Source organism: Mustela lutreola, chromosome 10, assembly GCF_030435805.1.
Source record: "Mustela lutreola isolate mMusLut2 chromosome 10, mMusLut2.pri, whole genome shotgun sequence".
Classification (NCBI taxonomy): domain Eukaryota; kingdom Metazoa; phylum Chordata; class Mammalia; order Carnivora; family Mustelidae; genus Mustela; species Mustela lutreola.
Window position 1 is genome coordinate 75045759 of NC_081299.1, and position 124705 is coordinate 75170463.

The 124705-nt window shown below is 39.0% G+C and overlaps 2 protein-coding genes and 1 pseudogene across 4 annotated transcripts; all 3 read right to left on the reverse strand.

The window, feature by feature from the left end:
• Positions 1-14661: 14661 nt before the first annotated feature.
• On the reverse strand, positions 14662-81572 carry KYAT3 (kynurenine aminotransferase 3). 2 transcript variants are annotated; one of them, XM_059136232.1, is made up of 15 exons: positions 81192-81572; positions 75640-75736; positions 47781-47839; positions 47106-47250; positions 43345-43494; positions 39735-39821; positions 38606-38731; positions 38386-38506; positions 32109-32185; positions 30586-30675; positions 26677-26863; positions 24371-24447; positions 24018-24104; positions 17089-17163; positions 14662-16929 (listed from the first exon to the last, which is right to left on the reverse strand). In XM_059136232.1, the coding sequence occupies exons 2-14, from the start codon at positions 75733-75735 to the stop codon at positions 17101-17103; spliced, it is 1365 nt and encodes a 454-aa protein (XP_058992215.1). In that variant the 5' UTR covers position 75736; positions 81192-81572; the 3' UTR covers positions 14662-16929; positions 17089-17100. The 2 variants fall into 2 exon arrangements, with proteins under 2 accessions (XP_058992215.1, XP_058992216.1); XM_059136233.1 differs by lacking the exons at positions 75640-75736; positions 81192-81572 and adding exons at positions 72190-72242; positions 73069-73226.
• Positions 81573-94396: 12824 nt separating this feature from the next.
• On the reverse strand, positions 94397-98563 carry LOC131810529 (homeobox protein MSX-2-like; annotated as a pseudogene).
• On the reverse strand, positions 97070-114999 carry LOC131809478 (guanylate-binding protein 1-like). Of its 2 annotated transcripts, XM_059136605.1 has the most exons (12): positions 114891-114999; positions 113853-113965; positions 107423-107631; positions 105737-105864; positions 104474-104583; positions 104010-104206; positions 103179-103421; positions 102011-102291; positions 101157-101369; positions 100261-100363; positions 99829-100022; positions 97070-99258 (listed from the first exon to the last, which is right to left on the reverse strand). In XM_059136605.1, the coding sequence occupies exons 3-12, from the start codon at positions 107610-107612 to the stop codon at positions 99142-99144; spliced, it is 1776 nt and encodes a 591-aa protein (XP_058992588.1). In that variant the 5' UTR covers positions 107613-107631; positions 113853-113965; positions 114891-114999; the 3' UTR covers positions 97070-99141. The 2 variants fall into 2 exon arrangements, with proteins under 2 accessions (XP_058992588.1, XP_058992586.1); XM_059136603.1 differs by lacking the exon at positions 114891-114999 and having other exon boundaries at positions 113853-114013.
• Positions 115000-124705: the final 9706 nt, after the last annotated feature.

The window sequence follows — 124705 nt, forward strand, 5'->3', positions numbered from 1 at the left end:
ATTTAAATCAGTGCAACATTTCTGGAAGGCAATTTCACAGCACCTATCAAAATGTTTTGAGCATGCCTTCTGATGTCCTGATTCTATCACTAGTATTTATGCTCTTTTTTTTCTGTTAATATTCCTTAAATTGAAATTCAAGTCAGTTAACAACAGTATAGTATTGGTTTCAGGAATAGGATTTAGTGATTCATCACCTACATGAAACACCCAGTGCTCATCCCAACAAGTGCCCTCCTTAATGCCCATCACCCATTTAGCCATCCACCCCACCTCCCCGACTCCCAGCAACCCTCAGTTTGTTCTCTTAGCTATAGTCTCTTATGGTTTGCCTCTTTCTCTGTTTTTATCTTATTTTATTTTATTTGAGAGAGAGAGTGCGCGCACAAGCAGGGGAGGGGGAAAGGCAGAACGAGAGGGAGAAGCAGGCTCCCCACCCAATGTGGGGCTCAATCTTCGGACACTGAGATCATGACCTGAAATGAAGGCAGACTCTTAACTGACAGAGCCACACAGGCACCCCAGTTTCTAATCTTATTTAATTTTCCCTTCCCTTCTCCTATGTTCATCTGTCTTGTTTTTTAAATTCCACATGAGTGAAATAATGTATTTGTCTCTCTCTGACTGACTTTTTCACTTAACATCATACCTTCTAGTTCCATCCATGTTGTTGCAAATGGCAAGTTTCATTCTTTTATGACTGAGTAATATTCCATTGTGTGTGTGTGGGTATGTATATAATATATATATATGTATTTATATATATAAAGATGTGGTGTGTATATATATATAGTAGGCATATATATGTGTATATATATATATATATATATATATATATATATATATACACACACACACCACATCTTCTTTACACATTCATCAGTCGATGGACATTTCAGCTCTTTCCATAATTTGGCTATTGTTGATAGTTTTGCTATAAACACTGGGCTGCAAGGGCCCTTTCGAATCAACACTTCTGTATCTTTAGGATAAATACCTAGTAGTGCAATTGCTGGGTCATAGGGTAGCTCTATTTTTAGTATCTTGAGGAACCTCCATACTGTTTTCCAGAGTGGCTGCACCAGCTTGCATTCCCACCAGCGGGGTAGAAGGGTTTCCTTTTCTCCGCATCCTCACCAACATCTGTCATTTCCTGACTTGTTAATTTTAGCCATTCTGACAGGCAGGAGGTGGTATCTCATTGTGGTTTTGATTTGTATTTCCCTGATGATGAGTGGTATCTAGCATGTTTTCATGTGTCTGTTGATCATCTGTATGTCTTCTTTGGAGAGATGTCTGTTCATGTCTTCTGCTCATCTCCCGACTGGGTTATTTGTTTTTTGGGTGTTGAGTTTGATAAGTTTTTATAGATTTTGGATACTAGCCCTCTATCTGATTAAAAAAAAAAAACCCAAAAAACAAACAAACATTTTCAAGTATCTAGAAAACTGAACAGTTTTCATGAGTTTTGTACTCTTTCACACATATGTAGGTCAACAGAACACTCCAAGAATAATTATAAAAGTGATGTTAAAATAAGTCAACTCAGAAATTCACACACAAAATGGAGTTGTGATAGAAGATACAGCTCTATGGTTTCAGCTAAAGTATGATATTTATGCTTTTAATGGCTAACTAATGAGAAGGATAAAAGAGTTTGTGAAAATAATGCTTCAGACAGGATAACCATGCTCACTGAGAAAAGGATTAAATTATTCATCTTTTAAACCATGAGACTTTGCTACAATGGAAAGTTTCACATAAGAAAAAAATGCTGTATCTAAATGTAAAGGAAAGTAGTAGCTGTGTAATATGATGAAGTTAATATTGATTAGAAAATCCAATTATTTCTACAATTTATTCTGTTACATCCCAAGATGGCTGTTTGTCAGCAGGTGAACTTCCTATTTAATTGGCATGATTGAGTAATTAGATGTATTCTCAGAGCAGCAATAAAATGAAATTCTCATGTCTCAAGAACATGGTTGAGGTTTTTGTTTTGTTTTGTTTCACCCTTGGGTTTATCCAGCTGAGACCGAGGAGACTCCTTGCTTTATTTGGGAATAATTTTTGATTTAAATATTTGGTAATTATGTAGTTATATAATTGTTTTCATGATGGGAAAAATTCACAAATTTGACAAAGATTGGTGATTATTTGCCTTTCTCTCATACTAAATCCTTCAGGCCCTCACTGTTTTTTCCTGTAGGAGCAGGAACCTTCTGATCAGCATCTCTTTCTGCCTAAAGGAATTTTCATCATGTCAGTTTACCTTCCAGAAGAAAAATTTGATCTTTGTAGATAAGAGAAAACCCTGCTATAGTAACTTAAAACAAATAGAGGCTTATTTGCTTCATGCATTACGAAGTCTGGGGCTCCAAATTGCTTCCAGGGTCCCAGTCTCTTCCCACCTTTCTGCTCTGCCATCCTTATGATGTAGGCATTCTCTCTCATGCCAGCTGCTGCATGAATGCAGTCTGGCTGCAGTATCTCCAGACCTTACTTCTACATTCCAGGCAGGAAGAAGGTAGCAAGGTGAAAAGGATAGAAAAGACAGAAAGTCTCAGAATGTCTTTGCCTTTTATCTTTTTCCACGAATGGAACCTCTTCTTGGGCACTTTCGATTAGTTGTAAGGGAAGCTGAGAAATTGGAAAGTTTAGCTTTTTAAAAGCCTCTATGTAGACGTGCTCAGAAGAGAAGGAGGATATAAATGGCTTTTGGTTAGCCCAGTTATAGTTTCTCCATACTCCCTTCCTCTCTTCCATAAAGATCTGCTGAAATTCATCGTTTCCTATGTAAATCTGTATCTCTTACTATCATATGGCATGATGTCACTGTATGACTTCTCACCTAATTTGGGGAATTTATAGACAACTTATTTTATTTTTGCTAATCTACCTGCAGTAGTCAGAATTCTCCAGAAAAAGAGAACCAATGGTTTTGTGTGTACATATGTGTGTATATATATATATATATATATATAGAGAGAGAGAGAGAGAGAGAGATAATTGACTCATGTGATTATGGATGTTAGCAAGTCCAAAATCTGCAGGATGGGTCTGCAGTCCCAAGACCCAAAGACACAATGTTGCAGTTTAGGCTTGAAGTCTGTCTGCTGGCAGAACTCTCTCTTGCTCAGGGGAGGTTAGGTTTTTGTTCTCAGGCCTTTGACTGATTAGATGAGGGCCACCCACATCTTGGAGGGGAATTTGATTTACTCAAAGTTCATTGATTTAAATATTAATCTCACCTAAAAGCACCCTTACAGAAACATCCAGAATAATGTTTGATCACATATCTGGGAATCATGGCCCAGCCAAGTTGACACATAATACTGAGCATTATACCACCCAATTTTAAACACAAATGTCAAAAAATGACTTGTTTTAAAAGGCAAAGAGAGGAAAAAAAAAAAAAAAAGAAAGAAACCTCATTCAGAAACTGAAATGAACTCAGTATGACCAGACCCATGAGTTGGAAAATATGACCAGGAAAGATGAGACTGGGAAGAAGGCAAGACCATATCATGCAGGACACTGCAGGTCCTGATGAGGAGAGCAGCCCTTACATTTAGAGTGATAAAGAATCATTAAAGTGTTTTAAGTTACTTAAGATGTTTGCTCATTCATCTTCTCTCTTTATCATTCTGTCCCTTCTGTCAACCAGTATAGTTTGTGTTGAGTTGACCTCACATTGGCCGAAGATATTGAGCATAACCAATCCCCTTGGCACACCAGGCAGCTCAGGGATGGACTAGTATAACACAGTCTGACCAATGCTGGAGCTTCAGAGAGAGAAAGTGTCCCTTTCTTGTTGGATTTGGCTAGTGCGACCATATGATACTTAGAAATTCCGGCAACTAACTTGCTATCATAAGACATGGCAACTTGAAGCTAAAGCTGACTCAGAGAGGACAGAACTATAAGACAAAGCTTGTTAACAGATTATAATCTACACCCTGGACCAAGCTGTAACTGAAACTAGACTACTCCTCAAGTGTTCAGCTAAAAAAGAAAATTCCTTTTTATTTGATTTAAACTTGCAACATGCATATGCTTCACTAATATATGTAACATGATCATATTTGCATTTTAGGAAGCTCATATTTGGTCTACAAGGATAGTGGATTGCAAGGGGCAAGCAGGGAGAACTGTTAAGAAATTGACTGGTAGTCTACTTCAGAGATGATATTGACCTGTACCAGAGGGGGTTGCAGTTGGGGGCAGAGAGATGATGGATTTAAGAGATAGTTAGGACACTATATACAGGAGTTGGGTGTGAAGAGAAAAGAGTGATTTCTCGGTCTTCTGACTTGAGCAACTGGATTGGTGGCATCATTAGTTGAGGAGACCAAACTGGGTATAGGGTTTGCCTGTGAAACATCCACAGAAGACGACAAATGGACTGTTGGGTATATGGGTCTGAAATTCAACAGAAAGGACTAGGCTGGATACACAAATTTGGGGGTCCCTAGCACATAGAGGGTAAATTAAGTTATTTAGTGTGAAAGACAAAATACCAATTGCTTCTCAGCCTTTTGGCCAAGATCAAGTGTAGAAAAGACAAAATACCAATATTTGAGGAACAGGCAAAGGAGACTGAAAGGAGGCTATTCACGGATGTGCAGTGTCAACAGGAACAAGAAAGGATAGGGTTTAAGAGGGCCAGAGTGGTCTGCAGCAGTGAATACTAAGAGCTAAAGCCTGATAGGACTGGGACGCCTGGGTGGCTCAGTTGGTTAAGCAGCTGCCTTCAGCTCAGGTCATGATCCCAGCGTCCTGGGATCGAGTCCCACATCGGGCTCCTTGCTCCGCAGGGAGCCTGCTTCTCCCCCTGACTCTGCCTTCCACTCTGTCTGCCTGCGCTCGCTCTCGCTCGCTCTCTCTCTGACAAATAAATAAATAAAATCTTTAAAAAAAAAAAAAAATAAAGCCTGATAGGACTAAGAATCCAGAACATGGATGGAGATCTTTAGAAAACTTAGTACAAATGGTGAGTGCTGTGAAGTGTGTAAACCTGGTGATTCACAGACCTGTACCCCTGGGGCTAATAATACATTATATGTTCATAAAAAATTTTTAAAAATTAAAAAAAAAAACTTAGCACAATATTGGGCAAGGAATCCAGACTATAGAGGTGTGTGTGTGTGTGTGTGTGTGTGTGAGAGAGAGAGAGAGAGAGAGAGAGAAAGTAGAGTTATCAAGTGAAAAAACTTTCAGGAGTTATTCCACTTTGCAGTAAAGATTTGCAAAACTTCTGGGCTAAGTCATCAGTTCTTCTTGTTGCTAATACTGACATATTTGATGCCTCTATCCACTCTCATTTCTAAATATCATGAATAAGCACAGATTCTCAGATGTATAAATCTCTAGCCTCTTCCCTAAACTCCAAGCTGACCCTCTAGCTGCTTATCCACCATCTCCGTCTGAAAGGTAATGAGCTCTTTTCTCAAACTCAAACGTGTTCAAAACTGACCTCCTGACCTTCCTCCAAGACAGCTCCTCCTGGAGTCTTCTTGCCTTAAGTGAGAACACTCAATCCTGGCCTTTGCTCAGGCCAAAAATTTGACTCTTCTTCTTCTTCTTAAAAAATATTCCAAGTAGAATCTATTGACATTCTGAATAAGAATCCCTACATATTTAATATTGCTCCTAATTTAGCATATAGGAGTTATTTCCCTAAAATGTTAATCACAGCTGGATTGAAATATTTGAAAAATGTGGCAATGCTGCTTAAATAAGTCTACCACATTATAAATCTACTGGAGATTCAAAGGGATCTACCTTTACGGAATTTGAAACAAAAGAACAAGCAGCAAAATTTATTGAGGTAGTGCAGAACCTATAAAGAAAAGCTATGGAAATTAGTAAGTTCTTTAAATAGTAACTAAATTTTTAAAAATTTATTTAATTTCAGTTTCATAACAACCCACCAGAATAAGCACCAAGAAAGCCTGGTTTATTTCCTAAGACAGTAAAAAATATAAGATCCTTTGGGCCCTTAGAGTAGTTGACAAATTATTTAATATTAATATTTAAGTAGATGTAGTTGAAGCTAAGTAAAAACTAATGATAACATTGTTACAGAAAAACAGAAAATAAGTTACAGAAAAAAGACAAGCTGAGTGAAGAAGGAAGACAATATCCAGATGCAAGAGTCATATGTAGGCACAAGCATGGGGAATATCTGTTAAAATGAGAAGATCTAGGACCACATCTGAGGGTGCTGAAGTAGAGATTACTAAACCTCAAAAGTCACCCTTAAAGGAAAAGAAAAGAAAAAAAAGGGGAGGGCGGCAGAAGAGCTAAAGTATCCAGTTTACCTTCATTCAGCACAAGGAAGAGGAAGAGAACTACTCTGAAGATGCAGAATACCTAATTCCCAGATGGAAAGTGAAGTAAATGGCTCAGAAAGACCATGTTAAAGAGAAAGCTTCATTAGTTTCCAAAGACAACAGAGGTGTACACAAATTTAAGGTTAGGATTAAATAGATAAGGCTTTCTTATTTAACTTAAATCTTTATTTCTTGATATGTCATTTTAAGAAGTCTCTGATAGAGGAAAAGAATATAGGAGATGTAAAACATGGATCTCTCTTAATGGTAAAAAGGAAGCATATGAAAAAACATAAAGAGAGACAAAAATGTGAGAAGGGCTTCTACCATTAAGAGTATTGTCAAAGGGGGCGCCTGGGTGGCTCAGTGGGTTAAGCCGCTGCCTTCGGCTCAGGTCATGATCTCAGAGTCCTGGGATCAAGTCCCACATCGGGCTCTCTGCTCAGCAGGGAGCCTGCTTCCTCCTCTCTCTCTGCCTGCCTCTCTGCCTAACTTGTGATCTCTCTGTCAAATAAATAAATAAATCTTTAAAAAAAAAAAAAGAGTATTGTCAAAGTAAGTCGATGATACAAATTCTATTGTTGGCAATTTACACACTTCATGGACACACTTTTGATTCCTTTTATAAACTCTGTTAAGCAAATCCTTTTGGTCCTGCCTTAAAATATCTATCCAGAATCTGACCATTTATCACCTTCCATTGCCACCACAATGATCTTTTATGTGAATTACTGTACTAGGTCTCCTTATCTCAACCTTTGCTGACCCTGTGGTCTATTCTCAGCATAGCAGCCAGAGTGACACTCTGAAGAGATGTAAAGACTTCAAGAACCTGGAGTCCCCTCAAGAACAGATTATGAGGAATGTATTCCCAACAGCAGGAAAGAGGAATAAAAGACCGAAGCCTCTGTTTGAGAAGATCAAGCACCCATTATTCAATGAAGGGGGAAGAGCCTTGAAACTCTTAAAGGAGCACAAGGCAGCTGTGATTTAATGTGAGGAGCAACTACTTTGAGCAAAAGCTGCAATAGAGATCACCAGGAACCAGTCTAAGACATAGAGCAAGGTGCTAGGTGTGAGCGGGGCAAACCAACCAAAGCCGATCCTAATGCTCTTGTTCTGTTAGTCTTAGGTTCTTGCAGACCCTTCTGTCCAACCCCTTTTGGGTTTCACGCTGTAGCAGTGTGTCTCTAACCACAGTTAGACCTGGATATCTAATCAGGCACCTGGAAGCCTCAGATCTAGCCTTGGCTTCTAAATCCCTAGAGATGTTAGGCTAGACTTTAAAATTTTCTTTGGTCCGATATTGCACTATTCACCCACAGATTCCATGTTTAAAATCCATGCCTTCCTCCTCCCAAAGTCAACTCTTTTCATCCCAGCCAAGTGGAAAGGATGGTAACCTCTGTCCCTTGATTCACTGAAATAAAGTGTTTGCTATGAACCAGTACTAGGCCTGACTATTGGACCAAAATATGGAAGCCCTCCAGTGGTCATAGAAATTGTAGAAGCCCAAATGCTGGGGTGGGCATTTGAGGTTTCAATAATCAGAGTATTAGATTCTAGCATAGAACACTCTGTCTACTGAGAACTCCAGCTTATTCTTTAAAGATCCTGTGAAGAAACCCTATGAGAACAGTGCTGATGAAATTCATTCATGTGATTAGCTGTAAGGTTGTGACTTTTCATTGTTGTATGCTATTCCATTTTATTAGTATACCCCAGATATTGACTGTTGAACACTTTGGTTGTTCCCAGTTTGGCATAATTACAAACAATGCTGCAATAAACATTATTTTAAATGTTAAAAATAAGTATAAAGTGGTACCTTGGTTGTCTGGATTGAACCATTATCCTAACACTACCCTTACACTACATTACTTCTCTGACCTCATACTTGCTACTTTGTGCCTTGGTTATTATATCCAGCCATACCAGACTCTTGGTACTCATCAAATATGCTGAATACACCCTCCAATTATAGTCTTTGCACTGGTTATTCCTTCTGGCTAGAATGTTGCTCCTGAAGATCTCCACAAGGGTCCCTCCCTCCTCTAAGTCGGCCTCCATGGTCCCTCCATGAGACCTACCTGATGAAGTGTTTAGCATTCCAAATTGCTTCCCTAACACTTCCATTCTCCTCTATCCTGGTCTACTTCTTTTCTTCATACAATTTCCATGTATAAGTTTGACATTCGGTAAGATCATAGGATACAAAGTCAACCCACAGAAATCTTTTGTATTTCTATACACTATTAATGAAGCAGCAGAGAGAAGTTAAGAAAGCAACCCCATTGACAATTGCACCAAAAAGGATAAAAATATCTAGGAATAAAATTAAACAAGGAAGAGAAAGACCTGTACTCTGAAAACTATAAAACATTGATGAGGGGCACCTGAATGGTTCAGTGGGTTAAACATCTGCCTTCAGCTCAGATCATGATCCCAGGGTCCTGGGATCGAGCCCCATGTCAGGCTTCCTGCTCAGTGGAGTCTGCTTCTCCCTCTCTCTCTGCCTGCTGCTCTGCCTACATGTGCTCTTTCTCTGTTTCTGTCAAATAAGTAAAATTAAAAAAAAAAAAAATGATCCAAAGAAATTGAAGATGACATGAATGGAAATGTATTCCATGTTCATGGATTGGAAGAACAAATATCATTAAGTTGTCCATACTGCACAAAGCAATCCATAGATTTAATGTAATCCCTATAAAAATACCAACATTTTTCACGGTACTAGAACAAATAATCCTAAAATTTGTATGGAACCACACAAGTCCCCAAACAGCCAAAACAATCTTGAACAAGGAAAACAAAATTGGAGGTATCATAATATCATATTTCAAGTTATACTATTAATCTATAGTATTCAAAACAGTATGATACTGGCACAAAAACAGACACATAGATCTATGGAACAGGATAGAAAGCACAGAAACAAATCCATAATTATATGGTCAATTAATCTTCAACAAGAGAGGCAAGAATATGCAATGGGAAAAGGAAAATCTCTTCAACAAATGGTGTTCAGAAAACTGGACATCTATATGGAAAAGAATGAAACTGGACCAGTTTCTTATACCATACTTAAAAACAAACTTAAAATGGATTAAAGACCAAGGTGAGACTTGACACCATTAAAAACCCTAGAAGAGAGCACAGGCAGTAATATCTCTGATATGGGCCATAGCAACATTTTTCTAGATAGGTCTCCAGAGACAGAGGAAATAAAAGCAAAAATAAACTACCTGGATACATCCAGACTGAAAGTGAAGGGATGGAGAAGCATCTTTCATGCCAATGGACCTCAAAAGAAAGCTGGGGTAGCAATTCTCATATCAGATAAATTAGATTTAAACTAATGACTGTAGTCAGAGATAAAGAAGGATCTACATCATTCTTTTTTTTTATATATATATGTATTTTTTAAAGATTTTATTTATTTATTTGACAGAGAGACAGTGAGGGAGAACATGAGCGAGGAGAAGGTCAGAGAGAGAAGCAGACTCCCAGTGGAGCTGGGAGCCCGATGCAGGACTCAATCCCGGTACTCCGGGACCATGACCTGAGCCGAAGGCAGTCGTCCAACCAACTGAGCCACCCAGGCGTCCCGGATCTACATCATTCTTAAAGGGTCTATCCACCAAGAAGATCTAACAATTGTAAATATTTATGCGCCCAATATAGGAGCAGCCAACTACATAAAACAACTGTTAATCAAGATAAAAGTCATATTGATATGAATACATTAATAGTAGGGTATCTTAACATGCCACTCTGAGTAACAGACAGATTGTCCAAGCAGAAAATCAATAAAGAAACATGAGCATTGAATGACACATTGGACCAGATGGACCTCATAGATATATATAGAACATTCCACCCTAAAACAACAGAATACTAATTCTTCTCGAGTGCACATGGAACTTTCTCCAGAATAGACCACATGCTGTGTCACAAATCAGGGCTCAACTGATACCAAAAGACTGAGATGATTCCCTGCATATTCTCAGACCACAATGCTTTGAAACTGGAACTCAACCACAAGAAAAAGTTTGGAAGGAACTCAAACATTTGGAAGCTAAAGACCACCCTGCTTAAGAATGTTTGGATTAACCAGGAAATGAAAGAAGAATTTAAACAATTCATGGAAACCAATAAGAATGAAGATACTTTGGTCCAAAACCTGCGAGATACAGCAAAGGCAGTCCTAAGGGGGAAATACATAGCCCTCCAAGCCTCCCTCAAAAAGTTGAAAAATTCAGAATACACCAGCTCTCTTTATGCCTTTAGAGAACTGGAGAATCAACAACAAAGTAAGCCAACCCCATGCACAAGAAGGGAAATAATCAAGATTAGAGCAGAGATCAATGAGATAGAAACTAGGGATACAGTACAACACATCAATGAAACTAGAAGATGGGTTTTGAAAAGAATCAATAAGATTGATAAACCATTGGCCAAACCAATCCAAAAGAAAAGAGAGAAGATCCAAATTAATAAAATTATGAATGAAAAGGGAGAGAACACGACTAACACCAAGGAAATAGAAACAACCATCAGAAATTATTATCAACAGTTATATGCCAATAAGTTAAGCAACCTAGATGAAATGGATGCATTCCTGGAAACCTATAAACTTCCAATACTGAATTAGGAAGAAACTGACAACCTGAATAGACCAGTATCTAGTAACAAGATTGAAGCAGTGATCAAAAATCTCCCAAAACACAAGAGCCCAGGACCTGATGGATTCCCTGGAGAATTCTACCAAACATTCAAAGAAGAAATAATACCCATTCTCCTGAAGTTGTTTCAAAAAATAGAAACAGAAGGAAAACTTCCAGACTCTTTTTATAAAGTCAGCATTACCCTGATCCCCAAACCAAGTAAAGACCCCTAAAGTCTGAGAATTTCAGACCAATATCCCTGATGAATATGTATGCTAAGATTCTCAACAAGATCCTAGCTAATAGGATCCAACAGTACACTAATGAGATTATCTACCATGACCAGGTGGGATTTATACATGGGATGCAAGGGTGGTTCAACATTTGCAAATCAACCAACGTGATAGAACAAATCAATAAGAAAAGAACCACATGGTCCTCTCAATTAATGGAGAGAAAGCATTAGACAAGATACAGCATCCATTCCTGATTAAAATGATTTAAAGTATAGGGACAGAGGGAACATTCCTCAACCTCATAAAATCTATCTTTGAAAAACCCACAGTGAATATCATCCTCAATGGGGAAAAGCTGACAGCCTTCCCTTTGAGATCAGGAACACCACAAGGATACCCACTCTCGCCACTATTGTTCAACATGGTACTAAAAGTCCTAGCAACAGCAACCAGACAACAAAAAGAAATAAAAGGTATTCAAATTGGCAAAGAAGAAGTCAAACTCTCTCTCTTTGCAGATGACATGATACTTTATATGGAAAAGCCAAAAGACTCCACCCCAAAACTACTAGAACTCATACAGCAATTCAGCAATGTGGCAGGACACAAAATCAATGTACAGAAAGTTGCTTTCTTATACACTGACAATGAAAAAAATAAAAAGGGAAATTAGAGATCAATTCCATTTACTTTAGCACCAAGAACCTTAAGATACCTGAGACTACCTTAAGATACCTGAGAATAAACCTAACCAAAGAGGTAAAGGATCTGTACTCAAGGAACTACAGAACACTCATGAAAGAAATTGAAGAAGACACAAAAAGATGGAAGACCATTCCATGCTCATGGATCAGAAGAATAAACATTGTTAAAATGTCTATACTGCCTAGAGCCATCTATACTTTCAATGCCATTCCCATCAAAATTCCACCAGCATTTTTCAAAGAGTTGGAACAAACAATCCTAAAATTTGTATGGAACCAAAAGTGACCCTGAATTGCTAAGGAAATGTTGAAAAAAAAAAAAAACAACCCAAAAAAACCAAAAACTGGGGACATCATGTTGTCTGATTTCGAGCTTTAAAACAAAGCTGTAACCACCAAGACAGCATGGTACTGGAACAAAAACAGACACATAGACCAGTGGAACAGAATAGAGAGCCCAGATATGGACCTGTAACTCTATGGTCAAATAATCTTCGACAAAGCAGGAAAAAATATACAGTGGAAAAAAGACAGTCTCTTCAATAAGTGGTGCTGGGAAAATTGGACAGCTATGTGTAGAAGAATGAAACTCAACCATCCTCTTACACCATACAAAGATAAACTTGAAATGGATAAAAGACCTCAATGTGAGGCAGGAATCTGTCAAATTCCTAGAGGAGAAATATACAATAACCTCTTTGACATCAGCCGCAGCAACTTCTTTCAAGATATGTCTCCAAAGGCAAAGGAAACAAAAGCGAAAATGAACTTTGGGGGCTTCATCAAGATCAGAAGCTTCTGCACAGCAAAGGAAACAGTCAACAAAACAAAGAGGCAACCCATGGAATGGGAGAAAATACTCACAAATGACACTACAAAGGGCTGATATCCAAGATCTATAAAGAACTCCTCAAACTCCACACACACAAAACAGATAATCACGTCAAAAAATGGGCAGAAGACATGAACAGACAATTCTAGAAAGAAGACATACAAATGGCTAACAGACACATGAAAAAATGTTCATCATCATTAGCCATCAGGAGATTCAAATCAAAACCACATTGAGATACCACCTTACACCAGTTAGAATGGAAAAAAATTAACAAGGCAGGAAACAACAAATGTTGGAGACAATATGGAGAAAGGGGAGCCCTCTTACATCTGTTGGTTAGAATGCAAGTTGGTGCAGCCACTTTGAAAAACAATGCGGAAATTCCTTAAGAAATTAAAAACAGAGCTACCCTATGACCCTGCAAGTGCCCCTACTGGGTATTTACCCCAAAGATACGGATGGAGTGAAAAGAAGGGTCACCTGTACCCCAGTGTTCATAGCAGATGGCCATTGTCGCCAAACTGTAGAAAGAACCAAGATGCCCTTCAACAAATGAATGGAAAAGAAGATATGGTCCATATATACAATTGAGTATTATGCTTCCATCAGAAATGATGAATACCCAACTTTTGTATCAACATAGACGGGACTAGAAGAGATTATGCTGAGTGAAATAAGCAGAGAGAGTCAATTATCATATGGTTTCGCTTATTTGTGGAGCATAAGGAACAACATGGAAGACACTGGGAGATGGAGAGAAGTGAATTGGCGGAAATCGGAAGGGGAGACAAACCATGAGAGACTGTGGACTCTGAGAAAAAAACTGAGAGGGTGGTGGTTGGGGGGGTGGTGAACCTGGTGGTAGATGTTATGGAGGACACGTATTGCATGGAGCACTGTGTGTTACATAAACAATGAATTTTGGAACATGGGAAAAAAATAAAAAAAAATTAAAAAACTACTGGGACTACATCAAAATAAAAAGCTCTGCACAATAAAAGAAACCAAAAGACAACTTCTGAATGGGAGAAGATATTTGCAAATAACATTATCTGATAAAGGGTTAGCATCCAAAATATATAAAGAACTGATGGGGCGCCTGGGTGGCTCAGTGGGTTAAGCCACTGCCTTCGGCTCAGGTCATGATCTCAGGGTCCTGCAATCGAGCCCCGCATCAGGCTCTCTGCTCAGCAGGGAGCATGCTTCCCCCGCTCTCTGCCTGCCTCTCTGCCTGCTTGTCATCTCTGTCAAATAAATAAATGAAATCTTAAAAGAAAAAAATGATACAACTCAACACCCCAAAAATGAATAATTCATTTTAAAAATGGGCAAAAGGGGCACCTGGGTGGCTCAGTAGGTTAAAGCCTCTGCCTTCGGCTCAGGTCATGATCCCAGGGTCCTGGGATTGAGTCCAGCATCGGGCTCTCAGGCTCTCAGCTCAGTGGGGAGCCTGCTTCCTCCTCTCTCTCCGCCTGCCTCTCTGCCTACTTGTGATCTCTGTCAGATAAGTAAATAAAATCTTTGAAAAAAAATTTAAAAAAATAAAAAATGGGCAAAAGACAAGAACAGACATTTGTCCAAAGACATACAGATGGCCAAAAGACAAATGAAAATATGCTCAATATCACTCATCATTAGGGAAATGGAAATCAAAAGTACAATGAGATACCACCTCACACCTGTCAGAATGGCTAAAATCAAAAACAAAACAAGTATCGGTGAGGATGTGGAGAAAAAGGAACCTTTGTGCACTGTTGGTTGGAATGAAGACTGGTGCAGCCACTGTGGAAAACAGTATGGAGGTTTCTCAAAAAATTAAAACTAGAACTACCCTATGATCCAGTAATCACACTACTGGGCATTTATCCAAAGAATACAAAAACATTTATCTGAAAAGACATATGTTTATTGGGTATGGTTACTGCAGCACTGTTTACAATAGCCAAACTGGAAGCAACTTATGTGTCCACTGATAGATGAATGAATAAAGAAGATGAACTATGACTCAGACATAAAAAAGAATGAAATCTTGTCATTTGCAATGATATGGATGAAGCAGAGAGTATAATGCTAAGCGAAATAAGTCAGAGAAAGACAAATACTATATGATTTCACTCACATTTGGAATTTACGAAATAAAACAAATGAGAAAGGGCAAAAAGAGAGAAAAACCAAGAAACAGACTTATATTAGTGTCTGTCACATAGTATGAGTTCAATGAATATTTGTTAAAGGAAGGAACAAAGGAAGGAAGGTGAGGGGGAGGGAAGGAGGAAAGAAGGAGAAGTTTTGCCTTGAAGAGAAAGAAATAACAGGGCAGTAGATAGCATTTAGGAGAGAATTTTCTAATAGAGAAATCTGGACATGTCTCACTGCTGAGGAAAGGAACCAGAGGCTGAAAATACAAGAGAATGGACTGAGCCAAGTTATAGTGTGAGAAGAAAGGGTGGTAGGATTAGCACTGGACAAGTCCAGGACTGTGAAAAGCAGATTTAAATCCTGGCAAAAACTGCATCATGTCCCCAGCAAGAGTGGACAGGCTAAAAATTATACATGGGATTTATACTGGGGTGCAGCAGTCAGCTCTTGCGGTCCTGGGTTTCCTTCTGCATGACTGGACCTGGTTCTGCCTTCCTACCAATCCTCCCCATTCTGCCCCAACCTGGATGAAATGAATTAAGGATGAATGCTGGTGCAGATAGGTCATAGGCCTTTTGGTAGGATCTCAGTTGACAATGCTTGTCTGGCAGCATCTGTTTTTACATTTTGTTTCTCATAGCAGTGGGTGATGAGGTCATTATCTGTGATTTAATTGTGCTGGTCCTGGTGGGCTTTGAGATGTAGAGAGAAAGGAAGTTGGATATTTCTATGGTAGAGAACAGGAGAGTATTAAGAATTGCTGTTGTGGTAATAGGTAGAAGAAATCTCATTAGGGTGTCAAAGAAGGATTAAATCTAGTTAAGCTTAACGATATTCATTCATGGTTGTTGGTATCTGCACAATGTGTATTTTGTGACAGCAGTAGTCAGCAGCCCAGTATAAGCATTTTAATCCCAGGGTGAAGTTTTAGGGTTTTTTGACCAGTTAGGTGAGATATAACAATGGGCAAGTTACTCAAGGCAGCAAAAGTATCTTGGTTGAAGTGAAAGATGACGCAGTCTAAGCTGGGCAGGGAAAATATAAGGGGACTGACGGGAATGACATAGAGGGTTCCATGTGATTATCAAAATTCAGCTGGCATAAAAATCACCTTGGAAGGGCCAGATCCTAAAATTATTTTCAGCAGGTCTAAGGTGAAGACCAGAATCTATTCTCATGGATTGATTCTGATTCTGCTGTAAGAAGGCCATAGACTTTTTTTTTTTTTTTTTTTTGAGAAATAGTGGATTTGAAATGAAATTACAGTGAGTTTAAAGAAGTGATATTTTGAGAGCAGATGAGAAACATCAGGAGAACACTATAGGCATAAGTGGGTACAGTGTGAGATGACTAATTTACTATCTCAAAGGTGACACAGCCTTAAATGATGAAAGGTCCAGGATGTACCCAACGGGGTGGGTGGCTAAAGTGGAGAGTGGGGTAGAGGTGAACATCGCCAAAGGTAAGGTCAAAGTTCTGAAAGCCTCCATAATCCGTGTGGACCTTGAAGCCACTCTGGAAGCTGGCAGTATTTGGTACAGAGAAGCAAAACTCTGAGCAAAGTTCAAAGGCACTGGTTAATGAAAGGGAGGGAACTACATGTGAGTAGAGAAAGAAAGGACTGGGAGTTGAGGGCATATAAGTGGCAAGAGTTTTCACACGATGGTGGAGAACTGGAACTGCTACTAACATTAGTTGAGGGTTTATTGAGGCTTTATGTATATCAATCCATTTTATCCTCACAAACTTCATCTAAAGTAGGTACTATTTTTTAAAGTAGGTTCCATGCCTGACATGGGGCTGAAATTCATGACTCTAAGATCAAGACTTGCAGGCTCTACCCACAGAGCCAGCCAGGGGTCATAAAGTAGGTGCTATATTTTATTCCCTTTTTATGATGAGGGAACTGAAGCACTGAGAGGTGACGCATCAACCAGCATCTCACAGTTCTTATCCACGATGCTACTCTGCCTGAGGTAAAGTGGTACTGGGAGGTGTTCACATACATTTCAACTGAAAAACAAAAAAAGAAAAGCCATAGTGGGGTTAACATTTTGGAAAAGCAATGGAAATATTTCTTCATATTTCATGGGTACTGAAATATTTGTTTTTCAGTGTCCAGTAGATGGCAGCACTAAATAACAATTTCATATCAGGTCATCTAATACAAACCTTCTGCTTGGATCAAGACTTCTGTCCAGTCCATGCCTTAATTATTTCTTCAGCAGCATCCAGTGTACTGTCTTTCTGTAAATAAATGAAATAACCTCATTATATATAAAACAAATTCAAGATGAAGTACATATATAAATATAGAAAAAATATACCAAAGTCAATGGATCAGGAAAAGTCATGTAGTGATTTGGGAACCAAGTGCTCTTCAACCCCTGATAACTTGAGCAGGGCCCCGTTGGGCTCTAGCCTGTCCTTGGCCTCCACAGCACCAAATCCCAGAGTGTTCAATCCGGGATCATGCCTTCTCAGATGAGTCATTGGAAGCCTTGCCCATATAGAGCCACACCCATATAAAGCCACAACTCTGGCAAGTGCATGGACAGAAACTGGAAAATGGCATCTATAGTATCTTCCCCCACCTTGGTGGTCTAGTACACAGGTCCCGAGCTCTTTAAGGAGCCCAGAAGCAAATTAAACAAATCAATTATTTATAATGTTATATCCCATTACTTCCTAGCTGGAAAAGTGAATGAATTTCATAAGAATTCAATATTAGAGGAGCTAGAGAAGTGTGACACTGATCACTACATCATACTGTTTTGTGATACTGGCTGCCAGTCTATTGCTCCAATCCTGACACTAAAGAAATGTACAAATCAACTGGCATGTGGCCAAAAAGCATCACCAAGAAAATGATCGACAAACTGTTAAACGCAGTTCAGACTGAAAACAGTTTAAACTGATCCCTGACAAAACCACATTCACTAGTGCGAACACTCTCACTATTTTATAACCATCAGAGCAGTCCAAGCAGCTTGCCATGCCAAAGAAGACCCAGACTCATAAATGACACTGATGCCGGCAGCGAGTCTGAAGGCTATGCTCATGGGATCAACATTTATTATTTTGGCTTTCTTGCCTCTCACCTTACCCCCTTTTGTGCATGACCTGACACCCCTGATGATATCCAGCCATAAGCTTGGGATATTAAAGGACAGACTCAGTCTCCAGTTGGGGTATTTGAATGTCTTTAGGAAAGGAATTTATAAGGAAATCCTTTCCATTTGGGAAACTGCATGATATTCATTGATTGTGTTGACTGTCAACATTTATATCCAATGCTAAGATTTCTGAAAAAATCATTTTTCCTTGCTGCTCAGAAAAGTTTACTGAAAATACTGGCTCACTAAAAGCATTAAAATCAGCAGTCTCTCTCCTCTTAAAATGACATTTACAAATAAGATGATTCCTTCTGACACAAAATCATGGTGAATGGTACCATTGGCTGGTATTTGCCTAATTGAAAATAGGCACATTGAGCAAATTACAGCTACCATTCATTAAGTTTTGGATAGTACTCCAATGATTTGTTTACTTTAAAATAAAGACAGATTTTGGTAAAGTAGAAAAAATATCAAACATAATAGCACTAAATGAAGATTTAAGTGAATATTTGATTTCAAATGAAGAGAATTTTCAAAATTTTCAAAAATGAAAAGGCAGACCTATACAAGGAATACAATTAAATTAACACAGAGTTACAGAAATAAATCAGAGGGTGTAGAAGAGCTTACACAGAGTCAGAATCCTCTGCTCCTCCTCCCTACTCTGTCCTACTATGCCCACCATCCCACAAGACAACTTTTTATGGTAATTTCTGGTTTTAGTTCTAGTGGTTACTTCCAAGAACTAAATAATGCATTTGGTTTTATTTCTATTTGGTTTATTTTATTTATTTATTTATTTTTTAAGATTTCATTTATTTATTTGACAGGCAGAGATCACAAGTAGGCAGAGAGACAGGCAGAGAGAGAGGAGGAAGCAGGCTCCCTGCTGAGCAGAGAGCCCGATGCGGGGCTCGATCCCAGGACCCTGGGATCATGACCTGAGCCGAAGGCAGAGGCTTTAACCCACTGAGCCACCCAGGCACCCCTATTTGGTTTATTTTTATTTGGTTTTATTTATTGACTTCAGACAAAATTCACAATTCTCTGCTCTGAATGAAGAAAAATTGTTCGTTCACACTACTATGCCCATTCCCTTCAATGTTTCAGTTATGATTTCTCATAAAACTCATTTGCTTTTTGAATAGGTAATGCCAGCATATGGTATAAAATTAAACTGACAGATAAACAGTGAAAATCAAGCTCTTGTTTTTCTCCTCTGCTTTTTCTACTTCTTTCCTTTCCCTCTCTACCAAATGATTTAACTGAAAAGCCATTCGGTGGGGCTGAGTGAAGCAGGTGTCCACATACGGAGGCAGGGGAAGCCTGGGCAGCCTGGCGCAGGATGTAGCAGCCTGAGTGGAGACAGGGGGGTTTCTTATGTGGGTGGCATGAGGTGTTGGTGATGGCAGTGGCAGTGTTGACTGGAATAGGATGTCAGGATCCAAGCAGGGTAAGCCAGCATCTGTATGGCAGGGTGGCTCCAGGCAGGGTGCTGGAACCTTGATGGGATGAGGCAGGCATCTGCCAAGGTAGATGGGCATGGGATGTCAGAAACTACGAGGGGTGAAGGATTCCATGCAGTGGGTGATAGTGGCAGCCTCGTGTGCAGTGGTGGAGAACTGGAGGAGGGCATCTCTGCAACAGGTGACAGCAATAGCAGCCTGGTACAAAGTGTCAAAGCCTGAGGGGTGGTGGCTGGAGGGACAGTGGCACATACCGAGGGACTGATTAAAGATGTGATTCCATGATGAAAGCCAGGGTTTTTTTCCACTGTCAAAGAGGGGAGTTACAAATACAGAAAATCCTTGAGCACCAGTCATTCAAAATGTGCAAGTCAATTCATGGGAAAAAGATCCCAGAAGTAGAATTTCTGCGTTAAGAGATATGTGCATTACATTTAGATAGAAATGGTCAAACTAACCACTGTTAAGAGATTTTACAAATGATACCCCTGCTCTCTGTAAGAGTGTCTTACAGAAATTTTTAGTTGTTCGGTTGTTTCCAAGCTAATAGACAAAATAAAATTTTGTTGCAATTTTAATTTTCATTTCTTGTAATATGACTAAAGTGGGAGTCCTTTCATATATTTGAGAGCTGCTGAGAATGTTACCCATAACCATTGTAAAGTGCTCCTTTTTGGCTTGTTTTGCCTTAAGTCTCACCTGCTTTCTTTCAATTTTCATTATTTTGGCACCTTTTGCCATCCTTTTATTTTTAGCCTTTCCAAGAGGTTGAGTCAGCCATGGTAACTTTCCTTAGACTTCTTGGTATTGCTCCTGTATCTTTGAGGATTGAGTGTTGATCTGTTTACACAGATCCTCTTACTCTGCCCCCATGAAGGCTTTGGTTTTTTGTGTAGATGCTTAAGGACTGTTTATCTTTTAAATCCAATATATCTCAGTGTTAATTGTTCTGTGACAATTCTTCCTGAGGCAAAGCACTCCCTTTCAATTGCTGGATTTAGCTGCCTTTTTTTTTTTTTAATTAAAAAAATGAAATTACTGAGCGTTCTTAAGCATTCTTAAGATAAAGCTATTAAATTCTTTTCAGGGTCCATTTTTCCCCCTTACCACAGAATTCCAGATATTTCACTTGTCTTCCACATCTATAATTTTTCTAATATTTGAAAAGTCTTTGATCCTCTCCACTCTTCTTTGCTCACTTTTCTCAATCCTTAAGATGCTTACAGAAGTAAGTATTCAGTGTTCCCTGCGCTGTTTCCAATGTCACTACAATTATCAATAGCTTAGCTTGATTTTTTTCCTGTCAATTTTGTACCTGAGCTCTGACAAGCTGTCATTTTATCTTCTTATATTATCTAACATTATCTTCCCTGAACTTTTAAAATTTCTGCTTTAAACTCATTTTAAAGGTTCTGGATTTGAACTATCTATAGCAACATTTCTCTGACTGAATATTCTCTTTCTGACACTTTGTTTTCCCTGCACCTTTCTCTTCCACCCTTAATAGTATTTTATAGATTCGCAGCTGATTCTTTTTCATTAGTCATTTTTGATTGAATTACCTCTGTAATCTTTTGCTAGTGCACCTACTGTTCCTGTTGCTCTGGTAATGAATATGCTACCTACTCACTTTGTCTATAATTGGAAGATGTATCTGCAGATCTATGTGAGGAGTTAGGGTAGCACTAGAAGACAGCAGAAATTCTCCCTGGTTCATAGTAAAGTTTAATATGATTGATGTGGACTTCAGCGGTGGGGAGGTTTTTTTCCCCCCTCCCAGATAATTTAAGAGGCTACCTCCAATTTAATCTATCTCCTCCACAGTGACCCAACACGGGTTGGAGCACACATGACAGGTATGAATAAGAAAATTGATAACCCAACTATAATCTCCTTCCCCCTTGCCCCACACAGGTTCTAGATGATACAGCTGTATCTCTCTCCTGCCTTGCATGATGCTAAATGAGTCTGGAGAAGCTCCCACTGCTAGTGTACTTATTGCCCTATTGTTTTAAATGAGTTGGTTCCCTGCTGGTGCTGTTTATAACCTGAAGATGTAGACACAAGAGACTTTCTAGGTGTCTTCCCTTTACTTTTACAGTATTTGGCAACTCTTCTTCATTTACTGGGGAATTTGTGAATCTGTTTTCCATTCTCCTAGTTGTTCCAAGAAGAGAATGGGGAAGGGCAGTGTTTATGATTTTAAAACAGGAAGTCTTAAGTTAATCTTTTTTTTTTTTTTAATTACTTCTGCTTGTAACTTTAAAAGATACACTTCTCTGTCTAGGATCCACTGAAACATGAGAATATTCTTGGCCTTACTCTCTCTTCTACAGTTTGGTCAACTAAACAAAATATTAATAAATAAAAATAAAATATTATTAGGTTGTTAACATTTTTATTCTCTTCTGAATGAGTCTTCCAGAGTATGTAGATTGTCTTTCAAAGTTGAAAACAATGTTTTCATCATTCTGACTAGGTTTATAGATGAATGTGTTGGTAGTTTTTGGATCTTATTAAGCCTGTCTTCAGTAGCAGCATCTTAAAAATAGCAATGATGCATATATTCGGATTTTTAAAAAAGATTTTATTTATTTACTTGAGAGAGAAAGAGTGAGAACACAAGCAGGGGGAGCATTAGATGGAGAAGAAGCAGGCTCCCCGCTGAGCAGGGAACCTGATGTGGGGCTCGAGCTCAGGACCCCAAGATCATGACCTGAACTGAAAGCAGCCACTTAACCAACTGAACCACTTGGGTGCCCCTCAGATTTTTTTTTTAAGTACAGATCTGATGATAAGCAATTCATTTAGCTTTCGTTTGTCAGGAATATACACTTCATTTTCAGTTTTTTTTTTTTTTTAAAGATTTTATTTATTTATTTGACAGAGAGAAATCACAAGTAGTCGGAGAGGCAGGCAGAGAGAGAGAGAGAGGGCAGCAGGCTCCCTGCTGAGCAGAGAGCCCGATGCGGGACTCGATCCCAGGACCCTGAGATCATGACCTGAGCTGAAGGCAGCGGCTTAACCCACTGAGCCACCCAGGCGCCCCCATTTTCAGTTTTAAAGGCTATTTTCCTGGATAAAGAATTCTGGGCTGATACATTTTTTATTTTAGCACTTTGAGGATGTCATTTCACTGTATTCTCGTCTCCATTTTTTTTTTTTTTTTTTTTTTTTGATAAGAAGTTGCTGAATTCATAAGCATGTGAAGTAGAGTCTTTTACTTGCTGTTTTCAAGATCTTACCATTACATTTGGTTTTCAGCAGTTTGAGTATAAAGTGTCTTAGGGTGGTTTTCTTTCCTTTCCTTTTTTTTTTTTTTTAAGATTTTACTAATTTATTTGACAGAGACACAGAGAGATAGGGAACACAAGCAGGGGAGTAGCAGAGGAAGAGGGAGAAGCAAGCTTCTCACTGAACAGGAAGCCCGATGTGGGGCTCAATCCTAGGACCCTTGGATCATGACCTGAGCCAAAGGCAGATGCTCAATGACTGAGCTACCCAGGCAACCATTAGGGTGGTTTTCTTTACAGTCTGTTGTGGTTCACTGATCTCTAAGGATATTGCTTTTCACCAAATAGGAGGAGATTGTGGCCATTACTTCTTTTTTTTGGGCTATTACTTCTTAAAATACTTTTTCTGCCACATTTTTTCTTTCTTTCTTTCTTTTTTTTTGGTACTCTAATTACATGTATTATCACTTGATACTGTCTCATAGACCTAAGGCTCTGTTTATTTCTCAAAAATAATTTTTCCCTGTTTTTCAGATTAGATAATTCTATGAATCTATAATTCAAGTGGGTCTTTATTCCTGATATCCTCAATCCTCTGTCTGTTAAGCCCCATACATTTTTCATATCAAATATTACACTTTTAAATTCCTGAATTTCCAGTTGATTTTTTATAGTTTTAATTTATTCATTCATTATGACTATATTTTCTTTTAATTTCTTGAACATACTTCCAATATCTGCTTTAAAGTCCTTGTCTGATGATTCCTATATCGGGGTCACCTTGTAATCTGTTTCTACTGACTACTTTTTTCTTTATTAAGGGTTATATATATATTTTAAAAAGATTTTATTTATTTGAGAGAGAGCACAACCAGGGAGAGCGGCTGAGGGAGAGGAAAAACCAGACTCCCCACTGAGCAGAGAGCCTGACGCAGGTCCTGGGATCATGACCTGAGCTGAAGGCAGACACTTAACTGACTGAGACACCCAGGTGTCCCAAGGGTCACATTTTCTTATGTCTTCACATGTCTAGTAATTTTTTATTTCTGCTGGACATTGTATTGCTACATGGTAAGGTGTTTGACTGATTATTCTGTAATACAGTAAACTTAGTACTTCAAAGTGTTGAGTTTTGTTCTGGTAGGCAGTTAATTTCATGGCAGCAAGCCAAAATTTTAAAACTGCCTATGAGCACATCATTCTTAGCAAGAGAAAAAAAGGTGCTTTATAAATCAGAAGGAATGACATCATAAATGTGTTTTTGAATAGAACAGGGAACTTACTTTTATGAAGCAAAATCGCACAAACTTCTCAAACTGTAGTTTGGTTTCTGTGTTACAGAATGCTGAAACTGGAATGGCTGACAGTTTCTGAAAAATAAATAGGAAAATAAAATAGGAAAACTACTTCTACTTCAACTTTAATTTTAGAATAGATAAATATCAAAAACAAATACTTCTAAATGTTCACAACAACTTCTAAAAAGAAAAAATGTTTTTAAAATCCTCCACATAGCCATAAGTGGAATATCACATAACAAAACTATTGTTAACATTGTTCAAAACATGTCAGCAAGTATTCTTCATAAGTTAACCATAAAATACAGCACAGTATCTCAAAGGCCAATAAAAATTACCTTATTTTTAGTCATCCATTTCACAAATTTATAGTCATACGGTTCATTGCTGTCCTTCATACCAGAGAGGTCTGCATCTAAAACAACAATGAAAGTTAGATGGTCTATTATATCTGAGGAGAAGATGTATTTCATTTAAATCTGCCAAGATTCAAAATATTTTCAGAAAATAGTCACAGAAACTACTGAAGTCTCACACTATATGGTGGGTTGGGAAGTGAGGAATTCACAGTGAGGAAGTGAGGAATTCACTCTTTTTTTTTTTTTAAGAACGATTATTTCCAAGATTATGTAATTAACTCCATTTTCCATTTGCTACTGCAGCCACAAAGTTCATTCCGAAGTTAATGCTAATCACAATTAGGTGTGAACCTATATGAAAAATTCGCTTCCTTCCCCTCCTATGTGAACTGATCCTCTGTTACATAAATTATTTATATATATTACTACATAGAAATCTTCTTAATATAAGTTAGCTTAAATGCTTTTTGGAAATAAATCAAGTATGTAAATTAATTATTTTAAAAATAACTCATGTTGCGCAACCCTCTCAAGTTCCCTTTCCTTCTCAGGAGCTTTTGTACTGTTACTTAGATATCTCTCAATAAATTTTTTCTGTTGCCCACCAATAATAATAATAATAAATAAAATAAAATAAGTACATAAATAAAAAAATAAAATACATAAAAAATAAAAATAGTTCATGGATGGCTCAGTCGTTTAAGCATCTGCCTTCAACTCAGGTCATGATCCCAGGGTCCTTGGGATAGGGTCCCACATCGGGCTCCTTGCTCAGCAGGAAGCCTGCTTCCCCCTCTGTCTGTCACTCCTCCTGCTTGTGCTCTCTCTCTCTGACAAATAAATAAATAAAATCTTTAAATAATAAATAAAAATATACAAAATAAATTAATGTTGAAATGGTATGGATTTTCAATTCAAAGGCAAAACTAAAGGTGATGAAAACAGCTGTGTCTTTTTATCATCTCATAAAATGAATTATACACTTAGATGTACCATAGGAAAAGTGATTTCTAAATCTCAGAATATAGGACATCTTGAGGGGCTTTATATAATAATGGAGCTTGGTAGAGCCAAACATACATAGCTTTCAGGCTATAGGACAGCAAAAATCTCTGGGCATAATGGCTTCTGCTTCTCTCACAACAAATGAAGAAATAAGTCACTGTTTGGTTATAAAAATCAAAAGTTTCCAGTCTTATAGAAGTTAGTATATATAAAATGCTTTTCAAGTTCAGTGGAATATAACTTTATTGTAATAGAACCTTAAAACAAACTATTTGGCCAACTTCTATCAGAATAAATTATGCTTTTAAATTTACTAATATTAACACTATAGGTTTTTTTTTTTTTTTTTTTTTTTTTAAGAAAACTGGTTATATATAAAATGTTATCATGCTCCTAATTTTAGATTAGTATGGCATGTCAGAAATATATAAAATAGCTTCAGGTAATATAAAGACCATGGTTGGAGCACCTGGGTGGCTCAGTGGGTTAAACCCTCTGCCTTCAGCTCAGGTCATGACCTCAGGGTCCTAGGATTAAGCCCCACATCAGGCTCTCTGCTCAGCAGGGGGCCTACTTCTTCCTCTCTCTCTGCCTGCTCCTCTGCCTACTTGTGATCTCTGTCAAATAAATAAATAAAATCTTAAAAAAAAAAAAAAAAGACCATTGTTTTTTGAAGACAAAACTATTTGGAATCCAGCTATGTGACTTCAGGCAAGTTATTTAAAACTTTCGAAGTCTTCACATCTTTAAAAGTGGAGCTAACAACACTTTCTTCAAAAGGGTGTTTGAAAGTGCTAGGCATGTAGTAGACTCTCAATAGATATTATTTTCCTTCTTTACTTCATTTCAGTGTATTCTAAAATAACAAACATTCCCTGATAGCAATGACATTCTAGAAATTTTATTTTTCTTAAGTAAAAAGGGAACTAAAATTTTACTCAGGGGAACACTGGGATCATATATTATTTCATAGACTTTTGTTTTAAATTCCACACTAGAACAAGATGATAGCAAATTCTATGGTTAATGGAATACCTAAAAGAACTGACTCCATAACCCTGTTAACAGTCACACTTAAGGTTCAGGGACCTAAAACTCAAGACAGTTATTAAAACAAAAGACAAACAACAACAACAACAAAAACCAGTGACATATTGAAAAGCCATTTTCCAAGAGACAAAATGTTGGTATGACTTTGACACCAATCTTTACTCTCTAATTCTAATATAATTTCACACATAAGTTTCCATATATTTGAAATAATAAAAACTCTTACAAACCTAGCAAAGACACATCAGCAATGATGAAGTATCCCCCATCAGGAACTATGGGCTTTAGGCCAAGATTTTCAAGCAAATGTATCATCCGATCTCTTTTGACTTCTAACTCTTTTGGCAAAGAATTGAAGTAACACTCTGGGTCATCCATGCGCTTGATGTCAATCCAAAAAGCTTGAGCCAAGGCTTCCTGCATGTTAAGATTGAAACATGTGGAAAGGAAATATGGTAATGTTGCTGAATTTATTGGTAGAATTAAAATTGCCTGAGTCACATGATTGGTAAAAAAAAAAAAAAGAAAAGAAAAAAGTCATTCAGGGAATTATAGCTAAATTCCTGTGAACTTATGTTAGACTATGTAAATTAACAGAGCAATCAGTTACATGTAAATGATTAAATCTAAACTGAAGAACTGAGAATGAGCCATGAAGATCTGAATTAAAAAAGAGGTTTTGTATAAAGATGGCTTACTTGGAAAGGAAAAGACATGAAGTTATTTTCCACTGAGATGAGCTGCAGAATGACTTGCTAGATCTAAGTCTGAAAGATGACCAAAGAAATGATGAACTAGCCAGCCTTTTCCCGTTACCTTGGAGGAGGTCATGGAAATGAAAGTGAACCCACTATGTCACTACCCATAGGTATGCAATAATACTTTTTTTTTTAAAAGATTTTATTTATTTATTTGTCAGAGAGAGAGAGAGAGCAAGAGTGAGCACAGGCAGACAGAGTGGCAGGCAGAGTCAGAGGGAGAAGCAGGCTCCCTGCGGAGCAAGGAGCCAGAGGTGGGACTCGATCCCAGGATGCTGGGATCCTGACCTGAGCTGAAGGCAGCTGCTTAACCAACTGAGCCACCCAGGTGTCCCAGTTATGCAATAATTCTAATCTAAATTCTAATCCCTGTTCTAATCATTCATATCCCAGAAGTGTCTATGGACCGCAGGGATTAGAAAAGAATTTCCAAGGTATATGGAGTCACTTCTGTACCATTCCTCAAGAAAGCCAGAAGTGACAGGAGAGAAACTGGGAGAAGGGAAAAAGCTAATGTTGTTAAAGGTCATGTGGGTGTCTGAGGAGGCCACAGGTCAGGTAAACAAGTCTGAATCAGGACATACATAAAGAACGAGGATCTATACAAGCAAGGGGGCAGAGGACTGGTGGTCAGTGTGAACTAACTTAGAAATACCAGTTCTCAGCACAAAGAAGGGAACATAAGCAAATAATCAATAAGTGGAATGGTCGAGACAGCAGGGCAAAGTGGCCAAATTTTAAGGAAATTAATCAGAACCAAGAGGTATCAAGAATTAAAGGATAAAACACTCACTCAGTAAACATACACTGAATACCAATGTTAAATATTGGCATTGTGATAAAACACTGGGGCTGTAATGGTAAATAAGAGAACATGATCCTCACCGTTATAAAGATTCCAGTTGGTGTGTACTGGAGAGGGTAAGTGGAAGGGATGAGGAAACAAATACATGCAAAAGGCAGGATACAGTTTGTTCTGTTGGAAGAACTGAGTCTGGCGTGGCTCAAGAGTAGCAAGAGTGGATGGCAAGAAATGACATGGAGAGACAGAGAAGGGTAAGATCACTGAGAAGATTGCATCCCGAAAGAAGCCAGCAGGAAAAAAGAATTAATAATAATTTCCAGTACTAACAAAATCTTGGATTTTGTTAAGGATCAAGCTGCATCAGCCTGGGAAGCTGGGGTTCTCTTGGGAAGCATGGGCCAGCTTCCAAACTTGGTTGTCTGAATGCATGGAAAAATCCAGGCACTTAGCTGAAATGGAGGACCAGAGCAGTCAGGAAAGGATGTTCCAGATTCTTAGCTGCATCCTTCTTTTTCTCAGCAATTTATTCACTCCCCATTGCAGGGGATATTGCCCTAGAAAAGTCAAAGCTCAAGAAACATAAGCATCTCTCTTAACTGTAGTCTTATATTGGACTCCTTTTCTCAAGCCCCACATGTGACCCAACAGCAAATACTGTCAGCTCTGCCTTCGAAATATATTCACAACCCAATCACATTCCACCATTTTACTATCCCCGTACTGGTTCAGTCAACTGCTGTCTCTCTCCTGGATCACATCAAGAGTCTTCTGACTCAATAAAGTAGGCAGGTCCCTTTGATAGTGCAAGTTAGATCACATTACCCTTGTGCTTGAACTCTCCAGTGGCTTATCTCACTCAGCCTTTATAGTAAGGAATATGACCTTACTTGATCTGGCTTCCAGCTACTCCTTTGATTTATTTCCTCCTACTCTTGTCCTTTGATTATCCCGTCCCACTTTTGTACTTTTCACAGATACAAACATGACAGCCAGACTGCTTACCCCAGGGCCTTTGCACTTGTTTTTCTCACAGTCTGGAAGGTTCTTCTCTAGGTAACCCATGTGACTATTTAAGCTTCAATTCACAGCCCAGATGTCATCTCAGTGAAGCTTTCAAAGATTACTCCATTTAACATTGTATCTCCCTTAGCACTTTATATCCTTCCTCTTTCTTGCTTTATTTTTCTCTATTGCATCTATGAATACCTGGCATATCAGTAAAATATTTACTTCTTTATTATCTGTGTACTGTCAACTAGGCTATAAGCTCAAAAAGAGCTTTTCAGAAAGAGATTTCTGCTATATCTCCAATACTCAGTAAATGTTTGTTAAATAAATGAATGGACTTATTTTGAGTGGATAAAATGAATTTATTATTATATAAAACCAAAAGTCAAAACTAGTCTTTATTATGATACTGCCTTAGAGAGTCACTGGAGAAAGAATTTAAAAAAATTTTTTTCTCATTCAGTAGGTATTTTTGACAGGAAGCAAACAAGTAAATTTACTGTAGCCAATATATTTCACTCTTTTGGCTTTTTAACTGTCTTCCAGAAAAAAAATTTTTTTTCACTGTTCTGATTATTCACAGAATAATGATACATAGATACCTATTATATATTCATTTTTTAAAAACAGAAAAGATATAAAAAGGATATACATTAAAAAGTCTTACACCCACCCCTGTTCCTATCTACTCAATTCACCCATTCCTCAATCCCCTACAATTAGCCACTTTTACTAGCTCTTTATGGATCCTTCCAGAGATCCTTTAGGAAAATACAAGTGAATGGTTTCCCCTTGTCTTATACAGGATATAGCAAAAATATACACTGCCCTGCATCTTGCTTTTTTTACTTTATAGTATATTCTGGAAATTTTTCCATATTGATCCTTATAGAGCTTCCTCGTTCTTTTCCTTTCTTTTCATTTTTTAAATACTCATAGTGACAGACAGAATGGCCCCCACAGGTGTCCAGGTCTTAAAACCCAGAACCTGTAAGGGCACCTGGGTGGCCCAGTCCTTCAGTTCAGGTCATGATCCCAGGGTCCTGGGACAGAGCCCTGCATCAGGGTACCCACCCTCTCAACCTCCCCACTGCTTGAATAAATAGAAAAATCTTAAAAAAAAACAAACAAACAAACCCAGAACCTGTAAATATGGTACCCTGCATGGTAAAATGAACTTTGCAAATGTTCAAATACAATCATAAAGATCCTTATAAGGGCAAGAAGGTAGCAGGAGAGAATCAGAACCATGTTAGAGTGATGTGACCATGAGCCAAGGAATGCGAGCAGTCCCTAGAAGACGGGAAAGACAAGGTGTCGTCACTGTCCTTCACAGAGTCCACAGTACTTTGCAATCCCTCCAGCAGTATATGAGTGTTCAGAACTAAAACTTGATGTATTTAAATAAACAAAAAAAGCTGTTCTTGCTAGCAATGAATATTTGTCCATTCCTAAATTCCCAAACAGTACTAGAAGCCTGGCTCAAAAAGGGTACTCGAATACACAGCCTAAAAATAACACTTTTACCAAAAGACTATGCTTCAACCCCAAGTACCATTAATACTTACCTGTAAAGGCGTCGCACAGGTATAAATGGTGTTTTGTTGGACCGTCTGTAAATGTTTTATCAAATGATGAGGACCAACGGACCAGCCAAGCTGGAGAAGGAAAAGATACAAAGCAGATTTCAAAAAACAAATCTAACTGTATGTACCAAATCTGATAGAGTAGCTCAGCTTAATGTAATTATTAGGTATATGCAAGTCTAAAATGTTCATACTATGAAAGTAGTACAGTGTTAGTATTTACCCCTCATTTCAACACTGTTGTTTTGTGAGAAAGTTTCCGCTGGAGTCACTGAACTCTGCTTTCAGAAGGTAAACAGTACCTTTAGTCACTATTATCCTTTTCTTTTCTAATTTGCTACTTCTGGTATTCTGAAGGTCTAAAAACTGTAACAAAGGTTATCTGATTTAGGTAAAAGTAACTCTGAATGAGGGCCTAGGGGGCTCTTCCAGAAGCTGGTTCTCCAGGCCCCATTTTCTTGATACTCCCTGCCTCTTGGTCATGTTCAGGAGAGGCCGGTTGGAGGATGACCAAGTTTCCAAGGTCTTACCATGGGTGTAGAGATTACTTAAATGAGTAAATAAATAAAAACTAAACAATAATTTACTGGGTAAATTGTTATTGTATTACATAATGTGGTGCGTAAGTACGTGGATTCTGAAGCTAGACTGCCTGCACTGGCTTGACTTTATTCGCAGTATAGCCTCAGGCAACTTACTTAACTTTTCTGTACTAGTTTTACTGCCTGAGAAAGGAGATGATAAATTATACTCACCTCATAATGCCCTTATGAGAACGAGCTTGTGTAAAGCACTTAGAACTCGGCACAGAGTAAGTGCCAAAATACTAGTTATTATTTTATATTATTTTCTTCCTCCTTTTATATTAATATGCAATAATCTGAACGCTTTTTGCAAAAAAAAAGAGTTCCATTAGTTCATTACTTATAAAATGAAAAACTTCCTATTTTTTGTGCCATTTACAGTGACATGGGTGGAGCCAGTGTTCTGCTAAGCGAAATAAGTTAGAGAAAGACAAATACCGTATGATTTCACTCATATGTGGAATTTAAGAAATGAAACAAATGAGCAAAGGAAAAGAAAAAGAGAGGGAGGGAGGCAAAACAACAAACAGATGCTTAACTATGGAGAACACACGGATGGTTAACAGAGGGGAAGGGGGAGGAAGGATGGGGGACACAGGTGATGAGGAGTCAGGCAGGCACTCGTGATGAGCACTGGGCTGGTATGGAAGGGCCCAATCACTGTACTGCACACCGGAAGCCAATATGACACTGTATGGTAAATGGAACTTAAATAAAAACTTGAACAAAGAAATGATCAGGTCTCAAAAAGGATAAAGGCCAACATGAAAGCCGAATGAGTAAATAATAAAGAAAATATCAGTCAATATAAAAACCTGTGTAAACTGAGAATATATGCATTTAAAATACACAAGTACAGAAACTCTACGAGAAATAAAATATATGCCTGTTTTGAAGACATTATCTTCTTCAGCATCTTACCTTCCAGCCAGTTACACTGAAAGTCTTTCCAGCACTTCCTATTGTTACTGTTCTTTCCCACATTCCTGGAAACGTAGCTGAATAGGAAAGAGAAAAGAAAAAGATTAAGGAATTGCTTTCCCATCAATCTTTATTCAGTATAATCTAAAAGTAGTGTCGTCAGTGTATTTCAGTAGGTTTTTATTTTTTTAATTTATTTTTTATTTTTATTTATTTTGTAGATTTTATTTATTTATATGAGAAGGAGAGACAGAGAGCGCACAAGCTTGGGGGAGCTGGAGAGGAAGAAGCAGGATCCCCGCTGAACAGGGAGCCTGATACAGGGCTCCAACCCAGGATGCTGGGATCAGGACCTGAGCCAAAGGCAGATGCTTAATGACTAAGCCATCCAGGCATCCCTTCAGCGGGTTTTTAAATATAATGTAACTTTAACCTAAACACAATGAAAAATGTTACAGTACTTGAAAACACTGTAATACGTGACAGATTAAGTAATTTTAAGTAGCAAAATTACTTCCAGGGGCAGGAGTGTCAGTAGCCAGTGCCGGGCAGAGGTCACACAAGCAGTGTCAGCAGTGGCAGTACATTCAATATTCTCTTCCTGTGGCTCCATTTTGGTTGTGGTCCTAGCTACTGTTGTCTCAACTCTACTTTGCCCATTTTGTGAATCTATTTCTCCAGGCTTCCTATGGCAATGGTTCTTAAAATGTGGTCCCCACACCAGCAACAGCAGTCTCAGTGGGGAAGTAGTCAGGAAGGCAAACTATTGGACTGTATCCCAGAGCTACTGAATCAGAAACTCTGGGGGTAGCGCCAGGCAATCTGGGTGTGCATGCATGTGTGTGTGTGTGTGTTTTACTAACAACTTTGAGATATAAATCCTACACCATAAAATTCACTTCTTTAAACTGTCCAATTTGATGATATTTAGTGTATCAGCAGAGCTGTGCAAGCAGTTGGAGGAAGTCCATACCTTTTGGGTATCACCCCTTAATATCTCCATGGCCAAGAGCACTAGAATTTGTGCCTGAATGGAGCTCATCTCCCATACTTATTCTCTCCATAATACATACCATACATAGCCTTCCTACTCTTAGAAATATTAGCCAGCATGTCAGCACTATGCTTGGGATCTATTTTAAAGAACAAAATCATCATGAAAAGGACACTTGTTTATAGAAGGAGCCGAAATAAGAAAGCAGAGCGTTGCCTTGTTGACCTCAACTGAGAACATGTCCATCGGGTCACTCTAATTTTTTGCCCCTTTCTGCATATTTATGAATGAAGTGCCAGGAGTATTGACTTTGGAGTTAAAAATCTATTTTAGTGGGTGATTCACAAATATGGATTGCACAAATAATGAGAAATGACTGCATAAATGTTTTCAAGTTGGTTGATATCTTTAAAAAAATCATTCAATCTTATACTTATTTACTTACCAAACACTTATTAGCAATGACCAGGTACCAGAGACTAACCTAGATCTAGAGGAAACAGAGATAAGAAAGAAGCCATTCCTATCTTCAAGGAGTTTAATGTCTAGTGGGGGTAGGAGGAAAGTAAAACAGCAACCATAGAACAGTGTGGAAAGTGCTGTAATCCCAACAGGCATGGAGTATCATGCAAGAACAGAAGAAGGTGTTAGGCGTAGCTTTCTGTAGACAGTAATGCTTGAGCTGAGACTTGGAAGACCACGTAGGCCTTTGCCAGTCAGAGAAGAGGAAAAAAGGTATTTGTGGCAAAGGGCATGCTGGTGACAAAATGATGAAGGTAGAGAATGTAAAATCTTGCGAACTTTGCTGAACATTGGCAAAATGTTGCCTTATGAATCTTCCAAGAATGCTAACTACACTGCTCTTTTCATTCCTTAAATAATTTAGTCGTGAAGTTCTTCTCATGCAATCCCATGAGTTTTAAGTTCTTCTTATGCAATCTCCTAGTTTTTCACCTGTTCTGTAGAGGTACAGTAGATATTCTTCTGTTGTTCTAAGAGTCATGGTATACACCAACCTCTCTTTTTTTCCAGCAGTAAACTGATCAGCTGAATAACTTATAAGGAATTTTATATTAGTTAGCTGAATACTGAAAGATTTATATATCAATATCAATGTATTAATATATCTTTTTTCTAGAAAGAGAGGTTTCTTTTGTTGACTGAAATGTTATTTTATAGAAATCTGGAGATATCATTTGAATCAAGAATCTGATCCAAGAACAAATTCTACTACTTCAATAAAAAGGCCCTAAGGAATTTTAAAACATCTAGATGTTCATGTCCTCTCCACCTCAGCCACAGAAGTTAATGTAAACAGAACAGAATACCGAAGTCCTGTGTGTGAATCTAACAGGAAAAAACTAAAAAACAAAAAAGAATCTTTATAGGTCTGATCATTTAAAAAAAAACCACTATCTAGGGGCACTGGTTGGCTCAGTTGATAAAGCATGAAACTCTTAGTCTTGGAGTTGTGAGTTCGAGCTCCATGTTGGGTAGAGTTATTTAAAACCAAAACCAAAACCAAAAAACTTAGGGGCACCTTGCCAGCTCAGTTGGAAAAGCACGCAACTCTTGGTCTCAGGGTTGTAAGTTCGAGCCTTACCATGGGTGCAGAGATTACTTATATGAATAAATAAATAAAAACTAAACAACAACAATAACAAACAAATTTCAATACCTAAAGTTGGTAAGTTAAGCTTGCATTTATATCTCTAAGGCAACTGGTCTTTGCAATTCCAATTTATGACCCATGATCCTTAAATCAGCCACAGCCACTATGAGTTATTTACAGGTAGCTTAGGCTTCAGTGGAAGTCAGATGGGGATGAGAGGCATGAGGAAGAGTACTACCCCGGGGAAAACTGCTTCAGTAAAAGCACGAGGGTGATGCTGCTTCATGATGTGTGGTTAGAAAGCCTTACCATCACACTCTGCAAATTGATGAAATAGCCATTTTGCATCTTTCATATAACAAAGGCCACTATATTTGAAGAAGAGCTAAGTTTTTGTGGAACCAAACTGTACTCTCTAAATAATGAAATAGTGAATTCATTTTTTTTTCTTGTTTATGGGCTGTTATAAACAACTAAAAAATCTGAGTTAAAAATATATGTCTTGATATCTCCAGCAAGTAATATCTGCTACATTTTTAATATGAAGGGCTTATCATATGAGGTTTAAGCAATATAATAAAGGCTCAAACAATGTATTTTAAGATCATTTAAAGTTATCTATTGGAAAAATATTATTAAACTGAGTTAACTAAAACTCTAAAGATTTGAGGCATTATTGCATAGACATGAACTATGTTTTATGTTAAGTATAGAATTATATTCATTAGAAAGATGACTCTTCTCTCTGCTTAATTAAAAATTATATTTATTTAATTAAATTAGAAATTACAAGAAATAATTATTTGTTCATATTGATCTGATTTTTGACTGCAAATAGTCCAAATGACCCAAAACAGAGAGATCATGAAGATGAACCCTAATGCAGTTTTCTGAGTCAAGGCATCACCGAACCTTTCAGATCTCTGGCTGTCTTCTCTGGCTATCCATTCTCCCTGAGAATATTCTCTTCCAAGGGTTCCACCATCAACAAAACTTTGATGACTGCCCAAACTGTTTCTCCTCATAATTTGATCCTGACTATCAGGCCTATAATTCCACTTGTCTCCAAGACATCTTCTCTGTATCTCACAAACACTGAAACTTAGCAAGACTAAAGCACGAGAGGCAGGAAATTCCTTAACACCCCACAGATCTGCTCCTCCTCAGCACATCCCCACTTCTGCTTTAGAGCCTCATCACTGCTGAGGGGGCCAGGCCAGAGATCTCAGAAGCATACTTGCTTGTTCCCTTCCCGTCTTCAAAGGCTATACCCCCTCCCTGCCCAAGCCCCACATTATTTTGATTCTAAACTCTACTGCTAACCTATCTGACTCACTTCAGATCCTCACCTATAGCTGGTTCTTAGCTTTATACTACAAATCCAATCATGTAACCAATTCCCTTGACATGACACATCTCTTGTTCTCAAAGTATGCTCGTTGGAACTCTGACAATCAAATTAATGTGTAGAATTAAAAAGAAAACAATTTCAAAGTCAATCAGAGAAAGACAATTAACCTATGATCTCCCTGATACGAGGAAGTTAAGAGGCAATGTGAGGGGTTTGGGGGTAGGAAAAGAATAAATGAAACAAGAGGGGATTGGGAGGGAGACAAACCAGAAGAGACTCTTAATCTCATAAAACAAACTGAGGGTTGCTGGGGAGAGGTGGGTAGGGAGAGGGTGGTGGGGTTATGGGCACGGGGAAGGTATGTGCTATGAAATGTGTAAACCTGGCAATTCACAGAACTGTACCCCTGGGGCTAATAATACATTATATGTTAATAAAAAAATAAAAAATTTAATTAAAAATCAATTTTAAGTTTTCTTCCTTGAAATTTTCTTAAGTGCTTAAAATAAGTACTACTATTTATCTGACAGTGTGGGCTACCAACGATGAAACAAATGCATATTTAGTAAGTGAATACTAATGGCAAAATAAAAAAGTTCTGATGTGTTTATTTCAACGGCTCTTTGTTACAAATATGCACAGAACTGTGATTTTTATATTGACTTCTTTTTAAAAAAAGATTTCCTTGTTTTAGAGAGAGAATATATGTGTGTATGTGTGTGTGTGTGCATGAGTGGCGGGGGGGCGGGGGATGAGAAGCAGAGGGAGAGACTGTTCAAAGCAGGCTTCCCACTGAGCACAGAGCTTGATCTCACAACCCTGAGATCACGACCTAAGCTGAAACCAAGAGCTGGATGCTCAATCCAACAAGTCACCCAGGCGCCCCTAATGACTTCTTCTACTTATTAAATTTCTGTTAGGAAAACTGTCTCTTGTTTCAGGATGGAAGACAATGTATCCCTATTTCATGATGTGAATTTTGTGGCTCTGAGGTACTCTGTATACTAAGGCTTTGAGTTTCAGAACCAGTGACTTCCTCCACAAGTTTAAACTCTGTTCTCATATTCGAGGCTATCAGAATTATCCTACTTTTCCATCATCATCTGTGCCTATTATATCCTTGTGAAACACTTGTCCTAATGTTAAGTGTATCTTGATCTGTTACACCTCCCTGTCTCAGTCCATATTAGTTTATCTGGTATGAATTTTCTTCCTACCTCTCTGCTTAGCAAATTCCATCTTTTGCTCACTCCTCTGTTGATCCTCTCAAGCATTTGCTTTGTCCCCTGTATTTCTACTATTTATAATGTACATAGGGATAATTATGATATATACAACTATTTATATATAAGTACACTAATTTTTTATTTATTGATTTTTTGCCTGAGTGATTTTAGTTTTCCTTCCCTTATCCTCTTTCATACTTTCTGTTCGTTTACTCATCAATTGTGCTCTGATCCTCTAACATATGCAGGATCCTATCCTGGAAATTGGGCATTCAGAAGACACTAAAACAAACAAAACAAACTAAAACAAACAAAAGTTCCTACGTTCTGGCAGGTTAGAAGTAAACAATATAGGTCTTGATATTTATTATAAAGGAAAAAAACAAAACAGAATGGGGCAGGAGGGGTGGAAAGCAAAGCAAATGCTGGAAGGAGAAAGCTTGTAACTATGTATATATGGCCATAAAAATTGATATCAGAATAAAGCCCTGGGGTAGGTAAGAGACTGAGCCATGTGGATATCTAGGGAGAAAAGTGTTTCTGGGCAAGTGCAAGGACAAGTGCAAAAACTCCAAGTTTGCAGCCGTGCATACATTCTTACAGCTAATATCAGTCTGAACAATTCTAGAAGACACTGAGGCACTTGTGAGAATAATGAAGTAATGAAGAAATCTCTGGCAAAGACCAAGCAGCAATAGCTTACTGGCCCTTACATCTCCTGTTGACTTGGAATTTTGGCAACTTGCTCAGCACAGAGTCCAGCTTGGGAACACGTAAGCTCCCTGTATCTTATGTACTAAGTAATAGATGGATTCTTGACAAAAAGCCAAGGATATAGGCAAAAGTATGACTTCTTTGGTTTCATAGCTTTATAGTATGATCCAAAAATCTCTTCCCTTAGTTTGTACTGTTTGTCCTTCCATCTGTTAATCATTTCACTCAAGCATCATTTATTCAAATCCCATTTAAGTGATCATCCGGACAAGATACCCAATGTAAGGACTATTTTAAAGCTGTTCTGGGATCCTTTCCAATCAGTTGTTCCACACGTGCCCAAACACATTTAGATTGTGACTCTATGTAATAATCAGTACCTATTTTTAGATGCTTATTTCCAGTATATACAAGCCATTCATAAACCTCATCACTGATGCAGAGCGTGTCATATTTGATGCAAAGGTCAGCAATTACTTGGAGTTCCTCTTTGGTATATACCTGTATGTATTAAAGAAAACAAAAGAGCAGAGCCAATTATGATTCACCGTGTGAGAAAATGATAGGTCAGAAGACTGTATAAAGCGATCAAAGACTCACCTTGCCAATGGGGTTATGTGGAGTATTCAGTATAATAGCTTTGGTTTTAGAATTAAATTTACTTGCCAGTTCTTGAGGATCCAATGTCCAGTCAGAACTAGACCATTTTTTCCCATTGACAGGTTTCTAAGTATGAAGAATAAAATGTGATTTAATTCAATTGATTCATGTTTACTGCCTTACAAATAAATAACCTTACTGGGGAAAAAAAAAATAGAGAAGGGTAAGGCCTTTAAAGGTAACTGAATAAATGACTAACAAAGAAAATAAACAGAAATCATTAAGCCTGGGCGCCTGGGTGGCTCAGCTGGTTGAGCGACTGCCTTCAGCTCAGGTCACGATCCCGGACTCCGGGGATCGAGTCCTGCATCGGGCTCCCAGCTCCACAGGGAGTCTTCTCCCTCTGACCTCACCTCTCATGCTCTCTCTCACTGTATCTCTCTCTCAAATAAATAAATAAAATCTTCAAAAAAAAGAAAGACAGAAATAATTAAACCTTAAGAGCCCAAGAGGACTAGAGTCTCACGCTCACACCTATTAAATGGCAAAATAAAATCTTGTCGATACTTAATAGCTTTTAAGTGTCTACATTCCTTCAAGGGAGCCAGCTATAATGATGGTTAACATGTTTAGTACTTTAAGGCCATATAAGATTCTGATTTATCTTAGTGTATACTTATTTTAGTAAGATTTTTAAAAAGACATTGGTAGCATGCTTCATTAAATTCCTAAAAATAAAAGCAAAATTTTAAACATTTCAGAATTTTCACTTAATTCAGAACTAAACAATCATTTATGGAGACCCAGCATAAACCGTTAGTCACTGGGGAGCAGTGCTATGAAAGTGAGTTAGAAATGGTCTCTGAGTTGGTCCTGCTTATGTTGGTGGGGAAGACACATATCTACAAGAGATAACATTAGATATAATGTGAATGCTGGTACAACAGAGACACATGGCAAACACAGGAGACAGTAATAAAAGTTGCTCTCTTCAAGATATTGGTTACCTTCAGCCGTAGTAGAGATACACAGTAAATCCCAAAAAGTAATCAAAGTTGAAGCTTTATCAGGGACAAAGCAATTACATATATTTTCAAAACATCTTTAAGAATGTGAATGGCAAACTTACAGATCTTAGGGGAATAAAAACAGGTGTTGCTCCAGCCATTCTCACCATGGGCTCATAGCAGTCATAGAAAGGCATTATTATTATGACCTAAAATGAAACCAAATAAGAATTTAATGTATCAATTATTCATTCATTTAAAAAATACTGTGTACCTGCATTATACTACATGATGAGATGCAGCAGTGAAAAAGCTAGTCTTCCTTGCCTTCATGGAGCTAACAGCCAAGTGGAAAAGACCTTAGAGATACACTTGTTCAGGAGTCCTTGATCTCTTAATGAGGTCTACAGAAGGGCTTGCAGTCGGGATTCCTGAAATTATATGTAAAACTTCACATGGACTTAGGTAGATTTTTCTGGGGGAAGAGGCCATGTCTCATCACATCCTCGAAGGAATGTTCCAGCCAAAACGTTAAGTATTTCTTTAAATTTTAAATTACAAAGTAAAATACCAGAGAGGGGCAGAAGCCAAAGACTGTAAGGGAAGATGACACAACATCGCTCTCCATTATGGGGTACCACTTTCCAAGCATTATCCTGAGGGTAAAGATGTTTCTTTCTGCTCAAAAGCACTCCAAAACAAAGACTGGATGCAGGGAGACAGGTTAAGATGCTATTGTTATGTCTGATACCCACAATTTCACTGTGGGTGACATATCTAGATTCGGTCTTTTTTCCTAGCCCCTTTAAGATATATATTCCTTGTTCCTTGGCCTCTACATGTTCTCTCTCTGTCACCTGTGGGCTGGCTTTTACATCAGTCAATGCGCCAATCCAACATGTCCAGTTGGTATCTAGCATCCTTTTTACTTTTCTATAAGGAAAGTTTGAACACATAATTTATACCCATCATATATATTCTCTTTTTCTTTATATATATATTTTTTCTTTTCTTTTTTCTTTTAGAGAGAGAGAACACACAAATATGGAAGTGAGGGGTCGGTGGGGGGAGAGACAGAGAGAGAGAGAGAGAGAGAGAGACTCTTAAGCAGGCTCCATACCTAGCCTGATGCAGGGCTCAATCTTAGATCATGACCTGAGATCATGACCTGAGCCAAAATCAAGAGCCAGACACTTAAGCCAACTGAGCCATCCAGGTGCCCCTCTTTTTATCTTTTTAAACCCAGTAATATTCCATGAAAATTTCCTATTATTATACTTTTAATATTTATTATCTTAATGGCCACTTGGGAGTCTTAGAATAGTCTTTTTTTTAAAATCATTTGCTTGTATAAAGAACAATGCTGGGGGACCTGGGTGGCTTAGGTGGTTGAGCATCCAACTCTTGATTTCAGCTCAGGTCATGATCTCAGGATCGTGGGACTGAGCCCCATGATGGGCTCTGTGCTTACAGAGGAGTCGGCTTAAGATTCTCTCTCCCTCTGCCCCTCTCCCACCAGTGCCCACGTGTGCTCTCTCTCTCTCTAAAATAAATAAATCTTTTAAAGTAAATAAATAACAATGCTATGTTTATTTGTGATTATATATAGTTTCTCTGCTTTTAAATAGCTGAATAAACTCGTAAGATTGCTACTGCTAGATTAAAGCGTACAAACATTTTTATGGCACCTTATACAGACAGCCAAATTGCTTTAGAAAAATTGAGTAACTATTTCTAATTTCACAAATCAACACTAAGTTGTCTCACTTAACTTCTGTTGGTTAAATTAGTGATACCTGATTGTTGTTCCAAATCTGCACTTTTTACTGTGTATTTCTTATGATGTAAAATGCCTGTTTAAAGGCCTTACATTCTAAAGCCCCTTTGTTTGTGCTAGTCATTCAGTTCACACTGAGCACCTACTATGCTAGGTGTTAGCTACTGTGCAGGGCAAAGAAGTCTATCTTTGTTCATTCCCTTTGGAAGGGATCTTTCCCTTGGTGGGCTGTAAGTTCCTAATTAGTCTACGAAATTCTCAGGGACCAAGATGACCGATCTTTGAACTCTGGTGAGAAACACAGGTACCTGATCTTAAGTGAGAGCTCAATAAAGGAAAATAAATTGGAGAGGCAGGGAGGTAAAATTGAAAGAATAGACTGACACTCTTTGCTGCAATTTCCTTATTTTTATGGTGGGAGTAATTCCTCTCTCTTTCTGCAGAGTATTTATTGAGTATTCAGTGTTTCAGGGACTGGTTGTAGAGCAATAAACTGGTTCTCCTGGAAGTTACATTCTACCAAGACATTAAATAAGAAAACAAAGAAGTAAATTAAAAAAAAAAAAAGAAGTAAATTAGATAATTTCAGATAGTAATAGATGTTATAAAGGAAATAAAACAGGTAGAAAGTGACATGTGTGCGGTTTCAAAGATCAGATACAGTGATCAGGGAAGAAAGAACAAAGGAAAGAAGGGTGAGGGCTGAGCCTCAGGATGCTTCTGCTGATTGCAGAAGGGGGGAGCAAGAAAGGATTAAGAACATCAAAGAATGAGATGCAACTTTCAACTAGTTTATAGGCTCAAAGGAGATTATGTATATGAAAGCATACCTGTACTTCCTTAAGATGTTTCCTTAAGGAGCTTATTGTCTGGCATAGTAGAGGGAATTAGAGATGTAACAGAGTAACATAATACAAAGTAACAGCAGTATCTTTTATAGAAGCTGTACAGGGAAAGTGCCATGAGAGTTCAAAGAAAGGAATTAACAACATAGATCCAGGTAAATATTCATTCTTCAGACTTGGCTTAAGCAACGCCTCTCTGGAGTCTTCTGAGTTTACGTTAGTAGAGCCGTCACCACCATAACTAACACATTCTCCACAACTGACTGTCACATGTATTCCAATTCACCAGTTGGAGAGTATCTCCTCCACTAGACGGGGAACTCCTGCCACACAGAAACTGTCTTCCAGGGTGCCTAGTATAGGAGATCCTCAGTGATTTCTGAATGAATGAAGAGGTCAGGAAATACTGGAGCAGGGGTACTGGAATTATGATGGGGATGGAGGGGCAGCACTGAGTCTGGGGTCATGTGGGTCACAGTACCAAAAGCAGAAGTCATTCATGCTTCTTGTTACATATGGGGCTGCTAACGATGCTGGGCATAAAAATACACCGACCAAATACTTGCTGAGTTCAGATAAGGGTAATTTTAGTCATGCAAATGAAAGATTCATTTTCCCCATCACTGCTAGCCCCTTCCACTTACCCTTATCTAAACAGGCTGTAAAAATACGAATGAGTCACATGCAATGAAACAGATGAATCTCAGACATAATGATAAATGAAAGAAGCTGTTCAAGAGTATATACTGTGTGATTCCATTTATATCAGCTTAAAGAGCAGGTAAAAGGAGACTATGGTGCTAGAAGACAGAAGAGTAGTTACCTCTGGAAGAATATAAATGAGGCAGAGGCAATAGGGAGCCTTCTAGGTGCTAGAAATGTACCATATCTTCATCTGGTTTGTGATTACCTGGATACATATTCACATAAATAAAAACATATGCATGTAAACAATTTGTCAAGCTGTGTACTTAATTAAGATTTGTGGATTTTACTCATGTGTACTATACTTCAAATATAATTAAAAATAGAAAGTAAAATAAAAGATTCAAAGGCAGTACAAATGATAATAATTAAATATAGGTAAGATGATAATGTTAATATACTTACTTCATCTCCCTCATCAATTAATCCTTGAATGGAATTAAAAAGAGATCCATATGCTCCTACTGTCACAAGGATTTCTTTATTTGGATTGATTTGATTTTGATAAAATTTTTCATATAAGCAGGCTAGAGCTTTCACAAGTGATGGATGACCCTGTTGAACAAAAAAGAAGGAAAGAAATCTTAAATTTGATTATGGGATCTACTTCTTGAAGGTATTCTGGATCTAAAATGAAAGAATTTTTAAAATTTGGGTTTCATGTTTACAACTATCCAAAAAAATTTGTATTTTTTAATGAAAATAAGAAACATTTTCCCCCTACTTTCAGAGGATTCCTACATGAAGGGTAATAAAAACTTGCTAATGACTTAAAAAAAAAATTAACAATTGGTTTGGGGATTTAAAATTCCACTGTATTTGCTTTGGTAAAAATTGACCTCAATACCAAATATGTCTTTGATAGTACATTTTTGACAGCAATCAAATCACATTCAATTATGTTATTTTTTTTCAATTACTTTATTTTTGATAGTAGAGTTGGACTTTTTTCCCAGCTAAAATAAGAAAACCTGCTTTGTCTCTATATCCTGACTCTGTTCTTCCATGTTACCAAAGAGAAGGCTATTATGCCAACCAACGGACTATGGAGAGAGGGCAAAAACAAATTCCCCAAAGAAATGTATATTAGTGCTTATATGAGAGTTATGTTAGGAGGGAAGTAGGACATTCTTTACCACATGATAGCCAAGAGGAGAGGAGTCATTCAAGCAAACATTCAAGCATTCAAGCAAACAATGTTCACTAGAGGAATGAAGGGACTGTAAATCCAAAAACTCTGAGACATATGGGGAGGTTTTTTTTCCCCCCCCTAAGATTTTATTTATTTGTCAGAGAGACAGTAAAAGAGAAGGGGAGGGGCAGAGGGAGAAGCAGGTTCCACACTGAGCAAACATCCCAATGTGGGACTCGATGCCAGGACCCCGGGATCATGACCTGAGCTGAAGGCAGATGCTTAACCACCTGAGCCACCCAAGCATCCCTGAGCCACCCAGCTCAGCATTCCTGTAGGGAGTCTTAACTCATTTATTCTATCTTCCTCGATTCATCTCTTCTATGTTCTCTGTTCTTCCCTTCTTTTCTTTCTTTCCCTTCCCTTTTCCCCTCCTTGTCTTATTTGTACTGAATTCAGTATTTCTTATTTGTTATTGTTTCCTAGCATGTAGCTCCTCTTTTTGCTTTTGGAGAACTTCCTTAATTTTCAGTCAGTTGCAAGTGAGAGTCCAAGCGCTGGGCATGTGGCTTTTTTGCAAAGCACCTAGGGCTCTAAAGGAATCTGGGTCAGGACACATGTAAGGCTGGTAGGATATACCTCAGATTTATGAAGTAAAAGAGCCTTTGGTCATTTTAAGTTATCCATCCAAGCTCATATAAAAAGGAGGCATTTGTTGCTGTTGTTGTTAAAGATACTTTTGTTTGTCACCTTTGTCAGAATGTTGGTTAGTATGTAACAGATCCTCACCCAATTAAAATGAATAAAAACAAAGCTGTAGCATTTTTTTCATATTTTGAAATTAGGAGATATTATAATATTAGAGAAACTGGGTATAATTACTAATGGGGGTGGGTGGCGGAATACAGCAGTAAACAAAAAAATAATAGCAAGAGAAAGAGACTACTTAAATTCAATCTCCAAAATATATACACAGTTTGTGAAAAGAGCAAGGGAAGATTGTCACCATTCCTGGAAATCCAAAATTTCTTTTGAATTTCATTTTAATAACAGGTCTAACAAATTCTAGCAAGGGGTGATCTGAAAGCAACCATAAACACTACACATTTCCTCAGAATAATAAGGGTCTGTTTTAAAAAATTTTTAATTATAAAAATAACACATGCTTCATATAATAATTAAAACTAGGCAAAGCTCTGTTAAAAAAGTATAATGATCTCTCCTCAACACTGCCTTCCCATCTCCCTGAGGTGACCAATGTCATTCACAGCCTGTTGACAGTGCGATACTATCTGCTGTACTTATTCAAATAAAAAACACATATATAAGTATACTTACATATATTTACAAAAACTGGAAAATATTTAAAGAATGGGCATAGGTCACAGCAAAGGAAACAATCAACTAAACTAAAAGACAATCTACAGAATGGGAGAAGATATTCACAAATGACATATCAGATAAAGAACTAGTATCCAGAATTTATAAAGAATGTATCAAACTTAATACCCAAACCCCCAAAAATCCAGTCAAGAAACGGGCAGAAGACCTGAACAGACATTTCTTCAAAGAAGACATACAGATGGCCAAGAGACACATGAAAAGAAGCTCAACATCACTCATTATCAGGGAAATAAAAATCAAAACCACAATGAGATATCTCCTCACACCTGTCACTATGACTAAAATTAACAACTCAGGAAACAAGAGATGTCGGCAAAGATGCAGAGAAAAAGGAACCCTCTTACACTGTTGGTGGAAATGCAAACTGGTAGCCACTCTGGAAAACAGTATGGAGGTCCTCAAAGAGTTAAAAATAGAACTACTAGGGGCGCCTGGGTGGCTCAGTCGGTTAAACCTCTGTCTTCAGCTCAGGTCATGATCCTGGGGATCCTAGGATCAAGCCCTGCATCAGGCTCCCTGCTCAGTGGGAAGTCTGTTTCTCCCATTCTCCCTACGTAATGCTCCCCCTGCCAAATAAATAAATAAAAATCTTAAAAAAAATAAAAATATAAAGAACTACCCTGTGATCCAGCAACTGCACTCCTGTACTTACCCCAAAGATGTAAGTGTTGATTCAAAGGGACACCTGCACCCCAATGTTTATAGCATCAATGTCCACAATAGCCAAAATGTGGAAAGAATCCAGATGTTCATCAACAGATAATTGGATAAAGAAAATGTGATATGTATGCGTGTGTGTGTGTGTATATATATATATATATATGATAACAATATATATCCTAATTCAAAAGAAATATGTACCCCATGTTTGTAGTAACATTATTTACAATGGCCAGACTATAGAAGCAGTCCAAGTGTCCATCAAGAGACGAATGGGTAAAGAAGATGTGGTACACACACATACACAAAATGGAATACTACTCAGCTATCAAAAAGAATGAAATCTTGCCATTTGCAACAACAACATGGGCTAGAGAGTCTAATGCTAAGTGAAGTCAGTCAGTCAGAGATAGACAAAGAGTATACACTTTCACTCATATGTGGAATATAAGAAACTAAACAAAGGAAAAAGGTGAGAGACAAACCAAAAATAGGCTCTGTACTATAACAAATGGATGTGTAACAGAGGGGAGGTGGGCAGGAGGAAGGGTAAAATAGGTAATGTGGATTCGAGCATGCATCGTGATGAGTATTGTGTAATGTACAGAATTGCTGGGTCACAGTATTGTGTACCTGAAGCTAATATATCACTGTACGTTAACCATACTTAGAATTTAAAAAAAAAAAAAAAGCTGAAAAAAAAGAGAGAAGATTCTCCCTCCCTTGTTGCCCTCAGACCCTATGCTGGAGCAACAGTAAAGCAAAGACCAAGATAGGACTGTGGAGGGGTTAGAAGTTGGGGATGGCTCCTTCCAGAAGATAAGGGCAAGCAAGGTTAGGGGTTCCTCTGATTACCAGGTTGGGACAGCTGGTCCCAGAAAGCCAATTATACAGAAGTGACAGAAGCACATTCACACACAACACCATATAAAATAAAAGTTCATGTCCCACATGGTCTTCATATACTTACAAAGCCTCGTGTATACTGGTTCAGGCTATCAATTGCTGCAATCTTTGATAATTTCTCCTTTACATATATGGGAGGAGATATATCTGGAAGACCTTGACCAAGATTCACAACAGAGGGGTCTGCAGCCAACTTTGTAAATTCAATCCTCAAATTAAAAAAATAATAGTAAGTACCAAAATTACAGTTAGCTTTTTATATCTCATGATCTTAACATAAAACTGAAAAACTAAGACCTAGTTTAATCTTAAAAATAAAAAAATATGAGTTCCCAACAAAAACTTTACCACCTACAAAATGACTTTGTCTAATTAAATGATGGCTGAACTAATGAACTTAGAAGTTTCTTAGAAATCTCAATTTCTTGAAACGCACAGTTTCATCATGTATTTTTTCTCCCTCAACCACACCAGCTGTTACTGGCTCATGGATTACAAGAGAAGTTCTTTGTCCTTTTCTCTGCCTATCTGTAGGCTTAGCACATGTACCATATTTATACGAATGAATAAATCAGTGTATGGACCCTTAACTTCCTTCCAATTTCACTTAATGAGTAAATTAAAATAAGTGCCTTTATTGGTAGATTTTAGATGAGGGTAAACATTCCCAACTAAGAAAATCAAAATGTGTAGGAAGAAAGCTTCACCAAATTAGTACTGCTTATTCTAAGGCACTCACCACACATTACTATCGAGGCCTTCGATTCGTTTTGCATTGGTGATTTTCAAAGACATCTTCTGAAAGATACAAACAATGAAAGGTATATTTAAATTTCTTTAATCAAAATTGAAAAAAGCCAGAAAACCACTGATAACTCTACATTTTCCCTATTGTCGCTATGGGAAGAGCGGTACCATGACAGATGCCAGAGCCCAGTGCAAAATTCTGAAGTGGAATGGTCTCCCACCTACTGCCCTAAGGAACGCTTTTCTTATGATCCTATGATGTTTATCTTCTCACAAAAGAACGAAAATAGCATCCTAGCCTAAAAAATAAACCACTTTGAAGGCCTGAAATGCACTAAAGAGAACAATAATGATACTAAAAAAAGTCAGGGTAAAAACATAGCCTGAATCCTTCTCTGAAGATCATTTTAGGTAAGATGTAGTAACAGTTCCACAAGTATGTGCCTTGTATGGCACACAGGAAGCACTCAACAAAGGGTTTTAAAACTATTCAACAGAGAGCCCCAAATCATAACAGCTCACATTATTGAGTAGTGAGTAGGTTCCAGGCACTGTTCCAAGTGTTGTACATAATTAACTCATTTCATAGTCACAACAACCCTATGTAGTGGTTCTCTTATTTTCCCTAAGTTAGTTAAGAGCAAAGTGAGGTAAGGTTATAGAACTTTACACATCTGCCCAAGTTTACAAAAGCAAGTAACATTTAAACCCAAACAGATTCAACCCAGGATCTGAACCCAGGCAGTCTGACTCCAGAATACATACTCCGATTCCTTTCTTTTTCTCTCTCTCTTTTTTTTTTTTTTAGATTTTATTTCTTTCTTTATTTTTATAATTAGAGTGTGAGCAGGGGAAGGGGCAGAGGGAGGGAGAGGGACAGACCCATTGTCCAGGACTCCATGCAGAGCATGGACTCCAGTGTAGGACTTGATCCCACAACCCCGAGATCATGACCTGAGCTGAAATCAAGAGTCAGACACTTAACCAACGGAGCAACCCAGGCGCCCCCAAATCTGTTTCTATATACCGTCTTTTACATAACAAGATCTTATAAAAAATATTACCAGAATGCTGCCTCCTAAAAAGAGTGTATTAGACATTTAGGTCAGGTCTTTTTATATCAAGCTAGGCCTATGGTAGAAAAATATTAGAAGTTAAAATTATGGTACAGCATAAAATTCTTTAGTTCTCTAGCTTTTAAAATTAAGTTTATACTATCTCACCAAAGCACTGAATTAGCGTTAAGTTCACTGTTAACAAGCTGCTAGGGAAAAAAATGATTGGCAGCATTTTTATAAAATTTTCCTAATAGAATATTAAAGCAATTTTAATTCAATCTGGGAGGAAGATAATGATAATGGTTATTAAATACACCATTGTTCTCATTCTATTCCAACAATGGAACCAAGAAAAATATCTTCTTACTCTCATATTTTTTAATCTTTGAAACTCCAGCGAAGTAAATCACATGCAAATTCTCCAGAGGTTAAGGTGCCTTCCAGAATAGCATTATGATTAAGTACTCACCTGAACAGGTTGCTATTTCAGAAATTACAATTATAAAACTAAAAAGTCCCAGAATGATAGACAGAAAAAAATATCTTAACAATTGTCCTTTGCCATTAAAATGTTTAAAACTTAATGATTCATTTAGCATGTGGCTGCAAACACAACGTACAAATTCATATATAAAATAGGTGAGAAAAGTCTGCAGCAGATCATTTAGACACAAAAGTTCAATTTTATTCAAAATATTTAGGTAACTGAAGGCAAAACATATTTCCAGATTTAATTTTAAAATTTGTGTCCAGAACAGCCTCTCACACAACCTCCCTGACTCTCTTCTCCTTCCCACCTGCCTAAACCATTTTAATATTTGAAATACTTCATCTTACTTCTGTAGCTTCACATATGATCATTCCTCTGCCTTAACGGTTTTTCTACACAAATGTTTCCTAATCTCCTTTTCATCACTGCCCCCATAAGGAGACCTTTCAGATATGTCTTCTAATCATCTCCCCTACTGCTCCATAAAGTAAGTTTTGTCAGATAGGGCTGAACTTTCCAAGGTCACAAAACATTGTAATAGCTATGGTTGATTTCACTTGCCAAGCACTTTTCTCCTCTTGAGGGCAATGATGCTCCTGTTGAGAATGCATGTTCTATACTCAATTCAATCCCTGTTCCCCATCACCCTGTCTCTGGACTTGGGTACCTCCTAAACCACTTGCCACTTTCAGTTCTCAAGTTAGACTTCATTTCCTCCACAGAGTGTTTTCTGATTCCCTAGGTCAAGGTTATATGCTCTTTCTACGTACTTCTATTACATGGAGTAAATTCCAGCATTTACTATACAACACTGTAATTTTCTTGTTTATTTATCTATAACCTTCCTTTAATTGTAAACCCTGAGGATTAGTTCAAGCTTGTTCACTGTATGTGTCTGTAATCAGGTTTCTCCACAATATAGAACCAATAAGATGTGCATATATATAGTGATTCAAGAAAGGCTTGTGTGACTTACGTGGGCCAGCAAGTATGAAATCTGCAGAGCAGTAAGGCACGCTGGAGACCCAAGGAGAATTGATATTACAGCTCAGGATCTAATGGCATTCTGGAGGCAGAATTCCCTTTTCCTGGGGGGGAACCTTGGTCTTTTTCCTCTTAAGGTCTTCAACTGATTGGATCAGGCCCACCCACATTCTATAGAAGGCAAATTACTTAAAATCTACTGATTTAAATGTTAATCTCGGGGGAGGAGTCAAGATGGTGGAGAAGTAGCAAGCTGAGACTGCTTCAGCTAGCCGGAGATCAGCTAGATAGCTTATCTAAAGATTGCAAACACCTGAAAATCCATCGGCAGATCGAAGAGAAGAAGAACAGCAATTCTGGAAACAGAAAAACAACCACTTTCTGAAAGGTAGGACCGGCGGAGAAGTGAATCCAAAGCGACGGGAAGATAGACCCCGGGGGGAGGGGCCGGCTCCCGGCAAGCGGCGGAGCAACCGCGCACAAAATCAGGACTTTTAAAAGTCTGTTCCGCGGAGGGACATCGCTCCAGAGGCTAAACCGGAGCGAAGCCCACGCGGGGTCAGCGTGGCCTCAGGTCCCGCAGGGTCACAGAAGGATCGGGGGTGTCTGAGTGTCGCAGAGCTTGCGGGTATTGGAACGGGAAAGCCGGCTACAGAGACAGAGCCGACAGTAAGCTCGCAGCTCCGTGTTACCTTGAACCGGTCGCAGGCTCGGTGAGCTCGGAGCGCGGCCGGAGGTCAGGCAGACGGGAGTAACTGGGCGCTGTTCTCTGAGGGCGCACTGAGGAGTGGGGCCCTGGGCTCTCGGCTCCTCCGGGCCGGAGACCAGGAGGCCGCCATTTGTATTCCCGTCCTCTGGAACTCTACGGAAAGCGCTCAGGGAACAAAAGCTCCTGAAAGCAAACCCGAGCGGATTACTCACCCCGGCCCCGGGTAAGGGCGGTGTAATTCCGCCTGGGGCAAAGACACTTGAAAATCACTACAACAGGCCCCTCCCCCAGAAGATCAACAAGAAATCCAGCCGAGACCAAGCTCACCTACCAAGGAGTGCGGTTTCAATACCAAGGAGAGCAGCAGAATTCCAGAGGAGGAGAAAGCCAAACACGGAACTCATGGCTTTTTTCCTGTGATTTTTTTTAGTCTTGCAGTTAATTTAATTTTTTCTTTTTCATTTTTTTTTTTTTTTTCTCGCCTTCGGGTAAAATTTTTTTTTTTTTTAACTGTTACCTTTTTCTTTTTTAACGATTTTTTACTAGTTTATCTAATATATATATATATATATTTTTACATTTTTCTTAGGTGTTTTCTTTTTTAAAAAAAAATTCTTTTCTTTTTTTTTTTTTTTTTCTTTTTTCTTTCTTCCTTTTTGAACCTCTTTTTATCCCCTTTCTCCCCACTCACGATTTTGGATCTCTTCTAATTTGGCTAAAGCATATTTTCCTGGGGTTGTTGCCACCCTTTTAGTATTTTACTTGCCCCTTCATTTACTCTTATCTGGACAAAATGACAAGACGTAAAAATTCACCACAAAAAAAAGAACAAGAGGCAGTACCGAAGGCTAGGGACCTAATCAATACAGACATCGGTAATATGTCAGATCTAGAGTTCAGAATGACAATTCTCAAGGTTCTAGCCGGGCTCGAAAAAGGCATGGAAGATATTAGAGAAACCCTCTCGAGAGATATAAAAGCCCTTTCTGGAGAAATAAAAGAACTAAAATCTAACCAAGTTGAAATCAAAAAAGCTATTAATGAGGTGCAATCAAAAATGGAGGCTCTCACTGCTAGGATAAATGAGGCAGAAGAAAGAATTAGTGATATAGAAGACCAAATGACAGAGAATAAAGAAGCTGATCAAAAGAGGGACAAACAGCTACTGGACCACGAGGGGAGAATTCGAGAAATAAGTGACACCATAAGACGAAACAACATTAGAATAATTGGGATTCCAGAAGAAGAAGAAAGTGAGAGGGGAGCAGAAGGTATACTGGAGAGAATTATTGGGGAGAATTTCCCCAATATGGCAAAGGGAACAAGCATCAAAATTCAGGAGGTTCAGAGAATGCCCCTCAAAATAAATAAGAATAGGCCCACACCCCGTCACATAATAGTAAAATTTACAAGTCTCAATGACAAAGAGAAAATCCTGAAAGCAGCCCGGGAAAAGAAGTCTGTAACATACAATGGTAAAAATATTAGATTGGCAGCTGACTTATCCACAGAGACCTGGCAGGCCAGAAAGAGCTGGCATGATATTTTCAGAGCACTAAACGAGAAAAACATGCAGCCAAGAATACTATATCCAGCTAGGCTATCATTGAAAATAGAAGGAGAGATTAAAAGCTTCCAGGACAAACAACAACTGAAAGAATTTGCAAATACCAAACCAGCTCTACAGGAAATCTTGAAAGGGGTCCTCTAAGCAAAGAGAGAGCCTACAAGTGGTAGATCAGAAAGGAACAGAGACCATATACAGTAACAGTCACCTTACAGGCAATACAATGGCACTAAATTCATATCTCTCAATAGTTACCCTGAATGTGAATGGGCTAAATGCCCCTGTCAAAAGACACAGGGTATCAGAATGGATAAAAAAACAAAACCCATCTATATGTTGCCTCCAAGAAACACATTTTAAGCCCGAAGACACCTCCAGATTTAAAGTGAGGGGGTGGAAAAGAATTTACCATGCTAATGGACATCAGAAGAAAGCAGGAGTGGCAATCCTTATATCAGATCAATTAGATTTTAAGCCAAAGACTGTAATAAGAGATGAGGAAGGACACTATATCATACTCAAAGGGTCTGTCCAACAAGAAGATTTAACAATTTTAAATATCTATGCCCCCAACGTGGGAGCAGCCAACTATATAAACCAATTAATAACAAAATCAAAGAAACACATAAACAACAATACAATAATAGTAGGGGACTTTAATATTCCCCTCACTGAAATGGACAGGTCATCCAAGCAAAAGATCAGCAAGGAAATAAAGGCCTTAAATGACACACTGGACCAGATGGACATCACAGATATATTCAGAATATTTCATCCCAAAGCAACAGAATACACATTCTTCTCTAGTGCACATGGTACATTCTCCAGAATAGATCACATCCTCGGTCCTAAATCAGGACTCAACCGGTATCAAAAGATTGGGATCATTCCCTGCATATTTTCAGACCACAATGCTCTAAAGCTAGAACTCAACCACAAAAGGAAGTTTGGAAAGAACCCAAATACATGGAGACTAAAGAGTATCCTTCTAAAGAATGAATGGGTCAACCGGGAAATTAAAGAAGAATTGAAAAAAATCATGGAAACAAATGATAATGAAAATACAACGGTTCAAAATCTGTGGGACACAACAAAGGCAGTCCTGAGAGGAAAATATATAGCGGTACAAGCCTTTCTCAAGAAACAAGAAAGGTCTCAGGTACACAACCTAACCCTACACCTAAAGGAGCTGGAGAAGGAACAAGAAAGAAACCCTAAGCCCAGCAGGAGAAGAGAAATCATAAAGATCAGAGCAGAAATCAATGAAATAGAAACCAAAAAAACAATAGAACAAATCAACGAAACTAGGAGCTGGTTCTTTGAAAGAATTAATAAAATTGATAAACCCCTGGCCCGACTTATCAAAAAGAAAAGAGAAAGGACCCAAATAAATAAAATCATGAATGAAAGAGGAGAGATCACAACTAACACCAAGGAAATACAAACTATTATAAGAACATACTATGAGCAACTCTACGGCAATAAATTTGACAATCTGGAAGAAATGGATGCATTCCTAGAAACATATAAACTACCACAACTGAACCATGAAGAAATAGAAAGCCTGAACAGACCCATAACCAGTAAGGAGATTGAAACAGTCATTAAAAATCTCCAAACAAACAAAAGCCCAGGGCCAGACGGCTTCCCGGGGGAATTCTACCAAACATTTAAAGAAGAACTAATTCCTATTCTCCTGAAACTGTTCCAAAAAATAGAAATGGAAGGAAAACTTCCAAACTCATTTTATGAGGCCAGCATCACCTTGATCCCAAAACCAGACAAGGATCCCACCAAAAAAGAGAGCTATAGACCGATATCCTTGATGAACACAGATGCGAAAATACTCAACAAAATACTAGCCAATCGGATTCAACAGTACATTAAAAAGATTATTCACCACGACCAAGTGGGATTTATTCCAGGGCTGCAAGGTTGGTTCAACATCCGCAAATCAGTCAATGTGATACAACACATCAATAAAAGTAAGAACAAGAACCATATGATACTCTCAATAGATGCTGAAAAAGCATTTGACAAAGTACAACATCCCTTCCTGATCAAAACTCTTCAAAGTGTAGGGATAGAGGGCACATACCTCAATATCATCAAAGCCATCTATGAAAAACCCACCGCAAATATCATTCTCAATGGAGAAAAACTGAAAGCTTTTCCGCTAAGGTCAGGAACACGGCAGGGATGTCCATTATCACCACTGCTATTCAACATCGTACTAGAGGTCCTAGCCTCAGCAATCAGACAACAAAAGGAAATTAAAGGCATCCAAATCGGCAAAGAAGAAGTCAAATTATCACTCTTCGCAGATGATATGATACTATATGTGGAAAACCCAAAAGACTCCACTCCAAAACTGCTAGAACTTATACAGGAATTCAGTAAAGTGTCAGGATATAAAATCAATGCACAGAAATCAGTTGCATTTCTCTACACCAACAGCAAGACAGAAGAAAGAGATATTAAGGAGTCAATCCCATTTACAATTGCATCCAAAACCATAAGATACCTAGGAATAAACCTAACCAAAGAGACACAGAATCTATACTCAGAAAACTATAAAGTACTCATGAAAGAAATTGAGGAAGACACAAAGAAATGGAAAAATGTTCCATGCTCCTGGATTGGAAGAATAAATATTGTGAAAATGTCTATGCTACCTAAAGCAATCTACACATTTAATGCAATTCCTATCAAAGTACCATCCATCTTTTTCAAAGAAATGGAACAAATAATTCTAAAATTTATATGGAACCAGAAAAGACCTCGAATAGCCAAAGGGATATTGAAAAAGAAAGCCAACGTTGGTGGCATCACAATTCCGGACTTCAAGCTCTATTACAAAGCTGTCATCATCAAGACAGCATGGTACTGGCACAAAAACAGACACATAGATCAATGGAACAGAATAGAGAGCCCAGAAATAGACCCTCAACTCTATGGTCAACTAATCTTCGACAAAGCAGGAAAGAATGTCCAATGGAAAAAAGACAGCCTTTTCAATAAATGGTGCTGGGAAAATTGGACAGCCACATGCAGAAAAATGAAATTGGACCATTTCCTTACACCACACACAAAAATAGACTCAAAATGGATGAAGGACCTCAATGTACGAAAGGAATCCATCAAAATCCTTGAGGAGAACACGGGCAGCAACCTCTTCGACCTCTGCCGCAGCAACATCTTCCTAGGAACAACGCAAAAGGCAAGGGAAGCAAGGGAAAAAATGAACTACTGGGATTTCATCAAGATCAAAAGCTTTTGCACAGCAAAGGAAACAGTTAACAAAATCAAAAGACAACTGACAGAATGGGAGAAGATATTTGCAAACGACATATCAGATAAAGGACTAGTGTCCAGAATCTATAAAGAACTTAGCAAACTCAACACCCAAAGAACAAATAATCCAATCAAGAAATGGGCAGAAGACATGAACAGACATTTCTGCAAAGAAGACATCCAGATGGCCAACAGACACATGAAAAAGTGCTCCATATCACTTGGCATCAGGGAAATACAAATCAAAACCACAATGAGATATCACCTCACACCAGTCAGAATGGCTAAAATCAACAAGTCAGGAAATGACAGATGCTGGCGAGGATGCGGAGAAAGGGGAACCCTCCTACACTGTTGGTGGGAATGCAAGCTGGTGCAGCCACTCTGGAAAACAGCATGGAGGTTCCTCAAAATGTTGAAAATAGAACTGCCCTATGACCCAGCAATTGCACTATTGGGTATTTACCCTAAAGATACAAATGTAGTGATCCAAAGGGACACATGCACCCGAATGTTTATAGCAGCAATGTCCACAATAGCCAAACTATGGAAAGAACCTAGATGTCCATCAACAGATGAATGGATCAAGAAGATGTGGTATATATACACAATGGAATACTATGCAGCCATCAAAAGAAATGAAATCTTGCCATTTGCAACAACATGGATGGAACTAGAGCGTATCATGCTTAGCGAAATAAGTCAAGCAGAGAAAGACAACTATCATATGATCTCCCTGATATGAGGAAGTGGTGATGCAACATGGAGGCTTAAGTGGGTAGAAGAATAAATGAAACAAGATGGGATTGGGAGGGAGACAAACCATAAGTGACTCTTAATCTCACAAAACAAACTGAGGGTTGCCGGGGGGAGGGGGTTGGGGAGAAGGGGGTGGGATTATGGACATTGGGGAGGGTATGTGATTTGGTGAGTGCTGTGAAGTGTGTAAACCTGGTGATTCACAGACCTGGGGATAAAAATATATGTATATAAAAAATATATGTTTATAAAAAATAAAAAAAATAAAAAAAAAAAAATGTTAATCTCATTTGAAAACCGCCTTCAGACATTTACATGGATGTTTGAACAAATACCTGGATTCCCTGGCCGCCCAAGTCAACACAAAATTAACTATCACAGTGTCCAACACACAGAACTATGCTTAGCACATAGTAATTTTTCAACAAATATCTGATGAATGAAAGAAAGAATCCGCACATCAGAAGTGAACTTAAGGTATCAGTCAGATTATGTTAGGTTTATTGTGTCAGTCAGCTTAAGTTAATTTATGCTTCAGTAATAAATGACCCCAAAGTCTTGGTGGCTTAAAATCATCAGGATTTCTTTCTTTTTCACAGTGCATACTGACTGAAGGTCAGCTGCTGCTTAGTTCCATGTCACTGTCACTCTGAGACATCAGCTGACAAAACAGCCTCTTTTTGGAATACTGTCAATTTCATAACGGAGGGGAAAAAATGTTAATTTCTACTCAGATGTGCACATACCACTTCTACTCACATTGTGTTGGTCAAAACAATTCATTACTATGCCTGATACCAACATGGCAGAAATGAAGTCTGGAGGTACAGTGATTGTTGTGGGTTGAATTGTGTAACCACTCCTCCCCTCCAAATTCATGTTGAGGTCTTACCACCCAGTACCTCAGAATGTGACCTAATGTGGAAATAGGTTCATTGCAGATGTAACTGGTTAAACTGAAGTCATGGGTTGGGGGACACTGCTATGACACTGATATGACAGTGTCTTTATAAAAAAGGGTGAATCTAGAGACAGTCTGGTATACAGGGATAATGTCACATGAAGATGAAAGTGATTATTTTTGAAAGTCAGGGAATGCCAGAGATTCACAGCAAACCACCAAAAACTAGGGGAAAAGCAGGAAGAGATTCTTTCTCAGATCAAACAGAAGAATCCAACCCTGGTACACTCTGTCCTTGGGCTTTTAGCCTACAAAACTGTGAGCTAATACAGTTTTGTTGCTTCAGCCACTGAGTTTGTCCTACTCTCTTCAGGCAAACAGAGTAAATTAATAAAGTGATGGACATTTACAAGACACCTGACAGTGTCTAAAAACATCAAGAATCAGCAGTAGATGCAAATGCTCACTATATAAGAATTACTGTCCAGAGTAGAACCAGTCTTATGAAATGTTAGTAAACCCGGAATCCTATGGGGAATTAAGTATGAGCTTCGGGTGTTATGATTGGAAATCTACAGGGCCCATATTAATTTCTGGGTCAGCTACTCCATGAGCTGGTTTTTGCTCCCAGGTAAATTAATATCGTGCATACATATATTACACTGCTATGTTATAAACACAAAAATGCTAGTGAAATAATAAACAGCGTCTTTTTTTCCTCTACTTGAGGCTGAAAAGTGCAGTTCTGCAGAATCACCACTAGGTGGAACTCTTGGGAGAGATGAGAAAAAGCTTCTTGCCAATTCTCTCTGCAAGGGTTACTGCAATGGTGTTGGAACAAGGAAAACTTGGAAAGAAGAAAAAATATTACCCATTATCCTAAGTCTCTAGCATAGTAAAGTTTCAGCTATATATATTTTGAGCACTCTTCCTACAAGACTGCTACTTTTGGGTCAGAGAGGACAGATGTAGAAAATTCTTCCCAGGTGGTGGGTTAAACCTGGGGAAACTGGGGGGTGTCAGCATCGATGCACCATGGGCTGAGTCAAGCATAAAAAGACAAAGAGTGCAAGAAAAGGTCAGAAACAGAACTAACAAGCCAATGGTTAGAGAGGTGACAACAATAATAGATAGGAGAGGCAGACAGACCCCAGTACTTCAAGAGTAGGCTGCAGCAGAAAGTAAGTAACAATCTAATGGGTACACCTTAATGTGTCTGGCCACTGGGGTAACTGAAACATCCCTTCTCTTTCAGATCTACGAATCAGGCATTTCTAATTTTCCAAACATTTGCCTTTTCTTTTAAGAGAGCATCTTAAACATTTTATGAATTTTCTGACATAAAATTTTCACTTTGATTAGCAGGTATTATTTCAGGTTTTTTACTCATTCGTTCCCTATTGTTTGGGCGTTTCCCGTGTTTTGAAACTATAGGTAGTGTGTTTCTACTGTGCATTTAATTATAGGTTCTTATTCTGTTTCCTTCAGTTTTGGAGTTTGATGTGGAGGGGAATGCTCTACTATAACACAAGTATTTATTATTACAAGAAGGATGAAATATCATCAATATATAGTCATCTAGTTTAGCTAAACTAACTGAACACACAGTTTTTGATTTAGTTTTATGGAAAAAGGTATAAAATCTGATGTTCCAACAACCACAATGATCATACTTACTTTCATTTTCCTTTATTCCTTAGCACTTACTTCCTAAATGTCTTAAAAAAAAAAAAAATCTACTTTAAAAAGAAATTTTGCAAGCCCCTGGGTGGTGCTCTTGGGTTAGGCATCCAGCTCTTGGTTTCAGCTCATGATCTCTGGGTTGTGAGATCAAGTCCTACATCAGGCTCCATGCTCAGTGAGGAGTTGACTAAGAATTCTCTCTCCTCCTGCTTGTCCCCATGCTTACTCTCTCATGCTCTCTCTTTCTCTAAAATAAATAAATCTTTAAAAAAAATAAATTTTGCATATAATTGCATAATTTATTGCATAACAAATTGCATAATTTATTGACACTTTACTAGTTTGAGAGTTTGCCAGAAAGTTGATTATTCCCTAACCTGACTAAAAAGAAACTCTTTCCTAGATTTCAGGCTGAGAAACAGATGAGTACACAGATGCCTTCGAAGCTCCCAGGCTGTATTACTCAGCTCTCTTAGCTGCAGAGACAGAAACTCAATCAAAAACAATTTAGGCAAAAGGGGAATTTATGAGAAAGCTCACATCACCATGATAAGGAAAGATGTGTGGCCAGGCTTACCAGTAACTCATATACATTTTTACCCAATCTTGGTCTGCTTTCCTCCACAGGTGACAAAAACAAAGTCACAGTTTTACCACCACTGTGTTTTTGTCACCTGTGGAGGGGACTGAGAGTTGCTTCCTCTATTTCAGTTTCGAAAATTCTAGGGAAAGGCTCCGAATGACCTAGCCTTGGCTAATAAACTGTGGCACTTCCACAACAATTTAAAAAGTACTATATTAGTATGGTTGTTAAGAACATGATGAAAAAATATTAGCAAACGCAGTGCAGAGCAAGATCATGAGGTGTAGAGACGCAGTTGAATGATGATGCTCTTTTTTGGGGATAAAAAGACTATATGTCTTTTTAATGTCATGCCCACTACCCAGGCAAGTAATAGGACAGATCTGCTCCACAATCTCCCGGTTCTCTTAGGTGGGCTCCTTGAACAAGAGCCTGTTAATACCCTTGGATAGTACCTCTATAAGACATTAGCTTCTATTGAAAAACATGGTTGGAATGGGGAAAAGAGCATTTTCTGGAGAAAGAAGAGTTGATGTTCTTAAAAAGAGGGAGGGGTCTCAGGCCGCGGTAGTCCATCTAAATGGGAAGTTCACAGGGAATCTATGGCAGAGCTAAATGTACAGAGCTGAAGCTTCTACTGCTGGAGCAGAGGGTCAGGGGAAAGAACTGGCTACAGAACCAAATTCTCAGGCAGGGGTGGAATTCAGTTTCCTCTTACCTGCCAACTGATACATTGCTAGCAACTGCAATCTCATGTTTCCTTTACATTCTAACCACACTGGCTTCCTTTCATTCATGCAATGACTATTTATTGAATATGTATTGTGCACAAGGTATTCTTCTGCATGGGATAGATCAGTGAGCAAAACAAACCAAGATTCCCTATTCACACTGAACCTTTCTTCTTTCTATACCCTAAACATGCCTGGTTTGTTTCCATCACATACTATATTACTCTATAGAGTTATTCACCTCCCCGTTCCAGGAGTGACTCTGAAATTGGCCATGTGATTTTCTCTGGTCAGTGGAGTGTGAGCAGATGTGATCTATACTATGTCTAAGAAGCTGTAATTGCTTCTGCATGGTTATGGCTCACACTCATACTTCTCTACTATGAGAAGACCATGTTTCAAAGTGGGGCTACTCAGTCGTGGAATAAAAAGACACAGAGTGGAGCTACCACCTGGAGCAAGCCACTACTGATTTACAGCCTATATATTAATACGGGTGAGTATAAAATGTTCATGACCTGAGAAGGTAGATTGTGTGGGTTTTGGTAGTGCAGCAAAGTTGCTGATATAAAAGCCTTTGCAGGGGTGCGTGGGTGGTTCAGTGGGTTAAAGCCTCTGCCTATGGCTCAGGTCATGATCTTCGGGTCCTGGGATCGAGTCCCACGTTGGGTGGGCTCTCTGCTCAGCAGGGAGCCTGCTTCCTCTTCTGCCTGCCTACTCGTGATCTCTCTGCCAAATAAATAAATAAAATCTTAAAAAAAAAAAAAAAAAAAAGCCTTTGCAATTGCTGTGTGGTCTGCCTGGAATGCCCTTCTCTTAGGCCCAGATTCCCCACTCCACCTTGCCTCGCCTTGCCTTTGTTTCCTTGGGTGAATGCTGGAACAGCGAGGGCTGCCTCCTCCACTTGGAAACTGGTGTGTAGCCAGGAATCTGTGTGTGTATGTGTGTGTTTATGTGTGTGTATATGCGGTTGGGCCTCATGGTGCCTTGGAAGAGATGCAAATGAGTTTCCCCTACTATATAAATAAATATTTACACACACAAACACACAGGTACACACTCAAATATTAATTGAATATACCCTCTCCAGAGAGGGCTTCTAAAACTATATGCCTTAATATTACTCATCGCCTCTCTCCTACTAGCCCCAGCAAGAATTTTAGCAAGTTTCTCTATTTAACTTTCTTATGACATTCACCATTATTTGAAATTATTCTTTCTTTTTTAAAGATTTTATTTTTTTTTAAGGTCTTATTTACTCATTTGAGAGAAGGAGAGAGACAGAGAAAGAGCATGCACAGCGAGGAGAGGCAAAGGGTGAAGCAAGCAGACTCCCTGCTGAACCGGGAGCCTGATAACATGGGGCTCGATCCCAGGATGTGGAGGTGATGACCTGAGCCGAAGGCATCCGCTTTAACAATCTGAGCCACCCAGTACCCCTGAAATTATTATTTCTTAATTATCAATCTTGCTCACTAAAATGAAAACCTCAGAAAACAAGGACTTACCTTGTTCAGTGCTGTATCTCTGGGATCTAAAATGGTCTTTGGCAGGTTGTATTTACAAGTATTTTCTGAACACATGAACGAAATCCCACCTCTTCCTAACTATCCTCATTTTTAAGTATTTCAAGGGCATCTTCCCTCTAACCCATCACCCAGTGCCACAGAGCTATGCACTTAAAGCACATCATGGGCTACCACTTCACTCTAAAATCTCCCCCGACTCTCCACAAACTACGGAATGTGATTCAAATTCAAACCTGGCATCCACGGCCCTTAGTCTATTTCCAGCCTTCTCTCCCACCATGCCATCCCCTCACAGACAGTGATTCAACAGCTCAGAGGCACTTGCCATTCTCTAATTGCATTTGTGGTGTTTGTTTCCCTTGCCTTTTTTTTCCCCCCAGAGAGAGGGAGGAGGGAGAGTGCACATGCAAGAGAGAGAACTGGGGGAGGGACAGGTGGAGAGGGAGAGAATCTCAAGCAGACTCCATGCTGAGCACAGAGTCCAACAAAGAGTTCCATCTCATGACAGTGAGATCACGCCCTGAGCCAAAATCAAGAGTCTGACGCTTAGCCAACTGAGCTATCCAGGCATCCCAAAGAGAGAGAATCTTAAAGGCTCCATCCTTAGTGTGCAGAGCCCAACACAGGGCTCAATTCCATGACCCTGAGATCATGACCTGAGCTGAAATCAAAAGTCAGACAGTTAACCAGCTGAGCTATCCAGGTACCCCTGTTTCCCATGCTTTTATTCGAATTCTTTCCCCCTATCTATAGGATCTTCTCCATAATCCCCACAGTGGTAGGCTCAGAAATGACTTCCCAAAAGATGTTTGCATGCTAACCCTTGGGACTTGTGACTATTGCCTTATATGGCAGTACAAATCATTCTATCCTCGCAGATGTGATTAAATTAAGGGTCTCGAGTTGGTCTTGATTATTTTGGACTTTTCAGGTGGCCCCTAAATATAATCACACACATCTTTAAAAGGAAACGGAAGGAGTTCATACATGTATAGACGAAAAGGCCGTGTGAAGATGGAACAGAGGGCAATCCGAAGATGCTGGCTAACATGACCAAAAGCCAAGGAGTACCAGCAGCCACCAGAAGCTGGATGAAGGAAGGAAAAGATTACTCCCAAGAGCCTCTGGAGGGAGTGTGGCCCAGTGATACCTTCATTTTGGCCCGGTGATACTGATCTTAAATTCTCATCTCCACAACTGAGAATAAATTTCTGTATTATTAAGCCATCAGGTTTGTGGTCATTTGTTACAGCAAGCAGACATAGGAAACTATTAAACACAGTCTATCTGACAACATAGAGCATGGTGATTAAAGACATTAGGAATGTGATTAAAGAAAATTACTAAACCCTTCCAAACCCACACTTCCTTAGCCATAAATTGCATATAAAAATAGTATTTACAAAATAGGACAGCTCGAAGGATTAAATGAGACAGCATGTGAAGCACATACTGCAGAGGCACATGGTGAACACTCCAAGACATTTATATTACTGTCACTTGACTTAAACAAACTCTCTGCCCTCCCTTCTCTACCAGGATAGGCAAGACATCACCAGACACAATTCTAGACTCAACCTGCTGAAATAGCACCAGAGGAGTCTATGTAGGAACCCTCATTAAAACTTCCCTTATTTTCTATTCCTAAACCTCTTTTCCTTTGTCTTGTCACTTCTCTATAAATTTACTGTTCTTTCTTATGATGCTATCCAAGCTCAAGTTCTAACAATCCCTTTGAGTTAGTTATTCATTACTGAGCTCTCCCATGTGTATGTACAATGCATATGAAAATTAACTCTGTCCGTTTTACTCTTATCAATCTGTCTTTTATAAATCTAATTTGCAGGGCCTCAGTCAGAAAACCTAGGAGGCTGGATGACAGAGTTATATTATTCCTCCCCTACATTCAATAGGTTCACAAATCTTAAATAGTTGCCAGGTGAGCCACAGAATGGGAGAAAGTATTACAACACATATCTTATAAAGACAATTATTTGGAATACGTTAAGGAACTTCTACAACTCAATGGGAAGGCAAACAGGATTTGACAGCCACTTTGTAGAAGATATATGAATGGCCAAAAGCACGTAAAAGATCCTCAATGTCATTGATCATTAGGGAAATGCAAAATAAAACCACAATGAGGTACTACTAGATACCCATCTGAATGGCTAAAATTATGGAACTCACACAACTCTAGTGGGAAAGTAAAATAGTACAACCACTTTGAAAAGCTGCTTAGCTTAAAAAGTAAACATAATTGTAGCATACAACCTAACCATTCCACTGTTAGGTATTTACCTAAAAGAAATGAAAGTGTATGGTTCCACAACTGCTTGTACACAAATGTTCATAATAGTTTTATTCACACTAGCAAAACACTGGAAAAAATCTATAAGTCCATTAACAGGTAAAGGGGTAAACAAATAACGGTACATCATTTGTTTATATATGCTATATAATGGCATACTATTTAGAAATAAAAAAATAATGAACTACTGATATATCACAACATGCATAAATTTAAAAATCATTAAGCATATGAGGAAATGATAAAATAGTATATATAATACAATTAATATAAATAATTTAAATTTTTTTTACACATTTATTTATTTATTTAGAGAGAATGTGTGTGAATGGGGGTGGGAAAGGCAGAGGGAGAAGAGAGAGTCTTAAACTCCACGCTCAGTGTAGAGCCAGAGGCAGGACTTGATTTCATAACCCAGAGCCAAAATCAAGAGTCAGAGGTTTAATCAACTGAGCCACCAGACATCCCTAAAATAACAACTTTTTTTTAAAAAAAGCAAACTAATCCATGGAGCCAGAACAAATCAATAGAGACAGGGATGGACTGCGAAGGAGCATGAGGGATCTTTCAGGGTGATGAGCATGTTCTGAATGTTGATTTCAGCAATAGTTTCATAATACATACATCTTTAAGTAGTCAGTGAGTTTTACACTCTAAATGGTTGCTATTTATTGCATCTTGATAAAGCTGATTTTAAAAAGCTGCCAGAGTAGTTTCTTATAAAACTAAAGATACTCTTACTATATAATCTCTCAATCACTTTCCTTGGTATTTACACAAAAGTGGTGAAAAATTATGTTCATAAAAAATCCTGTGTGTGCATGTTTATGCAACTTTATTTATAATTGCCAGAACTTGGAATCAACAAAGACATCCTTCATTAGGTGAATGGATAAACTGCAGGATACTGTAAAGGTGCATTTGTGTCATTACACATTGTCAAAATCCATAGAATGTGCAACACTAAAAGTGAACCCTAATATAAACTGTGGACAATGTAGTTTCATCGTAGTTTCAATGTAGGTTCATCGATTGGAATAAATGCATAACGGTGGTGGTGGGTATAATAAAAAGGCAGGCTATGCATGTGAGAGGGCAGGGGATATATAGGAATTCTCTAGTTCCTGCTCAGTTTTGCTCTGAACCTACCTATAGTGCTCTAAAAACCAGAGATCTACTAAAAAAGAAAAAAAAAGAGAAAAAAAAGGTTCCAGAGCATTCTAAAATCTTATCTTCTTTCTCCCTTTGAACAAAATACTCCTCAATCAGGCAGGCATTAATAGAGCTATCTCATAGATTTTGATGTCTTCCAAGTTATGATTGTACATACATTCCAAAAACACCCCAGACAAATGGGTCTCTCACCACTAGATGGCACAGAATGTTCCTGCAATGGCAGAAGAACCGAAAGTAAAACTCCTAAGTGGAAACAGAGAGCAGGGATCAATGACTTAAGATATACACGGGGAAAATCTAATTATATAAAAGTCCAGCTTTTAAGCAACATATATAGTTGTTTCATGTTATACTTACTTGTGTCTAATATCCTGTAGCTATTTGGTATTTGTCGACTAAATAAGTGAGGGAAAGGGAAGGAATCTCAATCCCTTCTCAGAGACAATACATTGCAGAAAAAATGAGTTCTTTAGGGGAGAATATGGAGTGGTTACAGCACACCCTCACAGGGCTAATTCTAGCAGAGCTAAATTTGGTCTTTAACATATTTTGGACCTTTGCAGACTGAGGGTAACTGACAGAGATGCAAACTCTGGTTCTAGAATTTTGATTGACTTCCCTCCATCCAGGGACTGACATTCCTTTGAACTGGTTATAACTTGTGTTATTCTCTCATATGAATAAAATAAAAATCCTTAATACACATTCATTTTTACATCTGTGTAAATCAGGATTTTGCCCTTTTCTGAAAATTATCTTTTAACAATACCTGTAGAGAAACAAGTTTATTGGAAGCAAGAGTTTCTTCAAACCTGGGAGCTGACAGAATAAACATATGGTTGGAATGCCAAAAAATGGGACTTGGGTCAAGGAAAAAAAAAAAGCCTGATTTATTCTCTTTGAAAATCAGGCTTGGGCGAAGATCCTGTGTGTTTACTGACCCCACCTACACTCACAGAGGTGAATCTTTTTGCCTGTCTGGACTATATAAACCCATCCCCCAACCCTCAAAGTTAATTAGGTTGGGATGGACAGAGTCAAGCTAAACTAATCAGGACAACTCTTGGAAATATGGATTTGAGATTGGACAAGAGGTCTTGGGTTCCTACTGTGTATTTGTACCAGGAAGATACATAAACTAGATCTGGGGCCCTGCCAAACTGTGTCCTGCAATATATGCCTATATTCCAATTAAAATTTCCAAGCTCGTTTAATACAAAGAGTTTCAAGCCAGGTAGATCTTACTTTGAAATTAAACATCAAAACTACGAGCTGTGTGAAGTAGGAGGTTACGTGACTTCTCTGAAACTCAATTTCCTCATTTGTTAGTAAGGAAAATGAACCTGCGCCCCATGCAATTGCCACGATGCTTAAGCACACTAAATCCGTAGTGGAAAACATACCATACACTTAACACCAAGTGTCCACTTAGGAAGTGAAAAAGATTATCTTAAATACAAAGAGGATGAGTGACTTAACACCAAATATGGTAAGGAGAATTGGGTAGGTACTAACTGTACAAGAGATATTTTCACATCAAAAAACAGAGCTGTGATTTCTTTAGGAAGGACAGACCGAAGGAAAAGAGACAGTTTTTGTTTCAGCTGCTATAAAATAAACGTTTTGTGTTTTTCTGATGGACATGTAAATTTTAGAAGATGCTTTAAAAAAATTTACCTTTTTTTTTTTTTAAGTAGGCTCTATGCCCAACATGGAGCACAGTGTGGGGCCTAAACTCATGATCCTGAGATCAAGACCTGAGCTGAAATCAAAAGTCGGATACTGGGGCACCTGAGTGGCTCAGTTGGTTAAGCCGCTGCCTTCAGCTCAGGTCATGATCCCAGGGTCTTGCGACTAAGTCCCGAGTTAGACTTCCTGCTCAGCCAGAAGTCCACATCTCCCTCCCCCACCCCCCACCCCTCCCCTCCCCCTCCCCTTGCTTGTGCTCACTCTTGCTCTCTCATTCTGTCAAAGAAATAAATAAAATCTTAAAAAAAAAAAAAAAAAAGAGTCTGACACATAACCAACTGAGTCACGCAGGCACCCCAGACCTACCTTTTAGAGTAGTTTTAGGCTCACACCAAATTGAGTAGAAAGTACAGGGTTCCCATATATCCCCACATACTCTCCCCACCAATAACATCCGGCATCAGAGTGGTGCCTTTGTTATAGCTGATGAACCAATATTGACACATTATCACCCAGACTCCAGTTTATCTTAGGGTTCCTTCTATGTGTTGTAAATTCTATGGGTTTTGACAAATGTGTCACATGTGTCCATTATAGCGTCATACAGAATATTTTCCTTGAGAAGTCCTATTTAGGAAGGCTATTTGGAGGAGAAGCAGGCAACACATTATTAATGAAAGCAAAGCAGAAAACCCGTGGGCTACAAACTGTAGTCTGGATGATTAACCCTAAAAAAAGGTTAGTCTAGCCAAGGATAACATGGTGAGGTAGAAGAGGGTGTTCCATGAGACATCTCACCAGCAAGGACTCCTTTCTTCCTTCTTTTCTTCTTCCCTTCCACCTTTCTCTCATCAATCACTAATTCTTTTCTTCGGCTTTCTGGTGCCAAGGGATAAAAAAAACTTTATATCCCAGTTTCTAAGCCTTTGAGATCTAGGTGTTAAATAGGGGACAGATAGTGATTTTTATCCTGAGTTCCTCTTCTTTCTTTTCTTGCTTTATAGCAGTAATTCTTTTCTTAACCTTTAAAGTATTATTTATCATGTTTCTGTTGGCCATCTGGATGTCTTTTTTGCAGAAATGTCTGTTCATGTGTGGGGTTATGGACACTGGGAGGGTATGGTGAGTGCCGTGAAATGTGTAAACCTGGCGATTCACAGACCTGTATCCCTGGGGATAAAAATACATTATATGTTTATAAAAAAATTAAAAAATTAATAAAAAGATACTTAGCCAATTAGAAATAGCATAAAATAAAAATAAATAAGCAATTTAAAGTATTATTTATCTAAAATTACAGAAGCAACAAAAATACAATGTTGTAAAAACAAGCAAGTAATAGACAAATTGTAGCCCAGCCCCCAGTACAGTCCTTTCCTCAGAGTTATCTTTTATGTAAAAAGTTTCCATTGACACTAGTGATGATCTTTCCTGTTCTTTTTTTTTTTTTAAAGATTTTATTTATTTATTTGACAGACAGAGATCACAAGTAGGCAGAGAGAGAGGAGGAAGCAGGCTCCCTGCCGAGCAGAGAGCCCGATGCGGGACTCGATCCCAGGACCCTGAGATCATGACCCGAGCCGAAGGCAGTGGCTTAACCCACTGAGCCACCCAGGCGCCCGATCTTTCCTGTTCTTTACCATCTATCCTTGAAACAGAAAAATTCTAACAAAAAATCCTTAATTTAATCGAGGTGTCTGAAATTTGATGGGCTGTTTGTAGTATTACTAGTATCTAGTTGGGAGGATAAAAAAAGCAGTACCTATAAAAATTCCTATAGATGTAATTAAACTTCTTCCTAAATTGTCTCAAATATCCACACAGGGCCTTGAACCAATAAGAGAAGACCTAATCAGCCAGGAGTCAGTTAATTCTGTACCAGCCCCTTTAATACTCAAGGGTCTGGCTAGTCTGGAAACCTACTGGGAAGGGATAGCTATTTGTCCAAATCTATCAACAAGACAGTTATTCCGCCTTTCCGAAACATCCTTTTGTCACAAGTTCCACCTGACTCAAAATGGCTCACGTGGCAAACCTCTGTTCAGCCGCTTTAGCACCCCTGAAGATCCTGACAGCCAAGACCTATTTGCCCTTACTTAGAAAATCAATATATCTGGACAGTTGTATTCCGAATCCAAGGTTCACAGAGATCCCTTCTTATTTCTCTGGATTAACCCAAACTTTCTCTGTAAGCAGACTGTCTCATGATGCTCTTCTGCTTTTGCCACCATCTTTATCTTCAACATTGTAATATTCTTAATCCTGGCACATTATTGCTCCTGCCTAATGAAGGTGAGCCCCACAACCGGGAAGTACTGGCATCCTACTTCAGGACGCCACATCCTGATCCAAGGCACACCCCTTTGACTAATTCCGATCTAATTTTGTTTGTGGATGAGCCATATTGCAAAAATGAAAAAGGGAAATTTCCAGGCTGGTTATGCTATTACCACCCAATATGAACTGCCTGGAGAGGGAAATCTCCCACAAGGTAAACTGGCCCAACAAGGAGAACTCCACACCCTCACCAGACTGTGCCAGCTATCAAGAGGACAAATTGTAATATTTATACACTAGCCAATACATTGTTGGGTTGTCCATGAATTCGGAATGTTATGGAAACAAAGGGGTTTTCTCATGTCCACTGGGACCCCGATGAAAAATGGACAAGTACATGACCACAACTGCTCTTTTATCTTCTGAAGTTGCCGTCCTCAAATACAGACACACACTAAAAGGACTAAGCCTGACTCTAAGGGAAATGCCCCAGTGGACTTTCATGCAGAGACAATAGCAAGAGAATCTCTAAAGGTTGTGGAACATGTGGGTAAAGTCTATTCCGCTTCTACAAAAGAATGACCTCTTGTTGCCAGATTTGCCATCCTAATGTCCTTGCGACATGGCACCAGTCTGCTTCTGAATCAGAAAAATTAGGATAGGCAAATAATGGCTCTAATTTCAACAGTCAGGGATATGGGAAGCCCAAGATGGGCCCTTCGTTCTTCCCAGCCCCTTGGCAAATTCTATTTTTTGATTTTTACATTGCTTCACCCACCATGATGTGTTTAAAATAACTCAATTTATAAATAAACATTGGTGGGGAGATTTCTACAATACTGCAAAACAAAAACAAAAAACAAATACCAGTTTATTGTCAATATCTAACCTATCAGGTCCATAGTTCTGGAAAACCCATTTTTGTTCCCAGATGCCTCAAACCTCCTCCCTGTGGACCTTTGGAATACCTGCAGCTGGACTTCATTCATTTGCCACAATTCTGGGATTATCAGTATGTTCCTGTTATTGTTTTTACATTTTCTAGCTGGCTAAAGTTTTTCCCTGCTGTGAGACTAATGCCCTCACCACAGCAAAGAAACTGTTAGCAAACATGCTTTCCACTTGGGGTACATATTCTACAATTTCTAGTGATCAAGATACCCACTTCACTGGGAAAATCATTCAAGCTTTAATAAAGGCCTTATAAACATCCTGGAATTATCATTGTCCCTAATACCCTCAATTACTGGCAAAGTTGAAAGAACTAATGGAATTTTCCAACCTAAAATCTCTAAGCTTAGACTCTACTGGACTCCCTTGGCCTAAGGCGCTGCTGCTAGCTCTGTTGCTAACTGACAATATCACCCTTGGAAAATATACACTCGCTCCATATGAGATGGTTACCAGTAGGCCAAAGTCTACTGGCATGCAACTTTCTGCTGATCCCCTGCCAGTATGATCCCTTTTCTGCCCTCATGCCAGTATGACCAGCTACTGTGAGCCTTTAATGACTAATGCTAAAGCCTACCATCAACAGGTTAAAGAAGGAACCCAGTTCCAGTTCAAAGGATCCTGTGGGTTAGTCTGGAGCCTGGTGATTTTGGAAGCCCTGTTGCAGAGAGGGGGTAAAAGCAGCTCTCAAGCCACATTGTAAACGACCTTACCAAATGTTCCTGACACTAGAGGCCAAAACTAGAGGGCACTGAGCCTTGCCTACCAATCTCACAGCTAAAGATGGTCCCAAATGGCCTCTGGTCCTATATAGATGCTGGAGACCTCTAAATTGAATAGACAAGGGAAGACAAGTAGTTCACATCAAGGTGAGCAGCTTCTGCCCAAGGTGCCAGATCAAGACTTCATACTTTTAACATGAAATCTTTTTTTCTCCTTTTTCTTTCCACTGGTGACAGCCTGGAAAGATACGCTCTCATGTGTATCTCCCAGGCCACTGAGGAGTGGGGAGGTGTCATCTTTCAGACTGCTGGCTTGTCATCAAAGATTCCAATCTGTCCATGATGCTAGAGACCCCCTCGTCCTCTCTGTAACTAATTTCTCTTCTTTTCCTAATGTCACTGCAAACTACAAATGACTCCCCCAGAAGACTCCCACTAATTTCAACGTTTACAGCCAGAACAACCTGTCCCTTGCTTTTATCTTTCTTCAACTATGAGTGTATGGACCCAAGGAAACAGCTACTTACGTAAACCTTGGTACATTTGCACCCCCATGTTCTTGTGATCATCTAGCTTCTGCTCCCTGCTCTAAGGCATCTCACCAGCAGCACCCATCTTTGCAGGGTATTTAGAATGAACAACTCTCTCAGGCTAGGAGATTTTCTTCTGGTGGATTTTCTTCTGATTTTCTTCTGCTAGGTATTTAGAATGAACAACTCTCTCAGGCTAGGAGATTTTCTAACTGACCCCAGGCTGGAGAGGGTGAATGCAATAATCCCTGAGAATGAATTCATTAATAGCACCACCTAAAGGGAATAGTTGTGTGTCTTTGAGGCAGTTAACATTCTACATTGGCCTATGAATGCCTAGTTGGTGCACAACTGGGCAATGACTCTTAAGTTAACTGTACAGCTAGCTTTTTACAAACAAAGACATCTCATTAGTAGATTCCCCTGAACTTATACCATCGAGATGAAAAAGACCTACCAGGAGGCATTCATGATTCAGGATTTGCTTCTTTTTGGCAGGGCCATGCTTTCCTGGTTAGGAGTTAATGAAAACAAGATGTGATCAGAAACCTCTCCCTCACTCTTGGAAGATAACGTAGAATCTGTTGCTAATGGCCTAGACACCCAACAAAGACCTTGAGCCTCTCTGGCAAAGTTGTCCTTGATACTAGAACAGCTCTTGATGATCTTATAGCTGAACAAGGAGGTGTCTGTGGTGTGGCCAACACTACCTCCTGTGCCAAGATTAGCATTCTGGGAAACTGAAGCTAAATTACATGAGATCATAGAAAAAAATGACTCCTGATGAGGGAGCAGGAGGCTGGCTGAGGACAAAGCAAAAGCTGGCGCCTTGCACCCCCTCTTCACCCACTCCCCTCCGTATGTGTAGCATTCCTCAGGCACCCCTGACTGCCATAAAACGATAGTTTAAAAAAAAAAAAAAAAAACGAGAGTTAACTTGCAGAGATCATAGTCCTGCAAGGCAGGAGTCTCCCTTGGTTTGCAAATGTCCTTGAGATTTACAACAAAGAAGTTACCTTATCAATAGCCCAATTTCCAAAGACACAGAACTCAGTTCCTCAAGCCCTAATGTCACCCTCCCCTCCATAAAAAACCGAAGGAGGTGGAGGTAGAAGGAAAAGTAAATAAAGTTAAATTTCTTCTAAACCTAAATCTCATTAACAAGGATGCTTGATAGCAGGAATGTAACATTCCACCAGGAGACTCCCAATTGTCTTTATGTTTATGCCTCATTAGAGGGAAAGTGACCTTGACTTGATAGTAACCAGGCCTTCAATATCCTCATAGTATTCTTTGCCCCAATAGCCCTTCTGAACACCCCTTTGTCCTCACCTACCCAACTCCTGTGTATATCACCAGCCACTCCTCACAACCCGGGGCAGCTGCAGCTCTTTCTGCCCACGGGTCTTGTCCCCGTGCTTTAATAAACCATGATTTTGCACCAAAGATGTCTCAAGAATTCTTTCTTGGTCATCGGCTCCGGACCTCAGCCCACCGAACCTCACCTAGGTTCTAGAACTTCATCACTTCCATGGGGGCTTTCTTTGACTTATTTGATTTTGACTGGTTTGGGTCTTGGGGCCGTGGCTGCAAAGTACACTCCAAACACTGGGAATTCTCCTCCGTACAGCAATCATAATAATCTTCCTGACGCACTGTATTCTCTCAAAAGCTTTACATGCATGTGTGTAGCCATTAACCATCAAACAGTGGAGTGGACCATCTAAGAAATGAAGAAAATAACCAACTTAACAAGTGTAAACTGAAAACTGTGACCTGTGAATATCAAGAAGTTGAATAGGAATATCAGGACCTATAGGCACCAGACAAACAACGAAAACTGTGAATTTCAGAGTGGTAGCTGAGAGTGGTGCTAGTGCCTTAAATTTTGATCACATCTCTCAGTTACCTGGAGATTTGAGAGAATTGTTAAAAACAAAACCACAAGCCCAAAATGATGCCACTTAGATCAAGTTCCCAAATTGGGGTTTAATACCTAATCTAATGACACTTCCAACCTCCACCAGAAATGCTGTCTTAACCAGTCAGCCAGGAATTTTTCAATTAGTGCCAAAAAGTCCATCACATGGGCCCCTCACACCCCCCAAAGAAAGATGAGGTAATCTGCATGGTAAGATCCCTTGTCATCTACCCCTCCACCCCACCAATGGAAAGCCACCTGGCCTGGAATTCATTACTTTCCTTTGCTAATTACTTTCTTTCCCCACCCTCCTTCCGTTTTTGTATTGCTCCCTGGGGGCTCTTCTCTGCCTCCTGGATGGGATGGGTGCCCTGCTCACGAGTCATTTAATAAAGCCTGTTAGATCTTCAAATTTTCTCAGTTGGCTTTTGTTTCTTTAACAGTACCATCTAGTACCCAGTCCATATTCATATTTTTATGATTGCCTTTTGTTAGGCTGGCAGGAAGGGCTACCAAAGATGGCGAAAGTTCCCGCCACACGACCTGAACTCGGACAGGAGAACAAAGGACCAAGATGGCGAAAGTTCCCGCCACACGACCTGAACTCGGACAGGAGAACAAAGGACCAAGATGGCGAAAGTTCCCGCCAATCGATCTGAGCTCAGACAGGAGAACAAAGGCCCAAGCAGGAACCTGAGACCCCCGCCCCGGGCTCCTGTGGACCAATGGGATCCCGATGAGCAGGAGGGATATCCAAATAAGGGAAACTTGCCAAAAGACCCCTGAGCTTTCCCCAAGACCCCTTAAAAGCCCCCTCCTCCCTGCCTTGGGCGCGACTTCCCCCACTCTGCTTTCCAGAGTTGCGGAACCTCGCCCAAGGGTGCCCACCTCCTCCCGGTGCAACTTTCTCGGCTCCCCTTCACCTGGGCCCTGAAACTTCACCGGAGAGAACCTTTAATAAACCTTGCCTTACACTCACTTTGCCTGGTGTTGTGTTTATCTCGCCGGAAAAACCTTACACCTTTAAAAATATCTTTTTTACAGGGGCACCTGGGTGGCTCAATCAGTTAAGTGTCTGACTCTTGATTTTAGTTCGGGTCATAATCTCAGGGTCACAAGATAGAGCCCACAATGGGCTCTGTTCTCAGCAGAGTCTGCTTCCCCTCTCTCTGTCCCTCCTCCCTGCCCCTCATACATGCTCTTTCTCTCCTCACCACACACACACACACACACAAAATATATATATATAAAGACATATATATATGTCTTTTTTACATTTCATTTGATTGCATCAAGTTTCATAAACAAGGTCCACACACTGTATTTGCTGGATGAAGTTCTCAAGCCTCTTTTCATCCTAGAGTGGTCCTTCTAAACTTACCCTCTCCCACTTTCTCCCATGTCACTGACTTACTAAAGAAATTAGGTCAGTTATCTACCCTGTGGTTATGACCCACATTTTGGATTTGTTTGCTTTTCCATGATTTCAGGTAACTTGTTCCTCAATCTGCTGTACTTTTTGAAAACTGGAAGTCACGGGGCCAGCACTGATAGTCACTGTAATATCCTATCTTGAGTAGACAAAGCATGCCCTTTCTTGGGAGTGCCCGTATTAGGCAGGCATGAGTGTGGTATTTTGGTTATGTCGCTTAAAATCTGTGACCTTGGGCAAGTTACCACACCTATCGAAGCCTCCACAGGAAGGAAGTATAACAATTCATAACTTGATGAGTTTTATAAAGATAAAAATGAGATGATGAGAAGGCAATGCCCACCCCGTGTCTGATAGATACACACACAAGCAGTCGCTCAGGGAGCGTCAGCTCTAACAGTGACAAACGATACCTCCGGTTCCCATAGCATACAAATACTCATTCCAATAAAATGCTTATAAAGTACTTGAAAAACTGTATCTCTTTTTTTTTTTTTTTGACATAACAGGATATGCACAATATTTATCTGTGTCAGTGATTAAGCAATACATACAGCAGAAGTAGGGAGTCCAAGGATTTTTGAAGAATTAATTGTCAGGAATTTTGCTGTACTGTTAAGGGACCAGAGTCTCCGCTGGGCCGAAAACATGCTGTAGAATAAAAGAAAAACTTTAAAAGGAGGAAAATGTATGATATTTACATCACTATCAGATACTTGCAGCTACCTAATGGACCATAAGCTTATATAAAATGTAAGTAAAAATTGTTGATAGCTGTTTTCTTCCCATATGTAATCTCTCACCACTAGAATCATTCTAATAGAACCCTCCTTATCTTACAAAAATTTATGCATCTGTCATTTTAAACTAAAGATGTGTAAGGATATTGTAAATTCAAAAAACAAAGGCTCTCATTTAGTCAAGGGCATAAAATTACAGTAAGTAAAAGTTTCATTTGTAGCAGCTATAAAAACCAAAGTATTTCAATCTAGGAAATACTCAATTCTCATAATTTCCTAGATAACAGTCACTGGTAAAACAGCACAATTTTTGACAGTAAATTAAAGTGGTTAAAACCAGAATTTAGTAAGTTGTTTGAAAAGGATTATATCAAGTCCTTGACAAATATAAAAAATATATGAATGAATCTTAGGTTATTTTCATAGATAGTACTTTCTTCAACAATCCCATAGACAGCGAGCTAACTATTTCAATAGATTCCAGATACACAACAAGCATGCATTCTGAATTACATCTCTACCTATAAGGAAAACTTACCAAAGAAATAAGAAATTTTATTACTGTACTGCACTTACAAGAAAATCCAGCATTCTAAAAAATATCCAAATGTATAAGAAGAAACTTCTCATAAGGTTTTACTTATGAGAATGCTGTATCAAGTGGATGGCACTTCCTCTATCTCTGGTAGTTAACTAAACTTTAGAAAGAGACATACTCTATGACTCAAAGGAATCCACTGAAGCCAGCTAGCTATGAATCTATTCAAGTTACCGAAATGTTAAGGCTACAGAAAGATTTAAAGGTGAGAAATAATATATTGGATGCTTCTTAAAAGGTTAAATATAAAATCCTGACCTTGTCAACAAAATCTCAGCTTCAAGTGACAATCTTTTGCCATTCTATTTCACTTCCGCCCTTTAAATTCTCTGCAAAGCACTTTTGTTGCTGTTGTTTGGTTGGTCACTCATTCACTTATTTCATATGTTTCATGAACAGGGACCTGATGTGTTTAGTTTACCAATGCATTCTCTGGTACCCGGTAGGCACTTGATATAACAATATTAAATGACTGAATAAATACAGAAAAATCACACTATAAATTAATGATTTAGGTGGACTATTTACGAGGCCTTTTATGAAATATTGATTCCTTTTTAAAGTAAATAATTACCCCTTATGTTGTACGTCTTTCAAGTTGAAGAACAGGTTTTCTTAAATCAAGAAATGCCTAGTCTTCTGTCATTAACTGTTCCGTTCAGGAATAAAATATTAACTAGGTTAGGCAATATGGGTTGTTTTAAGGAAAGATATTACCAAACAGGAACAATATCGAAAAATCTTATTTAGTATCACGGAGTTACTTGATTTAGGATAATACAGTTGTTTTATCCCCACCCCCAGCAAACAAATGTCCATTTATTTAAGTTCAGCCCAATTTCTTAGGTATTCAAGCAAAGTATAAGCAAAATGCTTTCTTGTAAGTAGAAAAATGGGAGAAACCTCTTCTACCTTCTTGAGATAAACTAGGTGAAAAAACAGCATAGGAACCAGAGTACCTCAATTCTAGTCCTTATTTTGATATTTTAAAAAGTTTTCATACATTATATATTAATAAAAATAATTTTAAAAATTAAAAAGCTTTCTATCCTTGGACAAGTCACTGATTCTTGCTGAACCTCAGTTCCCTCATTTTTCAAAAACAGATGAATATACAAACTGTTGATTTAAAGGTCAAGTCAGAAGGGGCTAGTAAATCAATGGCTGATCATGTGTGAGCTTAGGCACAATTCTTGGGAGATTTCACTCCACACTGGGTGAACCATACCCTCTGGCCAGCAGGTCTCAGTGCTATTCTCTATAGGGAGTCAACACTAAATCCATCTGTTTTCATCTGGAAATCCCAAAGTCTGAATTCTGCATCATCTCTAGCTACCTTCAACAGTATATTACATCCACGGTACAATGTAATCCCTGGCAAGTGACCCAGTTCTTCATTTCTCTGCCACTTTCCATACCTTCCACTGTGTCTTTTGAACAAATAGGCCATAATCAGCAAATTTCAATGTATCTTTACATTCTCAGCGTGTTTTCCTTGCTTTAATGCCAATCTTATTGTTCCCTGAAGATACCATTTCTATGGTCCTCAGTCCTGGCTTTTGTTTTAATATTCCGCACCTAGGTCTTGTCCATTTCACCACTTCCAGACTATTAGTTCCCTCATCTGCCTCACTAATGTTATCTCCTGGTCTGCGGATAACTTCCTGTCATTACTAAAGATTTGTCATTAGGCATACAGTTTTCTTCTCAACGCAAAGTACTGTGATCATCCCAGATAATTTCAGTGGCTTCAGAGAGGATCCTCCCAACAGCTGACAATCCCATGTCTGTTGGTCTTCTGCTCCATTCCACCTTAGTCACTTTCCTGCCATTATATCCTGACCCTGCACCTTACCATTACCTCGGTCTGGTCTAATTCCAAAATAACTGAGTGAAACATTCTGCTTTTTGACCATAAGCTACCATCCCTTTCAGTTAATTATTCTATTCTTCAGTATTATCAAGATCTCTAGGAGGCTTCCTCTCCTTTTCCCAGTCAGCCTTCCCATTCCATTATTTTCCAAATTAGAGGCCAGTTCTACCACTTTGGTAATGTTCTTGACAATGCCCTACCCACCTGTCTGTCCTTTCACTGGTTTTCAACACTCTAGCCCTGGAGGAAGTCTTCCACAGAGTCTGGTTTTCCCAAGCTGTGGAATGCTGGGGAAAGTCACATGGGACATGTTCGATTTCACCATAAATTCATGGTCATCAATCTCAAATTGATTCCCAAATTCTCCAGCATTTATGCTATATTTTATAGGAGAAGGATGGCAGAATATGTCACCTCAAAATATCCCACTTTAGAATAAGAATTATTTTGAGCTAAAAGCACTTGAAAAACAGCAAACACAAGAAGAGCCATCTGATTCTTCTCCTTCTTTCTGAAAACAGGAGATAAAATTCCCATGTGAAAAGTGCTCTCCCTGCACAGGAAAAAAGAAACATTCCTACATGGAAGGTTGAAGCTGAGAGAATTCTGTAAACACAGAACTTGTTAAATAACTCTTACCTTCCTTTAGCCTCCCCAAATATTTTGGTTACTTTTCCACAATTGCCTCTCCCAGTTCAACCTATATAGCAACATTTGTTTTTGCCACTGCTTCAGGTCATTTTCTTAGGATTCTTGTGTCACGTAGACCTTATATTAAATGTGTGTGCTCTTCTCCTGTTATCTGCATTATAACAGTTCAATTCTCAGGCCCAACTGGAAACCCTAAAAGAACAGGCCATACTTCTCTCCCACAGTCGAGAATGACTATATTTTAATTTTTCCCACACTTCTCTAACCTAAAAGCACTTTATTCCAAGTAGATAACCTTGATTCCTATCAGAGAAAACAGAAGCTATCAGATTTGCCATTTCAATGTACTCAAATTGAAAACACCAAACCCCCAAATGCTTTCTTTCCCTTCTATTATAATAAAGAAAGTGACCCTCCCACAAAAGGATAATTCTTCCTCCCATGACTAACTCTCTGGAGACCTTGCTCCAATGATTTTTACCCCTTTCTCTGGTATATGCAATGTTCCTTGCTTACATCTCTTCTGGTTAAAAAACATAAATACAAAATATAAACAAAAATTAAAATTCTTGACTCTACCTTCTCCTCCCTGTTGCTCATTTCCTCTTCAAATCAAAATTTCCAGTTACTTTCTCGTGAGAGCTAAGCTTTTAAAAAGTTATGTTCTCAGTTGTCTTCTTTTCCTCAATCTATACTCTTCAACCTGGTGCCAACTGACTTTTTTACCCAGGACTCCACAGACACGGCTCTTGTTCAAGTCAGCTTTGACCTTCATATTGTTAAGTCCAGTGAACATCTGGCAATCCTCTCACTTCTCTTGAGCTCCCTGCAGTTTTAGATCCTGTTGGTCAAACCCTGTCCCCTCCCAGAAACCCATGTACCCTTGGCTTTTGACATACTACAATCCCTCATTTCCTTCCTACCTCTCTTCCAATCTGCCACTGAATGATGGAATTTCTCAAAACCCACATCTGGATTCTGTCTACTCACTCATTAATCTCTCACTAACTAATCTGATTGTGGGAAGAATTGTGGGGACATCAGTGCAAAAAAAAAAAAAAATCTAAGTAGGCTGACATAAAGATTCAGAACCTCTGAAACTACTACTTTTCTTCTGTGCTTTACATACACATTTTTACCAGCACTTCCTAATGCAGTTAACACTCCATACATATATTCACAAATAATAAAAATAGATGAACAAATTTGATGTCATTGAAAAGTTGGAGAAAATCCAAACGTATATGGCTTTTAACTCTAAACAATAATTTCACTGTACTTTTTTCTAGTTTCTCCTTAAAAACAATGTTCTATGAAGAAAACCAGGCAATTGTGAATCAAGGTGATCTGGTAAACCAGATTATGGCATATTGTAGATAAGGTCATCTCCATATTCAAATACGCATGATCAATAGAAAACCAATGTATTTCTTATCACGGGAGCCAACTATTTAAAATGAAGTTATGTGTGGCAGAAGCTGAGAAGGCTGGTGAATTGCTGGGGGCGGGGGTGGGTGGGTAGGGTGCAAAATCCACAGCTACAATGTGAAAAAAAAATGTAGACAAAGTGAATTGTATCAAGTTTGAAAGTCGGGCCTTAAACCCAGATCATCAATTTACATATAACCACTTTGCACCTGCGAAGGAGAGAAAGAGGAAGAGATTTATGTAACTTGACAAAGTTCCGAACGTTCAGGTTAACTGCAAGGTCAGGGAAGGCTAAGGTGAATGTTGCAAACAAAGGCTGATGCTAATCAACGCACCACCCACGCTGTGATGTCCGAACAAAAATTATTTCTGCTTCATGCTCTCCCTGCCCATCCACTTCTACAATGTTTATAAGGTCCCCCCCGTGCAACAGAAGGCACCTAGAAGGAGAACCGGTACTGGCTGGGGAAGTACATTGGGAATAATAAGCCTCCAAGTCGTGACTGGAGCAAGAGTGGGAAAAATTAGCCATATTTAACCCGAGCTAAAAGGCGGCGGATCCTGAAACTGCTGGAAAGCCGTTCTGTGAACAGGGGTCCGTGAACTATACATGTGCCCAGGGTCAGAAGTGGGGCTGCCTGGTTTCCAGGAGAAGGAACGAGGTTTCTGCCCAGCACGAGGTGACACTTGCGGCCGCTGTGGGAGAGAGCGAGCTGCCCAGCTCTCGCCCCCCGCGAGGCGGGGGACCGCCCGGAGCCGCCGCTGGAGCTGTCCGGCTCTTTCCACGACGCGCTGGAGATTCCACACTTCACTTACTTGGCAGCAGAACAGCCTGCGTTCCCTTTCTTCTTAGGAAGCCCGGTTATGGACGAACTGGAGTTGGTGTTCCCACAGTGCCAGAGGCGTCGAATCAAGAGCCAAGGGAGGCACAAAGCCCGTCTTTTTGGATGACAGGGGGGCAAGGGCCGCACGCTGCGAGGCCAGCCACGCGCCCGGAAGAAACGTGATTCAGCGCGGGCGCCGGCCCCCGAGCGCGAGTCCGAGCCCTGAAGGAGACCCAGCCCGGCTCTCGGCCCCGCCCGGCGCGGCGCTCGGCGACCTCCCTCCCGGCGGGCCTGGCTCCACAAGACTCCGCGCGCCGGGCCCGCTGCACCCGCCCGCGGCGCACTCACCGCGGGCGCGCTCCAGTCCCGCCTCCTCCGGGCGTTCCAGGGCGGGGTGGGAGCGGAGGGACTCGGACTTGGGGGCGGCGCCCGGCGCGGCCGGACGCTGGGGCAGGGTGCAGAACGTGGATTGGCTGAGGCGTCTGCCGCTAGCGCGGACTGGTTCGCTCGGGAGGCGGGGTAGGGTGGCAGGGAGTCGGCGGGGCGCGGGCTGCGTAGGCAGGTGGAGGTGTGGGGCTGTGTTAAGTCGGCGGGGTAGAGGCAGGTCTGAGCCATGGGGTGGGGCGGGGAGACCTGGATAGGCCGGGGATTGGGGATGAAGCCTAGGCCCAGGGCCCTAATTAGATATGCATCCTTGATTTAGGTTGGGGTGGTTGTAGGACAAGGACTGATTTAGAAGAAAGGGCAAACTTGGGGCACTGAGCTTAGGACAGGAATTGCTGTAGATAGAATAATGTTGGAGGGTGCCTGGCAGAGGGCAAGTCTAAACAGAATGTGAAAAGGGATTTGTAGATGTATTCATCGCCTGTGATGGGAGTAAGAAAAAAGCAGGAATTGACCGGCGCCTGGGTGGCTCAGTCGTTCAGGGGCTGCTTTCCGCTCAGGTCACGATCCCAGGATTCTGGGATGGAGCGCCGCATGGAGCCCTGCATCGGGCACCCTGCTCAGCGGGAAGCCTGTTCTTCTCCAACTCCCCCTGCCTGTGTTCCCTCTCTCGCTGTCTCTCTGTGTCTAATAAACAAAAGCTTAAGGGGGGGGGGGAGGACTTTACATCTCTTAATAGAAAAAAAAAAAAAAGAGTTCGATTAGAGAACCGACAAGGAAAGGGAGTGTGACACTGGAGGGAAATACACGACATTTCAAAGTTTAAGAAAAAATCGCCAAGGAGAAAAAGACACCACCAGTCTTAGATGATGTAGTGCTAGTGAAAGCACTGTTTCTGTTAAGAATCACATTTCACAATTGGACTTTCTTCCTCTCCTATTTTAAGAAGATGGGTGGATAGATGAAGTGAGAGTGACAGCAACATTGTTACTTAAGCCTAGAGGAAGGAACAAAGGTAATCTTTGGTTGAAGGAATATACTCTTCAACTAGGTACAAGGAGGTTCAGGAGACAATTAGGTGAATGGAGAAATTACTGGGTGCTACAGAGACCCTAGCCCTAGATTGTGAATTGTTGTGGAAACCATTCAGTTGTCAATATTTTCCAACAATTTGTCAATACTCTCCTTTTTGCTGGACAATATTGGTGGTCCAGAAGGCCACCAAGAACACACCTGTAGTCAGAAAGTTGGGTATATTACTGGTTGCAATGAGGGAGAACACACACCCTGGGGAGCCATGCATTGGTTATTCCAATAACAGGGCGTTAGAAATGACTTAAAAATTTTTTGCATGTATTAGGTGATTTGGGGGGAGGATTCAAGGAAAGGGAGATTCATTCTGATTTGAATCCTGTCAGGAAGTAGAGGCAATTGTAGGATGAGGTATCATATGACATTTTATATAGGAGAAAGGAAATTGCAAGTGTAAATCCGGAATTGGTAAAGAGGCAACAATGTTGCCAAATGGGAGAGGAGGAAATTTAGTATTTTTGCAGTTTCCATTATGACCTAGTTTTTAAATCTGTGTTTAGGCAAGATTATTATTTTTATTTTTTTTTTAAAGATTTTCATTTATTTGACAGAGAGAGATCACAAGTAGGCAGAGAGGCAGGCAGAGAGAGAGGAAGGGAAGCAGGCTCCCTGCCGAGCAGAGAGCCCAATGCGGGGCTCGGTCCCAGGACCCCAGGGTCATAACCTGAGCCAAAGGCAGAGGCCCAACCCACTGAGCCACCCAGGCACCCTAGGCAAGATTATTAAGTGATCTTGTCTGTTATCTCACTTCATCATGATCACAGAGTGATTTTTGTCTCATGTTGGTGTTGTGTTAAACTGTTAAATTCTATAGGTGAACACTGCAGCCAGTTCCTAACAACACTGAAGCCTTAAGAGTAAGTGTCAGTTCAGTTCCCAATGTCTGGTGCTGCTTTTCTTTTCCTCACAGCTAACAAATATGAATTGAGTACCTAGGTGCTGAGGCTACTTGAAAAAATGAGGCAGAGAAAGTGTGTGTCATAAACCTTACAGAGGGAGAAACACACATAGAGGCATTAATATATACAGTGACTTCGGATGATGATAAGTGCTATAAAAGAAGCAATAATGGGTGGAGACAGCAGATGATTTAAATAGGATGGTTGGGGATTTCTTTTCTTTTTTGTTAGGGGTGACATTCAATCCTGAATTGAATGATGAAGAAGCAGCCTTGCAAAAAATGATTCTGGAAAAGAAAATAATAGTGGTAAATGCCCTGAAAAGGGAATAAACTTGGCATGCACAAGGAATAAACGAGATCAGTGTGGTTTAAGTATAGCAATCCAGAAAGAAAGTGCTTCTAGATTAGGGTAGAGAAGAAAGCAGGGGCTGTATTATGCAGAACTCTGTAGACCCCAGAAAGGAGTTCAGATTTTATTTTGAAGCAGCCATTGGGAAACGTTTTGCTGAGGAACAATGCAATCTTAATTACATTTTTGTAAAAAGATACTCTAGCTGCTTTTGAGAAGAGACTTGGGGGCAGGCAAGAGTTGAAGCAGGAAAACCTCTTAGGATGTTGCTAAAATGGGGAGTGATATTGGTTGGGACTAGGGTGGTGGAAGGGGAGGGAAAAAGGGCTAAGGATATCAACATTGGTTCTGCTGACATTAAGTTACTGCTCCTATGTCAGCATTGCCCCTCCACCTTCAGGTGTGCTAGGTTTCTCCAAACTCAGACACTCTTTACTCACCATGTTCAGAGTATAAACTGCTAATCTCTTGCTAAGATGAAGAGGGGGCAATTGACAGGGCTATGTGGACCAGGAATGGGGGTCTGGAGATCTAATCTTTTCCTAGAAAGTCCTTTAAATGATCATTCTGTGTTTAGTCCTGAACCTTTGGAGAGTCATCTGGGGGTAAATGCAGCTGCCATTTTTACTTTCTTCATGACTGGTTTAGGACTCAACTTACCTGAATCTGCTGTCTACTACCTGTCTGCTAGAAACCCCACTTGCTTTCTAACTTCTCTAATTTTTGTTGCCCCTCTCTTTCCTTTTGTTTTTGTTCCCATGGGTTTGTGGCTTAAAATAACCTCCTTAATGTTATTTTGGTGGGCTTACGTAGAGTTCAAACATAAATATCTTAGATTTGCTGTCTCTTGCTGTTATCGGTTTACATACAGACTCATTAAATGACTGAATGACCAAATGCTGGGGATTCAGATGCTTTGTTCCTACATTAAGCCTCATGTTATTCTTTATACTCATGTTGATGTGTAAGAGAAATCATGTCGATGTTAAAGAGAAATATAGAAATATAAACGATTCCCTGGAATTAATCACTTAAATATAAGTGATTTTCCTTACAGAATAGATAAACTGGAAAGAAGAGCTTAGGGGAAAAAGTGGCACAAAGGTCAGTAGATATAAGCAGGTGAGCAGTGAAGTTCAGGTCTTGGGGTCTAGTTGGTGACAGAACTTCCAAAATTTCAGCAGAGTTTGTGGGTAGTTGGTATAAAGACTACATTTCCACCCTCTGTTGTAGCTGGGTTGGGGATTAAACTAAATTCTGGTCACTGGGATATAAATGGAAACTATATGCACTTCATCCAGGAAAATCTTAAAGGGCTAGCATGCCCTTATTGCTCCATTGTTCTGCAGTTCACCTGCCAGTCTGTGTACAAACAAGATGGCTGCAGATCTCTTGGGCCACCAGATGGAATCTGCAAGTTGAACATGGTGGAACAATAAATAGAATGAGAGAGAAGGAGGCTGAGCCCATGACATTAGGGAGCCACTATTCCAGCCCCACATCTACTGTATTTTTTTTTAAGATTTTATGTATTTATTTGACAGAGAGAAATCATAAGTAGATGGAGAGGCAGGCAGAGAGAGAGAGGGAAGCAGGCTCCCCGCTGAGCAGAGAGCCCGATGCGGGACTCGATCCCAGGACCCTGAGATCATGACCTGAGCCGAAGGCAGCGGCTTAACCCACTGAGCCACCCAGGCGCCCCCATCCACTGTATTTAAGTGGGAGAGAAATCAACTTCAATTCTGTTTAACTCTTTCATATGAATTTTCTGACATGCTGTTGTACTGTGACTGTTGATGTGTTCCTGACTTTGCTAGTTTGCTTACCAAAGGCATTCCACTTTACTTTTACATGACCTCCCAGGTGACAATAGAGGAGTAACAGGGAGGAGAACAAGGTGGAAGCAAAGCTCCATTGCCTGGAAATGCTTCACAAGAGGTTTTAATGCTTTCCAGCTAGATAAATAATAGCCATACAAACATTAGTTTAAGTAATTCAAAAACTGTAGTAGAAATTATACATTTTCCCATGGAAAGCCTGCCTAAGGTAACTATGGATCTGTTTATCTGTCTATCTATCTGTCTATCCACACACACATCTCACTGGATTTATAGCAATGTAGCTATTAGCATTGGTTACTTAATGCGTTCAGAAAGTCTTCATAGTCTCTGAACAGTCTTTTACAAGAGAAAATAAATTTTGACTTTACAAATAAATTTGGTAGGAAAAAAATTAATGCAAAACATGGGGTTCATATGTAAGATACAATATTTGCTTTGGCAAATATTATACCCTTCTAGGCTAGGTGTGTGGCTTCTGGCTAAATAGTGTTAGAAAATGTCCCTACTCAAGTGATTATCATTGTGTTAGAATCTAGTAGAAAACGCTCTTCTCAGGGAGGTGTCATGTGTTTCTTTCTTTCTTTTTTTTTTAATTTTAAGATTTTATTTATTTACTTGACAGAGACCACAAGTAGGCAGAGAGGCAGGCAGAGGGAGAGAGAGAGAAGAAGGCTCCCCGCTGAGCAGAGAGCCCGATGTGGGGCTGGAGATCCCAGGACCCTGAGATCATGACCTGAGCTGAAGGCAGAGGCTTAACCCACTGAGCCACCCAGGCGTGCCGGTGTCATGTGTTTTTTCTCAATCTACTCTCTCTCTGAAATTCATGGTTCACATTCTTGATGGAGCTCTCAATCTTTCAGAGGCCTCTTTCTTACAGGCTATATGCAGATTCTCAGCTTCTAAAGGGTTTCTTTCCTTTTCTTTCTTCCTCTCTCTCTCTTTCTTCCTTTCTTACCTTCCTACTTTCTTTATTTAAAAGGTTTCCTTTATTTATTTGACGGAGAGAGATAGAGCCCAAGTAGGCAGAGTGGCAGGCAGAGGGAGAGAAGCAGACTTCCTGCTGAGCAGAGAGCCTCATGTGGGGCTTGATCCCAGGACCTGAGCTGAAAGCAGTCCTTAACCGACTGAGCCACCCAGGTGCCCGGACTAAAGGGTTTCTATGGTGACGGCCTTTTGATCTCTGTATTTGTCATAGTGTGCAGTATCTCTTTGGCACTGCTGCCTGTGGCAGTGCCACATGCGTTATGCTGGGTGGCTCTCCGGAGCAGTGGCAGGAAATTAACACCAGATTCTCTAGGTCTGTAAGGAAGAGATAATGATGAAATCCTTTGTGAGGAGGGAGAGGGAGAAGATTCTCCTTTAAATAGTACAATAATATAAATAACTATCAAATTCCTGCAATAGTCAATATGATGTTAAATAACCAAATGGTAAAATTTCAGGGAGAACTCTCAGGAATGGAGTTGTGATGATAAGCAGCATAAGGATGTTTATATGCTGCTTATGTTTAAAGATATATGTTTAAAGATATATATGTTTAAAGATATATATGATATGAAGTGTTTACTATGGCAGGCACCCTTCTGGACTCTGTTGATTCCAGTGATGAACAAAACAGTTCCTACCCATGTGGAGCTTGTATTTTAGTGGGAGAAATAGGCAATATATACTGACAAACGGAAGTGAGGAAAAGCAGCGATAAAAATGCCATGAGGAAAAACTAAAGTGTTGGCCACTAGATGGAGCTCATTGCCTTTTTCTTTTCACTTAACCAATCCACTCAAAAAGAGATGCTGAGTGCATTAACTACTATTAAAGTTGTGTTTTGGGGTCAGGTGATAGGCTGTCTCTCTCTCCCTATATTTCCCTCCTAATTTGGATTTTATTTTTCTGTGAACCGAAAGGGGGAAACAGAGTTAAGACATACTATGGAGCCAACCAAGATATCTTAGGATAGGTGGATTAGATCAGCTCCTTCTTATATCATAGAAATCCTCTGCCCTCAATTTCCTGGGTTTTTCCTTTTATGTATTTATTTGTTTAATATCTGTATTCACAACTAGACTATTAGCTCCTCAAGAGGGGGACTACAGGAATGTTTCCCAGTCCTTGACAGAGTACCTAGCAAGTACCTTTTGAATGAATGACTCCCTTTAATCCAAGTAATTCCTGTTTTCCATGTGGTCTCACCTAACTCCCTAGGGACTCTGTTTTGATGTTTGGTTGGGGGAAAAAAATCTCCATAATAAAACCTTAGGTAAGTTTGTCTGTCTTGTGTTCTGTGAATTCCTCTCTGCCAAAGAACTCTCAGTCAGTGGGAAATGTATGTGTGTGTGTGTGTGTGAAAGAGAGAGAGAGAGAGAGAGAGAGAGAGAAGTACTTTTTGGCTTTCTGAGTACAGGGCCGTATTTTTTCCTTTTTCTACTTAGAGAAAGCCTAACACACCAAATGGACACACATATTCACATGCACACACGGATACACGCATATTTTCCTTTTCTTTTCTTTCTTTTTTTTTTTTTTGAGAGAGAGAGAGAGAGCATACCCATGCTTCCAGCTGTTCATTGCTTATATATAGAAATGCAGTTGAATACAGGTTTTTGAAATTATTGAAGTAAAATTGACATACAATGTTTCATTAATTTTAGGTGTGTAACATTTTTATTTTTATTTAAATTTTATTTATTTATTTTTAAGATTTTATTTATTTATATGATAGACAGAGATCACAAGTAGGCAGAGAGGCAGGCAGAGAGAGAGAAAGGGAAGCAGCCTCCCTGCTGAGCTGGGAGCCCCATGCAAGGATCGATCCCACAACCCTGGGATCATGACCTGAGCTGAAAGTGGAGGCTCAACCCACTGAGCCACCCAGGCGCCCCAGATGTGTAACATTTTTAGAAGGTAGAGAAAAGACAGGAAAGTATCTCCCAAACTGAAAAGGCATTTTGAGACCAGAAAACAAAGCAGGCCACCCCATACAGTTTACACAGTTTTATTCAGGAAAACTTACCAAGAGGGAAGATCTGGTGGAGGAAATCCATGTCAGCTGTCTAGTTATTCTGCACAAAATTCAGACCTTAGTCCACAGATTTTATGGAATGAGGGGACACTCAGAAGGGGCACTGTAATGAGATCAAAGGGTTAGCGTGTACCTCAGAGGGCTTCCATACACCTGACAGCTAGCTACCCTTCAATTAGATTTTGTAGTATTACCTATACGTGGAAGGGGAAGGAAAGATGTTATCTCTAACAGATTCCTAGGAAGCCAAAGCAAGCCTGCCCCCTTCCCTACTTGAGAGGCATTTCTAAGGTATGTATATTAATCTCCAAGGGGCCAATGATGGAGTCAGTATTGTCAGCACTCCTGGAGACATACTGATTTGACAATTCTGTGCTTTACTCAATGTTTACTGTAACTATTATGGTCACCATCTGTCACTATATAGCATATTACAGTATTATTGACTATGTCTTCTATGCTGTACTTTTCATTTCCGTGATTTATTCTATAACTGTAAGTTTGTACCTCTTAATCCCCTTCACCTATTTCATCCATCCTATATATACATATATATCAACCTACATCTGTATCTATATATCTCACCTCTTCTTTATCCATTCATCATTGATGGACATTTGGGCTCTCTCCATAGTTTGGCTATTATTGATAATGCTGCTATAAACATTGAGATGCATGTATCCCTTCGAATCTGTAGTTTTGAATCCTTTGAGTAAATATCTAGTGGTGCAATTGCTGGATCATAGGGTAACTCTATTTTTATCTTTTTGAGGAACCACCATACTGTTCTCCAGAGTAGCTACACCAGTATGCATTCCCACCGGCAGTACAAGAGGGTTCCATTTCTCTGTATACTCACCAACACCTGTTGTTTCTTGTGCTGTCAATTTTAGCCATTCTGACAGGTGTGAGGTGATACCTCATCATGATTTTGATTTGTATTTCCCTGATGATGGTGATGTTTAGTATTTTTTCATGTGTATATTGGCCATTTTGCCCATTTCTTAACTGGATTATTTGGTTTTTGGGTGTTGCATTCTTTGTAGATTTTAGATACCATCCCTTTATCAGATATGTTGTTTGCAAATATCTTCTCCCATTAAATAGGCTACCTTTTAGTTTTGTTGATTGTTTCCTTCACTGTGCAGAATCTTTTTATCTTAATGAAATCCCTGTGATTCATTTTTGCTTTTGTTTCCCTTGCCTCTGGCTAGGTAACTAGAAAGAAGTTGTTATGGCCAAGGTCAAAAAGGTTTTTGCTTGTGTTCTCCTCTGGGATTTTGATGGTTTCCTGTCTCACATTTAGGTCTTCCATCCATTTTGAGTTTATTTTGTGTGTGGTGTAAGACAATGATCCAGTTTCATTCTTCTGCATGCTGCTGTCCAGTTTTCCCAAGGTCATTTGTTGAAGAGACTGTCTTTTTTCCATTGAATATTCTTTTTTGCTTTGTCAAAAAATAGTAGAACATATAGTTGTGGATTTTCTGTTCTCTTCCATTGATCTTTGTGTCTGTTTTTGTGCCAGTACCGTACTGTCTTGGTGATCACAGCTTTGTACTAACAGTGATGCCTCCAGTTTTGTTTTTCTTTTTCAGAATGGCTTTGGCTACTCAGAGTCTTTTGTGGTTCCATACAAATTTTAGTGCTATTTGTTCTAGCTCTATGAAAAATGCTGGTGATATTTGGTTAGGATTGCATTAAGTATGTAGATTGCTTTTAGTAGTAGAGACATTTTAACAATGTTTGTTCTTCCAATTCATGAGCATGGAATGCCTTTTCATTTCATTGTGTCCTCTTCAATTTCTTTCATAAGTGTTCTACAGTTTTCAGAGCACAGGTCTTTTACCTCTTTAGGTTTATTCCTAAGTATCTTTACGGTTTTGGTGCAATTGCAAATGGATGGATTCCTTAATTTCTTTTTCTGCTGCTTCATTATTGGGGCATAGAAATGCAACAGCTTTTTGCATATTGGTTTTCTTTCCTGAAATTTTTCTGAATTCGTGAATTAGTTCTAACAATTTTTTGGTGGCATCTTTCAGGTTTTCTACATAGAGTATCATGTCATCTGTAAATAGTGAAAGTCTGACTTCTCCTTTGCTGTTCTGGATACTTTTTATTTCTTTTTGTTGTCTGATTACTGAGGCTAAGACTTCTAGTACATGTTAAGTGGTAATGGTGAGAATGGACATCCTTGTCTTTTTCCTGACCTAAGAGGAAGGCTCAGTTTTTCCCCATTGAGGGATAGTATTACTTGTGGGTCTTTCATATATGGCCTTTATGATGTTGAGATATGTTCCAAATATCTCTACTTTATTGAAGGTTCTTTTTTCTTAATCAAGAAAGGATGCTATGGGGCGCCTGGGTGGCTCAGTGGGTTAAGCCGCTGCCTTCGGCTCAGGTCATGATCTCAGGGTCCTGGGATCGAGTCCCACATCGGGCTCTCTGCTCAGCAGGGAGCCTGCTTCCTTCTCTCTCTCTCTCTGCCTGCCTCTCAGTGTACTTGTAATTTCTCTCTGTCAACTAAATAAATAAAAAAAATCTAAAAAAAAAAAAAAAAGAAAGGGTGCTATATTTTGTTAAATGCTTGCTTCTTCTTCTTTTTTTTTTTTGCATCTATTGGCAAGATCATATGGTTCTTTTTTTTTTTTTTTTTTTTTTTTAAGACTTTATTTATTCATTTGAGAGAGAGAGAGAGAGATCACAAGTAGGCAGAGAGGCAGGCAGAGAAAGGAGGAGGCAGGCTCCCTGCTGAGCAGAGAGCCCGATGCGGGGCTCGATCCAGGGACCCTGAGATCATGACCTGAGCTGCAGGCAGAGGCTTAACCGACTGAGCCACCCAGGTGCCCCGAGATCATATGGTTCTTATCCATTCTTTTATTAATGTGATATATCATGTTGATTGATTTGGGAATATTGAACCAGCTCTGTAGCCCAGGAATAAATCCACTTGATCTTGGTGAATAATTCTCTTAAAGTGCCGTTGAATTCAATTTGCTAGTATTTTATTGAGAATTTTTGCATCCATGTTCATCAGGGATATTGGCCTATAATTTTCTTTTTCAGTGGGGTCTTGTCTGGTTTTGGAATCAAGGTAATGCTGGCTTTGATGAAGTTTTAGAATAAAAGTGAGGTTCTGTGGGGTGAGGTCCAGAGCTGTTGACCAAGAAAGAATTCTTGAGATATCTTTGGTCCAAAATGGTGGTTTATTAAAGCACTGGGACAGGACCCATGGGCAGAAAGAGCTGCTGCTCTGGGGTTGTGCGGAGTGGTCCATAATATACTTGCAAGTTGAGAAGGGTTAGGGATGGAGTAAGTCTCTAAGGAATTTTGGGAGCAAGGTTTCCAGGACCTTGAGGGTCTAGCTGTTGTTGGGAAAAAGGTTATTCATTAATGATAATAAAATCTTTGTCATGAGACCCTTTAGATGTATATCAGTGGGCCTTATGCTTGGGAATGATTGTATCTTGGAGGGTTTAGAGATAAAGGAAGTTTCCAAAGGAATTGTTAAAGTAGACTTACAGGATCCTGGTTGGGGGTAGGGGTAGGTCAAGCTAGGATTGCCCTTTGCCCTTAACAAAGCCTAAAGCTGGAGGTAGTTGAGTCCCTAGAGGAATATCACTCTACCTGTTTCAAGGGCTTGTCAGTGGGTAAGGAAATTTAATAATTTTTCTTCTGCCTCTGTTTCCCATATCAGCTTCATAGAATGAGTTTGGAATTTTTCCTTCCATTTCTATTTTTCGGAACAGTTTGAGAAGAAAAGATATTAACTCTTCTTTAAATGTCTGGTAGAATTCACCTGGGAAGCCATCTGGCATAGGACTTTTGTTTGTCAGGAGATCTTTGACGATTAATTTAATTTCTTTGCTGACTATGGGTCTGTTCAAATATTCTACTTCTTCCTGTTTCAGTTTCGGTAGTTTACAAATTTCTGGGAATTTTGCATACCTTCTCTCAATCCCATAGATCCATGCAGGCAGCTGAGAGCTCTTACCCCTTTTCTTTGTTCTTAGTTACCCCAGAAGTTGTCTCTGCACTCTTGAATGAGTTGAGATAGAAGTAGATCTTTTGGGCAGCATCCTGAAAAGTGAGGGTAATGTCAGATAGTTGCTTCACTCATTTTTATGCCCCTGAGGGAGAAATTGTGGGCTGAAGGGATTTTTTTTTAGATGCTGACTGTTACAACTAATGGGAGGGACTGATACCAGTAAAGTGAAATAGCATTCTTTTATCGGTGTTTTTGTTAGAGAATGAGGCCTAGGACTTCCTTTTCCATCATCTTGCAGATTTTACTTCCTTTTATTATTTTTGAACTACAAATGTTATTTCTTTAGAAGTTATAGTACAATTCAGGTCATCTATTTCACCTTGGATTGGTTTCAGTTTGTGTTTTTGTGAAATTGGTCCATTTCATCTAATTTGTTGAAAATATGCGTGTAGAGTGGTAACAGTGTTCATTTTTAGCTTGTCTATATATCAAATATTTAAAATATTTCTTAAATCTTTATATCTGCATTCACTTTTCATTGACTATCTTTTTTGGCCTACTTGATTCTTTTTTTTTTTTTTTTTGGCAATTAAACAAATATTTAATTCTAATGGAATAAATGAGAAAAAATAACTCTTCAATGAAATATATATATGAGGCAACCTTTCAAAGGGATGTGGTGGGGGAAAGATTGAAAGAAAGATGAAGAACCAGGGAGCTAAGTGGGCTGTTGGACAACACCATTTTTAGCAAGTCAAAGCATGGCTTTACCCTCTGCCAACATGTTAAAAAATATATAAATTTTTCTAATAAGTTTAGCACATACAATAGGTACCAGAGAAAGCATGATTTTTTTTTTCTTTCTGAATTTGTTCATTGCTCAGGAATATTTAGCATATAGGTAATAGTTACAATATATATATATATATATATATATATATATATATATATATATTTTTAAGCAGAGAATTAACTATACTCCCTGCTCCCCAATCACCTTTGCAATGTGTGCTGACTGACTTGTGCTCATATTTCATAGAAACCATCAATCTCCCATCATGTTTTAACTTTTTACTAATTATCTGAAGTGGAGTTAAGCAACAGCCTTGAGAGGAATTAGGAAGTACTTCCATATCCCATCTTACCCCCGGGCATTCTCAGGATTCTTCTCATCCCCCCTTTTATTGATCTTACCAAAAAAAAAAAAAAAAAGTTAAGACGTTAACAATCTGTAACAATGTGGACAGAGGGGAAAATATAGGGCCAAATACAGTGGTACCTAATGAGTTTTCTAACCCACTGAGCCACCCAGGAGCCCTCAGTGAGTTTTTTTTAATGCATGTAAAAACTCAAAAACATGATGTCTCTATTTTGAGGAATCTATTTCCTAAACATCACACCTAATTCTAACCTTTGTTCTCCATAAACAAAAGTCAATCATCCCATCAAAATCACCAGATGTCAGCAATTTTAGCAAATAGTTGGTCTCTCCTATAAGAAAACAAAACGGACTTAAGCAGTCTCTTTTAGGAAGGGGATATATAGAAAAAAGTATACATGTGTACATATAAATTTTGCCCCTCAAAATAAACTGAATTTTTACATCTGCTGTATAAAAATGTCATTATATTTTATTATGTATATATTTATGTATAAAAACCACCAGAGCCAATCTTTGTGAAAGGAGAAGGGGGCGTCTAGAAGATCCCACCAAGAAAATGGGGCTTGGTGCCTCCAGCCTAAAGAACAAATTCGAACTATGTCTGTCCCTGTGGGTCTAGCCGCTTAGGGGTGGCTCCTGCAAGGTTTGCTGAGCAGGAGTACCGGCTTGGTACTGCCTTCTTGGAGAGGGAAGGGGGACCCATTTTAACAAGCATCCATCATGGAGTCTACGGAGCTGGTCTTCCTTAGGATAGATGGTACATGCCATATCCGACTGGAGTCACACAGAGTCCAATGGCAAGATGGGAAGCACAGATCTATGGAAAGGGTAGGACGCCTTGTATATGCATGCTGCTCACAGGGACGAAATGATGGGGAAAGGGAGGCCGAAACCAGAGGGCAGGCAGCACAGGTTTTGCAGCCATTTTCAGCTTTTCTAGTTCTGCCTCCTGCAGTCTTTTCGCCGTGGCCCGTTGGTTCTGGAACCAGATTTTGACCTGGGTCTCTGTGAGGTTTGGAGCCCTCTGTACAATGGAGAAGTGCTGCTTCCCGTGGAGTTTTCGCTCCAGAGCAAGAGGCTGGGCCATCGTAAGGGGTATTCGCGGCTTCTGATGGGTCTTGTGCTTCTGGAGGGAGCAGGTGGTGGGTCTCCTGTGTTTTGGCCGCGGGGAGTATCTCCCAGGTTCCTGCATGCTGGGGGCCCCATCTCCTGAGTTTTCCGACTTGACCGAGGCAGTCTCCAAGGGCTTACCCAGGGGCCGGGTGGGGTGAAGGTGGTGATGGTGGTGAGGGTGGTGGTTTTGCCTGGCTGGCAGTGGGGACGCCCGCTTGGGCGGCTTCTTGTCCCATAGGAGCATGAGCGCCCCCAGCTTAAGGGCAGGCTAGAGACCTCCACGTGGCATTCCTCCACCATCCCCTTCACTCCCCCAGGCCCCGGCCCAGCCTAGCCACCATTGCCTGGGCCTCCTCATCAGACGAAAACAGTTCCTTGCCTTTGATGCAGAAGCCATGACTTCCCTGACCTATGGAGCGCGGGACTGCGGGCCCAGCTGATTTTTGACCTGGGGAGGACAGCTTTCACTGAGGAAGCTCTGCTGTTTTGTCAGGATCTCAGTGTTCTGTGTTGCCTTTCTCTAAATCGGGGGATCTTATATATCCTTTCACTAAACCCACAGAAGGAAAAGTAACATCCTGACATTTAAACAAGAGAAAATATACTTCTCTAGGTTAAAAACAATTTTGGCAGAAGAACACCATAAGGGTCAGCAAATATCAGTCCTAACGTGGGGTAGCTTTGGCAGACTGAAAGCTGAGAGCCTTGAATTACCTTTTTCTTGTTATTGTATCACCCAATGACCCATCTCAGATACACTATATCAGAAAGTCAAGAGAAAGGGAGGAGCCAAGGAATTTTATACTTAGTACTGAAAGACACCCCCCCCCCCCGTCGTTAACTAATTAACTGCTCTTTTGTTGTGTAAGAGCACCCCTCCTCCCCTTGCAGTGAAAAGACCCTTCCCCCAGGGTTGAATTCAATGTAACTGCTCTTTTGCCTTTCTGTAACTGCTTGGCTTTTAGGGCATGACACTTGTCTCCTGTTTGAACAAGATACCTTCTCCTAATAGCCGAGGCATGGTCACATAGGCAAGGGGGCTGCAAGGTCACGTAGGTCACGTAGACAGGGGGCTGCATAGTCAGGTAGGCAGGATGTCTTTCTGCTGAGTAATAAGGTCAAACTTCCCCTCTTTGTTTCCCCTTCCCGCCTTTCTCTTCGCAGGAGGGGGTCTTCCAAAGCCAATCCGCTAACACCAAGTATGCCTTTTTTCAAATGTTCAAATTGTCAGCCAATCGGCCCCGTCCCATCCGGGACTTGTTTGTACCTGTCTATAAAAATCCTGCACCACCCCAGCCAGGTGTGCTCAGCTAGCAGGAGCTGCTGACCACCCGCAGGCACGCGCTGACCACCCGCAGGCACCTGCGTAACAATAAAGAACCTCTTGCTGATTGCATCCAGTGGCAGTGTTGGATTCTTGGGTAAGGGGATCCGCGGGTCTTTCAGTACATCGGTTTTATTTCACAGCTGGACTGAGGACCACTGTTGGAAGCAACATGCCTCCCTGGGGAGAGAGCTTTATTTTGTTCCCGGATACAGTATGGAAAAGGCACTAAACCAGACAAATCATTCAATGCCATTAGCTGCTTCCCTATATTTCTCTCATCTTGTAATATATTGAAACATTGTGTAATACTTTCAAGATCCTAACATACAATTTAATACACATCCCCTTACAAATGTAAGCAATGTAAGGCAGATACATAGAATTTGATCAGTGTTTTAATAGAGCAGTAATCTGAAAACTATGGTTTGGGGGGTGCCACCTATATTTTAAAATAAAGGTGTATTGGACACAGCCATGCCCATCCATGTATGTATTTTCTATGACTGCTTTCACACTACATGGCAGAGTTGCACAGCTGAGACAGGAATTACAGAGACCACAATGCCATGAATAGTAATTGTCTGGTCTTTTGCAGGAAAGTTAGTCAACCATTTTGATGAAGAGTAAAGCCTTATTTTTTGCTGAAAACTGAAAAAAACCCCTACCCTATCAGAAATAAAAAGACTAGTGAAGCACATTTTATTTTTAGCTTGAAAAAAAATTTTTTTTATTAACATATAATGTATTATTAGCCCCAGGGGTACAGGTCTGTGAATCATTAGGCTTACACATTTCATAGCACATACCCTCCCCAATGTCCATAACCCAGGTACCCTATCCCTACACACTTACCCACCCCCCAGCAACCCTCAGTTTGTTTCCAGAGATTAAGTCTCTTATGGTTTGTCTCCCGATCCCATTTTGTTTCATTTTTTCCTTCCCTACCCCCCACAACCCCCCACCCTGTCTCTCAAATTTCTCATATCAGAGAGATCATATGATAATTGTCTCTGATTGACTTATTTCACTCAGCATAATACCCTCTAGTTCTATTTGTGTTGTTGCAAGTGGCAAGATTTCATTTCTGCTAATGGCTGCATATTATTCCACTGCATGCATACACACACACACACACACACACACACACCCCATATCTTCTTTATCCATTCATTTGTTGATGGACATCTAAATTCTTTCCATAGTTTGGCTATTGTGGACATTGCTGCTATAAACATTCAGATGCACGTGCCCTTTTGGATCACTACATTTGTAGTCCGATTGCTGGGTCATAGGGTAGCTCTATTTTTCAACATTTTGAGGAACCTCCATGTTGTTTTCCAGAGTGGCTGCACCAGCTTGCATTCCCACCAACAGTGTAGGAGGGTCCCCCTTTCTCTGCATCCTTGGCAATATCTGTTGTTTCCTGACTTATTAATTTTAGCCATTCTGACTAATGTGAGGTGGTATCTCATTGTGTTTTGATTTGTATTTCCCTGATGTAGAATGATGTTGAAAATAATTTTTAATCATTTTAAGAAACAGTCACTTACCTAGGGTTTAGAAAATTAGGATAAATTCTATATACACTATGTAATACCAAGAACACTATTTTGTTGGCCAAAAAATATAAAAAGAAATCTATAATTTCTTTGGGGGAAAATCAGCAAACTTCCAAGTATAGACTTCTAAGAACTGGGAAAATATTGCCTAAATTATAAGACTATAAACAATCTAATAATTTAGTTCAGTTTTCTAATATATTATCTGTCATCATTTAAGGTCCATCTTTGTGAATTATATATTGTTATAAATACACAATGCCTAATTGTCATCACGTTACTATGTTCAGCCCAGTGTCAATTACCTAAAATTCTAAAATGTCTCTTTGAATTTATAATCTGGGTGAATTGAACAAGAAAGGAGAGTTTCCTTTGTTGGTCTGTTTGTTTGTGACCCAACCCCTACTCATGCTAATGATTTCTTCCATCTTCTTAAGAAAATTCTGTAGAGGTTCTGGGTCTCCATATAAGGTGGCTTGCTTCAGCTTGGAATCCATCAGGAAGGTTGTCCTTTTCCAGGGCCTAGTGATCACATAACTGCTCAGACTGTGCAGTTGTGACACAGTAGAAAACTGCACACACACCTTCTTCACTAAAAAGCTAAAATGGTTGTCCCTGACATTGAAACCCATTGTACACGTGGCCAAACTGATGCTCCACTTTGTTCTTAAATTTTTACTTAAGATTTGGTTTTTATCCATTTATCAACTAATGGTCACACAGAAGAATAAACTGCTCCTGAATGTTACCAGCTCAAATACCTTCTGTGTTGTTGCAGAGGTAAAACTGACCTTTGTTACACAACTTAAAATATTTTTAGGAGGATGGACATGGTTTTAATTATAGCACTGCATGTCTTTGCAAATTTAGAGTGTTATAAAAATGCAAGATCTAATTATTTTCAAGTGTAATGCTATATTTCCAAATTCAAAAATTACTTAAGCTATGCCTTGGTTAAGAGTGACCAGAGGGGGCGCCTGGGTGGCTCAGTGGGTTAAGCCTCTGCTTTCAGCTCAGGTCATGATCCCAGGGTCCTGGGACTGAGCCCTGCATTGGGCTTTCTGCTCAGCAGGGAGCCTGCTTCCCACCCCTCCACCCTCCACCCCCACTGCCTGCCTCTCTGCCTAGTTGTGATCTCTCTCTATCAAATAAAAAAATAAAAGTTAAAAAAAAAAAAAGAGTGACCAGAAAAGCTCTGTTCTTTAAGTCTTCAACTTATGACGCATACTGTCCTTGGCCTTGCCATGTTCCTCCGGAGATTTTCTATCTCATTATGAAGTTGTTTGCTCTCATTTCGGAATCCTTCCTTTAGTAATTGGGACTGTTCCTAAAAAGGAAAAAATGGAGACCGAGTATATCAGGTGTCCACATTCATAGATTTTTAAAAATATTTCATTTCTTCTTGACATTTTCTCTACATATACTTTTCATTAGTTTCTCTTGGGCATCCTGTGATTACATCTGTGATTACATTTCCACTGAGTGGTAAAGGCAGTTCAGATATCTTACCCAGCTCTGTGACCCTATGAAAGTTATTGGAACTTTTCTAAACTTCTGTTTCTTTTCCCAAGTAATAGAGGCATGGTAGTTCTTGCTTCATACAGTACTAAGCAAGAGATACAAATAAGTGATTTTTCAGAAAGGCTAGCAGATAGCAGCCACCACTGATTGAAGGATGTACAGATAAAGGACTAGATGGGACCTAATGCAAATAAAATCTTTTAATAACCAGGCAGAAGCAGGAGCCAGGTCAGGCAGGAAGACAGAAATCGAAAAATACAAGTGGTGCAAGGACCTTCTTCTGGGCGTCTTGTTCTTACCGCTACACTAAGATATGATCAGGGACAGTGGAGAGGAAAGAGAAAAGCAGAAACCTCAAGGTAATGTAATTAAATACCTGAAGTTTGCAAGCTAGAGTTCTCTTTTGTTCTTCCAGCAACTGGATTCTATCCCTCTCCATCTTCTCAGTTAATTGTTTCACATGTTCCTGATAGCTCCTCTCTTTCTGTTCCATCATCTGCTGATTCTTTATTTGCATTTCCTCCAGTGCTTTTGTTGCAGCCTGTGCAGATTCGGCTTTCACACGTTCCACTGTGAGGAGGAAAAAGAAGAAAAATATATGTGAGAAAACATGCTGTCCCTTCTTTCCCTGCACTCTTACCTGTCCTTGTTGCTGCTCACTGCATATGCCCTACTCAGAAATGACCTCAGCAAGTGAAGGGCATCTTCATTCTTTTTGCCCAAGTGTAAGGATCACAGGCTTACCCAGCCAAATTATTTAAACTTCGAGAGCTCTAGAGGCTATCTAGTCTCTGGACTGTCTCCTCACCTTCGATCTCCTTTTCCTTTTCTGTGAGAGTCTGGTCCGTCTGCAGAATGGCATCAGTCATAGACTCTTTGGACTTCAAGTATTCCTGTAGAACCTCTTCAGCCTTAGGACCCAGAGAACATGGACTTAGTAATAGGGAATGGCTAGAAACTCTTGTTCCTGATTGTCTTCCCACCATCTTTTCCTCTAGGAATTGCTCCTCTGGGCCCTGGTGTGGCTGCTGGTCAAGATTCCTTGCCACTTGCAAGGTATGGGCACTTGCTCCAGGATGGCCAGTCATGGCACCCTACTAAGCAGAATCCTTTATAGGAGACTGATAGAGACACTGGAGAAAAGAGATTCTTTGTTCTTTCAGACTAAGGGCTCTAGTTTGGGAGTTATTGGTGCTGTGGTATCCTTTTGAGTGAGTTACTGAAAAAGGAAGCCATCATGGAGAAAGCAGATCAAAGGAAAATTAGAAGGAGAAGGAAAGACAGAAGCATGGGGTTGAGGAGAGTAAAGACAGAGAGACAGGTGATGGCATTACTTGAAATCTTGAATCCAGCTGTCCTTAAAGCCAGTCTGTAGCCTAAACTGATGAATTACCATTTTTGTTTAAGTGACCATTACTGGGTTTCTGTCCCTTACAGCATAAAGATCCAGCTATCATAGTGAATTACAGTAACAACTTGGTGGTTAATCTGAAGATCCAGTTAATAACTCAGTTATTAATTGAGTGCACTCTTTTGGATGAGCACATAGGACATATGTGGTATAATAGGCTCCCTGTACATCTTTATCAAATAAAAGCATGAATGCTGTTGTTCTTGCAACGTGTGCAATTACACTTGGTTATGCTGTTCTTCCAAGGAGGCATGTCAGCAGCTTTCCAGAATCAGCAGATAACTCTTGGGTACCTGTATCCCCTTCCCAGGTTTCTGAAGGTACTTTCTCTTTAGCTCTTGCATCTTCTGGATAAAGAGACGATATCCTCCTGGTTTAGAATAAATCCCCTGCTTCACAGCTTCTTCTAGAGGACTGAAAATATCCTTAAGTAAATCTGAGCAACGATCTGTTGATGCTTGCCGATTCTGTTTAAAAAAGTCATCTCGCTTCTTTTCTAGTTGGGCCTTTAATTTAAAAATGAAAAGTAAAAAGAAAAACAGGGAAAAGATGTTAGCTTGACCTTGGAGATATTGGAAAGGCATCTCAAGAACAAGTCTATGACCCTAGGAAAAGTTATAGGCGCGTCAACAGGATCAGATCCTTCCTCTTGCTCCCGACTCTTACTAAAGTCCTTTTTCCTTGGAGGTGAAGTTCAGAGCAGAGATTGCTGTCTTTTTTTTTTTTTTTTTTTTTGCTACACCTTTAAGAGGTAGACTGCTTGTCAAATTATACCAGTGATTACATAGAATAGATGTGGCTCAACATAAGCCTGCATATGATAATCAGGACTACAATTTTCTTTGCCTTTGAATAGGATATCAAACCAGTCTGAAAACAGTGGACATTTGAATAGAAGCTCTGATTGTTACCTATATACCGTTAGTTAAATTTTGAGAAAGATTATTATTCATGAAAGAAAATTGTTTTAAAACTTGGAGTTTATCATAACAAACTTTGTTCTTCTTTTTATGATAATAACAAATAGTGGTTATCATCATTCTAAAGTCTAGTAAACATTCCCTCTCTCAAAATAAATGCCCATTTCATTTTCTGGTAGTATTCTGTTTTCCAAGCCTTAATCCATATAAACTTGAGAATAAATTACCCCTAAGTCCTTTTGAAATAAATGGTCTACATCTTTGAAGGAACTATTCATAAAGAGTTTGATGGCCTCTTTCTCACACGCCTGGTGCAGGTCCAGCAGCTCCTGGAGGGTTTCTGTGGGCAGCTGCACCCTCTGGCTCATCTCCTGGTCATAGTGGGCAATGGCCTTTTGCACTGCAGCTGCATTCTCGATCTGGGCCAAGGCCAGAACTGCATTCTCCATGCAGGGCAGATCCCCACTACTGATGGCGTTGACATAGGTCAACACCAGGTTCTCTAGACCTACAAATGGAGAACAAATGAGAATACTTGTTGCTGGTGGGATGAGGAAACATTCTATTCTGTGTAATTCTGATCACGTCTATTACTACTCATTTGCCTCACAGCTTCAACGTCCTCAGGAAGCTTGCTTCCTTCCAACACCCAGCTGAAAGCTTCTTGGAAGTGCAGATTCTCAGCCTTTGCCCCAGATCAACTTAATTAGATCCTCCTCTCTGGCAAGAGGCCCAGGTGATATGTATATGCATAAAAGGTCAAGAATCTCTATTATGGTTAACATATGTCTATGTTTTTTGAGTGTTTGCATCCACTTTATCCCCCAAGCATCATTAGGACAGGAACCATACCACTCTCACTTAAGTCTTTGTCATCAGCCCTGGTCTGTGATAAGCATTTGATCAATATTGTAGAACATAATCAAAAGGAGTTTTGTTTGTTCTAGCATAGTGTTGTCCAAGAAAAATTTCTGGAAGATGGAAGTGTTTTATGTGTATAATACAGTATGGTATCCAACTGCTAGCCCCATGTAGGTATGTATGGGCCTTTGAAATATCGCTGTATAATTGGAATTTTAAGTTATCCTTAATTTTAATTAATTTGCACTTAAATTGAGAGAGCTATACTTGTATAGTGGCTCCTATATTGGGCAATACAGGTCCCATTAACTAAAGTAAATTTAAGAAATAGAGCTTTTTCTCCTTTGGCCTCTCCCATCTTTTCTCACCCACGGGAATTTGGCTAGTAAAATCTATTAGAAACGTTGGTGTCATCTAGAATTTAAATGGTAATAACAGTAGGATTTGCATTTTTCAAAGCTGAAACTGTGTGGATATAATTCTACCCTCCTTTAGTCTTAACAATGAAAGAAAAAGACTAGAAAGAGGACTCACGAGGTCCATTGATTTGGATGCCTCCTGAAAGAGTTTTAGTTTTGGAATTGCTAAAGATGTAGGAACAGAAGACTGCAGTTTGTTGCACAAATTCAGAATCCAGCTCATTATCATGCAATGTCTCAAGCTGGCCTAGCTTCTTCCTGTGAGTGGGTCGATCAAAGATAAAGCATTTCTTCTTTGGGAAAAACTTCCGGATACAGAGACGGGGCAGATTAAAATTGTGGTCACTTTCAGTGGTACCTGCAGGAAGATAAAAAAGGAATTTCCCAAATATAGAGGCTTGCAAACCTTTTTCTGTGAACAGCCAAACAGTAAATATTTTAGGCTTTTCAAGACAGGTGGTCTCTTTTCCAGTACACAGTCCTGCTGTTGCAGCATGAAAGCAGCCATAAGCAATCTATAAATGAATGGCTATAGCATTATTCCAATAAAATCTTATGTACAAAGACAGCTGGCAGGCTGGATTGGCCATTATTTGCCAACCCTTGGACGGAACACTGTTCAGGCTTTAATCTACTTTCTTCCAATCAAGGCCTATTCTATTCCATAGTCCTTAGCTAATTGCAAGCCCTACGCAAGGATATAAAATCAATCTAATAATAACACAGGAAAAGATGAAAGGAAAATAAGTTATTCTTAGAAAAGAGGAGACTATAATTTAAAATCAAATTTATTAATTTGTGCATCAAATAAGCAATAATTCTTAGTTATACCTAGCTATGAATAAACAGAAAACTATAAATGTAAGAAAACTGTAAATGGAATGCTGAACACAATAGTTTCTTGTGTTTTGTTATCTCCTTTTAATTATAAATCCCTGCCTTTCACCTCGTTTAAGCTTGAGTGAATTCTCCAGGTACTCATCTGCTGTGATGGGTAGTCCATTTACTTCCAAATCTAAGGAAAAATCCCTCAGTGTCCACACAAAATCTGGAAAGAAGCTCATGAAGTCAGCTGAATCTTCAAACCCATTGGCATTAGGGGAGGATTTTGCCCTGATTCGATCTGACAGCTCTGTCACATAGCTGAGTAGCAAACTAAGGAAAACTAGCAGAAAAGAACAGTGTCTTCCATCTCATATTAGTTCCATATATTTAAAACCTTCATTTCACCGTTGTTTTTAACCCGTGTCAATTCTTCAATGGGTACATTGGATCTTTCCCTTACCCTTGAATTATTTCTTATGTTTTCTCTTTTTGTGCTTGATTCACCAGGATTCACAGCCAAGCAACTGGTTTTTAAATAGGTCTCCCCTCCTACTTTGGTGCTATTTTGAACAACAAAAAGGATACTGTAGTTGGTCCATGGCCTGCTGGTTGATGGTTCCCATGCTGTTGTACACAAAGGTGCTGCTCAGGAGTATTGCTAGGGCAAAGATCCAGGAGTCATTCTGGTTATTACCCTGGAAATCAGAACACATTTGGGCTGAGATGCTGAGATTATGTTTCATTCTCCTGGTACTTTGCAGATCAGCAGCAGTAAAAGGATGCTCATTTAATTAGAGCGTCATTGTGTTTGTTTGTTTGTTTTAGTTTAGTTTAGTTTAGTTTGCTTTAATTTGGTTAATGACCTATATGAGAAAACCAAATCCAAACAAATATGTGAGTGAGACTTCAGTTTTGGGTCATTTTATAATTAGTATTTTTAGTTTACATTGATTCTGTCTAGGACCTCTTATGATCATTGACAGGTAATTCCAAAATAATCAAGATTGGTGGGCATGCTAAGGCTTTAAATATAACTTAAGTTTAAAGTTTCTTTTCCTTTTTATAGCAAAGTTGACTTACATAAGAGTAATAATATGTGTAGCTACTTCATTGAGCAATTATTAGGGACTTAACATTTTCCATTACTTACCTTATTCAAAACAATACTATGAGGCAAATATAGATATATAGATAGGCAAAAATCTGTTTTATAGATTTAGAGAGCTGAGGTCAAAATACGTCAAATAACTTGCCAACACCACTGAGTTAGTGACATGGCTCATATTTAAACACAAAGGTATGGGACTTCAGAACCTGAATTCTTTTTTTTTTTTTTTTAAGATTTTATTTATTTATTTGAGAGAGAGCAAGAGTGAGAGAGATCACAGAGGGAGAGGGACGGGGAGAAGTAGACTTGCTACTGAGCAGGCAGCCTGATGTGGGGCTTGATCCCAGGACCCCTGGATCATGACCTGAGCCAAAGGTAGACTTTGAGCCACCTGAGCCAACTGAGCCACCCAAGCACCCCAGAACCTAAATTCTAACAAAAGTTCTCTGCAGGATTGAACTCATGACATCGATTTTATTTGTACTACTTTTATGTATCTGGGTTAACTGACTTAGCATATAGACCATTGTTAATAATTAGAATACTACCCACTAACTACTATGATTTTCTCAGATTCTGCCTTTTGAATGTTTTCCTGACCTCGGGTTGCTAAACTTGGTCTCAGGGCACATAAACAGAAATGAAAAAACATATTTAAATGAAAGCTTTAATTAAAAAAAATAAATACTGTAGAGAATATTATTAGGTTCTTATGCCAAAATGAAATCCTTAATCCTTACCTTCTCTACATCTCCCAGGCCCTCAGTGTCCAGAAGAACTAAGGTGTGGTTTGGCTTCTTGGGATGAGGCACACACCACATCCAGATTCCTTTCGTATGGGACTGCACTGTGGAGCCTAGAGAAAAGCCTATGAAGGGGAGTGGGGATAAGAGTGGGTAGAGTTAGAGATAGAGGATGGATCTAGAAGTCTTACAATGCAACACAAAAAACAACCTTGGTTAAGAAATGAGCAAAGCCCAGGAATAAATCCCACTTGGTTGTGGTGGATAGTCCTAAGAGATGCTGAGCTCTAAGATGCTAAGAGCTATTGAGCTCTAGCTCAACAACTGAGGGTTGTTGGAGTGTAGGGGCAAAGAATAAATGGGTGATGGACATTAAGGAAGACACTTGATGTAATGAGCACTGGGTGTTATATGCAACTGATGAATGACTAAATTCTACCTCTGAAAGTGATAAAAAAAATTTTCTAAATGAGCACAGGACTTGAATAGACATTTCTCCAAAGAAAATATACAAATGACCAGTAAACAAATGAAAAGATGCTCAACATCATTATTCATTAGGGAAATAAATAATCAAAACCACATGAGATACTACTTCACACTCATTAGGATGGCCACTATCAAAAAAACCAGAAAGTAGTAAGTATTGGGGAGGATGTGGGGATAATAGAAACTTGTGCTTTTCTGGTGGGAATGTAAAATGGTGCAGTTACTTTGGAAAACAATATTTATTTATTTATTTATTTAATAATTTCTTTAAAAATTAAACATATTACCATGTGATTCAGCAATCCCACTTCTGGGTATATACCCTCCAAAAGTGAAAATAGGCACTTGAACAGATATTTGTACCCTCATGTTTTTAGTGGCATTATTCATTATAGCCAAAAATGCAAGCCACCCAAGGATCCTTCAACAGATGAATGGAAACAAATTGGTATGCCCATAGAGTTGTTCAGCCATAAAAAGGAAGAGCATTCTGACACATGGTACAACACTGATGAACTTTGAAGATATTATGCTAAGTGAAATAAGCAAACTATAAAAGGAGAAATAATGTCTGATTCCTCTTAAATAAGATTCCTAGAGCAAGTGTCATAGATACAGAATATAGAACGGTAGCCACCAAGGGGTGGGAAGTTATTGTTTAATGGGTACAGAGTTTCTGCTGGGGAAGATGAAAAAGTTATGATGACAGATGGTGGCAATGGTTGCATAACAGTGTGAACTTAACTTAATGCCACAGAACTGTATGTACACTTAAAAATTGTTACAATGGTAAATTTTATGTTATGTTTATTTTACAACAGTTAGAAAAAACCAGCCAATATAGACCTAAACATTCCACTTAATAATCAGTGGAAAGTTGCTTTTACTGCATGAACATTTCAGCAAATGTCTTGTAGTTTATTATTTTGTACATGAATTGTTTTTGTTACTGCATTATTAGTCTTTCTAGGAAAGGAACAATTTATGCTTTTAAAAGGGGATACTAAGGCAAAGTGGGAAGTGAGATGAACTGCCTTTTACACACCATAGGGAAGATAAGAGCATAACTGTGGGCTGAAAGGTAACTTTCAATAGTCTTCTGCATCTCTGACTTCCTCTTCTTGCATCATTGCACTCAATACTGGCAGTGGGTGCACAGAAAGGACTTGACAGAGCTTTGTTGGTGCCACTCACCCTTGTTCTTCCCAGCTAGCTTGTTCATCAGGTAGGATTTGCCTGTGCGGTAGAGACCCACAATAGCCACCACAACAAGAGGATTCTTATGGGCTGACAGGATCTTCAGAGCTTCCTGATTAGCCACCAGTTGCTCTCCAGTGTTCTCAATGAGGCACACGGGGGCTGGCATCATCATCTCTGAGGCCATGTTCAGAGTGTTCCTTAGTCTGCAAGAGAAGAGATGGGATGAAATAAAACTTCTAGTATAAGTAGATCAAATAATTCACCAGGTTATTTTACATTCAGAAGGTAGAGTCCCCAAATGTCCAAAAGTTTGATGTCAGCTTTGAGATAGATGAGGGTAGTATCTGTATCATTTTAGGAAGTGGCGGAAGGATTGTCAAAGTAGTCCACTGAAATAATACTGGTATGATAGTATCTTAGGAACATTCAGCCTCCCTCATAAAAAAAAATTGTTCACTTAGGTCACTGTAGAAAACTTTCTTTTTGGATTTGCATTAAAAAATTTAGAGTAAACTTTAAATGTAAAATAGAATAGAATTTAGAAAGATTTATTTTACTTCCTGGTTATATGTAAAAAATTCAATGTTGATTTATTCATTACTTCTTACTACGAATAAAGACTTTCAGGGGTGCCTGGGTGGCTCAGTGGGTTAAGCTGCTGCCTTCAGCTCAGGTCATGATCTCAGGGTCCTGGGATCGAGTCCCGCATCGGGCTCTCTGCTCAGCAGGAAGCCTGCTTCCCTCTCTCTCTCTGCCTGCCTCTCTGCCTACTTGTGATTTCTCTCTGTCAAATAAATAAATGGAAAATCTTAAAAAAAAAAAAGACTTTCATACATCATTTCATGTATACCCTTTGAACAGTTCCCAGAGATTTTAAGTATTTTTTCCCCCATAGTTATTCTTATTTTGCTGCAATGATGGTCCACAGAGCTGCTCACACTGCCATTCCAAAAGTGGAACCAATATAACTTACTTTTGCAAATTTTATAAAAAACATATGCCCATGTCAGAGACACATGACTAGAGACTCATCCAAAGCCTTGGTGTGGGTTGTGTAAGCAAGGGGCCTTTAAACTTAAACTTCATTACCTTTACAAGTAAATTAGCCTCCAGCTACCTGAGAGCACAAGTGCACAACTGGAAATACTTAATGTGGCTAAAAATTATGTGTATAGACATATACATATATACACATAAATATACATATATACACACACACATATGTAAGTAAGGGAACAAAAGACTGAAATAAGGAATAAATGATCAGGAGGCAGAGAAGCCTGGAAAGATTGCAGAATAGGAGGATCCTAAGCTCACCTCATCCCATGGACATACCTAGTAACAGCTACATCAGTGTAATTACCCAAAAATGAGGCAAAGACTGGTAGAGAAGACTGTCAACAGTTAATTGCAGAGATGAGACCACATCAAAAATAATAGCAAGGGTAAAGTTTGGTTGGAAATGAAACTAACATGCCAGACCAACCACAAGCAGGAGGAATACCACAAGTACAGAGAATGGAGAGGAACAGACCCCAAACCAGTCACCCCAGATATGGGGGACCTGCACTGGGAATACACTCCCCATTACATCTGGCTTTGAAAACTAGAGTGGCTTAACTTTTTGAGTTTTTATAGTAAGTGGTGCTTAACTTTATTTTTTTAAAGATTTTATTTATTCATTTGAGAGAGAGAGAGTATAAACAAAGAGAGAGGCAGAGGGAAAGGGAGAAGCAGATTCCCAGCTAAGCTGAAAGCCTGAAATGGGGCTTCACCCCAGGACCTGGAGATCATAACCTGAACTGAATGCAGATGCTTAACCATCTGAGCCACCAAGGCACCGCTTAAGATTTTACTTACTTGTTTGAGAAAGAGAGAAAGCACAGGTCAGGGGATAGGCAGGGGGAGAGGGAAAGCAGACTCTCTGCTGGGCATGGAGCCTGACGTGGGGCTTGATCCCAGGACTCTGGGATCATACCTGAACTGAAGGCAGACACATAACACACTAAACCAACCAGGCACCTAACATCAAGAACTTAAAAAGGCTTGGCTCTGAGAGAGCCTGGAGAATGATGGAATAGTGAGTCCCCACCCTTAAAGAGCCCGCATAAAAAACAACCCAGTAAGACACAGCACAGAGGCAACAGTTTGGGAGGCAACTGAGGTATATGAGGAGATTTATTTACTAACCCCAGAATGTGCACAGGATGGGCAAGGATCTTTGGGAGACTTCTCCAAGAACAAAAGAACTGGTGGATGCCATTTCTCTCTCTCAACCCCAGCCTAGATATGACACCTGTGGTAACTAGTGTGAACATTCACCATCTAGTTTCTTAACACCGCATACCCTGTTCCCCTGCAGATCCCCCATCCAACCTACCCCACTGAGGAGGAGTTCCTCCAAAGTATTTTGGCCCGGTCTCATCTTTCGAGTAGCTCTGATAGTTGTCAGCACCACTCCAAAGTGTCTGAAGATAACCACACATGCACCAGTTTAACTGCAGCCTCAATGGTCTTGATCTGACTGCTGGTTCTGCCCACCAACAAAAACCTCACAAGTGTCTGCACAGAGATCCCTGTAGTTTGGAGTCACTACAACCCCAACAGATAGACTGAGAGTCAGACATTTGGTCTGACTGCAGGTCCTTCCCACCAATGAAATCCTCTCAGAGGACAATGCAGAAAAAGCACCCTGCAGTTCTTTGCAACCACATTTCTGGCGAATGGGGTCAGAGCAGCCATCTGGTCTGACCTAACTATAAGCGCAAGGCTGCCTCAGACTGGTCCCTGAACAGATAGAGACCAAATCCTGCTCACAACAGGCAAAGAAGGCCATTGCAAAGAGTTGAGGCCACTACTTTCAAGATCAGGCGATATAGATGACTTTGCTAATACATAAAAACAAACACAGAGAGTTAGACAAAATGAGGAGGCAAAGAAATATGTTCCAGATAGAAAGAACAAGACAAAACCACAGTAATAGTAAATGAAATGGAGATAAGAAATGTCTGATAGAGAGTTCAAAATAATGATGATAAAGATACCTATTGGAGAATAGAGAGTGGAGGATCTCAGTAAGACAAACAAATGGAAAGATATTCCATATTCAATGATTGGGAGAATGGGTATTGTTAAAATGTCCATACTACCTAAAGAAATCTATAGGTATAATGAAATTTCTATCAAAATACCAATAGCATTTTTTCACAGAACTAGAACAAACAATCCTAAAACTTGCATAGAACTACAAACAGCGAAGGCAATTTTGAGAAAAAAAGAATAAAACTGGAGGTATCAGAATCTTGGATTTCAAGATATACTATAAAGCTCTAGTAATCAAAACAGTATAGTACTGGCACAAAAAGAGACACATAGATCAACAGAATAGACTAGAGAATCTAGAAATAAACTCATGCTTTTATGGTCAATTGATCTACAACAAAGGAGGCAGGAATATGCAATGAGAGGGGTGCCTGTGTGGCTCAGTTAATTGAGTGTCCAGCTCTTGATTTTAGTTCAGGTTGTGATCTTGGGGTTGCGGGATTGAACCCTGCATTGGGCTCCATGCTCAGCATTGGAGTCTGCTTGGGATTGTCTTGCTGTCTCTCCCCTTTATGCTCCCCCACCCACACACTCTCTTTCTCTTTCACTTTCTCTCTAACATAAATAAATAAATAAATCTTTGAAAGAAAAAGAATATGCAATGGGAAAAAGTTTCTTCAACAAATGGTATTGGGAAAATGGGACAATACATGCAAAAGAATGAAACTGGACAATTTTCTTATACCATACACAAAAATAAACTCAAATGGATTAAAGACCTAAATGTGAGATGTGAAAGCACAAAATTCCTAGGAGAAAACATAGGCAATAATTTATTTGCCATCAGCCTTACAAGCATTTTTCTCCAGAGGCAAGTGAAACAAAAGCACAAATAAACTGCTGGGACTACATCAAAATAAGAAGATTTTGCACAGTGAAGGAAACCATCAACAAAACAAATTGAATCAGAGAAGATATATGCAAATGACATGTCTGATAAGGAGTTAATATCCAAAATATATAATGAACTTACATAATTCAATACCAAAATACTAAGAATCCAATTAAAAATGGGCAGAAGACATGATCAGACATTTTTCCAAAGAAGACATACAGATGGACAATAGGCACATGAAAAGATGCTCATAATATCACTCATCATCAGGGAAATTCAAATCAAAACCACAATGTGATATCACATTATACCTTTCAGAATGTTTAAAATCAAAAACTCAAGAAACAAGTGTTGGCGAGGATATGAAGATTAGATTCCTGGTGCACTGTTGGTGGGAATGCAAACTGGTGAAGCCACTGTGGAAAACAGTATGGAGGTTCCTCAAAAATTAAAAATAGAGGGTTGCCTCTGTAGCTCAGTGGGTTAAGCCTCTGCCTTCGGCCCAGGTCATGATCTCAGGGTCCTGGGATCAAGCCCCACATCGGGCTCTCTGCTCATCAAGGGTCCTGTTTTCCCCCTCTCTCTCTGCCTGCTTCTCTGCCTACCTATGGTCTCTCTCTCTCTCTCTGTCAAATAAATAGATAAAAACTTAAAAAAAAAATAGAACTACCATATGATCCACTAATTCCATTACTGGGAATTTACGCACAGGAAACAAAAATGCTAATTCAAAAAGATATATGCAGCCCCATGTTTATTGCAGCATTATTTATGATATGGAAGCAACCCAAGTGTCCAATTGTAGATGAGTAGTTAAAGTGGATAAAGAGGAAGTGGTACATATATATAACATTATAATTGCTGTGATATGTAATACATATTAATAGAATAATAATATGCCTTTAATATGATAAAATACTACTCAACCATAAAAAATAAGATCTTGTCATTTCCAACAACATGTGTGGATCTATAGAGTATTAGGCTAAGTGAAATAAATCAGTCAGAGAATGACAAACACCATATAATTTCACTCATATGTGGAATTAATTTAAGAAACAAGAAAAACAAACAGAACAAAAAAGAGAAAAACAAGCCCAAAACAGACCCTTAAATATAGAGAAGAAACTGAAGGTTGCCAGAGGTGAGGTGGGTGGGGGTTTGGGTGAAATATGTGAAGGGAATTAAGGGTGTGCTTATTGTGATGAGCACTGAGTAATGCCCAGAACTGTTGAATCATTATATTGTATACATGAAACTAAAAAATAAGATCAGGAGGCAGATCAGGAGAGGTAGAGGGGATGCTGTTCAAAGAAAATATCTGTATTTTCAGCCATACACTTCTAAGTTTTCTGTTCCGTTTTCTCTTCCATTTGGAGGAGAAGGAAAGGCAGGAAGAGAAGGTGAAGGGGAGAGGGAGAAGAATGAGAGATGAGGGAAAGGAGGAAGAGAAACAGAGAGCGAGAGGGAGCTGTCAGACAAGGGGATGATGAATAAAGCTTGCGCCAAGCCAAAGAATTCAGGGTAGGAGTTTCCAGAAGTCAAGGTTGGAACTGCTTGAGAGCACGGAGAGGTCAAGGCAAACAAAGATGTTGCCTTTAGTAATGCACCACAGTAGACTCTTTACAGAGGAAGCTTTTAGTAAAACAGGGCTGCAGATACTATTTGTAAGGGGCAAGAAATAAGTTGGTACCAAGAAATTGGATCTACTGAACCCAGATTATTTCTAAAGGAAGAAAAATACACTTTGAAATAAAGTTCAAGTATGGTGTTTTCATAAATCTTCATCTTTCACTCTGGGTTTCAGTTTTCACTTTCTCTGTCTTTAACAGTGTCATTGGCTATTTAGCACCTCTTTTACTACTCATATGTAACCTATTTCAGTTGCCTTTTAGTTTCTCATTTGCAGTCAGATGGGTACCTAGCAAGTTCCATCAAAGACAATGACACTTTAAAAGAAAGGAGAAAGAAATCTAATGCATTTCTTTTTTTTTTTTTTAACTTTATTTATTTATTTATTTGAGAGAGAGACAGGGAGAGAGAGCATGAGTGAGGAGAAGGGCAGAGAGAGAAGCAGACTCCCCGTGGAGCTGGGAGCCCGATGCGGGACTCGATCCCCGGACTCCAAGATCATGACCTGAGCCGAAGGCAGTTGTCCAACCAACTGAGCCACCCAGGTGTCCCTCCTAATGCATTTCAAACTTAATTTAGGCCCATGTCTGCTGGTGCCTAATTCTGCAGAAGCACAGTGCAGAACAGGTGGGAACCTGCTATCACCAGGTAACACCGGTATGTCACCATCTGACCTGGTAGCCCACAGCAGGTTCACCTGCAGCCTGTCCCGATGCTGGTCACCTTTTAAGAAAACCACCCCTAATGAATACCTTCCCATCTCTGCCCCAACCTTATCATGAGTTCCGTTTCCCAGAGCAGAGCTTTTTTAAAGTTGAAGAGAAAGCTGCTTTGATGAGAAAGTGGAGTTCTTACCTCTTCTTTTTCCTTCTCAGTTAGGTGGAGTGGTTTCTGTTACTTCTCTGTTTCTCACTGGATAGTGGATCTTTTATTTCCCCTGTCAAATGTCATTGGACTTTCCAGATTTCCTTTAAAGACAGAACAGAAGTAAGCAACCACTGTAACAGACTTTATAGTAATACGAAAATGAAAGCACTAAACACAAAACAATGAACTCAATGACCATAAAAGGAATTTCTGGAAGCTGAGTCAATGGGAGGGTAGATGGGCTTAACATAATTTCTCAGTCAGAAATTTCACATTTCTTTGAAAGAAGAGATTTTAGAGAATATTTACTGATTTAAAGAAATGTCTATCAGATATTTAAATATAATGAAATGGATCTCAGACTTGGGGTTCAGTTTGAGAAACCCAGAATGAGGAACAAATCATGTAAATTTTTAGGTCTAATTTCCTTAAGTAATGAACGCAGATACAGTGGACTTGGCTTCTCATTTATACATACAGTAAGCAAAGAAAAGGACATGCCTCACACACTCACAATACCCAGCATCTGCGCTAATCCCCAGTGCACAGTTAGGAAGTGTCTCCATATATTGCACACATGTTCCAGGCTCTATGCTGATTGTGTACATAGGTTTCATAACTTATATCTCATGCTAAACTTTTCCCCACGATTTTATAGAAGCGGAGTCTCAGAAAGGGTGAATGTCTTAAGCCATATCACAGCACTATAAGTAATCTGAACTGAATCAGTGTTGTCCCCTCTTGTTAAGCTACTTCATTGTGCAGAGATCTGAGTGAATAGCAATAGAAGTAACAGGTTTATCTCTCCTTTTTTAGCTCGTTCCTGGTAACAATCATGCTGAATAAGTGACATTGTCTTCATCTTACAGTGGAAAGAAGGAGGCTTGAGAGAGGGCATATTATATGCCTGTCCCTATTCAGTAAGTGAGTCAGAAGCATGGGAATCAAACTTTAAACTATTCCTCTTCCTCTCCATTGTTTCTGAAAGGAAGAAATAAGAAAATGAGGAGAAAGAGAGAGGTTTACCAGGTTCTCTGCTGATCCCAGATATTTCTCTACACCTAGAAGCCAGAGTGAGATATTTAACAAATAGAATTGTACACTTTCTTTTCTTGTCCCTTTTTGCATTAACTTTCCAAATGTCTCTGAGTAAATAGCTCTTCAATTTGTTTAGAAAAGTATGACGTCTCTGGGTATTTCCGTTACTGGTACACACCCAGTTTCTTCCTGCCTTAACGGACTGGAAACAGCAATTTTGCAGATGTGAAACTTTCTTATCCTTGATCTTGGTAAGATTGGTCCCTTTCTATTCTACTGGTCTCCCATGAGCCCTTTCTCAGTCTCCCATCACATCACCTTGATTTTTTCCCCCCTTATGACTACCTGAAATTCCGGTTCATAAAAGCAGTTAACTCACATATTCACAGCACCTACAGTAGGGCTTGGCATGGAACAGAAGTTCAATGGGCTATTATGTGACAAAATACAAAATGACCCAACTATGAGAGAAACCCCACACTTTTGCCAATTCGAATATATAAACTTTTTGAAGTATAGAAAAAATAGTAGAATACCTATGTAAAACATTTATTTGTTAATTTCATTATATAGTTCTTAAATTCCATATTTTTTTTTAAAGATTTTATTTATTTATTTGTCAGAGAGAGAGTGAGTGAGAGCAAGCATAGGCAGACAGAATGGCAGGCAGAGTCAGAGGGAGAAGCAGGCTCCCTGCGGAGGGCAAGGAGCCCGATGTGGGACTCGATCCCAGGACCCTGGGATCATGACCTGAGCCGAAGGCAGCTGCTTAACCAACTGAGCCACCCAGGCGTCCCTCTTAAATTCCATATTACAAGGATTTGTAATACAGATATATTGTTTCTTACTCATATCTTATAAAATAATTTTATTCAAACTCTTCCCATCCTTTTTAAATATTTATCTTCATCATTATTAAAGCTATTTTAAAATCTTTTAACTTATTTCTTTTTCAGAAGCATCATTCTTCAGTCAAATAATTTGAACTATTGAAAATATCTGTGGGACACCTGCAGGCTCAGTCAGTTAAATGTCCAACTCTTGGTTTTGGCTCAAGTCATGATCTTGTGGTCCTGAGATGGAGCCTTGCACTGGGCTCTGTGCTGAGCATGGAGCCTGCCTGAGATTCTCCCTCTGTCCCTTCCCCCACTTGTGTATGTGTGTGTGCACACATGCTCTCTCTCTCAAAAAAAATTAAAATAAAAATAAAATAGCTGCAAGCAGTCCTAAAGTCATACATCAAACAATGGAACATTTATTCAGGAAGATTTCCTACAACTCTGGAGAGCAAAGCTGAGAGTCGATGGTACTTGAGCAAAGACGCACTCCCTCCCCATTCCCAGTTCAGTTTAACAAAAGCTCCACTCATGGCGGGTATGGCAAAAAAGATATGGCTTGCTTTTCCCTCATTTTCCAAGTAGAGATAAGGTATCTCATTGGTAAATGCAGGTCACTGGTATTTCTCATCCCCTCTAACACTGAATTGCAGAGACTAAATTCCTGGTTAGTGTGACCAGGGACTGGGGGTCTCCCAGTCTCTACCCAGCCCTGCTTTTAGAGTGGAGGTTTTAGCTGGATTTAGCAGGCTGAGAACATCTGGCCTGACCACCCTCACTCTGGTTCATTTGTAGGGTGGAGTTTCCATGTTTAGGAAAGGCAAGTGAAAAACACCAGAGGCTACTGTACCTGCCCAGTGGAAGGGCACGGAGATTTTTATCCAAGGACAGAGGCAGTCCATAAACACAGAGCACCATGAAGTTCTCCCCAGTGGGACTGACTTTATTTAAAATGGAGTGTGGGGGAAGTTCAAGCCTGAGGACTTAAAAAAAAATTTATTGCTGCAGGTTGACATTTATAAGAAATACTAACAGGAGATTTTCAGGCAGGGAGCAAGTGACCCAAGTGGAAAAACTAACACCACCAATGAGGGAATATGTAATTATAAAAGACAAAGTAACTGCTTATTATTTCTCTTTTCTTAACTGACTTAAAAAGAAATTATATAAAACAATATGCATATAATTGTATCAGAGGGCCTATAACATATATAAATGTAATATGTTAACAGCAGAACAAAGGAGCTACATGAGTGCAAAGCTTATTGGAATAAAGATGTAACACCAGATATTGACTTGAATCCATGGGAATAAATAAAGAGAACCAGAAATTATAAGTAAGAAAGTTAATATAACAAGTCCTATATATTTATTCTTCCTATTTCAGCTACTTTAAAAGACACACAATTGTATAAATGAATATAACAATGTATAGTTGGACTTGTAATATATGTAGATGTAATATTTATTATACATAAGATTAGTAGCACTAAAAGGGGAGGGGGGAGTAGGAGTGTAGGAGTAACAATTCTATATCTTGCTGGAGCTAAGTTAGCATAAATTTCAGGCTTAGAGAAGATTTATATCTCTAACTATTTATATCTTTGTTTATATGTGGTTAGCCCTGGAGCAGCCAAAGAAAATAGTAAGTCTCAAATCAGTATCTTTTCACCTTAAGTAACTGGTAAAAGAAGAGCAAACTAAAATCCAAAGTAATGGAATGTAGAAAATAATAAAGGTTTTTGTAAATGAATGTAATGAAATTAATGAAATAAGAGAAAATTGATGAAACCAAAAGACTTTTTTTTTTTTTTTTTAAAGATGTTGTTGATTTATTTGACAGAGAGAGAGAGAGAGCCAGAGCACACAAGCAGGGGGAGTGGCAGAGGGCGAGGGAGAAGCAGGCTCCCTGCTGAGCAGAAAGCCTATGCAGGGCTTGATCCCAGTACACTGGGATCAAGACCTGAGCGGAAGGCAATTGTTTAACCAACTGAGCCACTCAGGCGCCCCCTATCTTTGAAAAGATCAACAAAATTCACAAATTTGAAGTCAAACAGGCCAAGAAAAAACGATGGAAGACTCAAATTACTAAAATCAGGAATGAAAAGGGGAATATTAATATTGACTTTCAGAGATAAAAAGAATTATAAGACAATACTGTGAACAACTGTACACCAACAAATTGTTTCAAAAATGGACTAGTACCAGGGCACCTGGGTGCCTCAGACGGTTAAGCACCTGACTCTTGAGTTTTGCTCAGATCATGATCTCAGGGTTGTGAGATTGAGTCCTGCGTTGGGTTCTGCTTTTGCTTGTCCCTCTCCCTCTGCTTCGGTCCCTGCTCACTCATGCTCTCTCTTAAATAAATCAATAATCTTTAAAGAAAAGAAAAGAACAATGGACCAGTACCTGGAACCACACAAACTACTTAAACTGTCTCAAGAAGAAATAGCTCATCTGAATGCACCGAAGTACACAAGTAAAGAGATTGAATTACTGATGAAATTCTCTGCAAACTTGGTAAAAGAAAGAAGAAATTTACCCAATTTGTCAAAACTTATTTTACCACATCTACTTTCCTCCTTTCTCTGAACTATTTGAGAGTTATAGACACAATCAATACCTCTTTGCTCCCAAATTGTCCAATGTGTATTTCCTAAAAAAATAATGCTCTTACAGAAGCTTATTATTTCCTTTGGTCATGTACTTTTTTGGTAGTTGCTGTTGTAAAAAGCTGGAATTCTGCCTCCCACCCCTCTTGGAAGGAACCACTGAATGTCTGAACAGACATTTTGGACTGGTTATTGCAAATATTAAATAGATATGTAGTTATAAGAAATGAGTAGTTGATGCCTCCTATCCATATATCTACCTCCTTTATTATGAAATGATGGAAATTTGAATCAAGACTGTGGCATCTTTGGGTGCCATTTTTTGAGCTTTTTAGGTGAGGGATTGGAGTTATTCTGTTGGGACTACTTAGGCCTATATTTGTCCCTGAGCTAATAAACAATATTCAAATTTTAAAAATTATTCAAGCTGTTATGAGATCATAGCTAGCCTATTCCAGAACTAAAAGTTTGTTTATGTTGTTTAGTTAGTGAATAATTTTCACCAGGACAGACAATAATTATGATATGTAGTTTCCAAACTGAGAAAAAAAAGAAGCCTCAAAATCTGATGAAGACTCCATAGAACATAAAAAGCTTTGCATTTCTTGAATTCAGTGTAAATCAAATATGAAAGTATTTACTAATGTCTTGAAGAAACTTCCCTATTATTTTGAATGAATTGTTGCAATTATATTGCAACAATTCATGTCCAATACTGGACATCATGATGAAGAGTGACATTCTTCAAATGTCATGGAAATCTTCCAGCTAGTTGCTGGACTTAATCCACTTTTGCACGACTACTTGGAAAAAATGCTAAAAATTTAAAAAGCACAACATATTCAATATCCGTATCCCAAATAGATTATCATGAATTAGTCAGAATAAAAGGAAAACATATTTAAAGTCAAGTGTTATGTAGAGTCCAAATGCTACTCTGTTATTGTAGATTTTCTGTGATTTTAACAAATACCGATCAACTGGAAATACTGTGCATTTAAGTTATTACATAAAACTATGAGAAATTTGTGGGTTTTTTCCCAACTGCAATAATTTATCTGTGACTTTATGTAACACAGCGAAATATATTCTGGGTGATTGTAACTTGCTATTGGACAGTATTTGTGGGCATTAGTATGAGTATGTCATATAACAATGCAGCCATATAAAAAGTAAAGACAAAAGACTGCATGCAATCCTTATAAATGTTAATATATAAGTAGAATGTGTTGTCTCACGGGAGCTTATTACCTTTTTCATCAGAGTATAAGCTGGCCTTCTAGTACCTGAAGTTCTTAAATCCTTAAGTATGTTTCCAGTTATATTTTCTCTTTGGGTTAGTCTTGTTTTGTAGAATGAGTGTTTTAGGCACACAGCTCAACTTTGTTAAGTAGCTAAAGCAGGATGCCTGGTTTTGGCTATAACAAGGAAAATACAAAACGGGTGATGGAGGAGGGACATGGTGGACATCAGTTATGGTCTATGACAAGTTGCAAGAGTTAAAGTCTGTGGCATGTACAAAGTCATGTGTAGTAAATCCTTTATAGAATTGTAGCTAGTCACCAACTTGAAGATAAGATGATGGATTTCATTTAACATAAGGCACAGCAATCAGAGGGGTGCAAGGAGTGAACCATTGCAGATGCTTCTGGTACACGGACTTGAATCTTCTCCATCTCACCTCTGATGCCAGCTCTAGCTGTAGTGGGCAATTCAGAGAAAGCCTGAACTCACCTCAGGCTGAGAACATCTTGCTTTAGTATCTCTAAAAACCATGTCCTCACAACAGACTACAGGGGTTATGGGCTTGGGGTTTCTCCCCTATAACTTCCCTCTTCTGGCCTCTCACAAACATGCTGAGCATGATCCTTCCCTAGGGCCTTTGTACTTGCCATTTCCCCTGCAACTTACACTGTTTCCGCATATATCCAAGTGATCTACTATCTTTACAGCTTTAGCTCTTTGCTGAAAGTTTGCTTCACTGGTGGTGCTCCTGACACCCTATTTAAAATTGGTCTACTTCAAATTGCCAGCACTTTCCCCTATTCCTGCTTCACTTTTCTTCATATAAATTGTCATCTGATATTCTGTGATAGTTGATATTTTCATTGCCTGCTAGAATGTTAACCTCCACGAAGGTAGAGATTTTTGTTTGTTTCGACTTCTGAATCCCTCAAAAAACAAAAAAATAAAAAAATAAAAAGCCTGGCATGTAATAGGCCTTCAGTAAGTATTTGTGATTGAATGGATCCAATTGTGAAAGTGAACACACTGCTGAAAGGTTATGCTATTTTCAGAGACTTTGGAGACATACTATAAAATTTGCTTCTGAAAATGTTCTTACTTTCCTACTCGCCAAATATGTATATAAAGTATGTACTTTTCACATCCTCCCAAACAAGTGGAATCACAGCTTCTTAAAATCTAAGCTACACTGAGAGGTAGATAATATCATGCTATTTCAATAGACAATTTTTATTATTGCTGAAAAAGAACATATATTTATATAATTATTTTACCACATTTTTATCTCATAGTATAGAAGTTTTGTTGAGGCATTGAAGCCTGAAATAATGTTATAATAAATAAAATGCATTTGTGCCTACTATATGGTAGACATTGTGCTAATTTGTTATAGGTGTTACTAATTAAATTTAAGTTATTCCTTAGCACATGCTTATGAGTAGGTATTATCATTTGCATTCTATAGTAAATACAGTTTAAATATTTTATTTACTTATTTATTTAAAAAAAATCAGTTAAGAAAACTATTTATACTGTCTTACAATTATATAATTCACTAGTGTGCATTCATATTACCTGGGCTCACTTTCATTCAGTCTGAAGAATTTCACTATTTCTTGTGAGATGAGCCTGCTAGCAAAAAATTCTGTATTTATTTATCTGGAATGTTTTTAAAAGTTTTTATTTGTATACCAGAAACACTGTATGTTAACTAACTGGCATTTAAAGATGTTTTTTAAATAAGAGTTCAGTGGGCAACAAGACTATTGAGATTTCCTTAAATGATAAGTCAGTGTATTAAAAGAGAGAGGTCAAATTAAGTTCATCCATGACTCTGTATTTGCAAAAGTGGCCTGGGACACTCTGGTACAGTATATATCTTTTACCCCTACCAATTTTGACAGTCTGATTAGTCCTTTCAGCAAATAAAAGTCTCTGCTTCTCAATTAAGGGATTTCTTGTCTCAGTTAAGGACAACTTGAAACTGTTTTTATTGAACACATGTCAACTGAAAATGAAAGCAGGAACAAGCTCTTAGTTTCTCAGAAATAGGCCAGATGTTAAGAAAAAGCTCTTTCTTATGTCACATGATGAGTTGTGTGCAATTTTTGTGCATTTTGTTTCTATGTCAGCCTTGCAAATTGTTCTAGGGACTTTTTCTTTTAAGCACTGGGTATGAAGAAGCTATCTATATTTCCTTACTTTCTAGTATAATTGGAATTGCAGCCTTTGGAATACTTATTCTAAAAGACAGACACAAATCAAATTAATTTGTGTGTTAGTATTACTAAATTAAAAATGTATGTATGTATATATGCTTAATGGTTTCAAATGTTACCCAGAATTACACGTCTAGAATGTTTTTATATTAATCTGCTTTACACATGGAGAATTCCAAGCAGAACATTTTAAGGTACTCAGCAACAGGAATTCATTATTTAGCTGGGGTAGCTGAGTCTCATATACAATAGGAGGTAAGACCAGGAAAACAACTTTCAGAGTGTGTATGTGTGTGTGTGTGTGGAGAGAGAGAGAGAGAGAGAGAGAGAGAGAGCGCATTTCTACATTCCATTCTCTTCTCACTTGAGTCCTTGGTGACACCATTTGTACTTTCTGTGTCTATGAGTTTGATTAACTTAGATACCTCATATAGGTGAAATCAGAAAATATTTGTCTTTCATAATTTATTATTTTACTTAATGTTTTCATGGTTAGTTCTTGTTTTAGCATGTGCCAGATTTCCCTTTTAAGACTGAGTAACATTCCATTGTATATATACAACATTTTCTTTATCCATTCTTCTGTCCATATAGATATATGGGTTGCTTCTACTTCTTGATTGTTGTGAATAATGTTGCAATAAATGTGGGTGTGCAAATATCTCTTCAAGATTTTGTTTCAGTTCTTTTAGATGCATACTCATTAGTAAAATTTCTGAAACATATGGTTAGCTCTATTTCTAATTCTTTGAGGAACCACCTTTCAGTTTTCCATAGCAACTGCATTTTTTTTTTTTTTTTTCAGAGAGAGAGAACATGTGTCTGGTACTGAGAAGGGCAGAGAGAGAGAGAGAATCTTAAGCAGACTCCAACCTCTGAATGGAGCCTGACCTGAGGCTTGATCTCATGACCCTGGGATCATGATGTGAGCTGAAATCAAGAGTTGGATGCTTAACCAACTGAGTTACCCAGATGCCCCTGTTATTTATTTATTTATTTATTTATTTATTTAATTTCCATTCACATTATATGAGTTTCAGTTTCTCCATATTTCCACCAATATTAGTTATTTTCTATTTTTTATAGTAGCCATCCCAATATGTATGAGATAGTGTCTCATTATATTTTTGATTTGCATTTCTCTAAAGATTAGTGCTATTAAGCAACCATTTTAAAAACTGAGTTATTTCTTTCTTGTTGTGAATTGTAGAGCTCTTTATATATTCTAGATATTTGTCCTCTATTAGATATATGATTTTGAAATATTTTCTCCCATTCTCTACATTGCTTTTTCATTCTATTGGTTTTCTTTTTTGCTTATTTGTTGTTGTTGTTTTTAAAGTCAGATTATTTTTTTCTTTTTTTAAACTTAAATTCAACTAGCCAACTTATAGTACATCATTAGTTTCAGATGTAGTCTTCAATAATTCATGAGTTTTGTATAAAGCCCAGTACTCATCACATCATAGGTTTTCCTTTAATGCACTGAAGTTTTAAAATTTGATGTAGTCCTGTTTTTCTCTTTTTGCTTTTGTTTCTGTGATTTGTTGTTGTCATATCCAAGAAATCATTACCAAATCCAGTGTCATGAAGCTCTCCTCTATGCTTTCTTCTAAGGTTTATAGGGGTGCCTGGGTGGCTCAGTCAGTTAAGTGTCTGCCTTTGGCTCAGGTCCTGATCACAGGGTCCTGGGATAGAGCCTCATGTCTGGCTCCCTGCTCAGCAGGGAGTCTGCTTTTCCTTCTTGGTCTCACCCTCACCCCTGCTCCATCTCTCATATCTTATGTCTAGTTCTTTAATGTATTTTGAGTTAAATTTTATATATATTTTAAAGATCCATATTCATTCTTTTGTATGTGGATTTTCAGTTCTTCCAACTTTATTGAAGAGACTGTCCTTTCCCCATTGTGTGGTCTTGATAAGCTTGTTAAAGATCATTTGACCACATATGTGAGGGTTATTTCTGAGCTGTCTATATGTCTAACTTTAAGCCAGTACCTGGCTGCTTTAATTACTTTAGCTTTTTTTTTTTTTTTTTTTTTTTTAATAGATGAGGAAGTCTTTATTCGAAACTACTGCAATAGAGTTAAAGACTGTTGTAATAAGGGACAGAGTTTGAACTCAAACTCTCAGAAGTAAAAGGCGGGGGAACTTTTAGTACAGGAGGATGTTAGGAAGGAGGCTGGTTACTTTAGCTTTTTAATGTGTTTTTAAATAAGAAAGTGTGCAGTCTCCAACTTTATCAGCCTTTTCAGGACTGTTAGGGCTATTTAGAGTTCCTTGAAAGTCCATATGAATTTTAGGATGCTTTTTATGTTTCTGCAAGAAATGTTATTGGAATTTTGATAGGAATTGCATTGAATCTGTAGTTTGCATAGATTAGAATGGACATTTTAACAATATTAAGTCTTGGAATTCATGAACATGGGATGTCTTTTCATTATTTATGTCTTCTTTAAATTCTTTCAGCCAGGTTTTATAGCTTTCACTGTATAAGTCTTTTGCCTTCTTAGTTTAATTTTTAAAGTTATTTTAGTAATTTATATTTATATATAATATATTACACGTATGTATATTTTAATATGTATGCTTATGCTTCAAAAAGTTATTTAAAAACATTCAGGAATAAATCTAACAAAATGTACAAAGAGTATATGTTGCAAAATATAAAATATTACTGAACGATTTCAAAGGGCTAACAAATTGTGGGACATATGATGATGAATTAGAAAACTATTTTTTGAGTGTCATTTCTTCACATACTTATCTGTAGATTTGATACAATTTCTATTTTCACACATGTAAAGAAAATTGATTCATAACAACTATAGCAAAAAGATAGTCTTCTCAATAACTGTTGCTAGGTCAATATTACATACTCATAAAAAAAT

Excerpts from the sequence above, each read along its gene's own strand:
- KYAT3 (XM_059136232.1), bottom strand. The coding sequence starts at position 75,735 with ATGTTTTCGGCCCAGCGGAGACTCTGGTCCCTTAACAGTACAGCAAAA. Across the intron at positions 30,676-32,108 it reads TCAGTGTAACTGGCTGGAAG|CTTGGCTGGTCCGTTGGTCC; the intron begins GTAAGATGCTGA and ends TTCCTTCTCCAG. Across the intron at positions 26,864-30,585 it reads CCTGTGCGACGCCTTTACAG|GAAGCCTTGGCTCAAGCTTT; the intron begins GTAAGTATTAAT and ends CTTAACATGCAG.
- LOC131809478 (XM_059136605.1), bottom strand. The coding sequence starts at position 107,612 with ATGGCCTCAGAGATGATGATGCCAGCCCCCGTGTGCCTCATTGAGAAC. Across the intron at positions 104,584-105,736 it reads GCCTGGGAGATGTAGAGAAG|GGTAATAACCAGAATGACTC; the intron begins GTAAGGATTAAG and ends TCTGATTTCCAG. Across the intron at positions 103,422-104,009 it reads TTCACTCAAGCTTAAACGAG|GTACCACTGAAAGTGACCAC; the intron begins GTGAAAGGCAGG and ends ATCTTCCTGCAG.